At 45.6% G+C, this 144,179-nt stretch overlaps 1 long non-coding RNA gene across 1 annotated transcript; it reads left to right on the forward strand.

The window, feature by feature from the left end:
- Positions 1-37,977: 37,977 nt before the first annotated feature.
- On the forward strand, positions 37,978-115,394 carry LOC139262118 (uncharacterized). The gene is made up of 3 exons (XR_011592904.1): positions 37,978-38,056; positions 86,699-86,791; positions 115,120-115,394. It is a non-coding gene; the product is annotated as an uncharacterized lncRNA (long non-coding RNA).
- Positions 115,395-144,179: the final 28,785 nt, after the last annotated feature.

Raw genomic sequence — 144,179 nt, forward strand, 5'->3', positions numbered from 1 at the left:
AATCCTCTCTCCCCCCGCCCCACCCCCCCCAATTCTCTCTCCCCCCCACCCCCCCAATTCTCTCTCCAACCAGCTGCCAATCCTCTCCCCACCACACCCCCCAATCCTCTCTTTCCCCCCCCCACCCCCCAATCTCCTCTCTTCCCCCCCCACCCCCCAATCTCCTCTCTTTCCCCCCCCACCCCCCAATCTCCTCTCTTCCCCCCCCACCCCCTAATCTCCTCTCTTCCCCCCCCAATCTCCTCTCTTCCCCCCTCCCCAATCTCCTCTCTTTCCCCCCCCACACCCCCCAATCTCCTCTCCCCCACCCCCCAATCTCCTCCCCCACATAGTGGAGGTTACACCTTCTTCTGGAAAGGGAAACCAGAGGCAGAAAGCTGCCTTCATGGAGTTGGCTTTGCCGTCAAGAATGAGATGGTCAACCGCCTCAAAGACTCCCCCTGTGGGGTCAACGAATGCCTCATGACTCTCCGTATCACCCTATCTCAGAACCAATGTGCCACAGTCATCAGTGCGCCCCCACACTCGATACAACGGATGACGCGAAAGAGGGTTTTTATTCTAACCTCGAGACAGCCTTGTCCCATGTCCCCACGGGTGACAAATTGATCCTCCTGGGTGATTTTAATACCAGGATTGAAAAAGACACAGCCCTCTGGGGAGGCGTGATTGGCAGAGAGCGGGTAGGGAAAGCCAATTCCAGCGGTACCCTCCTCCTGACAAAATGTCTAGAACATGAACTCCTCATTACCAACACCTTGTTGCGCCAAAGGAACAAATACAAGGCATCGTGGCAACACCCTCGCTCCAAACACTGGCACCTGCTTGACCATGTCATCGTCGAGCAAGGATGTGCACATCACCCGCGCTATGACAGGAGCTGACGACTGCTGGACGGACCATCTCCTAATCCGATCCATCATCAACATTAACATTGCTCCAAAGCAGAGGGGAGAGCAGAAAGAGTTCCGCAAAAAAGTTAATGCTGGGGCACTTAGAGACCCAGCTATACAGCCAGTGCCTCACAGCCAATCTGGCGTGCCTTGATGACTCTGAGATGCTGAATCCCCATAGCGCTTGGTCTGCCCTCCAGGCCTCTATAACCAGTATCTGTGTACATGGTCACTCAACCAGAAAACATCAGGACTGCTTTGATGAAAATGATCAGGAGATGGAAGAACTAATAGATCGCAAGCGCAAAGCATTTCTGAGCCTCAAGCAACAGCCCAACTTGGGAGCTGCAAAACAACATTACAGATGGCTCAAGGCTCAGGTCCAACAAAAAACTGAGTACCTAAAGAACAGGTGGTGGATGGAGAAAGCTCAGGAGCTACAACAACTTGCCGACAGCCACGATATGCGAGGATTCTTCACTGCAGTCAAGGCCACCTATGGTCCAAACTCCCAAGGCACCACCCCACTCCTGGGGAAACACTCATCAAGGACACCGAGGCTGTCAGGGCCCGATTGAAGGAGCACTTTGAAGATCTCCTCAATCAAGACCCTGCCTTTGACTCGAGTGTTCTCGATTCCATCCCGCAGCATGGGACCTGCCACCTACTCAGTGAAACTCCAATGTTGCACAAGGTAGGCAAAGCCATAAAACAGCTTAAGAATAACAAAGCTACGGGTGCAGATGGAATCCCTGCTGAGGCGCTAAAATATGGCGGAGAGGCGCTGTTGGCGCAGATACATGACCTCATCTCACTCATTTGGAGGGAGGAGAGCATGCCGGGAGATTTCAGAGATGCAGTGATTGTGACCATTTTTTAAAAGGGGGACAAGTCCAACTGCGGCAACTACAGGGGAATTTCCCTGCTTTCAGCCATTGGGAAAGTTGTCACTTGAGTTCTCCTCAATCGTTTTCTTCCTGTGGCCGAGGAGCTCCTCCCAGAATCACAATGCGGATTTCGTCCCCTACGGGGCACAACAGACATGATCTTTGCAGCGCGCCAGTTGCAGGAAAAATGCAGGGAGCAGCGCCAGCTCTTATACATGGCCTTTTTCGATCTTACAAAGGCCTTTGACACTGTCAACCGTGAGGGTCTATGGAGTGTCCTCCTCCGTTTCGGATGCCCCCAAAAGTTTGTCAACATCCTTCGCCTGCTTCACGATGACATGCGGGCCGTGATCCTTACCAACGGATCCATTACAGACCCAATTCACGTCCAGACCGGGGTCAAACAGGACTGCGTTATCACTCCAACCCTCTTCTCAATCTTCCTCGCCACCATGCTCCACCTCACAGTCAACAAGCTCCCCTCTGGAGTGGAATTAAACTACAGAACCAGACGGAAGCTGTTTAACCTACGCTGCCTCCAAGCCAGGTCCATGATCACCCCAACCTCTGTCATTGAGCTGCAGTATACGGACGTCGCCTGCGTCTGTGCACATTCAGAGGCTGAACTCCAGGATAGTGTCAATGTATTCACTGAGGCATTGAAAACATGGGCCTTATGCTTAACATCCATAAGGCAAAGGTCCTTCACCAGCCTGTCATCGTTACACAGCACTTCCCTCTAATCATCAAGATCCACGGCGCGGCCCTGGACAACGTGGACCACTTCCATCTCAGGAGCCTCTTATCAACAAAGGCAGACATTGATGTGGAGATTCAGCATCGCCTCCAGTGCGCCAGCGCAGCCTTTGGCCGCCTGCGGAAAAGAGTGTTAGAAGACCAGGCCCTCAAATCTACCACCAAACTCATGGTTTATAGGGCTGTAGTAATAACCGCCTTCCTGTATGGGTCTGAGGCATGGACGATGTACAGAAGGCACCTCAAGTCGCTGGAGATCTATCACCAAAGAAGAATAATTACATAAGAACATAAGAACATAAGAAATAGGAACAGGAATAGGCTATATGGCCCCTCGAGCCTGCTCCGCCATTCAATAAGATCATGGCTGATCTGATCATGGACCCAGCTCCACTTCCTCGCCTGCTCCCCATAACCCCTTATCCCCTTATCATTTAAGAAACTGTATTTCTGTCTTAAATTTATTCAATGTCCCAGCTTCCACAGCTCTCTGAGGCAGCGAATTCCACAGATTTACAAACCTCTGAGAGAAAAATTTCTCCTCATCTCTGTTTTAAATGGGCGGCCCCTTATTCTAAGATCATGCCCTCTCGTTCTAGTCTCCCCCATCAGTGGAAACATCCTCTCTGCATCCACCTTGTCAAGCCCCCTCATAATCTTATACGTTTCAATAAGATCGCCTCTCATTCTTCTGAACTCCAATGAGTAGAGGCCCAACTTACTCAACCTTTCCTCATAAGTCAACCCCCTCAGCTTCAGAATCAACCTAGTGAACCTTCTCTGAACTGCCTCCAAAGCAAGTATATCCTTTATGCAGTATTCCTGGTGTGGCCTCACCAATATCTTATATAGCTGTAGCAAGACTTCCTTGCTTTTATACTCCAACCCCTTTGCAATAAAGGCCAAGATACCTTTGGCCTTCCTGATCACTTGCTGTACCTGCATACTATCCTTTTGTATTTCATGCACAAGTACCCCAGGTCCCGCTGTACTGCGGCACTTTGCAATCTTTCTCCATTTAAATAATAACTTGCTCTTCGATTTTGTTTCTGCCAAAGTGCATGACCTCACACTTTCCAACATTATACTCCATCTGCCAAATTTTTGCCGACTCACTTAGCCTGTCTATGTCCTTTTGCAGATTTTGTCTGTCCTCCTCACACATTGCTTTTCCTCCCATCTTTGTATCATCAGCAAACTTGGCTACATACACTCAGTCCCTTCTTCCAAGTCATTAATATAGATTGTAAATAGTTGCGGTCCCATCACTGATCCCTGTGGCACCCCACTAGATACTGGTTGCCAACCAGAAAATGAACCATTTATCCCTACTCTCTGTTTTCTATTTGTTAGCCAATCCTATATCCATGCTAATATGTTACCCCAATCCCATGAACTTTTATCGAGTGCAGTAACCTTTTATGTGGCACCTTGTCAAATGCCTTCTGGAAGTCCGAATACACCACATCCACTGGTTCCCCTTTATCCACCTTGTTCATTACATCCTCAAAGAACTCCAGCAAATTTGTCAAACATGACTTCCCTTCATAAATCCATGTTGACTCTGCCTGGCCAAATTTTGCTTTTCCAAATGTCCTGCTACTGCTTCTTTAATGATGGATTCCAACATTTTCCCAACCACAGTTGTTAGGCTAACTGGTCTATAGTTTACTTCTTTTAGTCTGCCTCCTTGTTTAAATAGGGGCGTTACATTTGCAGTTTTCCAATCTGCTGGCACCTCCCCAGAATCCAGGCAATTTTGGTAAATTACAACCAATGTATCCTCAATCCCTGCCGCTACTTCTCTTAAGACCCTGCAATGCAAGCCATCACGTCCAGGGGATTGATCTGCCTTTAGTCCCACTATCTTACTGAGTGATTGTGATTGTATTAAGTTCCTCCCCCCCTATAGCCCCTTGACTATCCACTGTCGGAATATTGTTAGTGTCCTCTGCCGTAAATATTTGTTAGAGTTTCTGCCATCTCCATGTTCCCCATTACTAATTCCCTGATTTTGTCCTCTAAGGGACCAACATTTACTTTAGCCACTCTTTTCCTTTTTATATACCTATAGAAACTCTTGCTATCTGTTTTTATATTTTGTACTAGTTTACTTTCATAGTCTATCTTCCCTTTCTTAATCCTTTTTTTAAATTGTTCTTTGCTGGCTTTTAAAAGCTTCCCAATCTTCTGTCCTCCCAATAGTTTTGGCCACTTTGTATGCCCTTGTTTTTAATTGGATACTGTCCTTTATTTCTTTAGTTAGCCATGGATGGCTATCTTTTCTCTTACACCCTTTCCTCCTCACTGGAATATATTTTTCTTGAGAGTTGTGAAATATCTCCTTAAATGTACACCACTGTTCATCAACCTTCCTACCCTTTAATCTATTTTCCCATTCCATTTTACCCAAGTCTGCCCTCATACCTTTTGTACATAACTCTTAATAAAAGCTACTAGCCGCCTCCATAATCTCCCCACTTTCATTACTAATCTTTTCCTCAACCTTCAGCTCTCCAATTAATGATAATCTTTGTCACAACTTATCTTGCTCTACAAAATATCTAGGGCATCTTTCTCCCTCTAATGCATCTTTAGCCTTTGCATGGAGAATGCGCCTCTTGCATTTTTCAGCTTGCAATAATTCCCACTCTTCTTTTAAAACCTTCCATTTAGTCTCTGCTTCCTTATCCCGTCCATCAATTGCTTTATAGATATTTGTAAACCTTCTGTTTATATTCTCTTCTTGACGCTGGTTAGCTGTTGCTCTTTCTTTCCCATAACCAAAAAAACTTTTACCTTATGTTTCAAATTGTCCCACAAAACTCTTTTTTCTTTCAAGAATTAAGGTTCCTTCTGAGCATTCTTTTATATAAAATCCCTTCTTTATAAGCAATTTCTTTCAAGTACTTATTGTTTAAAATCCACACCGATCTGAACTCTGCTGTTCCTAATTTTAAGAACCAAAAATACTTTTTCATATTAAAAGTTTGAACTTTCCCTGCAGTTTCAGCCTCTTCCATACATTAAATTTAGGCCGAGTAACTGCCTCTTCTCCTTCCTTCTGCCCCTCACTAACTTTTCCCTTTCCATGTGATGCCACCCACTCCCCACTCCTCCCCACTCCCCCAATTCCATGTCTCCAACATCCTCGGACTCCTCACTTATAGAATCATAGAAATTTACTGCATGGAAGGAGGCCATTTCAGCCCATCGTATTCATGCCGGCCGACTAAGAGCTATCCAGCCCAATTCCACTTTCCAGCTCTTGGTCCATAGCCCTGTAGGTTATGACATTTTAAGTGCACATCCAAGTATTTTTTAAATGTGATGAGACTTTCTACCTCTACCACCCTTTTAGGCAGTGAGTTCCAAATCCCCACCACCCGGTGGGTAAAGGCATTTCCTCTTATATCTCCTCTATACCTCCCCCCAATTACTTTAAATCTGTGCCCCCTAGTTGTTGACCCATCTGCCAAGGGAAACAGGTCCTTCCTATCCACTCTATCCAGATTTTATACACCTCATAATTTTATACACATCAATCAGGTCTTCGCTCAGCCCCCTCTGTTCCAAAGAAAACAGAGCCAGCATCTCCAATCTTTCCTCATAACCAAAATTCTCCAGTCCAGGCAACATTCTTGTAAATCTCCTCTGCATCCTTTCCAGTACAATCACATCTTTCCTGCAATGTGGTGACCAGAACTGCACTCCAGCTGCAGCCGAACCAGTGTTTTATACAGTTCAAGCATAACGTCTTTTTATTTGTTGCCAATCTTTCCAATTCTTTGTCAAACGCCAGAGGTCACCTTGCACACATCAAGGATCACTCTGCGCCAATGCTCTTAGCCAAAAGGCCTAGAGCCACTGCACCGTTCCTGGAAGTACTGCAATACCAGGTTCGTGCCATGGAGGTGGATGGGTCAGGCCCCCCCCACACACCTCCGTGGAGGTGGATGGGTCAAGCCAACCCACCCACCTCCTATTTCCAAAAAGCATAGGAGAATCACCTTCTTGATCCAGGGAGAACCACGTTGGGGTCATGGTTACTCCCCTGTCAGGTCAGTTACGCATGATCTTAGCCAAAAGGCCGAGCCTTGTATTCCATGCCTCGACTAATAAAGGCAAGTATTCCATATGCCTTTTTAACCACCTTATCTACCTGGCCTGCTACCTTCAGGGATCTGTGGACTGGAACTCCAAGGTCCCTTTGTTCCTCTGCACTTTTCACTGTCCTACCATTTAATGTGTATTTCCTTGCCTTGTTAGACCTCCCAAAATGCATTACCTCACACTTATCCAGATTGAATTCCATTTGCGACTGTTCTGCCCACCTGACCAATACATTCCTGCAGTCCACAGCTTTATTCTTCATTAACAACCTCACAGCCTATTTTAGTGTCATCTGCAAACGTCCTAATCATACCCCCAACATTTAAGTCATTGATATATACCACAAAAAGCAAGGGGCCCAGCACTGAGCCCTGCGGAACCCCACTGGATACAGCCTTCCAGTCACAAAAACACCAATCAACCATTACCCGTTGCTTCCTACCTCTGTGTTATGTTCAAAATAAATCCACAGGACTGTATTGTAAGCTCAAACTGTTGTGACCTTGGTCTCTTTATTCAGACTCCAGAGTGCAGATGCAGCATGGTGAATCACCTTTTATACCTGTTTGCCCCAGGGTGCAGAGGTGACCCTTAGGTCTCCCACAGGTGTGCCCCCTCATGGTAAGTCTTACATATTGGTGAGGTTTACATACATACATAGCATCACTCCCCCCCTTCCCCCCCACAAAGTCTTATGTACAAGTTATTTGTAAGTTGAGGCGATCCAGTGCCCTGCGCCCCCGGGTTGATCACCTAAGTTGAAGTCCTGACATGATGGGTTCATCCTCGTGGTTGACGGCGAGGTCGATTGTGTTTGTGGGTCGTTGGGGGCCAGGTCCTTTCACAGTGGATTCTGGTTATCTGTAGTTTGCAGTTTGGTCTGGTCCAAATGCTTTCTGCGTTTGCCCAGTATATGGTTTCACGATCGAACGCTCCATTTTCATCACACGCACTCCATTCCCCCCCTTTGGCTAATACAGTGCCAGCGGCCTATCTGGGGCCCTGAACATGGTCTACATCATTTATTCTGATGTTGTGTGGAGGAGCGGTGCAATCATGGTACATTCTCTGCTGATAGCATACGGAAGGCTCGGTTCTGAGTGATTCTGTCTGGTGACGGCATAGCACCCAGGATAGCCGGGTCTGTAGGGAGTCTACCGTGACACTTGCGGTGCTTGGCTTTGTGATTTGGGCTGCCTGTTCTGGAGTATTGTCGCTGACCCTAAGGTTTGGCAAGCCCAGGATAGCCGATATGACCTTGAGACTTTGAGTAGTGGCGAGAGGCCTCGTGGTCTCCATGAATCCTGGGCCATGGTATGTTCTCAGTGCCTGTGTTAGACATTCTCGAAACAATGCATCGATAATGGTGCCTCTGTTCTCCCAAAACTGTGGAATGGGCAACTTGTCTGATTCGAGCAAATATTGGGATACTCTTTGTACGTCTCTTTTGTCCCGTGAACCCAAGCTACTGCCTTGGTTAACTTATTGGATACATATACAACCGGTTAGGGCTCGCCCGCTACTTTGGCTTGTTGCACAACATGCCCGACCCCGTGTGGTAACACATCACTTGCTACGAATACTTTGACAGATACATATACGACTGGTTTGTGTTTGCCCACTACTTTGGCTTGTTGTAAGGTACCCCTGACCCCGTATGATAATACATAATTGGCCGCGAAAGAACATTCACATGGGTTACATAGTGCAAACAACTTATTGGAAAGTATGGGGTTCCTGGCCTTCTCAGCGGCCGCCCCTTTACCTTTGCCCCAAACTCATTCGTCTTCCTTGCTGGGCAACACATGCCTCTGTTCTGTTGCGGTGACATCCCGTGGTCTGGACACTCTCTCATCCCATGGTCTGGATGCACTTTCGTCCCATGATCTGGACGCACTTTCGTCCCGTGGTCTGGACGCACTTTCGTCCATGTCCATGATGCCGACTGCTGCGATATTCCTCCCCAGGGATTTTGCCTCTGGAGTCAGGAAGATGCATTCGTGTTGTTTCGGCGGGTGTCCCACTCTGCTTGGTCGGCCTGGAGCCTCTTCCATCGTCGCGAAGAGGTCGTCAGCTTTGGGTTGTGGGTACCGCGCCTGTACCGCTGCTTGGTTGATCTTCACCTCCTCGTGGTCGTGATGAGCGGCCTGTGCCTCGGGGATCTGCAAATGGATCTGCACTTTGATGCCTGGTTCAGCTGAAGGTGGGGCTTTGCTCAGCCTTTGAGCAGGGGAAACGTCGTTCGCTGGAGAAGGTACGCAGAGGTCTTCCCAGTTCCATAGAATCTTCCCCATACAACTTCGACCAAGAAGCGTTGGCCCATCATCTGAAACAATCCACAGTGGTAAATCATGCACCGCTCCCTCATAAATTCTCTTATGTCCGCACTACCAATAACTGGTATCAATTCCTTGGTGTCGGTGCGCAGCTTTGCCTGAATCGGGATCAGCTTGGGTCATTGTGCTTTGTCGCCCCACAATCTCCCGAATACCTTCTGGCTTTTAACTGATTGACTCACCCGAGTGTCTAGTTCCATGGAGACTGGAGTGGCGTTGAGTTCAACTTTTAACATTGTCGGAAGGCTTTTGGTGGTGAAGGTATCTATCCCATATACTTCCTCTTCATCCTCAGGTTGAGTTGCCTCTCCTGCTCGTTCAGCATGATCCTCGCTGGATCGGTCGTCCTCTCCTGACTCTGCCACGTGGTGAGTCACAGGTCGTTTGCACATTCGCTGGAGGTGCCCCATTGTTCCACAGCCCTTGCATACATAGGGCTTGAATCAACATAGATGAGCTCTATGACTGCCCCCGCAGCGCCAACATGGTGCTAATGGATACACATTCACGCCCCACGGCGGATTCTGAGTCACTCTAGGCCTAGGTCTGGCCTCTGAGGTCATGTGGGCCCTGCCCTATACAGTTCTGCCTGCTGTAAACATTATCTTATGCACAGTACTTGCCGGCAAGCTTCGATTCTGTGAAGGTATCTGTTATCGCTTGAGGATATGAAGGCTTGGGCTATCGTGACTGTCTTGCTCAGATCTAGGATTTCGGCAGACAACAGTTTGAGAAGAATGACCTCATGGCCGATTCCAAGCACGAAAAAAATCCCACAACATTTCCCCCAAAGATCCTGCAAATTCACACTGTCCCGCAAGGCGTCTTAGGTCGACGACAAAACTCGCCACGTTCTGGCCCTCAGAGCGGTGGTGCGTGTAAAAGCGATACCTGGCCATTAAGATGCTCTCCTTCGGCTTGAGGTGTTCCTGAACCAGAATACACAACTCTGTGTAAGTCTTGTCCATTGGTTTGACCGGTGCCAGCAGATTTTTGAGGAGGCCATATATCGAAACCCACATACAGTGAGGAGAATCGCCCTGCGCTTGATCGCCATCTCAGCCTTTTCCAGTTCGTTGGCCACGAAGTACTGGACGAGGCACTCAACGAAGGCTCCCCAATTATCAACCTCAACAAATCTCTCAAGAATACCAATGGCAGTCATTACCATGTGAAAGTTCGTAATCCGTTACTCGTCGCCAATTTATTATGTTCAGAATAAATCCACAAGACTGTATTTTCAGCTCAAACTATTGTGACCTTGGTCTCTTTATTCAGACTCCAGAGTGCAGAAGCAGCATGGTGAATCACCTTTTATACCTGCTTGCCCCAGGGTGCACAGGTGACCCTTAGGTCTCCCACAGGTGGCAAGTCTTACATATTGATGAGGTTTACATACATACATCACACTCTAAGACAATTTTGGATCCAACTTGCCCGTTTCCCTGAATCCCATGGGCTTTTACTTTCATGACCAGTCTGCCATGTGGGACCTTATCAAAAGCTTTGCTAAAATCCATATACACTACATCATATGCACTGCCCTCATCGACCCTCCTGGTTACCTCTTCAAAAAACCAATCAAGTCAGTCAGACACGACCTTCCCTTAACAAATCCATGCTGACTGTCCTTGATTAACTATGTTTTTCCAAATGAAGATTTATTCTGTCCCACAGGAATGTTTCCAATAATTTTCCCACCACTGAGATTAGGCTGACTGGCCTGTAATTACTTGGTCTATCTCTTTGTCCCATTTTAAACAAAGGTATAACATTAGCAGTCTTCCAGTCCTCTGGCACTTTGGAAAATGATGGTCAGAGCCTCTGCTATGTCCTCTTTTGCTTCTCTTAACAGCCTGGGATACATTTCATTCGGGCCTGGGGATTTATCAACTTTCAAAGCTGCTAAGCCCCTTAATACTTTCTCTCTCACTATGTTTATCTTGTCTAATATTTCACACTCCTCCTCCCTCATTGCAAAGTCTGCATCCCCCCTCTCTTTTGTGAAAACATAATCACTTTGGAAGAAAAAAATCAAAGAGCAAGTTATTATTTAAATGGAGAAAGTTTGCAAAGTGCTGCAGTACAGTGGGACCTGGGGGTACTTGTGCATGAAACACAAAAGGTTAGTATGCAGGTACAGCAAGTAATCAGGAAGGCCAATGGAATCTTGGCCTTTATTGCAAAGGGGATGGAGTATAAAAGCAGGGAAGTCTTGCTACAGTTGTATAGGTTATTGGTGAGGCCACATTTGGAATACTGTGTGCAGTTTTGGTTTTCATATTTACAAAAGGATATACTTGCTTTGGAGACAGTTCAAAGAAGGTTCACAACTTTGATTCCGGAGATGAGAGGTTTGACTTTTGAGGAAAGGTTGAGTAGCTTGGGCCTCTACTCATTGAAATTCAGAAGAATGAGAGGTGATCTTATCGAAACATATAAGATTATGAGGGGACTTGACAAGGTGGATGCAGAGAGGATGTTTCCACTGTTGGGGGAGACTGGAACTAGAGGGCATGATCTTAGAATAAGGGGCCGTCTATTTAGAACTGAGATGAGGAGAAATTTCTTCTGTCAGAGGGTTGTGAATCTATGGAATTCGCTGCCTCAGAGAGCTGTGGAAGCTGGGACATTAAATAAATTTAAGACAGAAATAGTTTCTTAAACAATAAGGGGATAAGGGAGCAGGCAGGGAAGTGGAGCTGAGTCCATGATCAGATCAGCCATGATCTTATTGAATGCCGGAGCAGGCTCGAGGGGCCGTATGGCCTATTCCTGCTCCTATTTCTTATGTTCTTATTGTTCTTATGTAATTATTCATTAAGAATCATACCCACGTCTTCTGCCTCCATACACAGATTTCCCTTATGGTCTTTAATAGGCCCACTCTTTCTCTAGTTCTCCTCTTGCTCTAAATGTATTTATGAAACATCTTTGGGTTTTCTGATTTTATTTACTAACATTCTTTCATGCTCTCTCTTTGCTTTCCTGATTTCTTTTTTAATTGCATCCCTGCACTTTTTATACTCCCCTAGAGTTTCTGTAGTATTGAGTTCTCGGAATCTGTCATAAGCTTCCCTTTTTTCTTTATCTTACCCTATATGTCCCTTGACATCCAGGGGGCTCTAGATTTGTTATTCCCACCCTTTTTCTTTAAGGGAACACACTGGCTCTGTACCCTCAAGATCTTCCCCTTGAAAGCCTCCCACTGCTCTGACACTGATTTACCACCAAGTAGCCATCTCCAGTCCACTTTGGCCAAATCCCATCTCAGCTCAGCAAAATTGGCTTTACACCAATTGAGAACTTTTTTTCCCACTCCACCTTTGTCTTTTTCCATAACTACTCTAATTCTTCCTGAATTACGGTCACTAGCACCAAAATGCTCTTCCACTGATACCCCTTCCACCTGCCCCTCTTCATTCCCCAAAACCAAGTCCAGAACCGCCCCCTGCCTTGTTGGGCTTGTTACATACTGGCGAAATAAGTTCTCCTGAATGCATTTTAGGAATTCTGCACTCTCTGTACCATTCACTTTACTTTTTTAGGGAAGTTGAAATCCCCCACTATTACAGTTCCACAGGTTTTGCGCTTCACGGCAATTTGTTTCTCTATCTTCCTCTGATTGTTTGAGGGTCTACAGTACACTCTTGAGCTCTTCTGTAATCTCCCATCCCTGTTGCCTGTTAGATACATAATCTCCCTTCGAGAGTCCTCCTGCTAACATGGTTTCTCCAACAGTGCCACTCCCTTCGGCCTCACCTCCATTTCTTCTCTCTCTCGGATAATGGCGTGTCTCCACCCATCTTGCTCCCTTTTGGCGTCTTTGTCTCGCCGCTCCCTTCCTGCTGCCCCTTTAAGGCTCCCAACTCTTGCACCCTCTCCTTGTCATGCCCCCTCCTGCTCCCCAAGATGTATGACTCCCCGTCTCTTTTTGGAGTACTTACTCCGCACCCCAACCCCACCTCCGCTACTGCCACGGACACCTGATTTTTTAGGGAGAGGCGAGCCACATTATAGCTCGACTCTGTGCTTGACCCGTGATGTCTTCTGTTGACTTTGTCCTTTTCCACCATACTTGGTGTGTTTTCCAACATCTCCATCCTGTTTTCTGCTCCCCAATTTTCTGCCTCTTCTTACGCTCTTTTCTCATTTCGTTCGGCGACTGTGTCCTCCGTCTGCTCCGCTCTTCTGGCCACTCCACTCACACCTCCTGCTCCTTCTCCCATTTTCTTGTCCCTCAAGGAACTTCCATCTGTCTCACACTCACAGTGGGTGAGGCCGTTGTGACAAACCACACAGCTCTCTGCCTTTCAGTTCCAAGCGCCGTGTCCACAGTTATAACAAACAGTACAAGTCTGGACAGCTTCTTACTAGATAGCCGTGTCCAAGACAATAATAGCAAACCTTGACCTGGTTATCATGCAGAACCCGGAAGTACTGCACTCCTTCTATTGTCTCGAATTTCATGCCGTAGGGTAATGACTCCACCCCCACTGGGAACTGCAGCTTTACATAACGGGTTCCATCAGCCACCCGCATTCCTGCATATTATCTCCTCTTTAATATTAAGCAAAATTTAATATCCCATGACTCCAACTTTTTTATCAGCACATCGTCCTCAACATAAACCATCAGATTTAAGAATGCAACCACCACCTCTTCAGAATACAGCAGTAAAAGTCTTTCCATCTCCTCTCGGCCACTGACCTTTACTTCGAATCCAACATTCGGCTTTGGTCAGCAAGCAAAGCAACTTCCCTCACTGCATTCCTCATGTACTGCCTAGATAATATCCCAAGCTCACATTCCCTTATCTTGGTAATGAACCATCACTGCGTTTTCTTTTCCAAACCTCCTGGGGTTCCAGCTCAAATCTTTGGGTCTTTTATTCTCCCTTCTCAAAACATTTTCTCCCCTTATTAAATTCCTCCTGGGAACATTGTCCTCTGAGAGGCCCAGCACTCCAGTCACCTCAGCAGCCATCTGGCTGATGTTCATGGGCCAAAAAGGCCTTAAAATTTGAAAAGAAACAACCCAAAAACCCACCACCAAATGTTTACAAACTCACTCCAACTCCTGCAATAATCAGCAGCACCTGCTCACTCCTAGCCCCTCCCACCTAGAGAATGCTACCCATCGAGCCACAGCGGACAATAGAGGCTAGACTTTCCATTTCACATCGCCCATCTATGGCCCATATATCACCTAAAATGGACCTCTATTGCCTATTTTGAGGAAAAAGTGAAAACTAGGCCAGAAAGATTGCCGGAAAAATAAGCCCCTGAGTTTCGGCTCATTTTACCGAACTGATCACAGAGCTGATCGCCCACACACGGCCCATCCCAACTTTCGGCACATCGCCGGCACTTCGCCGGGCTGATGGAAGGCCGAAAACATCGCTGAGAAATTGTTGCTTTTCTCGGGCTTTACAGAAGGAAATGGGCACAACGGGCGGCATTTTGAAGATCGGAGGAAGGGGGGAGACAGCCAAAAAATCTTGATTAGATGGTTGTGAGTGATTTATGGGTCCTGCATAGATAAATTATATTTAATCTTACTAATAGTAGCCTAGTGGATTAGGCATTTTTTAGTGAAAAGTTCATTTATACCTAGTGAAACTAATTATAATTAGACTGCGGCTAGAATAGATAGAGTAGTTTAATAGATTCACGTTCTTTAGTTCATTTATAGCAAGTGAAAATAATTATTGTTAGTGATGGGGCCTCTGCTTTCTGCGCTATTACTCATAGCTGCTCACAAGCTGGTCTCTGAAAGGATCAATCGAAGAGGTAGCAGAGAAATGCATAGACAGAGACAGAGGAGACAGAGGAGGCAAGCGTACAGCCAATGAAGGTACAAAGAAACGCACTCTTAGCTCAACTTGTCTGAAAACGCGTGTCTGAGGCTGCGCTTCCAGAAGGAGGTCATCGATGAGATTTTCCAGCTCATCAAGGGGGATTACCAAGAGACTATCAACTATCCCAGAAAGCTGTAACTGCTGCAATCCCTGCTTCATATGCCATGCTTCTTATGCATGCATGAACTGACATGACATCCTTAGTACATCATAAGCACATTACAAGTATAGCATTTTGCATTTTAATTACAGGACATTAGATCAGTAACATAAAGTTTTTAATACTGTTTTTAATAAAGTGTATTTTAATTACAGGACATTTGATCAGTTACAGACTTAAGTTTTTAGTATTGTTTTTAATACAGTGTGAAAATTACAAATTATTCACGAGACACATGGGTGGGTTCAGCCAGACCACGGATAGTGGCCTCACGGCTTTCACGGCCAACCAGCACGGCCGCACACTCCTCAATTGCAGTCAAGGGCTGCAGCTGAGCAATGCCGCCCCCCCGTCTGCCTTTGCTCGGCCTTATTGATAGACATCTTCTTCTGCAAACGAGAATAGAGCAAGGCATGGCATGGTATAAGTTACTGGACTAGGTAGTATCTTGACGTCACAACAGTTTAAATTGTTTCAAATGTTACATGCTGCTGGTTCACGTAACACATTTAAGAATGACAAACAATTTCGATCAAGAGTTGTTATTTAATACAATAGAATGTCCAAGTTGAATTAAATGCAGGGCAATCATTGCGATAAAAAACATTTACATGCAAAAGTCAAACATTACATATTAATTTTTAAATTATTATTTGCAATTTGCTGTTAACATGTTTTAAGTAAAACATTAAAGAATTACATGCAATGCATGAGATTCATTGCTCTAATAAAAATTTGCATGGATCAGTAAACTATAAATTGCAATTTACTTTTAACATGGTTTAACGAAAACATTAAAGAATTACATGCAATGCAGGAGATTCATTGTTCTCATAAAAATTTGCATGCAACAGTAAAATATAAAATATAAACATTAAAACATAAAATGCAACTTACTCTCGCTGCAGCCACCAAACTATTCCAGCGTTTACGGCATTGGTCAGATCCTCTCGATTCATGGGATGCCGAGGATACCACCACAGCGATCTCCACCCATATTTTATGATATACATGGGGTGGGAACTTGCCGTGTATACCCCGAGTCAAATCGTCCCACCGTGATTCGACCGCATTCACTAAGGCTTCATTGGCCTCGTCGCTGAAATGCTTTGCCCTTTTCCTCTCAGATTCCGACATTATTTCAGACATTTATAATAATCAGACTATATTAATCAATTACTCAAACTATTAATTAAACTATAAACTGTAAACTTTCAATATCAACAATATCAAAAATAAACAATCATAAATAAACTCTCAATAAACTCTCAAAAACAACTCTCACAACACTGCCTTCCTCCTCTCTCTCATACTCTCTCTCTCTCTCCCGCTGCAGCCCCTCCCTCTGCCTTCTGCCTTCTGAGCATGTGTGATGACCCCTGACCTCCCAAAACGCGGTTAAAAAAAAATCAGCCCAAAAAAAAACTCACACATGCACACAAGGCCATTGCTAGGGAAGCTTTTTTTTGGACTTCAGTTTTCGGTGGGCGAACGTGACAGCGCCGAAAATGAGATCGCTAATTCCACATCGCCGGGCTAAGGCCGAGTGGAAAATCGGCAAAAAAAAATGGGCCATGTACCAGTGATCAGTAAGGCTGAGACATCCTACATCGCTGGAACAAGGCCCATTTTTTGGGGCGATTGCCCCCAAGAGGAAAGTCTAGCCCTTGGAGTACAGTTCAGATTCACCAGAATGTTACCAGGGCCCAAAGGATTAGATTATGGGGAGAGTTTGCATAAACTAGGCTTGTATTCCCTGGAATATAGAAGATCAAGGGATGATATGATTTAGGTTTTTAGGATTTTGATAGGAATTGATATGGTAGATAGAGAGAACCTTTTTATCTGGTGGGTGAGTCTAGAACTAGGGGACATGACTTTAAAATCAGAGCCAGGCCATTCAGGAGAGAAGTTAGGAAAAACTTTGTCACACAAAAAAGCAGTAGATGTCAGCTCAATAAATAATTGGAAATCTGAGATTGGAATATTTTTGCTAACCAAGGTTATTAATGAATATGTAGCCAAGGCGGCTAAATGGAGTTAGGATACTAATCGCCATGACCTCATTGAATGGCGGCATAGGCTCGGGGGGCTGAATGATAAAAAATTGGAGTATAAATCTTTTATTCATATCTCATTTTTTTTTAGAATTTAGGATAAGATTCACTAACTTCCAACCCTGAGGTAGAACTCTATTATTTATGAACTCGCAAATTTATTAACTGGAGCCTCATCTGCTTCTCTTACTTCCCTGAGAATTTCAGGGTGTATATTATTTCATCTAGGTTCCTTGCAGCCATTTAGGTGGCTGATGTCCTCTTTGTATTATGCATAACAATATAATTAATGCATTATTTATTAACGTATTTATAATTTCTCTACACAGTGCACAAAGAAAAGATTCCGTATTAATGCTTTGAGTTTCTTCGTAACATATGATAACTTACCTACACTTAACCTAAGTTATTGACTCCTCAGCAAAAATAACGACTTCATCATTTGCCCAGTCTTTAACTGTGTGAAGAATTAATTTGATTAATTTACCATTTTATTGACGCCAATCATGTTTCTATTCAATTGAAAGATATAACTGATTTCTGACTTGTCATCTACTTCTAATAAAATCTCTAACTGCAGTCTACAGGACATCTTACCCATTTTTAATAATCATTAGACTTTGGTATGACTCAATTCCCAAATAGTTTTTTGTTTCTTTTAAATTACTCTTTAGCTTTTAGATTGTGATTATTCAGCATCATTATTAAACCACCATACTCTTAGCAGGTCGATATTCATGGCCTTCGACTGGCGTCAACAGGGTAGTAAGGCCACCGACTTTATTTTGAAGCCATTATCACCGTCTCCATTTTGAAAGTGGCCTACCCTCGGGTGTCCAAAGCACCTGCATGTTTCAGGCAATAAGCCCCTTTCCCTATGGAAATATGGTGTAAATTGAACCCCGATTGCCAATTTTGGTTGGAACTGGTCAGTTCCTGCGCCATGCAGGCTCTGATCAGTTCCACGGCTAATGGAACTAAACAGGCCCACCAAAGGTAAGTGTTGAACTACTTTTGTGGGATCCAGAGAACAGGAGTGCTCCTCCAGGGCCTTGAAAAAAAATCTGGGCTCCTGTTGCCGACCCAGCCCCCTGCCCCCCACCCCCGCCCCTCAATTTACCTTGCTAGCGGCCACCTGTGTTTGAATTTGAGGCCCAAATCTGGCACACTACATCAGGATGCCTGTTTGGCGCTCGGCTGCTGAATTTAAATGAAGCCATTGCCTCAAATTCACAGGAGATTCTTCATCGCTGGAATGTTGGCTGTCCAATAATCAAAAAATCCATTTTCTTCCATTTAATTTCTAGGTCATTTCCTATCTTATCCCAGTTTGGAATTCTTCTCATAGACCCCAAATTTGCTCTACATTGTTTGTCAAAACCTAGCTTCCTCTCGCCACAGATGCTGCCTAATATGCTGAGTTTTTCAGTATTTTCTTTTTTTATTTCAGATTTTCGGCATCCGCAGTATCTTGCTTTATGCTTTATTGTTTATTTCAGTGTCACTCCTCTTCCAGGAATGCCCACCTTGAAGACGTTCTGGTCTTCTCCTCGATATACTCATTTGTCTCTTTTACCCTGTGCATCTTCATTGCTGCCTGTTTCCTTTCTTGTGTTTGATCACATGTTCACTTGGGTTTTGATGAATGGTCATAATCATGAAACGTCACCTCTACCCTCATCTCTCCACAGACGCTACCTGACCTGCTGAGTGTTTCCAGCATTTTGTTTTTATTGCTGATTTCCAGCATCTGCTGTATTTTGCAGTTTTTCTTTTTCAGGTTACCAATCATTCAAAGTAGACTGAAAAATAATAAATCAAATATATCACCTATCAATTTTCCCCAGTTACCTGCGCTGTTTTTTTGGCATATGCCACTTTTTTTGGTGTAAATTAAAATATCCAAGTTTCCCCAAAGTTTCTGCGCCAGTGTAATTCAGTTAGTTACGACTTTTTTAGGTTAGTACTTTTTTACGTCATAGGGGGCGTAACCTGATGTCTGCGCCAGTTTTTCACATTTATGCAAGTTTGGTCAACTTACATTTTTCCTAGGACGGCGTATGTGACCACTCCCAAAAAAGTTTCTGGGCACTTAAGAAAAACCAGCGCACATTAAAAAATCGGTTCAGAAAGACGCCATTGTTTTTATGCGAAGTTTTGGAGTGAGTCAAGAAGACAAAGAATATGCATCGTGAAGCTCAATTTTTTCAAAGTCAAAAGGGAGAAAATGGAAGTCTAATGCAATTTTAGATTTTTTTCAAAGTACCATGCCACCACAGAATCACAGAACTTCCCTCACCGGGCTCGAGGCTTGGAGTGTCGGCTGGCAGAATTGCTCCCTCATTCGGACACAGGAGTTCGGGGCTTGGCTTCAAAAGAAGCCCGGGGGGTGGGGGAGGGGAAATGGGGGGGTTCAGGTGGAAGCCAAACTGAAGGTATAAGAAGCCTTACACTATAGAGCAGTTTCAAATGAAGACCCTGGGGGGGGGGGGGGGGGAAGGGGGCGGTGGGGCGAAGGTGGAAGCCAAACTGAAGGGATGAGAAGCCTTACACTATAGAGCAGCTTCAAAAGAAGCCCGGAGGGGAGGGGGGTGGACACCAAGCCCCTGTGTCCAGGCAAGGGAGCGATTCTGCTGGCCAACCCTTGAGCCCGATGAGGAGACGTTCGGTCGGTGGTGAGGTGGTACTTTGAAAAAAATCTAAAATTAAAGAGTTGTATTAGACTTCATTGCCCCAAATGTCCTCATTGAATGCCGAGCTTCCTGTTCTAAGTAAGCCTATTGTGCATGCGCAGACCAGGGTGTGGTCCATACTAGGGTATCGTCCTTGGGGAGAGAGAGAGGAGAGAAGCTTCAACTCTTGGTCCTGCTGTTTTGAGCTTCTTGCAAAACTACAATTTAATTATGGGGGCAATATTGACAATGCCATACCTCGTGCAAGCCTTCTGTATGATGGTGCTGTGGAGGAGACAATTGATTCGACGTCATCGCCAAACTGGAAGCAATATGGTGGAGGAGGATTTCCTGGAGTGCATAAGGGATGGTTTTCTAGACCAATATGTTGAGGAACCAACTAGGGGAGGCCATCTTAGACTGGGTGTTGTGTAATGAGAGAGGATTAATTAGCAATCTTGTTGTGCGAGGCCCCTTGGGGAAGAGTGACCATAATATGGTGGAATTCTGCATTAGGATGGAGAATGAAACAGTTAATTCAGAGACCATGGTCCAGAACTTAAAGAAGGCTAACTTTGAAGGTATGAGGCGTGAATTGGCTAGGATAGATTGGCGAATGATACTTAAGGGGTTGACTGTGGATGGGCAATGGCAGACATTTAGAAACTGCATGGATGAACTACAACAATTGTACATTCCTGTCTGGCGTAAAAATAAAAAAGGGAAGGTGGCTCAACCGTGGCTATCAAGGGAAATCAGGGACAGTATTAAAGCCAAGGAAGTGGCATACAAATTGGCCAGAAATAGCAGCGAACCCGGGGACTGGGAGAAATTTAGAACTCAGCAGAGGAGGACAAAGGGCTTGATTAGGGCAGGGAAAATGGAGTACGAGAAGAAGCTTGCAGGGAACATTAAGACGGATTGCAAAAGTTTATATAGATATGTAAAGAGAAAAAGGTTAGTAAAGACAAACGTAGGTCCCCTGCAGTCAGAATCAGGGGAACTCATAACGGGGAACAAAGAAATGGCGGACCAATTGAACAAGTACTTTGGTTCGGTATTCACTAAGGAGGACACAAACAACCTTCCAGATATAAAAGGGGTCGGAGGGTCTAGTAAGGCGGAGGAACTGAGGGAAATCCTTATTAGTCGGGAAATTGTGTTGGAGAAATTGATGGGATTGAAGGCCGATAAATCCCCAGGGCCTGATGGACTGCGTCCCAGAGTACTTAAGGAGGTGGCCTTGGAAATAGCGGATGCATTGACAGTCATTTTCCAACATTCCATTGACTCTGGATCAGTTGCTATGGAGTGGAGGGTAGCCAATGTAACCCCACTTTTTAAAAAAGGAGGGAGAGAGATAACAGGGAATTATAGACCGGTCAGCCTAACACCGGTAGTGGGTAAAATGATGGAATCAATTATTAAGGATGTTATAGCAGTGCATTTGGAAAGAGGTGACATGATAGGTCCAAGTCAGCATGGATTTATGAAAGGGAAATCATGCTTGACAAATCTTCTGGAATTTTTTGAGGATGTTTCCAGTAGAGTGGACAAGGGAGAACCAGTTGATGTGGTATATTTGGACTTTCAGCAGGCTTTTGACAAGGTCCCACACAAGAGATTAATGTGCAAAGTTAAAGCACATGGGATTGGGGATAGTGTGCTGACATGGATTGAGAACTGGTTATCAGACAGGAAGCAAAGAGTAGGAGTTAATGGGGACTTTTCAGAATGGCAATCAGTGACTAGTGGGGTACCGCAAGGTTCTGTGCTGGGGCCCCAGCTGTTTACACTGTGCATTAATGATTTAGACGAGGGGATTAAATGTAGTATCTCCAAATTTACGGATGACATTAAGTTGGGTGGCAGTGTGAGCTGCGAGGAGGATGCTACGAGGCTGCAGAGCGACTTGGATAGGTTAGGTGAGTGGGCAAATGCATGGCAGATGAAGTATAATGTGGATAATTGTGAGGTTATCCATTTTGGTGGTAAAAACAGAGAGACAGACTATTATCTGAATGGTGACAGATTAGGAAAAGGGGAGGTGCAATGAGACCTGGGTGTCATGGTACATCAATCATTGAAGGTTGGCATGCAGGTACAGCAGGCGGTTAAGAAAGCAAATGGCATGTTGGCCTTCATAGCGAGGGGATTTGAGTACAGGGGCAGGGAGGTGTTGCTACAGTTGTACAGAGCCTTGGTGAGGCCACACCTGGAGTATTGTGTACAGTTTTGGTCTCCTAGCCTGAGGAAGGACATTCTTGCTATTGAGGGAGTGCAGCGAAGGTTTACCAGACTGATTCCCAGGATGGCGGGACTGACCTATCAACAAAGATTGGATCAACTGGGCTTGTATTCACTGGAGTTCAGAAGAATGAGAGGGGACCTCATAAAAACGTTTAAAATTCTGACGGGGTTAGACAGGTTAGATGCAGGAAGAATGTTCCCAATGTTGGGGAAGTCCAGAACCAGGGGACACAGTCTAAGGATAAGGGGTAAGCCATTTAGGACCGAGATGAGGAGAAACTTCTTCACCCAGAGAGTGGTGAACCTGTGGAATTCTCTACCACAGAAAGTTGTTGAGGCCAATTCACTAAATATATTCAAAAAGGAGTTAGATGAAGTCCTTACTACTAGGGGGATCAAGGGGTATGGCGAGAAAGCAGGAATGGGGTACTGAAGTTGCATGTTCAGCCATGAACTCATTGAATGTCGGCGCAGGCTCAAAGGGCCGAATGGCCTACTCCTGCACCTATTTTCTATGTTTCTATGTTTCTATGAGGAACTTTGGAGCATGTCGGATGATGGGCAGGAGGCCTTACCCACTGGTATATCAAGATAGGTGTTCATACCTGCACTTGAGTGATGCAGAAGGTGTCAGAAGGCTGCATTTCTGCAAAGAAGTTGTAAACAAGGTCTGTGAGTTAATAAAAGCAGACCTGCAACCTAGAAGCATCAGGAGGACTGCTTTATCAGTTGAAGTGAAGGTTACAGCTGCACTTTCATTTTATGCCTCTGGATCATTCCAGGCCAGAACTGGGGATGTGTGTGCCATTTCTCAACATGCAACACATATCTGCATTTGGCATATGCCCAGAGGAACATAAAGTTCCCCATGACTGCCCAGGCTTCTTCTGGATTGCTGGCTTCCCAAAGGTACAGGGCTGCATTGATTGTACCCACATCGCCTTTTGAGCACCTTTGGAGGATTCCGAGATGTACAGGAACAGAAAAGGACCACTCCGTGAATGTGCAGCTTGTGTGTGACAATGTACAACCCCTAATGTCAGTTGATGCCAGATACCCTGGGAGCACCCATGATGCGTTCATCCTATGTGAGAGTGCTATATCTGCCATGTTTCAGCAGCAGCCAGAAGGGCAGAGCTGGCTACTGGGAGACAAAGGTTACGGCCTCGCCACTTGGCTCATGATGCCCCTACGCCTAACCTGGATGGAAACTGACTGGGAATAAAACATGTTGCACATTGCGACACACAGCATAATAGAGAGGACCATTGGCACCTTGAAACAGCGCTTCCGATGCTTGGACCATTCCAGAGGCTACTTGCAATACTCCCCTGAGATTGTTGGTCAGTTCACTGTTGTGTGCTGCATGCTGCATAACTTAGCCATCATAAGGCAGCAGCAGCTGGTAGTAGAAGACCCACCTGAGGTGAGAGTGGCTGATGATGAGGAGGAAGATGCAGATGACGAGGAGGAGGAGCAGGAAGCCATGCAACTACCTGAACCCACAGCACGACGGCGGAGGAAGGCGGGCCATCATGCCCCTTTAATGTTGTTTGACCCTTGCGCCACCAGCTCATCCGTGAACGCTTTGCTGCCTGACCGCTCAGCGGCCAAATGGACCATGTTTAATGTTTGAACTTGTTCCGTAATGTTGTGTTGTGTTAATGGAACAAATAATGGAAATTATTCAGTTATAATTTAAAATATATTTTATTCAAAATTAACACTTGTTTGTATTTAACTTAAATTTAATAAAAATATTCTTGTATCAAACTTTAAAGTTTTCAGTTAAGATCACTTACAACTTTAAGATCGCCTACAAACTTTTCAACTTGAAAATTTACATAAACTTACAAAAAACTTTGAATTTGAGAACAGTTACAACAGTAACAACAACAACAACAGCAGCAAAGAAAGGCTGCACCCATCTTTCCTCCACCATATTCTAAGACCGCCCGCTGCGCTTGGTCTTGCTGACTCCACTCCTGCCCACAGACGGTGGTGAAGCATTTCTCGGGTTGGTACCAAGCTTATTCTTTCGAGCATCTCAGGTAATGGGGGGTGTGGGCAGACGGTAATGTGGAAGGCCCGGCTTGGGTCTCTTTGGATGCTGGTCTGGGAATTGGAGTGGGAGTGGCAGTTGATTCTGTCAATGGCCGTGGGGTTTGGGCGTGTTCCCTTATTGTAGCAGCTAACTCCGACATTCCCTCCCTCATGTGCCCTGACAATGCCTCAACTACCTGCAACATTCACTCTCTCATGTTCGCCGACAGTGTGCCAGATACCTGCGACATTCCCTCCCTCGTGTTCACCGACATAGTATCAGCTGCCTGCGACATAATCTCCCTCATGTGCCCAGACAGCGTTCCCATTTCTCGTGAGAGTGTTGTTATTTCTCCCGACAGTCCCGCTACCTCATCATCCACCCCACTGATGGTGGACAGAGTCAAGAGTGCTGTCGAGCTCTCCTTCCCCTGCCTCATCCTGGGTTGGCTCGCTGCATCCCACTGGGACCCGCAGCTTCGGACCGTGGGTCCTGGGTGTGCCTCGCTGCACCCCACTGGAATCCCCAGCCTCAGACTGTGAGAAACCATGAAATGTCCCAACACTCATACCACTCAGGAACGGGGCTAGCACCTCAATGGGCGGCACCTGCAACTCAACCAGAGTGAGAACAAGAGTGGTGGCTTCAGCCAAGCCTTCCCCCTGCCCCTCCCCTCCCCCCCAAAACAAATTTATAAGCTCTTTATCTAAATGCACACAGCATTCGTAACAAAATAGATGAGTTGACGGCACAAATAGATACAAATGGGAATGATCTGATAGTCATTAGAGATGTGGTTGCAAGGTGACCAGGACTGGGAACTAAATATTCAGGGGTATTTGTCAACTTGTAAGGACAGACAGAAAGAAAAAGGAGGTGGGGTAGCATTGTTAATAAAGGATGAGATCAATGTGTTAGTGAGAAATGATATTGGCTCAGAGGATCAAGATGTTGAATCAGTTTGGATGGAGATAAGAAATAATAAGGGGAAAAAGTTTATGGTTGATGTAGTGTATAGGCCCCCTAACAGTAGCTACATTGTTGGAGGGAGTATAAATCAAGATATAATGGAGGCTTGTAATAAAGGAATGGCAATAATTGTGGGTGATTTTAATCTTCATATTGATTGGACAAAGCAAATTGGCCAGGGTAGCCTTGAAGAAGAGTTTATAGAGTGTTTCCTGTGTTGTGTATAGAAGTACTACATGAGGCTGAGTGCTGTGAGCTGAACTTAGTGTGATCTTAGTCTGCTTTATTACAACTCCAGAGTGCCTAAACAACGTGGCAGCCAACCTTTTATACTGGCCCTGCACGTGTGTGCAGGTGACCATTAGGATTCCAACAGTCATGCCCTCTGGTGGCAAGTATTACATAGTTACATACATAACATCACTGCCCTCCCACCTCCCCAAAGTCTTCGGTACAAGTTATTTACAAGTTGAGGTGATCCGGAGCCCTTTGCTCCATGGTTGATCATTTAAGTTCAAACCCTGGCGTGTGTGAGTTGGCCGGACCATTGCTGCACTGCACTGAGGCTGTTCTGACCGGATTATCAGGAATGGTGGGTTCATCCTCGTGATTGACAACGAGGTCGATTGCTGGTTGGGTACGTGTTGGTGGATCGTCGATGGTGATGTCTTCAAGTCTTTCCTGGTTGTCAGTAAATCGCAATTTGGTCTGATCTAAATGCTTTCTGCATGTTTGGCCATTTAACAGTTTGATTATAAACACCCTATTCCCTTCCTTGGCCAAAACAGTGCCAGCAACCCACTTGGGACCATGACCGTAATTCAGGAGAAAAACAGTGTCGTTAACATCAATATCACGTGAAACAGCCGTGCGATCATGGTAAATGTTCTGTCAGTGTCGCCGGGTTTCCATGTGATCATTAAGGTCTGGGTGGACTAAGGAGAGCCTGGTTTTTCAAGGCTCTATTCATTAACAATTCTGCCGGGAGAACCCCAATAAGCAAGTGGGGTCACTTCCAGTAACTGAGCAGAATGTGAGACAAGCGGGTCTGCAGGGAGCCGTCCATCACATGTCTCATGTTCTGCTTGATAGTTTGGACTGCCTGCTCCGCTTGACCATTAGACGCGGGCTTAAATGGAGCAGACCGGACATGCTTGATGCCATTGCATGTCATAAACTCGTTGCATTCCGAGCTGGTGAAACACGGTTCATTGTCCCTGACAAGGACGTCGGGCAAGCCATGCGTGGCGAACATCGCCTGGAGGCTTTCAATTGTGGCTGTGGACGTGCTGGATGACATGATTATGCATTCAATCCATTTGGAGTAAGCGTCCACAACTACTAAAAACATCTTTCCTAGAAAGGGGCCAGAAAAGTCTATGTGGATCCTGGATCACAGTTTGGAGGCCAGTGACCAACGACTCACCCTCCCTTGGTGCATTGCTCAGTTGCAAGCAAGTGTTGCACTGATGCACACATGACTCCAAGTCCGAGTCAATGCCGGGCCACTAAACATGCGACCTGGCAATTGCCTTCATTATGACAATGCCTGGGTGGACACTGTGTAGATCGCATATAAATGTTTCCCTGCCTTTTATATAGAAACATAGAAACATAGAAATTAGGTGCAGGAGCAGGCCAATCAGCCCTTAGAGCCTGCACCGCCATTCAATAAAATCATGGTTGATCATTCAACCTCAGTACCCCTTTCTTGCTTTCTCTCCATACCCCTTAATCCCTTTGACCGTAAGGGCCATATCTAACTCCCTTTTGAATATATCCAACGAACTGGCCTCAACAACTTTCTGCGGTAGTGAATTCCACAGGTTACCCACTATGAGTGATGAAGTTTCTCCTCATCTCGGTCCTAAATGGCTTACCCTTTATCCTTAGACTGTGACCCCAGGTTCTGGAACTCGCCAGCAACGGGAACATTCTTCCTGCCTCTAACCTGTCCAATTCCATCAGAATTTTATATGTTTCTATGAGAGCACCTCTCATTCTTCTAAACTCCAATGGATACAAGTCCAGTTGATCCAGTCTCTCCCCATATGTCAATCCTGCCATCCCGGGAATCAGTCTGGTGAACCTTCGCTGTACTCCCTCAATAGCAAGAATGTCCTTCCTCAGATTAGGAGACCAAAAGTGAACATAATATTCCAGGTGTGGCCTCACAAAGGCTCTGTACAACTGCAGTAAGACCTCCCTGCTCTTATACTCAAATCCTCAAGCTATAAAGGCCAACATGCCATTTGCCTTCTTCACTGCCTGCTTTACCTGCATGTCAACCTTCAATGACTGATGTACCATGGCACCCAGGTCTCATTGCGCCTCCCCGTTTCCTAATCTGTCACCATTCAGATAATATTCTGTCTTCCTGTTTTTGCCACCAAAGTGGATAACCTCACATTTATCCACATTATACTGCATCTGCCATGCATTTGCCCACTCACCGAACCTGTCCAAGTCACCCTGCAGCGTCTTAGCATCCTCTTCGCAGCTCACGCTGCCACCCAGCTTAGTGTCATCTGCAAACTTGGAGATATTACATTCAATTTCTTCATCTAAATCATTGATGTATATTGCAAATAGCTGGGGTCCCAGCACTGAACCCTGCGGCACCCCACTGGTCACTGCCTGCCATTCTGAAAAGGACCTGTTTATTCCGACTCTCTGCTTCCTGTCTGCCAACCAGTTTTCTATCTATATCAATACATTACACCCAATACCCTGTGCTTTAATTTTGCACACTAATCCCTTGTGTGGGGCCTTGTCAAAAGCCTTTTGAATATCCAAATACTCCCTTGTCCACTCTACTAGTTACATCCTCAAAAAATTCTCGAAGATTTGTCAAGCATGATTTCCCTTTCATAAATCCATGCTGACTTGGACCGATCCTGTCACTGCTTTCCAAATGCGCTGCTATTTCATCTTTAATAATTGATTCCAACATTTTCCCCACCATCGGTGCCAGGCTAACCAGTCTATAATTCCCTGTTTTCTCTCTCCCTCCTTTTTTAAAAAGTGTTGTTCCGTTAGCTACCCTCCAGTCCATAGGAACTGATCCAGAGTCAATAGAATGTTGGAAAATGATGACCAATGCATCCACTATTTCTAGGGCCACTTCCTTAAGTACTCTGGGATGCAGCCCATCAGGCCCTGGGGATTTATCGGCCTTCAATCCCATCAATTTCCCTAACACAATTTCCTGACTAATTAGGATTTCCTTCAGTTCCTCCTTTTCGCTAGACACGCGAACCTTTAGTATTTCCGGCAGGTTATTTGTGTCTTCCTTAGTGAAGACAGATCCAAAGTATTTGTTCAATTGGTCTACCATTTCTTTGTTCTCCATTATAAATTCACCTGATTCTGACTGCAAAGGACCTACGTTGGCCTTCACTAATCTTTTTCTCTTCACTTAACTATAGAAGCTTTTGCAGTCAGTTTTTATGTTCCCTGCAAGCTTCCTCTCATACTCTATTTTACCCCTCCTAATTAGACCCTTTGTCCTCCTCTGCTGAATTCTAAATTTCTCCCTGTCCTCAGGTTTGCTGCTTTTTCTGGCCAATTTATATGACTCTGTCTTGGATTTAAAACAATCCCTAATTTCCCTTGTTAGCCACGGTTGAGCTACCTTCCCCATTTCATTTTTACTCCAGACAGGGATGTACAATTGTTGAAGTTCATCCATGTGATCTATAAGTGTCTGCCATTGCCTGTCCACTATCAACCCTTTAAGTATCATTTGCCAGTCGATCCTAGCCAATTCACTTCTCATACCATCGAAGTTATCTTTCCTTAAGTTCAGGAACCTAGTCTCTGAATTAAACAATGTCACTCTCCACCTTAATAAAGAATTCTACCATATTATGGTCACTTTTCCCCAGTGGGCCTCGCACAAAAAGATTGGTAATTAGTCCTCACTCATTACATAACACCCAGTCTAGGATGGCCAGCTCGCGAGTTGGTTCTTCAACATATTGGTCTAGAAAGCCATCCCTAATACACTCCAGGAAATTCTCCTCTACCGTATTGCTTGGTTAGCCCAATCTATATGTAGATTAAAGTCGCTCATGATAACTGCTGGACTTTTATTGCATGCATCCCTAATTTCTTGTTTGATGCATCCCCAACCTCACTACTACTGTTTGGTAGTCTGTACAAAACTCCCACTAGCGTTTTCTGTCCTTTGGTATTCCGCAGCTCTACCCATACAGGTTCCATATCATCCAAGCTACTGTCCTTTCTTACTATTGCATTAATTTCCTCTTCAACCAGCAACGCTACTCCACCTCCTCTTTAACCAGCAACGCTACCCCACCTCCTCTTTTGGCAAAAAAACACGATTACCCCATATGAGACAATCCGACTGGATGGACATTTCACCTTTGCGTCGGTGAAACGGCTTAATTTCATCTTGCATTTCCCCGCGAACGGCCGATCAGTTCTCATGTAGGATGCAACTCTTTACTAAGGATAGCACAGTATCCTGGCTGGTCCAGGTCCTGATCTGGTGAGCAGTGACGGGTGACCCCTCGCTCTCAAAAGCATTCATGACCAGTAGCAAGTCTGCGGGCTGCGCAATTTCAAGCCCAGTGGTGGGTAATGGTAGCCGGCTAAGAGCATCGGCACATTTTTCAGTGCATGGTCTGTGACGGATAACATAGTCATAAGCGAATAATGTTAATGTCCATCTTTGGATGCGGGACGAAGCATTGGCATTTATACCTTTGCTCTCTGAAAACAGCGAAATGAGCGGGTTGTGGTTAGTTTCAAGCTCAAACCGAAGTCCAAATAGGTATCGGTGCATTTTCTTAACCCCATATACACATGCTAACACCTCTTTGTCGACCATACTACAGGCTCTCTCAGCCTTAGACAGACTTCTAGACGCCTATGCAACCGGTTGGAGGTTGCCCGATACATTGGCTTGCTGTAACACACAGCTGACCCCATATGATGAGGTGTCACAACATTTACATGGGTCATCGTGTACAAGTAACTTATTTGAACATAGCAGGTTCCTGGCCTTTCAAAGGCTGTGTCTTGAGATTTGCGCCAAACCCAGTCGTCACCCTTATGTAGCAACATGTGCAAAGGCTCTAACAAGATGCTCAACCCAGGTAGAAAGTTACCGAAATAGTTGAGGTGTCCCAGGGATGAACGCAGCTCCGTCACATTCTGTAGTCTGGGTGCATTCTTGATGACCTCTGTCTTTGAGTCCGTGGGCCTGATCCCGTCTGCTGCAATCTTTCTCCCCAAAAATTCGACTTCTGGTGCCAGGAAAACACAATTGGAGTATTTCAGCCTGAGTCCCACTCTATCTAGGCGACTTAGAACCTCTTCCAGGTTGTGCAGATGTTCAATGGTGTCACGACCAGTGATCAGGATGTCGTCTTGAAACACCACTGTGCGCGGAACAGATTTCAGCAAACTCTCCATGTTTCTGTGGAAAATGGCTGCAGCCGAGCGAATCCCAAAAGGACACCTGTGGTATATAAACAGCCCTTTGTGTGTGTTGTTGCAGGTCAGTCTTTTGGAAGATTCAGCCAGCTCCTGTGTCATGTAGGCGGAGGATAGTTCCAACTTGGTGAATGACTTCCGCTCTGCTAGCGTTGCGAACAGGTCATCCGCCTTGGGCAGCGCGTACTGGTCCTGTAGTGAGACTCGGTTAATCGTTACCTTGCAGTCTCGGCAGATTCTGACCGTGCCAACGCTTTTTAACACCGGAACTTGGACTGGCTCACTCATTGAATTCGACTGGAGATATGATTCCTTCGCGTTGGAGTCTGTCCAGTTCAATCTCGACTTTCGCCATCACCATGTACAGAACCGCTCGAGCCTTGTGATGGACGAGCCATGCATCGGAGCCGAGATGGATCTGTACCTTGGCGCCTGTGGAGTTGCCGATCCTGGTTCGAATAGTGAGGAAAACTTGCTCAGCACTTGAGCACACGAGGCGTCATCCACTGAAGATAGTGCTTTGATGTCGTTCCAATTCCATCTAATCTTTTCTACCCAGTTTCTGCCGAACAGTGTTGGGCCATTGCCTGGAACAATCCACAATCATAGGTCATGCACAGCTCCATTATATGATACCTTCACTGCCGCACTTCCAATACTGGTATGAGCTCTTTGGTGTAGGTACGCAGCTTCACATTAATTGGGCTCAGTTTGGGCCTTTGTGCTTTACTGCCCCACAGTTACTCGAAAGCCTTCTGGCTCATTATTGACTTGATTCGCACCCGTGTCCAACTCCATGGACACTGGAATTCCATTTAATTTGACTTTCAGCATTATAGGAGGGCTCTTGGTGATGAAGCTATGTACCCCATACATTTCTTCCTCTGGTCGAGTTGCCTGTGCTTCGTGATGCACGCCAGATCGATCATCCTTTGCCATATAGTATGTCGCAGCATGTTTGCACATTCGCTGGAGATGCCCCATCGTTCTGCAGCCTTTGCATATGTAGTGCTTGAATTGACATTGATGGGCCTGATGATTACCCCCGCAGTGCTAACACGGTGCTAATGGATTAACATTCACCCCCGATAAAAACATAGAAAATAGGTGCAGGAGGAAGCCATTCGGCCCTTCGAGCCTGCACCACCATTCAATACGATCATGGCTGATCATGCAAATTCAGTACCCCATTCTTGCTTTCACTCCATACCCTTTGATCCCTTTAGCTGGAAGGGCCACATCTAACTCCCTTTTGAATATATCGAACGAACTGGCTTCAACAACTTTCTGTGGTAAAGGATTCCACAGGTTCACAATTCTCTGAATGAAGAGTTTCTCCTCATCTCGGTCCTAAATGGCTTACCCCTTATCCTTAGACTGTGACCCCTGGTTCTGGACTTCCCCAACATCGAGAACATTCTTCCTGCATCTAACTGTGTTGGGAAAATTGATGGGATTGAAGGCTGATAAATCCCCAGGGCCTGATGGACTGCATCCCAGAGTACTTAAGGAGGTGGCCTTGGAAATAGCGGATGCATTGACAGTCATTTGTCAACATTCCATAGACTCCGAATCAGTTCCTATCGAGTGGAGGGTAGCCAATGTAACCCCACTTTTTAAAAAAGGAGGGAGAGAGAAAACAGGGAATTAGAGACCGGTCAGCCTGACATCAGTAGTGGGTAAAATGATGGAATCAATTATTAAGGATGTCATAGTAGTGCATTTGGAAAGAGGTGACATGATAGGTCCAAGTCAGCATGGATTTGTGAAAGGGAAATCATGCTTGACAAATCTTCAGGAATTTTTTGAGGATGTTTCCAGTAGAGTGGACAAGGGAGAACCAGTTTATGTGGTATATTTGGACTTTCAGAAAGCTTTCGACAAGGTCCCACATAAGAGATTAATGTGCAAAGTTAAAGCACATGGGATTGGGGGTAGTGTGCTGACGTGGATTGAGAACTGGTTGGCAGACAGGAAGCAAAGAGTAGGAGTAAATGGGTACTTTTCAGAATGGCAGGCAGTGACTAGTGGGGTACCGCAAGGTTCTGTGCTGGGGCCCCAGCTGTTTACATTGTACATTAATGATTTAGACGAGGGGATTAAATGTAGTATCTCCAAATTTGCGGATGACACTAAGTTGGGTGGCAGTGTGAGCTGCGAGGAGGATGCTATGAGGCTGCAGAGTGACTTGGATAGGTTAGATGAGTGGGCAAATGCAAAGCAGATGAAGTATAATGTGGACAAATGTGAGGTTATCCACTTTGGTGGTAAAAACAGAGAGACAGACTATTATCTGCATGGTGACAGATTAGGAAAAGGGGAGGTGCAACAAGACCTGGGTGTCATGGTACATCAGTCATTGAAGGTTGGCATGCAGGTACAGCAGACGGTTAAGAAAGCAAATGGCATGTTGGCCTTCATAGCGAGGGGATTTGAGTACAGGGCAGGGAGGTGTTGCTACAGTTGTACAGGGCCTTGGTGAGGCCACACCTGGAGTATTGTGTACAGTTTTGGTCTTCTAACTTGAGGAAGGACATTCTTGCTATTGAGGCAGTGCAGCGAAGGTTCACCAGACTGATTCCCGGGATGGCGGGACTGACATATCAAGAAAGACTGGATCAACTGGGCTTGTATTCACTGGAATTCAGAAGAATGAGAGGGGATCTCATAGAAGCGTTTAAAATTCTGACGGGTTTAGATAGGTTAGAATGGTCCCAATGTTGGGGAAGTCCAGAACCAGGGGTCACAGTCTAAGGATAAGGGGTAAGCCATTTAGGACCGAGATGAGGAGAAACTTCTTCACCCAGAGAGTGGTGAACCTGTGGAATTCTCTACCACAGAAGTTGTTGAGGTCAATTCACTAAATATATTTAAAAAGGAGTTAGATGTAGTCCTTACTACTAGGGAGATCAAGGGGTATGGCGAGAAAGCAGGAATGGGGTACTGAAGTTGCATGTTCAGCCATGAACTTATTGAATGTCGGTGCAGGCTCAAAGGGCCGAATGGCCTACTCCTGCACCTATTTTTATGTTTCGATGTTTCGATGTAACCTGTCCAGTCCCGTCAGAATTTTATATGTTTCTTTGAGAACCCCTCTCATTCTTCTAAATTCCAGTGAATATAAGCCTAGTCGATCCAGTCTTTCTTCATATGTCAGTCCTGCCAGCCCGGGAATCAGTCTGGTGAAACTTCGCTGCACTCCCTCAATAGCAAGAATGTCCTTCCTCAGATTAGGAGACAAAAACTGTACACAATATTCAAGGTGTGGCTTCCCCAAAGCCCTGTACAACTGCAGTAAGACTTCCTGCTCCTATACTCAAATCCTCTTGCTAAGAAGGCCAACATACCATTTGCCTTTTTCACTGCCTGCTGTACCTGCATGCCATCCAGGTCTTGTGGCACCTCCCCTTTTTCTAATCTGTTACCATTCAGGAAATATTCTGCCTTCCTATTTTTGCCACCAAAGTGAATAACCTCACATTTATCTACATTATACTGTATCTGCCATGCATTTGCCCACTCACCTAACCTGTCCAATCACCCTGCAGCCTCTTAGCATTTTCCTCACAGCTCACACTGCCACCCAGCTTAGTGTCATCTGCAAACTTGGAGATATTATATTCAATTCCTTCATCTAACTCATTAATGTATATTGTAAATAGCTGGGGTCCCAGCACTGAACCTTGCGGAACCCCACGCGTCACTGCCTGCCATTCTGAAAAGGACCCGTTTTTCCTCTTCTTTGCTTCCTGTTTGCCAACCAGTTCTCTATCCACGTCAATACATTATCACAACAGCATGTGCTTTAATTTTGCACACTAATCTCTTGTTGGGACCTTGTCAAAAGCCTTTTGAAAGTCCAAATGCACCACATCCACTGGTTCTCCCTTGCACACTCTTCTAGAAGATTTGTCAAGCATGATTTCCCTTTCATAAATCCATGCTGACTTGGACCGATCCTGTCACTGCTTTCAAATGTGCTGCTATTATATCTTTAATAATTGATTCCAACATTTTCCCCACTACCGATGTCAGGTTAACCGGTCTATAATTCCCTGTTTTCTCTCTCCCTCCTTTTGTAAAAACTGGGGTTACATTAGCTACCCTCCAATCCATAAAAAGTGATCCAGAGTCTATAGAATGTTGGAAAATGATCACCAATGCATCCACTATTTCGAGGGCCACTTCCTTAACTACTCTGGGATGCAGACTATCAGGCCTTCAATCCTATCAATTTCCCTAACACAATTTCCTGACTAATAAGGATTTCCTCCTTCTCGCTAGACCTTTGGTCCCTTAGTATTTCCGGAAGGTTATTTGTGTCTTCCTTCGTGAAGACAGATCCAAAGTATTTGTTCAATTGGTCTGCAATTTTTTTGTTCCCTATTATAAATTCACCTGATGGCGGATTCTAAGTCATCACAGGTCTTGCAGCCGCAGACGTATAGACCCTGCCATATGCAGTTCGGCCTGCTAGCAACATCATTTTATGCACAGTACTTGCCGGTGAGCTTCGATGTTGAGAAGATATCTATTTGGTGTTATCATCCCTGGCCATGCATGCCTGGCCGATTGCGATGGCCCTGCTCAGGTCTGGGGGGTTTTCGACAGCCAGCAGCTTTCCTCGTGGCTGATGCCCAGCATGAAAAGGTCCCGCCGCACTTGCCCCAACGCAGCTGTAAAATCGCAAGATCCCGCAAGGCATCTCAGGTCGGCGGCATAATCCACCACGTCCTGGCCCCCAGAGCAATGGTGCTTGTAAAAACGATATCTGGCCATGAGGATACTCTCCTTTGGCTTGAGGGGGTCCAGAACCAGCATGCACAACTCTGTATATTCCTTCTCCATTGGTTTTGTTGGTGCTAGCAGATTCTTGATGAGGCTGTATATTTTAGGCCCACAGACGGTGAGGAGAACTGCCCTGCGCTTGGCCATGTTAGTGTCTCCTTCCAGCTCCTTGGCCATGAAGTACTGGTCGAGACGCTCGACGAAGGCGTCCCAATCATTACCCTCTATGAATCTCTCTAATATTCCAACGGCAGCCATGGTTGCGTGAAGGTTCGTATTCTGTTATCCTTCGCCAATTATTGCGGATAGAAGAACTCCACGAGGCTGAGTACTGTGAGCTAAACTTAGTGTGACCTTAGTCTTCTTTATTACAACTACAGAGTGTCTAAACAACATGGCAGCCAACCTTTTATACTGGCCCTGCACGTGTGTGCAGGTGACCATTAGGACTCCAACAGTCGTGCCTTCTGGTGGCAAGTATTGCATAGTTACATACATAACATCCGTGATAGTTTCCTTGAACAGTACGTTGCAGAACCAATGTGGGAGCAGGCTATGTTAGTTCTAGTACTGTGTAATGAGACAGGATTAATAAATGATCTCGCAGTAAAGAATCCTCTCGGAATGAGTGACCATAACATGGTTGCATTTCAAATTAAATTGGAGGGTGGGAAAGTTGGTTCTCAAACCAGTTTCCAAGCTTAAATAAAGGAGACTACAAAGGTATGAGGCCAGAGTTTTTTTAGCGATAAGGGAGTAAAGGGTTATGGGGAGCAGACGGGGAAGTGGAGCCAAGTCCATTATCAGATCAGCCATGATCCTATTGAATGGCGGAGCAGGCTGGAGGGGCCAAATAGCCTACTCCTGCTTCTATTTCTTATGTTCTTATGTTCTTAAGATCGGATTGGAAGATGTTCTCCTCTTCAGGCTCGTCCGCATCTGAACCTTCTTCTGCATTGGCTTCATTTTTTTTTCATGCATGCGCAGAAGGGGAGGCATCATTTTTTCTGCGCAGACATTAGGCCCCACCCCCCCAAAGCTAAAGGACAGGCTGTGCAGCGCCAATTTCAAAAATTAGAACGGGGAAACTAGCATTATTTTTTTATAGTCGGGCTGCAAAAAAAACGGGCGTAACAAAAAACGGCATTGGGGAAAATTGAACATTTAGTAATGTGAAAGAGCAGTTTTTTATTCTACCCCTGTGAAATAACTTGTCATTTTACCTCTCTGTTTCCGTTGTCCCTGGTCTATCCATTTTGCCTCTGGGTTATTGAAATACTCACAAAGCTGTCACATTACATTCCTCTGCAGCCACTAACTTGTCTAAACAACTTGCTATCTATTTCTTCATGTTTACTTAATGATCAATCACAGTTGTTAGTTAATACATTGTTAGCCTTATCATTCATTTCTTGGAGGTGGAGGAGGGATAAAGTTATCCCCAGCATTCCCAGAGTCAACCAATATATAGATGTCTGCTTCATATCAGGTTCATTTAAAATCACAAATACGCTCCATCAAGATCGTGTCCCATTCGACAATAAACCTCGAGGCTGCAGGATTAATCATTATAACATTATCAAAACCAAAAATAAATGCATTAATTTCCTCTCTGGTTACTTTCCATGGCATTCCAATTGTCCCACAGTCCAGGAACCATTATGCTCCACAGTGCATTTGATTATCTCAGTCTCTAATTATCACTATAACCATGAATTATAATCCTAACCAACTATTATCTAGCTGCATTTTAAGGAGCTAATCAACACAGCATTACCTGCTTTTGCTGAAAATCTGCCCAGATTATCAACTTTCTGATAAAAGACAAAAATTAATTTAGTGTCTAGTCTCATTTTAGGCTTTTTTATATTGTACTCATTTGCTAGTTCTGCACTCACAACCCAAGTTAAAATAATTTGCTGTATGTATGTTATCCACACCTCAATGTATTTTTAAAAACAGGACCGTGCTCCCTCTGAAATCTCTTTTCTCTAAAAAAAGAATTTCAGTTCTATCAATTTATTTTGATAATTTAGGTTCCTATCCCTTGGAATCATCCTTGTCTCTCCTTTCTGAATCATTTCCAATGCATCAGTTTTATTTGAGGGTATCCAGGCTAAAATGGCACACAGTATTCCAATTTCCTTATACACACAGTTTTCATTATTCAAAGCCTCAACACATATTAAACCATCATATGCTTTATTTAAGCTAATGCCTCCTTTTAATGCCTAGATCCCTTTTAAAGAATCTACAGCTTATCCATGTTTCAGTTGATAGCAATCCCATGGGTTAGCAACTCAATACGGCAAGTTCCTTCTAAACATATATTTAATTAAGAGTTTACAGTTTTGAAAGCTTCGACTTCAAAATAACGAAGGAATTGATAAACACCAGAGCATAGATTTTCATCTCCACTGCATCTGGGGAAATCAATATTCCCCATGTGTAGTGAAAAGGAAAAAGTAGCAGACACATTTTGTCAGGTGCTGCCCCTTTTGCATCCTGTTGGGATGTTCCAGGGTGCCATGATGGATAGTAATAGGATAGTCCTGTGCCTGGAGTAGCCACTGACACAATGTTACGATTTTACTGAGGGGGAGTCGGGGTTCCCAGCCTCGTGGCACAGTTTCTTCCACTCACGAATGCTGAGCATCCCAGTTAAGGAACACCGGAAGAAACCTGTACACGTGCCTACCCTGGGGCTCTCATGACCAGCTGAAGACTGAAGAGGAGCCATCCCAGAAATTGCTTAAATATGTTCCTTTCCCTCTCCAATACAAGGAAAGGGCCGGATGTCTGCTAATGGTATGCTGTTATTGATTTCTCCTTACATTGCAGTAATAATAAGTGATCTTTAGCTTTTATCTTTGGATGCAGTGACCACAAAATTGTTGAATTAAAATTGACCTTGAAGTAATGGTCAGTTTATGCAATAAACCTAACTAAAGAACATTCCACTGCATAACGATGCATATATTTCAGAGAACTTTAATCAGTTGATAACAGGTTAGTTTTGCAGAGGGAGGCATCTGCAAATATATCGTCCTTTTTAGAAACAGGAGATTGGAATGGAATAGTACAGATTTATAATTCGAAGTTTCACTTGGTGGAATAGCAACAAGAGTGAAACTATCGATAAGATAACAAAGTGGATGAGTTGTAGCAGTCTATGAAAAAGGGCTAATTAAAACTAAAGCTATTGATAAGGGACAATTCACCTTGTATGGAGTTGTATTGGATAATGCAGAAACGTGTGGATTATCACGTAGCTGGGATAAGAAAAATTTATAAAAAGTGGCTTTTGGAACAAATACTTGGGATTCGTTTAAGGTCTGCTGTCAATATACCGAGTTCAAAACTGTAACGTGCTTGAGTTCTCTGACGATACTCAGAAGGTTTTTGTCATAAGGACTGTTGTGAAATGTATGCAATACAAGGTCACAATAACAAGGTCAGTCTTATGGTATGATGAGATGTTATATCGGGGTTGAAACTGCTAAGTTTGCAGAAATGTTTTATAACATTGTTTTTGTAAGAGAACAGAATATTCTCAGATAATTGCAAGGACAGTTGAAGTGTTTGCAGGTGCTATCTTGAGCAACCTACCCAGTGTTACAGAATGACCACAACTGAACATGCCATGCTCCAACCAACCATTAATGATATTAGGATCAGGAAGTGGCAATCACATGTTGTAAAAGGTATAAAACAAGAAAGGTTTGAGACCCCTGATTGACTAGGGAGAAGACAAAGAACAGAGGGACCAGCTGAGCAGGCCCAGCAGTCTCGAGTCAGTGCATTCCATTGTCCTTGGTTGTATGGGAAGGAAAGCCTGTGTTTTAACCAGTTAATTACTGTCCCAAGTTTGTTTAATGCATGCTGTGTGTGTCTAATAAACTGATTTAATTTACTAAACAAGTATCCTTGTCATCACCATTTATGCCAATTGAATCTGAGTGAACGGGCAGTTAAATCCGCCTACATCTGGTATTGCTCACAACTCTTTTTGCCTGAAAACGAAATTACAGTTAAATCGAGTGGCACTCTAAACACTTTTCAACTGCCCCTTTTTCTATTATTTTTGCTTTTTTTGTTTTTTTGGGGGTTTCTTTGTGGGTTTTTTTTGGGGGGGGGTTTAAAATCATAAATTTTACAAGTGCCCTCTATAAAAGGGGAGGGGGACACTAAAACCGGCAATTAAAACAAATTCAACTTTAAAACATATAGAATCAATTAAAATTTGGTTGCCGGGGGTAACATTGCACTCCAGTCCCTCCGGCGCCCACCTTTCGCGGAAGGCCGCGAGCGTACCGGTGGACACCGCGTGCTCCATCTCCAAGGACACCCTGGCGCGGATGTATGCACGGAAGAGAGGCAGGCAGTCAGGCTGAACGACCCCCTCAACTGCCTGCTGCCTGGACCGGCTGATGGCACCCTTGGCCGTGCCCAGGAGCAGTCCTACGAGGAGGCCCTCGGACCTACCCGCTCCCCTCTACACAGGGTGCCCAAAGATCAGGAGTGTGGGACTGAAGTGCAACCAGAAATTGAGGAGCAGCCCCTTAAATAATGAAACAGGGGCTGCAACCTCGCACACTCCATAAAAACGTGGAACACGGACTCCTCCAGACCGCAGAAATTGCAGGCGGCCTGGGAACCCGTGAACCAGCTTAAAAATTTGTTGCACGGGACTGCTCCGTGCACCACCCTCCAGGCCAAGTCCCCAATAAACAGTGGGAGGACTCCCGCGTAGAGTGCCCTCCATTGGGGACCCCCTCCTCCTCCGGACGGCAAGATGGTACGCTATGGCGTGTCCGGACAGCAGACGAGGATGGCAAGGTTGAGAGTGTGCAGGAGCAGCCCGTACAGGAAACCCCTCCGCGCAGAACTGAAAGGCACGGAGGGGATTTTCCCGAGGCGGCTCAAGTTGTGAGGCGCCGGCTCCCGAGGGAGGTTCCGAGGTTTGGCACCGATGAGGAATTCTGTCCAGACGGTGGTCAGTTCAGACGGGATCTCCCCACGTGCTTGAGCCTCCTCGACACACCTAACGGAGTCAGGGCCCAGTGCTGTTTTTAGCGACTCGATGGCATCAGCCGCGCGGCGGACGTCGGCCGAATTTAGGCGCTGTGCCAGCACGTCTGGCGCCATCCAGCCCGCTCCTCCACCATCGAGCAGGTCCCTGACCCTGGTCACCTCGCCAGCCACAGCCCTCTCGTCCGCCTGCCACCTAAAACCTCGGTCGTGGAGGTACGGATTCCCAAGCAGCGGCTCCTGCAGGACGGCCGCCACTCCAGCCGGTGGAGAGCTGCGCTTGGTGGAGAATTTGTTCCAGATCCTGATGAGTTCCTGGTAAAAGACAGGTAGCCCCTGGACGGCGGTCCTGACGCCCCCCCAAGCTCACAAACAGGAGCTGCGTGTCGTAATTGAGGCTGTGCTGCTGGCGGAAGAAATACGTCGCCAGAGCACGCCACCGAGGAGGGGGCACTCACATCACAAGTGACCAAGAGCAGATGGTGTTGACAGGAATAGCAGTGGAGACTCCTCGCCAGCAACTCAGTACGCTCCAAGCTCTTCTGAGCTGTATGCAGATTCAGAGGAAAGAAGGTGATCTTGGAAGGGATGCAACAATTGCATGAGGCTCTGGCAGCTTTTGCAGCCACGATGTGTGCAAATGTGCAGAGAATGTTGGAGGTGAACATGAGCACCACCATGTCGCAGGCAATGGCGACGATGTGCTGGTCCATGGAAATGATGGCCACCTGCATGGAGCAGCAAGTGCACCATGTCACATGACCACATGCTTGCTGTGAACAACAGATCACAGGCGTACACTGACCTCATCTCGAAGAGGGATTTGGGTCTTCATCACCCCACTGATGTGCAGCAAGGTGCTGTCCAGCTCTTTGCTAGCAGGGAAGTGCTGGTGGCCCCTGAGAGGGATAATGTTGAGAGGGGACATGGAAGTGGGGGCTCTTATCAAAGCGCTCCCACTTCTCCCCCATTGCCTCCCCCTCAGCCAAAGCCCCACATGCTTCCTCAGATCCCAGTGGCTGAGTCTGCCCCTGCACAGTTGCAGGAGGAGCAGTCTTTGACGGGGTCCTCACAGGCTTCAAAACCCAGAGGATGTCTGCCAAAAATGTCAAAGCAGTCACAACAGTCCAGCCTGCCTCTAACTCTGCTGAAGCCACAGCGGTTACACCTCGTAGAAACACACGTAAATGAAAGATGGACAAAGGTATGCACATGGGTGTTTGCTAAATTGTTAGTGTCAGGTTTCAGTTCTATTTATGATGCAGATAAATGTATTTATTTGTATAACTTTCTCGCCTTGTCCACTTTTGCCTGCTGCCTGGGAAGTGGCCTTGTCAGTTGGAGTGCATGGTGAGACAGTAATTAACCTTGAGCTATGGATGTTTAGATGAGAGGAATGCTTGGTCATTGTAGGACTGCTTTGTGATTCTGTTGGGGGATGGTGGGGGAACTTAGTACACCATATGGGTGCACTGTGTGCTGGTGCTATCTCCACCTCCAGTTCCTCCTCGTCCTCGTCTTCCACTTGCTCCTCCTCCTCCTCTGAAGAGGTTGTGCACTCTGCACCTTGCTCCTCCTGCAGCTCCAATCCTTGCTGCTGCGCTATGTTGTGCAGGGTGCAGCAAACGACAATGATTCTCGAGACCCCGGCTGGTGCGTACTGAAGGGCTCCTCTAGATCCGTCAAGGCATCTGAAGCACACCTTCAGCCTGCTGATTGCTTGTTGGGTTTTTTTTTGGGCACTAAAATCACATTTTTTCCAGTGCCCCCTATAAAAGGGGAGGGGGACACTAAAAGCACCGGCAATTAAAACAAATTAAACTTTAAAACATAAAATCAAATTAAAATTTGGTTGCCGGGCGTGACAATGCACTCCAGTCCATCCGGTGCCCACCTCTCGCGGAAGGCCGCGAACGTACCGGTGGACACCGCTTGCTCCATCTCCAAGGACACCCTGGCGTGGATGTACGCACGAAAGAGAGGCAGGCAGTCAGGTTGAACGACCCCCTCGACCGCCCGCTGCCTGGACCGGCTGATGGCACCTTTGGCCGTGCCCAGGAGCAGTCCTACGAGGAGGCCCTCGGACCTACCCGCTCCCCTCCGCACAGGGTGCCCAAAGATCAAGAGAGTGGGACTGAAGTGCAGCCAGAATTTCAGGAGCAGCCCCTTTAAATAATAAAACAGGGGCTGCAACCTCGTGCATTCCATAAAAACATGGAACACGGACTCTTCCAGACCGCAGAAATTGCAGGCGGCCTGGGAGTCCGTGAACCGGCTTAAAGATTTGTTGCACGGCACTGCTCCGTGCACCACCCTCCAGGCCAAGTCCCCGATGAATAGTGGGAGGACTCCCGCATAGAGTGCCCTCCATCGGGGACCCCCGCCTCCTCCGGATGGCAAGATGGTACGCCATGGCGTGTCCGGACGGCCGGCAAGGATGGCAAAGTTGAGAGTGTGCAGGAGTAGCCCGTACAGGAAACCCCTCCACGCGGAACTGAAAGGCACGGAGGGGATTTCCTCGAGGCGGCTCAAGTTGTGAGGCGCCGGCTCCCGAGGGAGGTTCTGGGGTTTGGCGCCGATGAGGAATTCCGTCCGGACGGGGGTCAGTTCGGACGGGATCTCCCCACGTGCTTGAGCCTCCTCGATGCACCTAACAGAGTCAGGGCCCAAAGCTGTTTTTAGCGACTCGATGGATTCGGCCGCGCGGCAGACGTTGGCTGAATTTAGGCGCCGCGCCAGCGTGCCTGGCGCCATCCAGCCCGCTCCTCCACCATCGAGCAGGTCCCTGACCCTGGTCACCTCGCCAGCCACAGCCCTCTCGTCCGCCTGCCGCCTAAAACCTCGGTCGTGGAGGTACGGATTCCTAAGCAGCAGCTCCTGCAGGACGGCCGCCACTCCAGCCGGCGGAGAGCTGCGCTTGGTGGAGACTTTGTTCCAGATCCTGATGAGTTCCTGGTAAAAGACAGGTAGCCCCTGGACGGCGGTCCTGGCGCCCCCCCAAGCTCACAAACAGGAGCTGCGTGTCGTAATTGAGGCTGTGCTGCTGGCGGAAGAAATACGTCGCCAGAGCACGCCACCGAGGAGGGGGCACTCACATCACAAGTGACCAAGAGCAGATGGTGTTGACAGGAATAGCAGTGGAGACTCCTCGCCAGCAACTCAGTACGCTCCAAGCTCTTCTGAGCTGTATGCAGATGCAGAGGAAAGAAGGTGATCTTGGAAGGGATGCAACAACTGCATGAGGTTCTGGCAGCTTTTGCAGCCACGATGTGTGCAAATGTGCAGAGAATGTTGGAGGTGAACATGAGCACCACCATGTCGCAGGCAATGGCGACGATGTGCTGGTCCATGGAAATGATGGCCACCTGCATGGAGCAGCAAGTGCACCATGTCACATGACCACATGCTTGCTGTGAACAACAGATCACAGGCGTTCATTGACCTCATCTCGAAGAGGGATTTGGGCCTTCATCACCCCACTGATGTGCAGCAAGGTGCTGTCCAGCTCTTTGCTAGCAGGGAAGTGCGGGTGGCCCCTGAGAGGGATAATGTTGAGAGGGGACATGGAAGTGGGGGCTCTTATCAAAGCGCTCCCACTTCTCCCCCATTGCCTCCCCCTCAGCCAAAGCCCCACATGCTTCCTCAGATCCCAGTGGCTGAGTCTGCCCCTGCACAGTTGCAGGAGGAGCAGTCTTTGACGGGGTCCTCACAGGCTTCAAAACCCAGAGGATGTCTGCCAAAAATGTCAAAGCAGTCACAACAGTCCAGCCTGCCTCTAACTCTGCTGAAGCCACAGCGGTTACACCTCGTAGAAACACACGTAAATGAAAGATGGACAAAGGTATGCACATGGGTGTTTGCTAAATTGTTAGTGTCAGGTTTCAGTTCTATTTATGATGCAGATAAATGTATTTATTTGTATAACTTTCCCGCCTTGTCCACTTTTGCCTGCTGCCTGGGAAGTGGCCTTGTCAGTTGGAGTGCATGGTGAGACAGTAATTAACCTTGAGCTATGGATGTTTAGATGAGAGGAATGCTTGGTCATTGTAGGACTGCTTTGTGATTCTGTTGGGGGACGGTGGGGGAACTTAGTACACCATATGGGTGCACTGTGTGCTGGTGCTATCTCCACCTCCAGTTCCTCCTCGTCCTCGTCTTCCACTTGCTCCTCCTCCTCCTCTGAAGAGGTTGTGCACTCTGCACCTTGCTCCTCCTGCAGCTCCAATCCTTGCTGCTGCGCTATGTTGTGCAGGGTGCAGCAAACGACAATGATTCTCGAGACCCGGCTGGTGCGTACTGCAGGGCTCCTCTAGATCCGTCAAGGCATCTGAAGCACACCTTCAGCCTGCTGATTGCTTGTTCTATGACACAGCTGATGGGCATGTGGCTTTCACTATAATGCTAATCGTCATCAGTACTTGGCCGCCTTAAGTGTGTCATCAACTACAACTATTTTAGTTGTAATCAATTAATCAAGTGCCCCTGATTAAAGGTGGGGGGGGGACACCAAACATTTTCAAACAAGTGCCCCCTTTTTTTTGTTTTTTGGGGGGGTTTTTTGAGGGCACTGAAACACAAATTATACAAGTGCCCCCTGACTAAAAGGGGTGGGGGCACTAAAACCGGCAAATTAAAACAAATTAAACTTTAGACATTTAAAATCAAATTTAAATTTGGTTGCCGGGCGTGATGATGCACTCCAGTCCCTCCGGTGCCCACCTCTCGCGGAAGGCCGCGAGCGTACCAGTGGACACCGCGTGCTCCATCTCCAGAGACACCCTGGCTCGGATGTAACCGCGGAAGAGAGGCAGGCAGTCGGGCTGAACGACCTGTCATCAGCTGCAACTCTTTTCGTTGTGAACAAAATAAACAATTCGTTCAAGTGTTCCTTGAATAAAGAGGGGGGACACTGCAAACACTTTGCAATGCCCTTTTTTTTTGTTTTTGTTATTTTTTGTGTTTTTTTTGTGGGGTTTTTTAGGGCACCGAGAGGCAAATTATACGTGTCCCCTGACTGGGTGGACACTAAAACCTGGCAATAAAACAAATTAAACTTTAAAACATATAAAATCAAATTAAAATTTGGTTGCTGGAGGTAATGATGCACTCCAGTCCCTCCGGTGCCCACCTCTCGCGGAAGGCCGTGAACGTACCAGTGGACACCGGGTGCTCCATCTCCAAGGACACCCTGGCGCGAATGTACGCGCGAAAGAGAGGCAGGCAGTCAGGCTGAATGACCTGTCATCAGCTACAACTCTTTTGAAGACAAAATTAAACATTTAAATCAAGTGCACCCCGATCTGGGGGACACTCCAAACACTTTTCACATGCCTTTTTTTTGTGTTTTTTTTTTGGTGATTTTTGTGTTTTTTTGGGGGGTTTTTTCGGCAGTAAAACCATAAATTTTACAAGTGCCCCCTATAAAAGCGGAGGGGGACATTAAAACCGTCAATTAAAACAAATTAAACTTTAAAACATATAAAATCAAATTAAAATTTGGTTGCCGGTGGGGTGCCCACCTCTCACGGAATGCCGCGAGTGTACCAGTGGACACCGCGTGCTCCATCTCCAAGGACACGCTGGCGCGAATGTACGCACGGAAGAGAGGCAAGCAGTCGGGCTGAACGACCTGTCATCAGCTATATATTCAGTCTCCAAGCAGCCAGCTGGTGTGGCCTCAATGTATTTCTTATTGCAATGCTCTCTCAGTGCTGCACTGATCAAAGGTGTTATGTTCCAGATGAGACATTAAACTGAAGTCCCATCTGCCCTCTCAGTTAGACACAAAAGATCCCACGGCTATATTCGAAGCCAAGCAAAGTGTTCCCAGGTGTCCCTGCCAAATTTTAATCCCTCAACCAATACTGCTAATTAGATGGTCATTTATCTCATTACTGTTCGTGGGACCAAGCTAATTGAGACCTGGGCTAATTCACTGCCATATTTCCTTATATTTATACCACAGCAACCACACTTCAAAAGTAATTCATTGGCTGTGAAGTGCTTTGGGACATCCTGAAGTCATGAAAAGTGTTATATAAATGCAAGTTCTTTCTTTTCCATCCATCAAATATCTCATTGTCCTTTTGAGAATTAAATTACCAATTACCATAAAAGACAATCTATAAAATTCAGAAAAGCTGACAAAGAGCTATCCAAAGCTGGTATAGCTCTAAAAAAACAATGTACAACTTAAAACAGCCCTGAATAAATGCTTATATCCAAAACATTGCTTCAAGGCAACTGAATAAAGTAACTGTATTTAATTACATTAGATTTAATGATGTTTATTAGCATTGTGGGATCACATTCTGCAACTCATTGGGCCCAAGTTTCGGGCCGTGCCTAAAACGGCGCAGCCGAACCTGGACGCCCGTTTTTCGCGCCAGAAAGTGCGCCTAAAAAAAACTTACCTATTCTCCGGCTCCCTGCAGGTCTTCTGCAGCTGGGCGCAGCGCAGCACGAGCTGTGGGGGGCAGAGCCAGGTCCCTGCGCTGAAAACAGTGCCGGGACCTCTGCACATGCGCGCTACAGTGGGCACGCATGTGTAGTAGCTCCAGGCGCCCAAAACTGTGGGAGGGGCCCAAAGCACGCAGCCCCTAGCCCTGGCCGAATGGCCTCACTGGGGCTGCATGAATAAGGCTCCTCCCACCCGACCGGACTGGACCGGACCCGACCCGACCCGACCTGACTTCCGCTCCCACCCCCCTCCCCCCCACCCCAGACCGCCGCAACTCTCTCTTCCCCCCACCCCACCCCCCGGACCTCAGTGACTCTCTCTCCCCCCACCCCCCGCGACCTCTGCGACTCTTCCCCCCGCCACCCCCAGACTTCCGCAACCCCCCCACGGAGACCCGACGCCACCTACCTGTATATCCAGCCCGAGGTCTTGGGCCTGGCCGTTCAGCCTCCTTCTCTCCCTCCCCCCCCCTCTCTCCTTCCCTCCCTCCCTCCCTCCTCTCTCCTTCCCTCCCTCCCTCCCTCCTCTCTCCTTCCCTCCCTCCCTCCCTCCCTCCTCTCTCCTTCCCTCCCTCCCTCCTCTCTCTTTCCCTCCCTCCTCTCTCCTTCCCACCCTCCTCTCTCCTTCCCTCCCTACATCCTCTCTCCTTCCCTCCCTATATCCACCCCCTTCTCCCCCTCACCCCCCTTCTCCCCCTCTCCCCTTCTCCCCCTCCCCCCCACCCTTCTCCCCCTCCCCCCCACTCTTCTCCCCCCCACCCTTCTCCCCCTCACCCTTCTCCCCTTCCCCCCACCCTTCTTCCCCTCGCCCCCACCCCTTTTCCCCCTCCCCCCCACCCCCATCCCCACCCCGCTTCTCCCCCTCCCCCTCCCCCACCCCCTTCTCCCCCACCCCCTTCTCCTCTTACCCCCACCCCCCTTCTTCCCCTCCCCCCTTCCCCCCACCCCCCATCTCCCCCTCCCCCTCTCCCCCTTCTCCCCCTCCCCTCGCTGTCAGAAACACAGACACTGACAGACAGAGATTGAGAGACACACACACAGACAGACAGAGAGATAGAGACACTGACAGAGACACACTGGGGGGACTGTCCCAGCATGCTGTTGGAGGACTCCCGGTGCTGCAGTCGGTAAGTAGAAAATGTTTTATTTATTGATTTTTTTTAAAACATTTTTATTTTTTATTAATTTTTTTTGATTGATTTATTGGTTGATTTATTGATGTATTTATCATTTATTATTGATGATGGCTCTTTATTTGTAAAACTAAAGTGTTTAATGTTTGTAAACTTCCCTTTAAACCCCACTCCCCCATTCCCTACGCCTAATTTGGAACCTACGCCTGATTTTCTAAAGTGTAGACAAGGTTTTTTCGAACGTACAAAAATCTTCACTTACTCCATTCTAAGTTAGTTTGGAGTAAGTTTTCACTGCCGAAACTTTGAAAACAGGCGTAACTGGCCGGACACGACCCCTTTTTAAAAAAAAATTCTTAACCAAAGTGAAACTGTTCTAACTGACGAGAATTGGAGCAAACTAAATGCTGAGAATTTGAATTTCTAAGATACTCCGCTCTACACCAGTTGCTCCAAAAAATCAGGAGCAACTGAGGCCGAAACTTGGGCCCATTGTGTTATTGGCTCAAAAAAGGGCATGATTAGGTATTAAATATTCCTGGATATATTGGGGCTGAAATTCACCCCCGTCGGAAATAGGTCACACCTCCCACTTACGTTGTGTTTTGGCTGCTGCAATAGATGCAGTGGCCTATCCTGTAAAATTCAGCTCTTTGTCAATATTTTTCAAGCGGAACGGAAGTCGGTCATAATTGGGGCGGAGGTGGAGTGGGGAACAGAGTGACTGTCACTAGCGAGGCAGAAGTGGAGGCGAAACGGAGTCTCCGCTGCTGTCAGTCATCAGCCCCAGTCGTTGCGTTGGCGCATCACAACATCTCTCCCCCTCAATTAAAGGGGAGGGCTGCTGCAAGCTCTGCATGTTTTTAAGTTAGCTCCACTGGGCCACCAGGGAGGTTTCGGCCAGGCCAGTGGCCTGACACCCAAGAGAGGGTGCCAGGCTGCCTGTTGATGGCCCTGCCAAACCCCTTGTGAGGCTGACCTGGCAGTCGGCCAACATAAAAAATTAAATAGCGTTGCTGGCGGCACCACCTCATCTTTAAGGGCGGCGGCACCGCCGAAAAACAAGGAGTGCACCGACACAAAAAGCTGTCGGGGGCACTGATCGGTGGCCGGAAGAGTTTTGGAGGTGAATTTCCCTCCCGGGGAGGCTCCGTTGCAGTGTGCGCCTAGATGACATCTTTAATGATGCATCAGAAGGAGCAGGTCGGAAGTGGGGGGAGCGGGGCGGATCTCAACACTGCAGCAAAAAGCCCTGAACTGAATTTTGTTAATAACGGCCATTCCATTGCAAGTCAGTGGCCATTCTGCACCGTCCCATGGCCACCGCTGTCCGGCGGCTAGAGACCGAATTTCAGCCCCATTGCGTTCAGGAAAGATAGGAAAGGAAATATAGGAGGTGGCATGGTTTTATTAGTTAAGGAGAAGGTTACAATGCTGGAGAGAGAGGATGTTCTGGTGGGGTCAAGGACAGAATCTATTTCATTAGAGTTAAGAAATAAAATGAGGAGAGACACATGAGGAGAGACTGGATCGAGTGGGCCTGTTTTCATTGGAGTTTAGAAGAATGAAAGGTGATCTCATAGAAACATATAAAATACTGACGGGACGGGACAGATTAGATGCAGGAAGAATGTTCCCGATATTGGGGAAGTCCAGAACCAGGGGACACAGTCTAAGGATAAGGGGTAAGCCATTTCGGACAGATGAGGAGAAACTTCTTCACTCAGAGAGTTGTTAACCTGTGGAATTCTCTACCGCAGAGAGTTGTTGAGGCCAGTTCATTGGATATATTCAAGAGGGAGTTAGATATGGCCCTTATGGCTAAAGGGATCAAGGAGTATGGAGAGAAAGCAGGAAAGGGGCACTGAGGTGATGATCAGCCATGATCTTATTGAATGGTGGTGCAGGCTCAAAGGGCCGAATGGCCTACTCCTGCACCTATTTTCTATGTTTCTAATAGAGGTGTCATTACATTACTGGGTGTATTCTACAGGCCACCAACTTATGGGAAAAATATGGAGGAACAAATTTGCAGAGAATAGAGCAGTGATAATGGGGGACTTTAACTGTCCAAATATAGATAAGGATAATAATAGTTTAAAGGGCAGAGAGAGGGAAGAATTTCTGAAGTGTGTTCAGGAAAACTTTCTTGATCAGTAAGTTTCCGGACCAACGAGGAAGGAGGCAGTGCTGGGTTTGGTCTGGGAATGAGGTGGGGCAAGTGGACCAAGTGTCAGGAGGTGAATATTTAGGGAACAGTGATCATAGTATCAGAAGGTTTAGATTAGCTATGGAAAAGGACAGGGAGCAATCCAGAGTAAAAATACTTAGAAACATAGAAACATAGAAAATAGGTGCAGGAGTAGGCCATTCGGCCCTTCTAGCCTGCACCGCCATTCAATGAGTTCATGGCTGAACATGCAACTTCAGTACCCCATTCCTGCTTTCTCGCCATACCCCTTAATTCCCCTAGTAGTAAGGACTTCATCTAACTCCTTTTTGAATATATTTAGTGAATTGGCCTCAACAACTTTCTGTGGTAGAGAATTCCACAGGTTCACCACTCTCTGGGTGAAGAAGTTCCTCCTCATCTCGGTCTTAAATGGCTTACCCCTTATCCTTAGACTGTACTGTGTCCCCTGGTTCTGGACTTCCCCAACATTGGGAACATTCTTCCTGCATCTAACCTGTCTAACCCCGTCAGAATTTTAAATGTTTCTATGAGGTCCCCTCTCATTCTTCTGAACTCCAGTGAATACAAGCCCAGTTGACCCAGTCTTTCTTGATAGGTCAGTCCCGCCATCCCGGAAATCAGTCTGGTGAACCTTCGCTGCACTCCCTCAATAGCAAGAATGTCCTTCCTCAGGTTAGGAGACCAAAACTGTACACAATACTCCAGGTGTGGCCTCACCAAGGCCCTGTACAACTGTAGCAATACCTCCCTGCCCCTGTACTCAAATCCCCTCGCTATGAAGGCCAACATGCCATTTGCTTTCTTAACCGCCTGCTGTACCTGCATGCCAACCTTCAATGACTGATGTACCATGACACCCAGGTCTCTTTGCACCTCCCCTTTTCCTAAGCTGTCACCATTCAGATAATAGTCTGTCTCTCTGTTTTTACCACCAAAGTGGATAACCTCACATTTATCCACATTATACTTCATCTGCCATGCATTTGCCCACTCACCTAACCTATCCAAGTCGCTCTGCAGCCTCATAGCATCCTCCTCGCAGCTCACACTGCCACCCAACTTAGTGTCATCCGCAAATTTGGAGATACTACATTTAATCCCCTCGCCTAAATCATTAATGTACAGTGTAAACAGCTGGGACCCCAGCACAGAACCTTGCGGTACCCCACTAGTCACTGCCTGCCATTCTGAAAAGTCCCCATTTACTCCTATTCTTTGCTTCCTGTCTGACAACCTGTTCTCAATCCATGTCAGCACACTACCCCCAATCCCATGTGCTTTAACTTGCACATTAATCTCTTGTGTGGGACCTTGTTTAAAGCCTTCTGAAAGTCCAAATATACCACATCAACTGGTTCTCCCTTGTCCACTCTACTGGAAACATCCTCAAAAAATTCCAGAAGATTTGTCAAGCATGATTTCCCTTTCACAAATCCATGCTGACTTGGACCTATCATGTCACCTCTTTCCAAATGCACTGCTATGACATTCTTAATAATTGATTCCATCATTTTACCCACTACCGATGTTAGGCTGACCGGTCTATAATTCCCTGTTATCTCTCTCCCTCCTTTTTTAAAAAGTGGGGTTACATTGGCTACCCTCCACTCCATAGGAACTGATCCAGAGTCAATGGAATGTTGGAAAATGACTGTCAATGCATCCACTATTTCCAAGGCCTCCTCCTTAAGTACTCTGAGATGCAGTCCATCAGGCCCTGAGCATTTATCGGCCTTCAATCCCATCAATTTCCCCAACACAATTTCCCGACTAATAAGGATTTCCCTCAGTTCCTCCTCCTTACTAGACCCTCTGACCCCTTTTATATCCGGAAGGTTGTTTGTGTCCTCCTTAGTGAATACTAAGTACTTGTTCAATTGGTCCGCCATTTTTTTGTTCCCCATTATGAATTCCCCTGATTCTGACTGCAGGGGACCTATGTTTGTCTTTACTAACCTTTTTCTCTTTACATATCTATCGAAACTTTTGCAATCCGTCTTAATGTTCCCTGCAAGCTTCTTCTCGTACTCCATTTTCCCTGCCCTAATCAAACCCTTTGTCCTCCTCTGCTGAGTTCTAAATTTCTCCCAGTCCCCGGATTCGCTGCTATTTCTGACCAATTTGTATGCCACTTCCTTGGCTTTAATACTATCCCTGATTTCCCTTGATAGCCACGGTTGAGCCACCTTCCCTTTTTTATTTTTACGCCAGACAGGAATATACAATTGTTGTAGTTCATCCATGCGGTCTCTAAATGTCTGCCATTGCCCATCCACAGTCAACCCCTTAAGTATCATTCGCCAATCTATCCTAGCCAATTCACGCCTCATACCTTCAAAGTTAGCCTTCTTTAAGTTCTGGACCATGGTCTCTGAATCAACTGTTTCATTATCCATCCTAATGCAGAATTCCACCATATTATGGTCACTCTTCCCCAAGGGGCCTCGCACAATGAGATTGCTAATTAATCCTCTCTCATTACACAACACCCAGTCTAAGATGGCCTCCCCCCTAGTTGGTTCCTCGACATATTGGTCTAAAAAACCATCCCTTATGCACTCCAGGAAATCCTCCTCCACCGTATTGCTTCCAGTTTGGTTAACCCAATCTATGTGCACATTAAAGTCACCCATTATAACTGCTGCACCTTTATTGCATGCACCCCTAATTTCCTTTTTGATGCCCTCCCCAACATCACTACTACTGTTTGGAGGTCTGTACACAACTCCCACTAACGTTTTTTGCCCTTTGGTGTTCTGCAGCTCTACCCATATAGATTCCACATCATCCAAGCTAATGTCCTTCCTAACTATTGCCTTAATCTCCTCCTTAACCAGCAATGCTACCCCACCTCCTTTTATTCTATCTTTCCTGAATGTTGAATACCCCTGGATGTTGAGTTTCCAGCCCTGATCATCCTGGAGCCACGTTTCCATAATCCCAATCACATCATATTTGTTAACATTTATTTGCACAGTTAATTCATCCACCAATGGAGGTACATTCCCACTAGAGAGAAAGGCAGGGCAACTAAAGATTTAGAGAGTAATATGAAGCAGAAAAAGAGCGCGCATGACAGATTTCAGGTCGAGAATACATCTGAGTCTCAGGCTAAATGGAGAAAGTTCAGAGGAGAACTGGAAAAGAAAATAAGAGGGGAAAAGAGAGGGTATGAGAATAGAATTTCAGCTCACAAAAGAAGTAATCTAAAAGTCTTCTATTAGCATATAAATAGTAAACAGGTAGTAAGAGGAGTGGTGGAGCTAGTTCGGGATCAAAACGGAGACCTACGCATGGAGGCAAAGGGAATGGCTGAAGTATTAAATGAGTACTTTGCATCTGTCTTCACCAAGGAAGAAGATGCTGCTTACACATAGTAAAGGAGGAGGTAGAGGAGATACTAAATGAGATAAGAATTGATAAAGACAAGGGGGCAGATTTTCATCAATGCCTCTGCCCGCCCAAAGTTTCGCTGATGGCCGCCGAAGTACCGGACGGTACTTTGGGCGGGATATTCATGAAGAAGGTCCCTCGAAGGTCGGCGGGCGGCAAATGGACGACGTATGCCAATCTGGGCAGCAGCGGACAAGAGTCTCATTCTCTGCAGCAGAGGCGCTTGCCGTCCAAGTGCCGCGAGGATGGAAGCGGGCCCACGGAGGGTCAAAGACCTAAAAATAAAAATCAATAACAAAAAATAAAAAACTATCGGAAGTCCTTCAGGGGATCCCATCAAGGTAAGTCACAGTGGAAAAACCAATAAAAAAATGTTCACTAACCCTTTTTCAACAATCTTCATACTTACCGTCGGGGACAGACCAGCCTCCAGCCAGCGGTCCATCCCTGTTCTGCTGCCGAGTCCCGCCGACTCCCACCCGCATCTATATGGGAGCTCAGCAGGCGGAAGGTCAGTTGTGCCACTCAGCCGTCCACTGACGTCAGTGGGCGGTTCCCGGTGGCTCTCCCCTCCTGCCCGCTCCAGCCCACCTCCAAAGTGGCACTGGGCAGATCTGCAAGAGGAATGTCGGCAGCAGTGGACGGCACTCGGCGGGAGCGGGCGGTGAGTTGATGAATTTCGGTCCCGAGGTATTAGAAAGGCTAGCTGTAATTCAAGTAGATAAGTCACCAGGACTAGATGGGATGCATCCTAGGTTGCTCAGGGAAGTGAAGGAGGAAATTACAGTGGTACTGGTCATAATCTCCCAATCCTCTTTAGAAACAGGGGTGATGGACACCATTGTTCAAAAAAGGGTGTAAAGATAAACCCAGCAACTATAGGCCAGTCAGTTTAACCTCTGTAGTGGGAAAGCTTTTAGAAACAATAATCAGGGACAAAATGAACAGTCACTTGGACAAGTGTGGATTAATTGAGGATATCCAACACAGATTTGCTAAAGGCAAATCGTGTTTAACCAACTTGATCAAGTCTTTTGATGAGGAAACAAAGAGGGTTGATGAGGGCAATGCCATTGATGTGGTGTACATGGATTATGAAAAGACGTTAGACAAAGTGCCACATAATAGGCTTGCCAACAAAGTTGAAGCCCATGGAATAAAAGGGACAGTGGCAGCATAGCTACAAAATTGGCTAAGTGACAGGAAACAGAGAGCAGTGGATAAAGGTGTTTTTTGGACTGGAGGAAGGTACTAGGACCACTGATTTTCCTGATATATATTAATGACTTAGATGTGGGTGTACAGGGAACAGTTTCAAAATTTGCAGCTGACACAAAACTTAGAAGTATCGTGAACTGTGAGGGGGATAGTGATAGACTTTAAAAGGACATAGACAGGCTGGTGAAGTGGGTGGACACATGGCAGTTGAAATTTAATGCAGAAAAGTGGGAAGTGATTCATTTTGGTGGAAAGAATGAGGAAAGGAAATATAAATGAAAGGGTACAATCCTAAAGGGGGTGCTGTCAGAGAGGCCAGTTGCAGTAGGGGCAAAAAGTAAACAAAGAAGTAAAAAGAAATTGAAGTGTGATGTCACAGCCAAGCGGGTAAGTGATTGTCTGGTATATTGGTGAGTATTTGATTTTTTTCTTCTTTTCTTATCAGTAGGAAACCTTTGGCATTGTTGCCAAGTTAATGTAATCTAAGGGTTAAGTCATGGCAGGAGAGCCCAGACCCGTGACATGCTCTTCCTGTGCTAGGTGGGAAATCAGGGACACTACCAGTGTCCCTGACTATTATGTGTGCAGGAAGTATATCCAGCTGCAGCTCCTGACAGATCGTATTGCGGCACTGGAGCTGCGCATGGACTCACTGTGGAGCATCCGTGATGCTGAGGATGTTGTGAATAGCACATTGGTCAGTGAGTTGGTCACACCGCAGGTAAAGGTTACTCAGGCAGATCGGGAATGGGTAACCATCAAGCAGAGCAGTGGAAGGAAGGTAGTGCAGGGGTCCCCTGTGGTCATCTCCCTCCAAAACAGATACACCATTTTGGGTACTGTTGGGGGAGATGCCTCATCAGGGAGAAGGCAGCAGCAGCCAAGTTCATGGCACCATGGGTGGCTCTGCTGTACAGGAGGGCAGGAAAAAGAGTGAGAGAGCGATAGTGATAGGAAATTCTGTTGGAAGGGGAACAGATAGGTGTTGCTGCGGCTGCAAACGAGACTCCAGGATGGTATGTTGCCTCTCTGGTACAAGGGTCAAGGATGTCTCGGAGTGGTTGCAGCGTATTCTGGAGGGGGAGGGGGAACAACCAGCTATCGTGGTGCATATAGATACCAACGATATAGGTAAAAAAACGGGATGAGGTCCTACAAGCTGAATTTGGGGAGCTAGGAGTTAAATTAAAAAGTAGGACCTCAAAGTTAGTAATCTCAGGATTGCTACCAGTGCCACGTGCTAGTCAGAGTAGAAATTGCAGGATAGGTCAGCTAGATACGTGGCTTGAGGAATGGTGTAAGGAGAAGGGATTCAAATTCCTGGGGCATTAGAACCAGTTCTGGGGGAGGTGGGACCAGTACAAACCAGATGGTCTGCACCTGGGCAGGACCAGAACCTATGTCATAGGCAGAGTGTTTGCTAGTGTTGTTGGGGAGGGGTTAAACTAATATGGTAGGGGGATGGGAACCTATGCAGGGAGACAGAGGGAAGTAAGAAGGGGGCAGAAGCAAAAGGTAGGAAGGAGAAAAGCAAGAGTGGAAGACAGAGAAATCAAGGGAAAACATCAAAAAGGACCACATTACAACATAATTCTAAAAGGATAAAGAGTGTTAAAAAAAACAAGCCTGAAGACTCTGAGTCTCAAAGCGAGGAGCATTCATAATAAGGTGAACGCAGTAACTGTGCAGATAACCGTTAACGGATATGATGTAATTGGGATTACGGAGACATGGCTCCAGGGTAACCAAGGCTGGGAACTCAACATCCAGGGGTATGCAATATTCAGGAAGGATAGACAGGAAAGAAAAGGAAGTGGGGTAGCGTTAATGGTTAAAGAGGAGGTTAACGCAATAGTAAAGAAGGACATTAGTTTGGAAGATACGGTAGAGCTGTGAAACACCAAAGGGCAGAAAACGTTGGTGGGCATTGTATACAGACAACCAAACAATAGTATGGAGGTTGGGGATGGCATCAAACAGGAAATTAGTGACACGTGCAATAAGGATACAGCAGTTATCATGGGTGACTTTAACCAACATATTGATTGGGCTAACCAAACTGGTAGCAATGCTGTGGAGGTGGATTTCCTGGAGTGTATAACGGATGATTTTCTAGACCAATATTTCAAGGAACCAACTAGAAAGCATGCCATCCTAGACTGGGTCTTGTGTAACGAGAGAGGGTTAATTAGCAATCTGGCGTGCAGGGTTCCTTGGGGAAGAGTGACCATAACATGGTAGAATTCTTCATTAAGATGGGGAGCGACACAGTTAATTCCGAGACTGGGGTCCTGAACATAAAGAAAGGAAACTTCGATGGTATGAGATGTGATTTGGCTAGGATAGACTGGCGAATGAAGGTTTGATGGTGGATAGGCAATGGCAGACATTTAAAGATCACATGGATGAATTACAACTATTGTACATCCCTGCCTGGCATAAAAATAAAATAGCAAAGGTGGCTCAACCGTGACTAACAAGGGAAATTAGGGATAGTGTTAAATCCAAGGAAGAGGCATATAAATTGGCCAGGAAAAACAGCAAACCTGAGGACTGGGAGAAATTTAGAATTCAACAAAGGAGGACTAAGGGTTTAATTAGGAGGGGGAAAATAAAGTATGAGAGTAAGCTTGCAAGGAACATAAAAACTGACTGTAAAAGCTTCTATCGATATGTTAAGAGAAAAGGATTAGTGAAGACTAATGTAGGTCCCTTGCAGTCAGAATCAGGTGAATTCATAATGGGGAACAAAGAAATGGCAGACCAATTGAACAAATACTTTGGTTCTGTCTTCACTAAGGAAGACACAAATAACCTCCTGAAAATACTAGGGGACCGAGGGTCTAGCGAGAAGGAGGAACTGAAGGAAATCCTTATTAGTCAGGAAGTGATGTTAGGGAAACTGATGGGACTGAAGGCCGATAAATCCCCAGGGCCTGATAGTCTGCATCCCAGAGTATTTAAGGAAGTGGCCCTAGAAATAGTAGATGCATTGGTGTTCATTTTCCAAAATTCCATAGACTCTGGATCAGTGCCTATGGATTGCAGGGTAGCTAAAGTAACCCCACTTTTTAAAAAAGGAGGGAGAGAGAAAACAGAATTATATACCGGTTAGCCTGATATCGGTGGTGAGGAAAATGCTGGAATCAATTATTAAAGATGTAATAGCAGTACATTTGGAAAGCAGTGACAGCATCGGTCCAAGGCAGCATGGATTTATGAAAGGGAAATCATGCTTGACAAATCTTTTAGAAGTTTTTGAGGATGTAACTAGTAGAGTGGATAAGGGAGAACCAGTCGATGTGGTGTATTTGGACTTTCAAAAGGCTTTTGACAAGGTCCCACACAAGAGATTAGTGTGCAAAATTAAGGCACATGGTATTGGGGGTAATATATTGACATAGATAGAGAACTGATTGGCAGACAGGAAGCAAAGAGTGGGAATAAAGGGGTCCTTTTCAGAATGGCAGGCAGTGACTAGTTGGGTGCCGCAAGGTTCAGTGCTGGGATCCCAGCTATTTACAATATACATTAATGATTTAGACGAAGAAATTGAAAGTAATATCTCCAAGTTTGCAGTTGATACTAAGCTGGGTGGCAGTGTGAGTTGTGAGGAGGATGCTAAGAGGCTGCAGGGTGACTTGGACAGGTTAGGTGAATGAGCAAATGCATGGCAGATGCAGTATAATGTGGATAAATGTGAGCTTATCCACTTTGGTGGCAAAAACAGGAAGGCAGATTATTATCTGAATGGAGATTAATAAAAGGGGAGGTGCAACGAGACCTGGGTGTCATGGTACATCACTCATTGAAAGTTGGCATGCAGGTACAGCAGGCAGTAAAGGAAGCAAATGGCATGCTGGCCTTCATAGTGAGAGGATTTGAGTATAGGAGCAGGGAGGTCTTACTGATTTGTACAGGGCCTTGGTGAGATTACACCTTGAGTATTGCGTGAAGTTTTGGTCTCCTAAACTGAAGAAAGACTGGATCAGCTAGGCTTATACTCACTGGAATTTCGAAGAATGAGAGGGGATCGCATAGAAAAATATAAAATTCTGACAGGATTGGACAGGTTAGATGCAGGAAGAATGTTCCCGATGTTGGGGAAGTCCAGAACCAGGGGTCACAGTCTAAGGATAAGGGGTAAGCCATTTAGGACCGAGATGAGGAGAAACCTTTTCACCCAGAGAGTGGTGAACCTGTGGAATTCTCTACCACAGAAAGTTGTTAAGTCCAGTTCATTAGATATATTCAATAGGGAGTTAGATGTGTCCCTTACAGCTAAGGGGATCAGTGGGTATGGAGAGAAGGCAGGAGTGGGGTAATGAAGTTGCATGACCAGCCATGATCATATTGAATGGCGGTGCAGGCTCGAAGGGCTGAATGGCCTGTTCCTGCACCTATTTTCTATGTTGCTATGAACAGAGATACTTATGGATATATGTGCACAAATCGTAGAAGGTAGCAAGGCAGGTTGAGAAAGCGATTTAAAAAGCTTATGGGATGCTGGGCTTCATGATTGGAGGTATAGAGTACAAAAGCATGGAAATTATGATGTACCTTGTGTACGGCCTCAACTGGAGTATTGTGTACAATTTTTGGCACCGCAATTTAGGAAGGATGCGAAGGCCTTCGAGAGTGTACAGAAAAGATTTATGAGAATGATTCCAGGGATGAGAGACTTCAGTTACGTGGATAGACTATAGAAGCTGGAATTTGTCTCCTTAGAGCAGAGAAGATTGAGAGGAGATTTGATAGAGGTGCTCAAAATCTTGAGGGGTCGAGACAGAGTAGATAGAGAGAAACTATTTCCATTGGTAGAAGCATCAAGAGCCATAGGACACAGATTTAAGGTGATTGGCAAAAGAACCAAAGACGATATGAGAAAAAACTTTCTTACACAGCGGGTGGTTATTGGATTTTAAATTCAGCAGGAAGAAACATTACAATTAGTTAATAAATGATGGCATTACAGCACCAAGTAAACGTTTACATTTTTCAAATCCCCATCCCCCAAAGTTCATGCTAGCACTTACCCTCCACATTCAATTAGTGCTGGCACTCTCCTCCCTCCCTCACTCTGCAGCACCACTGAGGCAGATTTGTACTGTCAGAGGCGCCTGCCTCTTTCTTTCTATCCTTTGTATCATCAATTTCCTGCTGCCCTCTTGTCATCCATTTACCCACATCCTTCATTGCCATCTATTTCCCCTCTTCTTTCTTCCCATCCTGATCCGACCCTGGCCCCCATACTGGAATGTATTGAGTTAAGAATTCCAGAGCTATGCCTCACTTAAATGTGTTTTCTTCATAAGAGTGAATTAGATCAGTCACTGTATCCAAAGATGAAGATTAGATAATGGGGCTGAATTTTCAGTCGGAGGCCTAAACCTGGAACCTATGCGGCCCCTATGGGTGCATGCGCACTTGTACGTGCCCGTTGGGGCTGCAAATTATGGCCCCATAGTTCTCCTACTGACTTGGAAGTACAAAAACATAGTTCCAGTAATTTAAGAAGGCATTCTAAAAAAAAATGTACAACATAAATAATTTAAGAAAATACAATCCAAACAAAAATAATACAAATTTCATGACAGACATTACAATGGTCATGTAAATGGCCATTTCCAATTAGATAATAATCTCACTCAGTCATTAGAAATAGGATGCCATGCTGTTCTCGGCTAATTATAGTGTACTGCTCTTCACTAAAGAGTATAAATAATTTAGTTCTAAAACTGTCAAGATGGAGGAGAATGTATGCTAGAGATGGCCTGAGTCATGATGCTAACCAGAGGATCAACTTCTCCAGCCACTCTCCTGGCTCATTTGTACAACTTGTTGCTAGGTGTTATCCAATAAGGTAGTTTGTAGTCTGGATAGCAACCAGAAATTTCTAATAGCTGCACTAGAAATTGACAGCATCTGCCACCTACAACCTCAGGAACTCTGTTGGTAATACCTCAAGAAATACCCTAAAATCAAGCCCATTCCATCCAGACATGGCACAGTCTATATGCACTATCTACCCATCCCCCAGCCATTCAGTCTCCTAAGAAAGGTAAAAGAAAAATTAAAAACTTAAACCAATATCGGAAAAATGCAAAGAAATTTCCCCTGAATCTCAAAGGTAAACAAACAAGTTCCAGGAGGCTACAGTAATTCATATCAATAATCCCAGCCAGCCATCACCTACTTTCTATGGGCCCAATTTTTGCCATGGCTTGCATCAATTTGTTTGGAGTAAGTTGTTTTTTCTGGTGTAAGTTTAAAAAATGCCATTTTTCCCCCAAAATTTGCTCCAGAGTAAGTCAGTTAGGAATATTTTTTTTTAGTTCAGTTGTTTTTTTCAAAAGGGAGCGTTCCCAGACCTTACGCCAGTTTTGGCCATTTATGCCATTTTGGCCAGCTAAATCCACTTCGGTCAGCGTATGTGGCCAGCTCTGAAAAACGTTGAGGGCAGTTAACAAATCGGTGCAGGTAGGACCTGCACCAAACACCAAGCAGCAAACATTCAATATAAAATTCAAATAACTACATAAAAATAGGGAAAACAATTGAACAACAATTTTAAAAATTGTATTAAATCCTACCTTTAGTTGAAATCGGCCGGGGAAGGCAACGGGCCGGGTTGGGAGCGGGGGAGGGCAGGGATAGGCTGGCCTTGGCGACATCTTTATAAAGTAGAACTCAAACTGGTTTGTTGTTTGCCCCTCAGTTGGCCTCCATAAAATGGGACTGCACATGGTCTGCAGAGGCAGCTTGTCTGTTCTCTGGAAAGGTCCTTTGGCACACTAGACACTCGTAAGCATAGTGCTTCACAACGTGCTGCTCGAAATTAAAGTCCTCCAGGTTGAGCGGGAAGATGACCTCACACACTGGGCACTTTTGGCTGTCAATGATCTCTTCTTCGGTGTCCTGTGAATTCTCCTTGCCATCCTGGCTTTGCACCAAGTCAATGTTCACACCGGTCTGCGATCCTTCGATATCAGAGTGTGCAGCAAGCCACTCAGCCTGGGATAGGGATGGTGTGCTTCAGCCCCTCCCACACAGCGTCAGGCTGCGAGGAGCTACTGCACATGCGCGTACACTCTAGCGCGCATGTGCAGAGGTTCCAGCACTGTTTTTAGCACCGGGACCTGACTCCGCCACCGAATCGAGTTGCCACGCTGCGCCACCATCGAGGAGAGGTTGGGGTGCGGCCAAAATGGGCCTGAAGATTTATAGCGCCCTAATCGCTCCACAAAAGCGGAGGACCTTTGGTGAGTGCCCTAGAAATTTGTACTGGCCAAAATTGGGCCCAAAAACTGGAGATGTCCTCCATTCTCAGCAACTCATCCAGCTCCGTCTTGAAGGACAACCGTGAATTTATACTTCGTGTAGTAATAATCTCTGACTACCCTGTCTTTTTTCTAAGTCAGTTTGCTTCATAATTAGGTACCTGAACTTGTGTGCTTTTTGTTCTGTATTTGTCCTGAGTGCTGATTCTAATACTAACTGGTTTCAAAATCTAGCATATCAAGTGTAGGTTTCTTCTTGGCCTCATGCGCAACTACATTCTGGCTTCATTAGTATGGATTTAACATGCTGAATCCAGGGAATGTAATTTCCCATCACCAGGAACAATCACCAGTTGTATTTTCAGCTGGTGGTTTAACCAGCGTGGCCTAGTTTCTGATTTCTGTTATCATTAGTGGTACGTAGTTCAAACTGAGGCTCAGAAAGTCATTGGGCTAGTTGATCAAGAGATAGGTACTTCTGCCAAAATAGGATTGTGAGCATACATTCCAATTGTTTCCAGCCCCCTTATGCGGTGCCCAGGAAAATAACTGATTTGGGGCTGGATAAATTCACCTTATAATCCAGCATAAGTAAGTTCTTCTGCACATATGTAATATTTCAGTGATAAAGCGACATTACTACAAGGAAGAGTAGTTCTGAACTCCAGTCCTCAACAGCTAAAGAGGGTGCAACGTAATTTGATGAAAGCATTACCCAAATGAGCTGTTTTCCCAGGAGCTTGAAAAGTTGCTATCCATGCAAAATCACATCGTTGGAAACTATGCAAAACTGTTTCTCACTAATCTATTGCATCCAGAGTTAATGTGGGTCCTTGCACTTGCATTTCATATAAGGGCTGATTCTTGATTAGGTGTGCCAGTCCCAATCAGATGAGTGCAGTCAGGGTTGTTTCCCACCTGAATTTTTTTTGCCCAGGACCCATTTTGAGCATGGATTATAATTGTATGTTTTATGCAAAGCCCTCATTAAGGCACCAAAAGAATATTAATATCGATGCAAAGCACCAGGTATTGGCATTTCCTGTTTTTTTAACCAGGAAAATGCTGAAGTTATTGAGCTTCTATTTAAAATGAGTGCTGGGGAAAAGAGCGGGTCAGCTATTTTGTTGAGTTCACTCTTACAGATGAGTGCCATTCGTACCTTCAGAAGTTAGTTTTTCAGCAGTACTCAGTTTCTAATCATATTTTTTAATATTTTATGTTACTGGTTTGGCTTTAGGTCTATCATTTGCATTTTTCCAATTTTTGGGGCATTCACATGTTGTACTTATGGCTTGATGAGAGCTACAATTAAGGAGGATCTGAGGAATGATGAAAGGGAGGTGCATTTGTACCCGAGGTGGACTGTCTTTACTCAATCAACCACCTTTACAGACCAAGGCACAGCTATCTCGATCTATCTGAGAAACTCTACCTTTGCCATTTATGCAGACTTATAAAATTACCTCTTATATGTTCAAGTATTAATATTGAGGTTTTACTTGTAGATAAGCATGGTTAATCATATATATGCAATATAACACCATAGTCTACAGTATTAACATCTCAGCATAGAGGATGAATTATTCCTAATATTTTCAGACTATCTCTTATGCTTTATTTGACTCTATTTGTAACAGATGAACAAATAACAAATCTAAATAAATGTAAAAGAATGATTTATGTTTTAAATGGCAGATTCCTATGGTAAAGGGGTTAAATATCCAAATCTTTATGTTTGAGAAGCAAACCTTTATATAATATTCATTTCTCTGTCACTATTTGCACTGTCTGTCATAACGGAAGACATATCCTAGAGCTAATACAGGATGTGACCCCAGTGTACTATATCATAATGTGGTGAAATCAAATCTTCATTGAAGTAGAATAGATGATATAGCCTGGAATGAAGCATTCACAACTCAACTGTTCGTATGTGTTTTTGACGGCAGCAATTAACTTACCCTTACATTGAATATATGTGTGCGTGTGTTTGTGTAAAATTTATGTCACATTTAAGAAATTTGTTAGAGAAATAAATCTCAATTGAAAAGCTGCCTGAGGAAAAATTCCATCCATAGTTTCCCTACTCAGGATGATTTAGTCTTGGGTTAGTTAAGCCAGTACAGTTTTATCATTAACTGATGTGCAGTTGTTTCTATTTTAGAAGCATTCCCTTTCCAGTGACTGCACTTCAATAATAGTAACAGTTCCTTGAGGCACAAACATATTATGGGTTTAAAATGTCCTTATCTGCTGAAACAAAGGACAGGGTGATACTTCTCCCTAACAGTTCGTACTAACAAGAGACGTATTGCGAATGAAGTTTCCCTACATATGAAAAATCAGTGAACTGGGGCTTGTCAAGTTATGTAACAAAGCCCCAAAGGTTTTTTGAATTGTTTGTCATCCTTGATAAAAGTGGTCAGAGATGGCATGTGGAAATTGGACATGAATCATGGTCAGAAAAATGATAAAGTAATTTTAGAGGGATATTACTGTGTAACATCACAGAGGAAAAAGATAGTGAATGAAAACTATGTCCATTGTTTTCACCATCCATGGAGAGGAGGGTATGATGGACTCTTGTCTTTTATATTTGTTTTTCATAAATAACAACGTGAATCCAGAACCCAGTTACTAATATTTACTGTAATGTATTTCTTTTCAACGATAGTTTTATGAAAAACTAAAATGCTTTCTTCAAATTTTATTGCAACTTCTTTAGCTGGTAGGGTCTGGAGTTCAGAACTATTCTTCCTTGCAGTTAAGTTGTGCATATTGTGAGATGGCTATTTTCAGAACTGAGGTAATGTATTCATAAATTGTTAAATTATTGATCACATTCTGGAATTGACCACATTTTCTACATCTTGTGGTTATCCGCAACATGTTGTTTATGTGGCATAGTGGAAGACTCTATTGGAGAAAAGTATTAACATGTTAACCTCGTACCTTTCACATATATGTTTTTGCAGATGCTCGTGTTTGAAAGGGATTCTGACTGTTTCTCTACCTGTGCTTTTCGACATCTGTATCAAGTTAACTTCTATCCCTGTTTGAGTGACAGAGGGCACAGTTTGGCCTTTGCAGTGTGTCATGCTTGCAGTCTTTGTACATACCATTCACACTCACTTTTTCTCTGCTTCTGCTGAATATTTTCTCTGTCACTCCAGTATATCTGCTTCTCTGAATTGGATTGTACAATTGTTGAAGAAATCTATCATAGAGAAACTACCGTTATTGAATCACACCGCCTTTGTTGGAGTTTCTTATCTCAGCCAGGCCAGCAGGGGGCAATATGTTTCCCCTCAGAGGTCAGAAAAATTACTGGATGAGTCAACTTGAAAAGTTCTTGTACACTTTATGGACCTGGTAGTGGTCAGTTATTGAGCAACATTTTGTAATGCCTTGGGATGAAACTTAGCTCTCTGTCTCATGGATGCAGGCATAGTGTTATACTTCAAGAGAAGGAAATGTAAACACGGCGAATTGTTTAAAAATGATGCTGCATTTTCATCATTAAACATAAAATGAATAACAACAACTTGCATTTACACAGTGTCTAGTCATGATGTTCCAGGCCTCATGAATATGGGGCAGGCTTGATGGACTAGCTGGTCTTTTCCTGTCTATCATTTTAGTATGTTCGCACAGAGCCATAATTAGAAAAATATATGGGTGCCCATCCAAAGAAGGTGATATTAAGAAAGGCTTGGTCAAAGAAATGGGCTTTAAGGACTGACTTAAAAGGGGGTGGGGGTAGAATTCCAGAGTGTGGGGCCTATACATGAAAACATGGCCGTCAATGATGAGGCTAAAGAGGGAGGGGTTACACAAGAGACCAGGTCAGCGGAACATAGAGAGACTGCCATGCACCCTCTACCTGCATTTGAATTGCTAAAACTCTTATTCCGATGGAAGGATTACCAACCCACAAAAATGGGAAATGATGGGGAGCTGATGAATTAAGATCATCATTCCTCAACTACAGTAGTGCCAAACACAAAAGTCCCATTTGTTCAACAATTACAACTTAATTGGCTGTAAAGCACTTTGGGACGCCCTGAGGACTTGAAAGGTATATTTTAAATGCAGGTTCTTTCTTTTTAAAACCATTTTGCAGAACTTTTTTCCAGACCCCATTTAATTAAAGTTTTGAGAAAGTCTGGAAATAGAATCATCATTAAGCTAGCAAATCTCACCCTGACAAGTGCGACTATTTGAAATACCTTTGCAAAGAAAAATCAATTACTTGAAATAATGTTAACTACTGTGGAAACTTGGTTACTGCTTACTCTCTCAGATTGTAGAATTTATTTGAAGAACTGTGGAGTCATTAACCGACAGGAATCCTATTGAGGGTATTAGATTGCATCATAAACAAAGTGGAATTCAAAGCTGTTTCTAACAAAACTGGGCATATTTTCTCTCTCTCCACACTTTCAAAAGAAGCCATTAATAATTGTTACCTTACTGGCACAGTACATAAGACACAGTAGAAACAATGGATGTGAAATAGAAAACCAAATGGTAAAAATAAATCATCGAACATAAATAAGTCGCTTGGTATAAGGAAATAAATAGCTGTTGCTGAGTCACAAAGCAGTAATTCAACTGAATGATTTGAATGCTGCCAAAAGAATGAGGCTTCAGCAGCCTATGAATGTCACCGCGATTACAAGATTGATTTATTGGTGAACGCACTGCCAGACATTTGTTACTGTTTATGTTAAAGAGCACTGTTTATTTAAAACATTTGTTTAATTGGTTAGGACATACACCAAGTGTGAAAGTAATAAGTCAACACTGGTGCATAGCATCAGCAAAATTATATTAAGAACAGTTTTTTTGGTAACATTGACAGGAAATATTTTGAAAATAAAAGCAAATTACATATCTAAAAAAAGAAAATTATGTTCATGTGTTTACAAACATTTGTAGCTGTATCATTCCACAGATGTTATAAAATCAATTATTGAAAATATTCTGTTGCGCGGTCTCATATTAATGTAGCTGCAGAGGTTCCAAAAAGTGCCATGAGGTGAATTAACAACAGAGGGCTAGAAATTGTGTAGCACCCTGTTAGGGGCACAAACTTTTGCGGGAGAGCAAAAGTATCGCCGGGTCCTATAGAGGTGAAGCCAACACAAACTTCCGGTTTGGCACTCCAGGAAAGAAGTAGATCACTAAATCGCTACCACTTCCCTTGAAGCGCCAAACCAGGCAAAAAGGGCGGTAGCGGTAGAGCGCTGCACAATGTCCCGCACAGCAGTTGGGATCGGGGGACCTTAAAGGGAAGGACCATTGCTGCAGGCTGTGCAATAAATATAATCCCCTGCTCGCCGAGGGCACCCGCAATCCACGACGATCAGCCCCAAGCACTCCAACAAGGCTGATCAATCGCGGCACGACGAAATGGTAAAAAAATGACCTGAGGGTTCAATACAAATTTTTAACTTCCCTAAGTAGCATCACCTTTAAAAATACCACTCCACAAGCGGCCGGCCTACCTTACAACGCTTCCTGTGGCTGCCGGTGCTGATGCCCGGAGATGTCGAAGAGGGCAGAACCGAAGTTCACATTCAGGACAGTACCAGATGATATCACAATTTCCAGAGCGCAGAAGATCGTGGCACTAGGGGTCACTGTGGATGATAATCTGCAAGGCACGCTCACAGGCGTTGGTACTCTCACTGTGTTCTGTCGCAGAGCTGTAGCACCCATTTTTGCCCCCTGGAGGCACTAACTGGAGGCGCAAAGGATGCCAATTCATAGAATCATAGAAATTTACAGCACAGAAGGAGGCCTTTTCGGCCCATCGTGTCCACACCAACCAACAAAGAACTATCCAGCCTAATTGCACTTCCCATAGCCCTGTAGATTACGGCACTTCAAGTGCACATCCAAGTATATTTTAAATATGGTGTGGGTTTCCGTCTCTATCATCCCTTCAGTTAATGAGTTTCAAAACCCCCACCACCCTCTGAGTGAAGAAATTTCCCTTCAAATCTCCTAAAAAACTTTTATACCAATTACGTAAAATCTATGCACCCTGGTTGTTGACCCCTCTGCTAAGGGAAATAGGTCTCTCCTATCCACTCTATCTAGGCCCCTCATAATTTTATACACCACAATAAGGTCTCTCCTCAGCCTCCTCTGTTCCAAAGAAAACAACTCCAGCATATCCAATCTTTCCTCATAGCTAAAATTCTCCAGTCCAGGCAACATCCTCGTCAATCTCCTCTGTACCATCTCTCGTGCAAGCACATCGTTCCTGTAATGTGGTGACCAGAACTGCAAGCAGTACTCTAGCTGTGGCCTAACTAGTGTTTTATATAGTCAAGCATACCTCCCTGCTCTTGTATTCTATGCCTCGGCTACTAAGGGCAAGCCAGAAAGCATAGGCTTTACACTAAACATCTGTAAGACAAAGGTCCTCCACCAACCTGACCCCGCCACACAGCACTGCCCCCAGTCATCAAGATCCACGGCGCAGCTCTGGACAATGTGGACCACTTTCCATACCTCGGAAGCCTATTATCAGCAAGGGCAGACATCGACGACGAGAATCAACACTGTCTCCAGTGTACCAGCATAGCCTTCGGCTGCCTGAGAAAGAGAGTGTTCGAAGATCAGGCCCTCAAACCTAGCACCAAGCTTGTGGTTGAAATGTCTGTAAGCTTGTAATGCTTGTAGCGCCACACTGTGGATGTGGACGTATTGTGTACTGCAGCTGCATAGTTAATCATTAAACAACAGGCAGTTTTCCGGAGAGTTCCGAGACAGCAGCCTGCCATCTTAGGAAGCTGTGTGTGCTTTGCTCTGTGAAGATAACACAGTTGGCGGCGAGATGGGAGATTTTTCGGATGTTTAAAGCTTAAATTTTGTTGGTGAAGGATTCAGCCAGCCGACAGAAAACTTTGGAAGTTTCTGTCTTTGAAAACAAAGCTACAAAACCCGAGGTAAAGAAACAGCACACGGTGTGAACAGCTAGAGTTTAAAATGGCAGGTGTAATCGGATATTTGGGTGAATATAGACACGACCGGGAACGTTTTAAAGCGTATGTAGATCGGCTAGAAATGTATTTCATTGCGAATAACATAATCGAAGTTCCAGACAATGCAGTCCAGAACCGTGAGTGTAGTACCAGAGTCACTGTACCGCGACAAATTGCGTGATTTCCAACTGGAGAAATCCAAGATAGAGGTGCGAGGCTACTCTGGAGAGAAAATTCCTGGAGTAGGCCGTATCACTGTACTGGTGAAATATAAAGATCAATTTCAGAACTTGCCTCTAATAGTAGTGAAAGGAGACAAATCTGCCTTAGTAGGAAGAAATTGGTTGAGCTCACAGAAGCTGCATTGGAGTAAGATTATCTCTGTGGAAGCGAGATTTTCATCAATGGATGATGTTATCAAGCAGTATCCAAAGGTGATCTGTGAAACGGGCAGTCCGATCCTAGGCTTCAAGGCGAGTGTCAGGGTACAGAAGGACGCTAGATTGGTTTACGACAAGCCACGTTCCATACCATATGCACTCAAGGAGAAAGTTGAGCAAGAACTCGAAAGACTAGAGACTGAGAACATTATTTGTAAGGTAGATTGATGTAATTGGGCTACACCTATTATTGTTGTACATATGCCTGATGGTAAAGTAAGATTGTGTGGTGATTATAAGGTAATCGTAAACCAGGTGCTAGAGGATAATGTCCCCAATACATTGCCGAATATAGAAGATTTGTTCACAACACTGACAGGTTGTCAGATCTTCTCAAAACTGGATCTTACGAATGCCTATTTACAGCTTGAACTAGATGAGGAGTCCAAGTCATGTTTGACTATAAATACTCATCTAGGCCTATATCAATTTAATAGGCTACCGTTTGGAGTGTCTTCTGCCCCTGCCATATTCCAAGGGGTGATGAACCAGATTTTGCAAGGTATTGAAGGGGTAATATGTTATTTGGATGACATACTAATTTCAGCACCAAATAGGCAAATTCATAATAACATTTTGAATGAAGTATTCAAATGGCTAGAGAAGCACAGAGTAGGAGTATCTGCTCGTAAGTGTGAGTTATTTAAAAACTCAATGGAATAGTTAGGGTACAGAGTAGACAAAGATGGTTTACATCCAACCATGGAAAAATTGGATGCAATTAGAAATGCACTCACTCCCAGGAATGTCACTGAATTTCGTTCATTCTTAGGTCTTTTGAACTATTATAGGAAGTTCCTACCAAATTTTGCTACAGTATTGCATCCACTGAATGAACTTTTGAAAAAACAGGTCCAGTGGAAGTGGTCAAAAGAATGCGAAACAGCACTCAAGGAGTGTAAAAACAAATTGGTAGAGAGCACCATGTTAGTTCACTACGACATATCAAAGGAGATTAAGCTAGCATGTGATGCCTCTCCGTATGGAATTGGGGCAGTAATCTCTCATGTATTAAGTAGTGGGGAGGAGAGACCAATTGCTTTTGCTTCACGCACTCTCAGTGCCAGTGAGAGAAATTATGCGCAAATTGAAAGGGAAGCTTTGGCATTAATTTTTGGGGTCAAGAAGTTTCACAAATACTTATATGGTCATAAATTTACCATCGTTACGGACCATAAGCCTCTAACAGCAATCCTCCATCCAAAGTCCCCATTTCCAACATTAGCTGCAGCCCGAATGCAGAGATGGGCTTTGATTTTGTCAGCACTTACATATGATATTGAATACAGACAATCAGCTGATCACAGTAATGCTGATGTAATGCCTAGATTGCCTTCCCCATCACAAGTTACACCCAATAGGGAAGAAGTGTTTTATTTTTCATACATTGATGAACTGCCAGTCACAGCGGAAGAGATTGGTAGAGCAACCAAACGTGACCCAGTGATGTCAAAGGTGTATGATTATATTGCAAATGGATGGCCAAACCAGGTAACAGACAAAGATACACATCCATTCTTCATTCGTTGGAATGAAAGTCTGAGTCCGAGTCAGGAAAACAAAGAGTCTGAAGTTAGAGTGAGTTCAAATGAAAAGCAAGGAAATTCCATCGAGGAAAATGTTCCTCAGGATGAGCCTCAAATGAGTGTGAAATCAACACCATGTTTGGAAGGTTCTGTTCGAGAGTGAAGGTATCCTCTTCGAAACAGAAAACAAGTGGTAAAGTAAAATTTTTAAATATGTATAAAAATGAAAGTTATTTATGATGTTTGTTATGATGGTTTTTTCATTAAGAAGGGAGAAGTGTAATGTCGTAAGCTTGTAATGCTTGTAGCTCCACACTGTGGATGTGAACGTATTGTGTACTTCAGCTGCATAGATAATCATTGAACAACAGGCAGTTTTCCGGAGAGTTCCGAGAGAGCAGCCTGCCATCTTAGGAAGCTGTGTATGCTGTGTTCTGTGAAGATATCACAGTGGTCTACAGGGCTGTAGTGATACCCGCCCACCTGTGTGACTCAGAGACGTGGACCATATACAGTAAACACCTCAAATCGCTGGAGAAATACCACCAATGATGTCTCCGCAAGATCCTGCAAATTCCCTGGGAGGACAGACGCACCAACATTAGCGTCCTCGACCAGGCCAACATCCTCAGCATTGAAGCAATGACCACACTTGATCAGCTCCGCTGGGCAGGCCACATTGTTTGCATGCCGGACACAAGACTCCCAAGCAAGCACTCTACTCCGAACTCCTACACGACAAGCGAGCCCCAAATGGGCAGAGGAAACGTTTCAAGGACACCTTCAAAGCCTCCTTGATAAAGTGCAACATCCCCACCAACACCTGGGAGTCCCTGGATAAAGACCGTTCCAAATGGAGGAAGAACATCTCGGAGGGCGCTGAGCACCTCGAGTCTTGTCGCCGAGAGCATGCAGAAAACAAGCGCAGGCAGCGGAAGGAGCGTGCAGCAAACCAGACTCCCCACCCTCCCTTTCCTCCAACAACTATCTGTCCCACCTGTGACAGAGACTGAAATTCCCGAATTGGATTGTTCAGTCACCTGAGAACTCACTTTTGGAGTGAAAACAAGTCTTTCTCAATTTCGAGGGGCTGCCTATGATGATGACGATGACAAAAGGCAAGTATTCCGTATGCCTTCTTAACCACCTTATCTACCTGGCCTGCTACCTTCAATGATCTGTGGACATGCATTTGAAGGTCCCATTGTTTCTCTTCACTTCTCAGTGTCCGACAATTTAATGTGTATTCCCATGCCTTGTTAGCCTTCCCCAAATGCATTACCTCACACTTCTCTGGATTGAATTCCATTTGCCACTGTTCTGCCCACCTGACCAGTTCATTGATACCTTCCTGCAGTCTACAGCTTTCTTCTTCATTATCAACCACACAGCCAATTTTAGTATCATCTGCAAACTTCTAAATCATACTCCCTATATTAAAGTCTAAATCATTGATATATTCCACAAAAAGCAAGGGGCACAGCACTGAGCCCTGCGGAACCCCACTGGAAACAACCTTCCAGTCACAAACACCCATCAACCATTACACTTTGCTTCCTGCCTCTGCGCAAATTTTAGATCCAACTTGCCACTTTGCCCTGCTTTTACTTTTGTGACAAGTCTGCCATGTGGGACCTTATCAAAAGCCTTGCTAAAATTTATATACTCTACATCAAATGCACTACTGGTTACCTTCTCGAAAGAAAATTCAATCAAGTTAGTCAGACACGATCTTCGCTTAACAAATCCATGCCGACTGTCCTTGATTAATCCATGTCTCTCTAAATGAAGATTTATCCTGTCCCTCAGAATTTTTTCCAATAATTTTCTCACCACTGAGGTTTTCTGACTGGCCTGTAATTACTTGGTCTGTCCCTTTCAACCTTTTTAAACAAAGGTACCACGTTAGCAGTCCTCCAGTTCTCTGGCACTACACCTGTCGCCAGAGAGGATTGGAAAATGATGGTCAGAGCCTCTGCCATTTCCTCTTTTGCTTCTCTTAATAGTTTGGGATACATTTTATCTGGCCCTGGGGATTTATCCACTTTCAAAGCTGCTAAGCCCTTAATACTTCCTCTCTCACTATGTTTATTTCATCTAATATTTCACACTCCTTCTCTCTGATTGCAATGTCTGCATCACCCCTCCCTTTTGTGAAAACAGATGCAAAGTATTCATTAAGAACCATACCCACGTCTTCTGCCTCCACACACACATTATCTTTATGGCCCTACTGTTTCTTTGGTTATCCTCTTGCTCTTAATGCATTTATAAAACATCTTTGGGTTTTCCTTGATTTTACTTGCCAAACATTTTTCATGCTCACTCATTTATTTCCTAATTTCCTTTTTAATTTCACTGTTGCACTTTCTATGCTCCTCCAGTATTTAGCCCTTGGTATCTGTCCTAAGCCTCTCTTATTTTTCTTCATCCTACCCTGTATGTACCTAGACATCCAGAGGGCTCAAGATTTGTTAGTCCTACGCTTTAAGTCTTGAAGGGAACATACTTGTTCTAAACCCTCTGGATCTCCTCCTTGCACTCCCACTGCTCTGACAGTGATTTACCTTCAAGTAGCTTTTTCCAGTCCACTATGGCGAAATCAGCTCTCTGCTTATCAGAGAATCTTAAGACTAGACATTCCTGTTGCTGATTATGACATTCATATAATATTTCTCTGGCTGCTATTTTAACAAAGGGGTGAACATAAAGCATTTTATAATAAGTGGGTTAATGCATTTATTAAAATAATGGAAATACAGCAGATGGTAGGGAGATTTTATGCAACTGCATTAGCACTCGGCTGCTATAATCAGCAACAGCACTTGCCAATCTTTAAAGTATATCAGGCATAAAACACACACAAACAAACGCGCATGCACATACATACCTGTGCATGCACATCATCATAGGCAGTCCCTCGGAATCGAGGAAGATTTCCTTCCACTCTAAAAATAAGTTCTTAGATGGCTGAACAGTCCAATACGAGAACCACAGTCCTTGTCACAGAGACATCATTGGTGGTATTTCTCCAGCGACTTGAGGTGTATCTCCTCCTTGCACTCCCACTGCTCTGACAGTGATTTACCTTCAAGTCGCTGTTTCCAGTCCACTAGGGCTAAATCACCTCGCAGTTTATCAGAGACCCTTAAGCCTAGACATTCCTGTTGCTGATAATAGCATTCATATTGTTGTGTATCTGTAAAGCATGCACTCCCATGTTCCGCAACCAGAGAGCGCATCCCCTGAAGTCCTAAGGAATCGCAGCAACCCTTGGGAGCACTGTATATAAGCCGGCCCCTAAGGCCTGTTACTCACTCTGGAGTGTCTTAATAAAGACTGAGGTCACTGTTACTTTAACCTCCCTGTGTGCAGTCTCATCTGTGTTAGGAACACAACAACTGGCGACGAGTATACGAATCCAACACAAAGATGCAGCAAACTGTGGGCATCCTGGAGATGTTCTTGGAGGGTGAGGACTGGGAAGCCTATGTCGAACGGCTAGACCAGTACTTTGTCGCCAACGAGCTGGGCGGAGAAGGAAGCACTGCAAAAAGGAGAGCGGTCCTCCTCACGGTCTGCGGGGCACCGACCTACAGCCTCATGAAGAATCTTCTGGCTCTGGTGAAACCCACAGATAAGTCATATGAGGAGCTGAGTACACTGGTTCGGGAGCATCTTAACCCAAGGGAGAGTGTGCTGATGGCAAGGTATCGGTTCCACACGTGCCAGCGATCTGAGGGTCAGGAAGTGGCGAGCTATGTTGCCGAGCTAAGGTGACTTGCAGGACAATGTGAGTTTGATGGCTACCTGGAGCAAATGCTCAGAGACTTTTTTTGTACTGGGGCATTGGCCACGAGACCATCCTACGAAAACTTTTGACTGCAGAGACACCGACCCTCAGTAAGGCCATTGCGACAGCACAGGCATTTATGTCCACCAGTGATAACACCAAACAAATCTCTCAGCACACAAGTGTTCGCAATGTTCATAAATTAACTGGAACTGTGCTTGCGAACAGAAATGTACAGGGCAGAAACTACGAGTCTGCAACTGCCAGCAGGCCTCAGTTGACCGAGATGAATTATAGTCCACAACAAAGGATGAATGTAAGGCAATTCATAACTTTTTGGCATTGTGGAGGCTTCCATTCAGCCTATTCATGCCACTTCAAAGGGTATTTTTGCAAGAGCTGTGGAACAATGGGGCACCTCCAACGAGCTTGCAGACGAGCTGCAAGCTCTGCAAAACCTGCTAACCACCACGTGGCAGAGGAAGATCGGTCCATGGTGGATCAAAGCAATTTTGAGCCTCACGGGGTGCATACATTTTCGACAAAATGTTCACCTATAATGCTAAATGTAAAATTGAATGGCTTACCCATAGCCATGGAACAGGACACTGGCGCTAGCCAATCCATCATGAGTACAAAGATGTTTGAGAGACTGTGGTGCAACAAAGCACTCAGGTCAGCCCTGAGCACCATCCACACGAAACTGAAAACGTACAGCAGAGAGCTGATCACTATCCTGGGCAGCGCCATGGTCAAGGTCACCTACGAGGGCACTGTGCACGATCTGCCAATCTGGATTATTCCGGGCGATGGCCCCACACTGCTTGGAAGGAACTAGCTGTGCAAAATCCACTGGAACTGGGATGACATCCGAGCGCTATCACATGTCGATGAAGCCTCTTGTACCCAGGTTCTTAACAAATTTCATTCCCTTTTTGAGCCAGGCATTGGAAACTTTTCCAGGGCGAAGGTGCGGATCCACTTGGTCCCAGAGGCACAACCCATTCACCACAAGGCGCGAGCGGTACCTCACATGATGAGGGAGAGAGTGGAAATCGAGCTGGACAGGCTGCAATGCGAGGGCAACATCTCCCCAGTGGAATTCAGCGAGTGGGCCAGCCCGATTGTTCCAGTACTCAAAAGTGTTGGCACAGTCAGGATTTGCGGCGATTATAAAATAACTATTAATCATTTCTCGCTACAGGACAAATACCCGCTACCTAAGGCAGACGACCTATTTGCGACGCTGGCAAGACAATCATCAAGCTCGACCTGACTTTGGTCTACATGACGCAGGAGCTGGAGGAGTCTTGTACGGGCCTCACCTGCATCAATACGCACAAGGGGCTGTTGAATTTTCTGCTCTCCTCCTCTCAAGGGGCTGTTCATCTACAACAGATGCTCATTTGGAATTCGGTCGGCTGCAGCGATCTTCCAGAGAAACATGGAGAGCCTACTCAAGTCGGTACCACGCACGGTGGTTTTTCAGGACGACATATTGGTCACGGGTCGGGACACTGTCGAGCACCTACAAAACCTGGAGGAGGTCCTCCAGTGACTGGATCGGGTAGGGCTGCGGCTGAAGAGGTCGAAATGCGTCTTTAGGGCAACAGAAGTGGAGTTTTTGGGGAGAAAAATCGCAGCAGACGGCAATCGGCCCACAGATGCCAAGACAGAGGCTATCAGGAACGCGCCCAGACCACAGAACGTCATGGTACTGCGGTCGTTCCTGGGATTCCTCAACTATTTTGGTAACTTCCTACCGGGTTTAAGCACCCTCTTAGAGTCCCTACATGTGTTATTGCGTAAAGGTGAGAACTGGGTATGGGGAAAAAAACAAGTAATTGCTTTTGAGAAAGCCAGAAACATTTTATGCTCCAACAAGCTTCTTGTATTGTATAACCCATGTAAAAGACTTGTGCTAGCATGTGATGCGTCGTCATACGGAGTCGGGTGTGTATTACAACAAGCTAATGTTGCGGGGAAGTTGCAACCTGTCGCCTATGCTTCCAAGAGCTTGTCTAAGGCCGAGAGGGCATACAGCATGATTGAGAAAGAGGCATTAGCGTGTGTGTTCAGGGTAAAGAAAATGCATCAGTACCTGTTTGGCCTCAAATTTGAGCTGGAAACCGATCACAAGCCCCTCATATCCTTGTTCGCTGAAAACAAGAGGATAAATACTAATGCCTCAGCCCGCATACAAAGGTGGGCACTCGCACTATCAGTGTATAACCAAACCCTCAGTCGGCTACCATCGCCCACCATGGGGATGGAAATGGCACAGCCTGCAAACTTGTTGATGGTGGCACAGCCCGCAGACTTGTTGATGGTCATGGAAGTGTTTGAAAATGATAAATCACCTGTCACGGCCCGCCAGATTAGGAATTGGACCAGCCAAGATCCTCTGCTGTCCCTAGTAAAAAACTGAGTACTGCATGGGAGCTAGGCCAGCATTCCCATTGAAATGGAAGAGATAATCAAGCCGTTCCAGCGTTGAAAGGACGAGCTGTCCATTCAGGCAGACTGCCTGTTGTGGGGTAACCACGTAGTGCTACCCAAAAAGGACTGGGAGCCGTTCATCTCAGATCTCCACAGCACATATCCGGGTATAGTAATGATGAAAGCGATAGCCAGATCCCAAGTGTGGTGGCCCGGTATTAACTCTGACTTATAGTCCTGTGTATGGCAATGCAGTGTGTGTGCTCAGTTGAGCAACTCACCCAGAGAGGCACCACTAAGTTTGTGGTTCTGGCCCTCCAGACCACGGTCGAGGATCCATGTCAACTATGCGGGCCTGTTTCTCGGTAAAATGTTCCTGGTGGTGGTGGATGCTTTTCCAAAATGGATTGAATGTGAAATAATATCGGGAAGCACCGCCACCGCTACCATTGAAAGCCTGAGGGCCATGTTTGCCACCCACGGCCTGCCTGACATACCGGTCAGTGACAACGGGCCATGTTTCACCAGTGCCGAATTTAAAGAATGCATGACCCGCAATGGATCAAACATGTCACCTCGGCCCCGTTTAAACCAGCCTCCAATGGACAGGCAGAGCAGGCAGTACAAACAATCAAACAGAGCCTCAAATGAGTCACAGAAGGCACACTCCAAACCCACCTGTCCCGTGTACTGCTCAGCTATTGCATGAGACCCCACTTGCTCACAGGGATGCCCCCGGCTGAGCTACTCATGAAAAGGACACTTAAAACCAGACTCTCGCTGGTTCACCCGAACCTGCACGATCAGGTTGAGAGCAGGCGGCAGCAACAAAATGTAAACGATGTTCACGCCACTGTGTCACGGGAAATTGATCTGAATGACTCTGTGTTTGTGCTAAACTATGGACATGATCCCAAGTGGAACGTGGGCACGGTGATAGCTAAAGAATGGAGTAGGGTATTTGTCGTCAAACTAGACAATGGACAAATTTGCAGAAAGCACCTGGACCAAACGAGGCTGCGGTTCACAGACTGCCCTGAACAACCCACACCAGCCCACAGCAGACACCTTTTTCGAGTCCACAACACACACCCAAAGGATCACGACACCACCCCGGACCAGGAAATCGAACCCATCATGCCCAACAGCCCAGCAAGGCCAGGCTCACCCAGCAGCCCTGCAGGGCCAACAACACGCCAGCCCAGTGAGGGCACAGCCAACACACCAGAACAGACATTTGTACCGAGGCGATACACTCGGGAAAGAAAGGCTTCCGACCGCCGCACCTTGTAAATAGTTTTCACTTTAACTTTGGAGGGGAGTGATGTTGTGTATCTGTAAAGCATGCACTCCCATGTTCCGCCACCAGGGAGTGCATCCCCTGAAGTCCCAAGAGATCCCAGCATCCCTTAGGAGCACTGTATATAAGCTGGCCCCTAAGGCCTGTTACTCACTCTGGAGTGTCTTAATAAAGACTGAGGTCACTGTTACTTTAACCTCCCTGTGTGCAGTCTCATCTGTGTTAGGAACACAACACATATAATATTTCTCTGGTTGCTACTGTAACAAAGGGGTGAACATTAAGCATTTTATAATAAATGAGTTAATGCATTTATTAAAATAGTGGAAATACAGCAGACAGTAGAGAAATTTTATGCAACTGCATTAGAACTCGGCTGCTATAACCAGCAACAGCACATGCCAATATTTAAAATATATCAGGCTTAAAACAGACATAAACATACGCGCATGCACATATAAACACACGCATACACACACACATACACACGTCAACCAGAAATATTAAGAGTATTTAATTGTGCCCAGTTGAACTGCAGACTACTGAATCTGCTCTATTCAGTAAATAAGTGCAAAAGATTACTTGTAAAACACAAAACCAATGATGCAAAATTTGAGACATTTTATGCAAATTTAACTATGAAACATCATTACATCCATGGAAAACAGTCTTATCCAACTTCAAGTTGAATCTTAGACAAGTTATGGTAGCATAATGGTATGTTACTGGACCAGGAATCCAGAGTGTGGACTAATGAATTTAAATGCCACCACGGCAGCTGGGGAATTTAAATTCAGTTAATTAAGTAAATCTGGAATAAAAAGCTAGTATGTAACTACCGGATTGTTGTAAAAACCCATCTGGTTCACTAATGTCTGCCATCCTTACCTGGTCTGGGTCTATATGTGATTCCAGACTAAGTAATGTGTTTGACTCTTAACTGCCCCTCTGACCTACTCCATTGTTTTCACGAAGGCAGCTCGCCACCACTTTCTCGAGGGCAATTAGGGATGAGTAATAAATATTGACCTTGCTGGCAATGCCCACAATAAATAAAAATTAATTTATTCCTGTTGTGCCTTCAATTTAAATGCAGAATTTATATTTTAAGAATGTACATTTTAAGATATGTTAATCCACTTCAATGAAGTTACCATAAGATAATTCATTGGATAAATGAATAATATAGGTTGGAATTTGCGGTGTGTAATAATGACGAATGGACAGCATTCACTGTTATTACCCCTTTAATATTGATCAACTTCAGGATTTAGCGCATGCACATCCTGACACATCAATCCTGAAGTTGCGGACAGTCATTTACTGCTCTGACTAGCTGCGCTGCGCACCCTCCCCACATAGCCGACAATCCGTGTAATCAGGGAACTTTGGCTTTTCTGCGATAATATTGCAGTTAAATAACCCATTAAAAGTTAGACCTTTTTGAATTTTAACAGCTATTGACTCTATTTAGCAGTATTGACTGCTAAACAAACGTTATGGTCCTGAAAAGCTTATTTTAATTTGGTGGAGTGTCAAATTTATCTAATTTGAATAAAAATGTTTACGAAATTTTTTAAAGTTTAAAGTTTGTTCATCTTTATTTCAGGTTTTCTTTTCCCCATGTGAGAGCCCCAGTCTTGGTTTGGCTCTCAATAACTTTTTTAAAAAGTCAAAATAAAAGAAGCTTACTCTCCTCCTGGTTCGCGGTCTGAGAGAATTCTGCATTGCGATTGGTTGCTAAGCTTGTTGACATCACAGCAGCTCGCCCTATGGATTTCCCACTACACTGCACTCAATTGAACATTGGAACAGCTGAACTTCTCGCCACAGAGATCGTGAGATCTTTGTGAGAAGCTGTCTTCAGGTTCAGCGGCGAGCTGCTTTGCTTCGCTGCTGAACTGCAAATTAGGGACCATTATTGTGAAATACGTACTTTGTAGAAAGCCTTATTTTGGATATAAGAAATTTCAGTTCTTGAAAAAAAAAGGCAGCTGAAAAAATATTTCAGAAAGCATTATGAGTGATTTGTGGGAATCCAATGACCAGATTGTGGAAGTCTTAGGATGTTACACTCTGGCTATATAATTACAGCTGGCATATGTCATGCAGTCTAACACCTTTTAATGTTGAAAATACCTATTGCAGCACCACCCACAAGACTAACAGGTATTGCAGCTACCTATCAAGAATTGTTAGAGAAATGTATGACCCACATATGGAAAATATACATAAGACAGATGTACAATCGTTCACACTTGTGATTTCATTGTAATGTGTGCCGAGCTGGTTAATTGCATGACCTCAAAAAATCTTCCAATCTTCTTGGCCTAATGAATCCAGAGTGAGGTACTGCCAGTGCTTGGGCCTTCCTACCCAATTTTGCCTTCCTGCCCAGTGCTGCTTACCAGCAAAGGGCCAGTCCCTGAGCCCAACACTAATTATAGGTTCTGAAACTTTTGTCAATTGCCACCTCCAAATAATAATGGTGGCAGTAAATTACATCACCAACAGTCATTTAAATTAATTACCTTCAAGCAGTTAATACTTCCAGAATGTTTGCTTGAAACTTTCTAACAACATTTTTGTTGAAATTCTATTTTTATCTCTCAGTTCTTTGATGAGGGTACATGTTAGTGCAAAAGTATACATCCTCCTGATTAATTCAGAACCAATGTCAGTTACAATTTACATCACCACCCAACTGGTGAAAATTGGAGCAAAATAAAGGCACACAGCAACATAAAAACAGAATGTGCTACTGAGAGCTTCACTGTGATTGTGCTGGAAGCTCCAAGGAGGTTTATGTACTGAATTTTCAGCCCTTCTTCCGGGCAGAAGTGAAGTGGTAACACCTTGAAAATGATGCGCAATGACCTACTGTCCCTTTGCTGCTATCACTTTGGCCTTGGGCTCACTGGGTTCTACCAATGGGTGGTCAGAGAAACCCCCATGGAAACCAGGATCCTTTGACATCAATAGGGCCCTGTAAACTGGCCAGAGAATGCGTCTTGCATGCTCCGACTAGTGTGCTGAAAAGGACCTGAAAGGTGAGTTCTTTGTCTTTATTGTGGAGCCATGAGGAGCACTTCTCCATGGTGTTGGCCACTGCCGCTCCATCTTCTGCTAAATTGATGCCGTGATTTCGCCTACTGAGGCAGGTTCATGCAGCCGGAGTAGGTGACGGGTTGTGACCCTGCTCCTGGCTCCCTCCCGCTCTGTGAAAATAATTTTACGTTGATTGGGCTTATGAAGGCTGCCCTGCGAGATTCCCGGCCAATTAAAAGGATGATGTCACTTGATGACAAATCACCAGCCGGTTTCCTTAAAGGGACCATGTCCACATTGATTTTGACATTTGTGCTGCCAGTGTTCTACAGCATTGAGGTGCAGCAGAGGGAGTCACAACATGCAGGGAGGTTATCTTCCCTTCCAATGGACGGAAGAGACATCCACAGGACACCACGCAGCCTGGTTGTACGTTGCACAGGAGGGTACAAGCATGGATGTCATCTGGAGGACCAGGCTGCAGTGGAGCAAACATTTCAATGATATCAGTAGATCATGAAAAGTTATATAGAAACATAGAAAATAGGTGCAGGAGTAGGCCATTCGGCTCTTCGAGCCTGCACCACCATTCAATATCATGGCTGATCATTCACCTCAGTACCCCTTTCCTGCTTTCTCTCTATACCCCTTGATCCCTTTAGCCGTAAAGGCCATATCTAACTTCCTCTTGAAAATATCAAATGAACTGGCATCAACAACTCTCTGCGTTAGAGAAATCCACAGGTTAACATCTCTCTGAATGAAGAAGTTTCTCCTCATCTCGGTCCTAAATGGCTTACCCCTTATCCTTAGACTACCCTGGTTCTGGACTTCCCCAACATCGGGAACATTCTTCCTGCATCTAACCTGTCCAGTCCCGTCAGAATTTTTATGTTTTTATGGGATCCCCTCTCATCCTTCTAAACTCCAGTGAATACAGGCCCAGTCGATCCAGTCTCTCCTCATATGTCAGTCCTGCTATCTCAGAAATCAGTCTGGTGCACTCCCTCAATCGCAAGAATGTCCTTCCTCAGATTAGGAGACCAAAACTGAACACAATATTCCATGTGAGGCCTGATGCAAATGAGGTTCGGTCCTTAAAATAGGCCATGCACCCCAGTGGGACTACTGAAAAGCCACACTCACCTTCATCCTGCTGGGCCTCTCATCGCATCCCATCACTCTGCCTTCCCTATCCTATTCCTACACGTCCTTATTCACACCAACTTACCATGCACCTCCACCCATCCATCTCTCTCTATCTACAGCATCACATCCCCATCTCATTAGCCACCCCTCACACTTACCTTCACCCTTATCCAATCATACCAACTAACTAAACACAAGGGCGGGCACTTGGATCTTTTAGGCAATGTTCATATAAATTTTCTGTTGATGTGTTGCCAAACATTTAAATCTTTATTTTCAACACTTAGCTTACTTGGATGGATTTGTGTGTACCTTTGGAAGTGGCTTAGTCAGTTGCCTGAGAGTGGGCTCATCTCCCAAGAGCGGCCCAATATTGCGGTAGACTGGACACTGGCGGACTACTCCAGGTCGCTCTGTTTCCAGCCGTAGCTCACTGGCCTGATGCAAATGAGGCTTGGTCCTTAAAATAGGCCATGCACCCCAGTGGGACTACCTACGGCCAGCCAGTGAATTCCCCCAGCCCGGGCAAAGCTCTGAGGGAAAATCCACCCCTATGTTCCAGCCTTAATGAAAGTTTATAATACCATTGGAAACGTGTGATGTGTACTCTTGGTCTAAATATGCACATTCTTGTAGATTGATGTGATAGATTGTAGCCAGATTTAGAATGTGTGACAGGTGTTACTCCAACCTTGGCAGTAGCAGTCAGGTTGAAAGTTAGATCTGATTTATCCCATAGAGGTGATAGTCTGAATTTTTATAGTTTGTTGGGTTGGGAGTGGGGGCCTGCAGAAGCGGTCGGAAAACCTAGGAAAATGGGTTTCCCACAGGACCTGCTGAATTTAATGACAGGGCCTGATTTGGAAACCTCTGATTCCCACCCGCAGCCAGTCAGATTGAGAGTCTGGCTGTCTGCTGACGGATAGGCCAGTGGCACCAGGCCGCAGAGAGGAGGGAGGTAGGGATCACAAGGGAGCCGTGGGGTGGACTTTGGGAGGAGGAGGGGGAGGAGCACTGGGAGGGCAGGTGGAGCAGAGGGTTGTCAGGATCAATCGAAGGGCCGGAGGAGCAGGAAGTGGAGTGTTGGGGGGCGGAGGTGGGGATCGAAGGTTGGGTCCGGAACAGATCTAGTTGAGGAAGGTGGGTTCAGGGAGATAAATGCAGGTTCCCCACATTTCCTCTGCTGGAGCAACAGGCTCTTCACAGCAGAGACCGGGATAACTGGCACCCGATTTATAAGTAAAGGGAGAGAATGATACTCTCCCTCGACAAGCAGGAAACAGCTAGGCAAATAAAAGCACCTGTAAAAGTCCATCTGTATGCTTGCCTCTCATGTCCTTTCACATTTCAGCTCTGCTGTGAATGACAGCCCAGACTTCAGCAATGTGTCATCGGAGCTGGGATTGGATATTTGTCTCCTCTCTCAGGTTCTATCCCTCATTTGGAGGCTACAGTGTAATATAAATGAGGGAGCTGACTTTAAAACGACATTTATTCCCTTCCTCAGGAGGCAAACTGCTACGAGAAGCAATAGTAACTGCCTGCTGCCGACATTGGTTCTCCTCAGATCCACTTCTTAACTTCAGCAGAGCTCTCAGTGATGATCTGTGCAAACGTTTGTGGCCGGAGGAGGACGGGTGGTGGGGGAGTGGGCGGGAGACGGGGAGGCAAATTACATTGAGAGACCGGAGGAGCATGGGGTGGGGGGAGGCCTCATGAGAGAATTGGAGGCCTGGAGGGGAATCAAATTGTGGGCAATGGGTTAGGCAGGGACGCTGGATCCAATAGATAAGTGTAAAGGTACTTACCTCCTGCATCCAGCAGTCCTCACCTTACTTTAGCTAACGGGTTTCACGAGGCCTGCAAAACCAGACCAGCTACACTTAAATTTAAAATGGATGTAAAATTTGAGGCACGGCAACTTCATTATATTTCAATGGACAAGCCGCCCTCTGTGAGCAGGTGGCTGCCTGCCCCACCAATCCCGCCTCCGTTAAAACCAGAATTATGCTGGTTGGAGGCGGGTTCCGATTTTTAACATTTTAACATCCCACACAACCCAATTCACCCATGTTTTTGGGTTAAAATTTCCCGGATGTGTCAGGTTTCAGTTTGTCGTGTATAATTTTTAAAAATTCGTTCCGGGGTGTGGGTTTTCGAAGAAGCCTTGGTGAGCAATGGGAATCAGGGGGAAAACTCTCCACTGGCTGGAGTCATACCTGGCACAAAGGAAGATGGTTGTGGTGGTTGGAGGTCAATCATCACAGCCCCAGGACATCGTTGCAGGTGTTCTTCAGGGCAGTGTCCTTGGTCCAACCATCTTCAGCTGCTTCATCAATAAACTTCCCTCCATCACAAGGTCAGAAGTGGGTATGTTCGCTGATGACTGCACAGTGTTCAGTTCCATTCGCAACTCCTCAGATAATGAAGCAGTCCATGCCCACATGCAACAAGACCTGGACAACATTCAGGCTTAGGCTGATAAGTGGCAAGTGACATTCACGCCACACAAGTGCCAGGCAATGACTATCTCCAACAAGCAATTGGAGTCTAACCACTGCTCCTTGACACTCAACGACATTACCATCGCCGAATTCCCCACCATCAACATCCTGGGCGTCACCATTTACCAGAAACTTCACTGGACCAGACACATAACTATTATGGCAACAAGAGCAGGTCAGAGGCTGTGTAATCTGTGGCGCGTTTCTCAGCTCTTGACTCCCCAAAGCCTTCCCACCATCTGAAAGGTACAAATCAGGAGTGTGATGGAATACTCTCCACTTGCCTGGATGAGTGCAGCTCCAACAACACTCAAGTAGCTCGACATCATCCAGGACAAAGCAGACCGCTTGACTGGCACCCCATCCACCACCTTAAACATTCACTCTTTCCACCACCGGCGTACGGTGGCTGCAGTGTGTACCATCTACAAGATGCACTGCAGGAACTTGCCAAGGCTTCTTCAGCAGCACATCCCAAAACCCGTGACCTTTAACAACAAGAAAGACAAGGGCAGGAGACGCATGGGAGTACCATCACTGGCAAGTCCTCCTCCAAGTCACACACCATCCTGACTTAGAAATATATCGCCATTTCTTCATCGTTGCTGGGTCAAAATCCTGGAACTCCCTCCCTAACAGTACTGTGGGAGTACCTTTATCACACAAACTGCAGCGGTTCAAGAAGCTGCCTCACCTCCAACTTCTCAAGGACAATTTGGGCTGGGCAATAAATGTTGGCCTTGCCAGCGACGCCCATATCCCATGAACTAATAAAAAAAAAATTCCATCTACAAATACGATCAAGTACATAATTAAAAAGATAAATTAATTGGAAATTTATTGATGTTTTAGTCACAAATCTTTTATAGACTTTTGTAACAGTAACTCGTACAAATAAAATGTGTGTGGAAAGGTAATATATAAAATTAAAAAGATTTTAAATGTAATTGTAAAGGGTTGGATTTACAATGGTATGCAAGTTCAGGGGAAGAGCTGTGGAAACCCTGACAAACAGTGTAAGTGCTGATGTGTTTTTGGGATTCCTGTAGCTCTTCCATTGAAGTTAACAATGGACAAGTGAGAGAATCTCCACAGAAATTCACCTCCAAATTCTCAGACTGAAAAATTAAATTAATCATAGTCAGGGGCTGAAAGGAAATGGAACCTGTAGAATGAGTGATGAGAATGAAATTGTTACGGTTGATGACTTGATTTAATCTGTAACTGGACAATCACAGCATACTGTGAGAAAAACCTGACCAGAAGCAACACAAACATTTATTTAAATGGTATATGTTATTTTTATAATGCAGTTCAATTCATTGCAATTACTGTTAAGTTGAAAGGCAACAGCCGAGAATGGCCAGAGAAAAATGTTTTTCCTTCACCATTAGGGTAGGGAGCCCACAGAACTTACATCCCTTCACGAATTTCAGAATTAACATTTACCCGTAGCTTTCCAAGTAGAATAGAATCTCCATCAATCTGTTAGCTGATGTAATCAACATGTTTTTATTTTGGTTTGTTTTCCATTCTGTCAAGGAATCAGCTGGAGCAATGGCCACAGAACTCCAGGTCGACAGACATGGTTCCCAAGCTGCGTGAATCCCGTGGCCATGCAGTGAAATTAAAAAAGTAAGTGAAAAAAGGATCGTAAGTGCCTGTAAAATACATGATAATCATTTCAATTGGATCTCCCGCCACTGCTGGTCGGATCGGCTCTGTGATGACAGACACGCCTGGAGGAACGGTGCATGGGAGTGAGATAACAGCGGGTTTCTGACCCGCTGTCAAAAATAACAACTTTCCCACTCGACCCAATCTTGCCCGCTACCACCCCAGAAAATCCAGCTCATGTGTCCTTTTGGCCTAAATTTTCACCTGAATTCTATAAATATTTGCAAAAAGAATAATGTAAAATGGTATGAAGAAAAGTCAGGGGAATGGCATTAAGTGGAAAGTTCTTTCAGAGAGCTGGCACAGGCACGGTTGGCCTCCTCCTATGAATACTGAAAAATTGTATGGTTCTAAAAATGCTGGAAATCTGAAATAAAACCAGAAATTATTGGAAATAGCCAGCAGATTCATTAGCACCTGTAAAGAGGATAGACTAGTCCGTGTTTTGGGTATGGATCCTCCTTTGTCAGAATAGAAATCTAAAATAGTTCAGATGAAGGGTCCACACCCAAAATATTAACCTGACATTTACAGCAGCTGGTGTTCCCAGTGTTTTCTGGTAACATATCAGAACATCTATAAATAGACTAGAGAAAGGATATAATTATTTTAACAACTAGATTGAAACTGATGAACAAAATTAATAAATGATTGCATTCTCTGAAGGAAGGTCTAAGTTAAAAAAGGTTGGGGGTAATCTTGACTTTGTGTGATGGAGTAAAACAGGCGCTAGCAAATTGGAAGCCTGTTTTACATCTCTCCTGATTCTTTTAATTCAATTTTAAATCAATGGAAATAAAAATCAGGAGAGATGTAAAATGGCTGCCAATTTGCTATCACCTGTTAGCTTTTCTGGTGAGATTATAAACAGTAAGAATTCCATCCCTTTGAGTCCTTTGGTGAGAGTATTTGAAAAATAAACTCTAATACACACTCATGTGAAGATAAAGCAAGGTATTGTACTGCACATGTTATTTCTCTTGAAGCTCTGCTGGAATCAAGTATTTGAGAGAGTTTAGTTTACTTGGAATTGTGTTGGCCAGAACACTGATTATATCTAAATTTCCTCATTATTTGTGTCATAAGGATCATTATCATCCGCCAAGATAGAGAGACAAAATGCAAATTTAACACATTGTTTGGAGGAAAGAATCACCAACAGTGCAGTGTTCTCTTCATGCTGCATATTGTGCGAGCCTTGGGTATAGGCTAAAACCCTTCAGGAGGGAGACTGCTTGCTGTTTTAGTTTTGATCTTACATCTTCTACAATATGTCATGTATTGTTGTTTAAATAAACCTTGTTTTAGATTCCTAATTACTTCTGCTGCTTTTGCATCAAATACTCATAAATCCCAGCTGAGATGACCAGAACTGCAGATTTCTGGAAAACTGGGTTCCAGACAGTCAGCCAAAAGGCTCAGATTTTTATTTTTTATTTTTCTGATTTCCACATATTTGGAAGATGCAGAACATTTTATTTGTAATAGAACAAGTCAAAAAAAAACTAATTTGTCTTCATGTGAAAAAACAAGATATGGTTATTTAATTGTGAAATAATGCAGCTTTAAAAATAAACATAAGGGAGTGAAATTGCCCCTTCTTAAAGCCCCGTTAGCAGCTCCGGAGTGGGGGTGGGGCACTAACGGGATGGAGGAGACTTTTTGCCCAGGAGAGGGGGGCACTACCACCTCTGAGGTTGCGGAGTTGCTGTTACTGCAGCGCCGTGCCCCGTGGTTAGCGCCCCAGGCCAGCGTGCAACCGAAGATGACGTCAATGCAAGTCGCAAAGTTGGCTGACATTTGCTCTCAGGACACTCCTTAAAGGGGAGGGTGCCAGCGCCCCGGGCAGCCATCTTTTTTGATTGCCGACTCTTGGGTCAGCTCTATGATGGCGGCCCTAGCGTGGACCAGGCTGCCATCGTGCAGCCCTGCACTCTGTTTTGGGTGCCGGGCTGCAGGCCCAGTCACACGCTATCCTAGTGGCCTAGTGGAGACTATCAGTGGCCTTGCAGAGTGCACAGCGGCCCTCCCCTTTATGCAAAGGGGATGGGCATTGAAGCTCATCACCGATACGCGGAGCATTCACGTAGCGCGTTTTCTTCACCGCCCCAGTAGCGCCCGGTAGCCACCTCAAAGGAAATGGAGTGTGCGAGATTGCCCCTTTGAGGGGCGGTAAGCCGAATTCAATGGCAGGGACGCAGAAAGTCCCGGCCCCAGATGGTTGCCACTTTCAATCCGGGCGCAGTGCAATTTCACCCCCAAACATTTACAGGTAAAACAAAAAGTAGGCCAGCTTTAGTCAACCAAAATTGGGGGTATGTAGTTAAGTGATATCCTAATGGACATTAATTAATAATATCACAGGCTTTCCTTTTTCATATTGTTTCGCAGGAAACTAATATTATTCAAAGTGGCATTTAAGAAAGTGTTATGCAGATATAAAAATGCTCTCAAAATTTCAATTCGGATTTTTGTTCCTATTAAAGAGCACGAAGCCTGACTCATCTTCAATAATATGAAAAAAGGTTCACACTTATGAAATGTCTTAGTGCATCTCTCAAAAACAACTCAAAGTGCTTCAATTACAATAAATTATTTTGAAGTAACTGTTGAATAGGCAAATGTGGTAGCTGTTTTGCACGCAGCAAGCTCCCAAAAACAGCAATGAGATGAATGAACAGTTAATCTAGTTTTGGTCGTGTTGATTGAGAGACGGTTGTTGGCCGCTTTGAGAACTCCATAGTTTTCTTTGAAAAGTGTCAGGATATCTTTCGATTGAACTTGAACAGACCGATGGGTTGGATTTAATCGAGACTCACCTGAACGGTGCTTGGGGGACCAGGGAAACGCGGGAAAGCTAGAAGTTCGGGTCCAAACCCCAATCCCGAGGAGGGCCAGGCTGATGGTGGGGGAGCTTGGTGGGGGGCTAGGGGGAAGCACTCCAACTCCTCCCAGCCCACAAGGAGTGCTGGCTGAGGGTCGCCTCATTGCAGCCACTGGGAATCCCGAGTAAAACCTGCAAAACAGGTCCAAGGCTCATTATCACATTTAAACTGCCAACCCGACTCTTGGCATCGGGTTGGCAACCTGCCCCCCCATCGCCCCCGTCTCACCTGAGTGAAAGTTGAAAGTGGGCGGGTTGGAGACAGGTCAGGTTTTACATTTGCACAACTTTCACTTCCTTCTATCCCTCCAAACCCCCCACTCTTACCTCGGAAAATTGCGGCCATGGTAATTCAGTTTAATGCCTCATCCAAAGGATAGTATCCCTGATAAAGCAGCAATCCCTTAGTATAATAATGGAGTATCAGCTTTAGATATGTTTTTAAGTCCTGTGCACCCATACCATCTCAATCCAATTCTGATCGGTATAATAGTGCATATACTGTACGGGCTGAATCTTGAAAGAATAACCCGCAAAGGTGGAGGAGCTCACTTCTGTCAGGAAACCCAGAACAGGTTTTGCCCGCGTGCTGTGGAGTTTTGAAACTACCATGTGCATAGTTTTTATTTGACAAGTTCCCCACCCGGAAGTCAGCCTGATTGACAGGCTTGACTTCCAGTCAGGTGAGGAGCACTCGCGAGAAGGCTGCAGCTAAGTCACCTGCTGCTACTAGTGGAATGTGTGTGTGTGTGTGTGTGTGTGTGTGGAGGGTGGGGGGTGTCCAATCCTTGAGGGGGGTTCTGAACCCTGTCCCGCAGGAGGTGTATGCTGGGGGGGGGGCTGATGCGGAGGAGTTTGGGGGGAAAGGGGAAGCACTTACCTTCTCCCCAGAGCTGTCCTCTCCTCCCTTCAGATGTCGGGTTTCACGAGGCCTGGAAAACTTCGCTGACCAGGGTTAAACCTGCAAAACAGATTACATCAGAGGCTGCCAGCCTCATTAGAATATTTAAATAACCAACCTGCCTCCTGGGAGAGAGTATAATGTAAGCACACACCCGAAGAGGTCTCACAAATACCAGTCCTCGGCACGCAATGCGCGGGTGGAGATTTGGGCTATTTGCCCAACTCTTGCCCAGCAAATGTCCTTCAAATTCTTACGCCTTGTAGAAGCAGGCATACAGCCTACTTTTACCAGCATAAGAGTTTTAAAACATAGAAAAATAAATGCTATTACTTATTTTTATATTACAAACTCTGTAAGTTTATTTTTTATACTATTAAAACATTTTTTTCTCTAAAGCATTTAACTTAATGCAATTTCTATTAACTAAAAAAAAGTGGTGTTTTTTAAATTTATGTTTGTGTTTTATTTGATTTTAGAGATATTCTCATTGATAGTAATGGGAGCTCGGAGCTCCCAATACTATGAATGAGAATATTACACTGAGATTGGTGGTTCCCGTCCCAGGATATGCATACGATCCTGGAAGACATGTTCCGTACGCTGGGCTGCAAAACTAGGCCTCGGAGTGCAATCCTATGTTTTCCCCACCAGATATTTTCGTAAACAATTTTTCGGTCAGAGGCGTTTGCCCACAGGAAGCCTTCAACCGCAATTTTCCCCCATTGGGAGACAATTGCCAATGTGAAAAAGGTAATGAATGAAAATAAAGGTGCTTCTCCATGAACGGTGGGATCTAGCTAACAGGGAACAATTGGAATTCTGGGTATGGTGCAGCATGTTTAGTCCCTAAAACGAAGCCTAGGAAAGGGAAGAACCACAGTTAGAATGTGATTCTATCTACAGACTGAGCAGGTACAGAAGCTGTTTCTGACATAACATACTCTTCAAAAAAATGCATTCTCTCTAACCCAAGAAATACTTGTCAAGTGAGATACTAAATTTTAACCAAGAATTGTTTGCTAGCCTGTTGCATTTCCAGACAAATTTGCATTTTCTCTGCCTCATTACGTGACAAAGTCTTCGGAAGATATCATCTCGTGTACTCTCAGAAAAATGGTGTGTGGCAGGAGAGTGGGTGAGCTGTGTACATGAAGAGCAAATGGAAAAAAGTGGGAATGGTAAATTGGCAACTGCCGACTGACTCACACAAGATCTGATACACTTATCACAAGTGCAGCTTGCAGATTTTTTGACACGCAGCTCTGAAAAATGAATGCTGCTACAAGCAAAACACATTGCAGTCTTTTAGAATTCAAAGGAGGAGCAATTTTGACTGCTTCACATTGGAATTATGTAATTGTAAAATACTTATACCACCTAGCTGCCTAGCTGCACATAACTATAATTGTCTATAAGGAAGATGATATTCTCTTTTCATTTTTTCAATGCTGTATTAAGTGCAGGATACATCTCACCATATGCCAGTCCACATTTTGACATTACATGTTTATGTTACACCTGGAAACTGTCAGAAAACATTTGATGATGAATATTTTAGAATTCAGGCAAAGGTTATCCTTGGGATGACTTATTTATCTTGCGTAATGTGTATCTTGAGGTTGGACTGACAAGACAGACTGACTGACTGGACTGGACTAGATTTTCGACTGGACTGGACTGGACTGTCGACTCAACTGGACTGGACTGGACTTTCGACTGGACTTTCGACTGGACTTTCGCCTTGACTCGACTTTTGTCTCAACTCGACTTTCGACTTGACTTGACTTTCGACTTCACTTTCGACTTTACTTTTGACTTTCTACTTTACTTTACTTTACTTTCTATTTTACTTTACTTTACTTTCTACTCTACTTTACTTACATATACCACTTTTCACAACGACTAGATGTCGAAAAGCGCTTTACAGCCAATGAAGTACTTTTGGAAGGATCCTTTGGTAAAGGCTCTTCATGGAATGAATGATCATAACATGGTTGAATTTCAAATAAAGTTGGAGAGTGAGAAAGTTGGATCTCAAACCAGTGCCCTAGGCTTAAACAAAGGAGACTACAAAGGTATGAAAGCAGAGTTGGCTAAAGTGGATTGGGAAAATAGATTAAATTGTGGGACAGTTGATGATGCAGTGGGAGACATTTAAGGAGATATTTCATAATTCACAACAAAAGTATATCCCAATGAGAAGGAAAGGTTGTAAGAGAAGGGATAACCATCTGTGGCTAATTAAGGAAATAAGGGATGGTATCAAATTGAAAACAAGGGCATACAATGTGGCCAATGTATGTAAACATTACCAATGTGTAAGACTTGCCACCATGATGAAACCAACGGAGAAGACATCTAAACAGCTGTGCACATTGGTTTGGGAAAACCTCAAGACAAAGGACAGCATCTTGATGGCCAGGTATCGCTTCTAAACGCACCACCGCTCCGAGGGCCAGGACATGGCGATCTATATCGCCGACCTATGACGCCTTGCGGGACCGTGCTTATTTGCTGAATTTTTGGGGTAAGTGTTGTGGGACTTTTTCGTGCTTGGAATAGGCCACGACGTCATTCTTCACAAACTGCTGTCTGCCGAACCCCCAGATCTGAGCAAAGCCATCAAAATAGACCAGGCTTTTATGTCCATGAACGATAACACTAAACAGATATTGTTATGTCTTGAATAAGGAGTCAGACTGGATACTGAAAGCACAAAGTAAGGTGTGACCGTAATCCTTTATAACAGATCTCAGAGTGCCTCTCCAGCCTGTGAGGCCTCCTTATATACAGGTGCTCCCAAAGGATTGTGGGATCCCTTGGGCATCCAGGGGATAAGTCATAGTGGTTAGACATGGTATTTACAGGTTTACATACATAACAACACTCCCCCCTCCCCACCCGCCCCCTCCAAGTCAATAGTGTAACTATTTACAATGTGAGTCAATCTGGGGCCTTCCTTTCCTTGGTTGATCGTCTCGGTGCAAATGCTGGTTTTGGTAAGTCGTTTGTTGGGCCCTCACTGGGCTGCTGTGCAGCTGGCCTTTCTAGACTACTGGGGGTGGTGAGTCCTGCTGGGCTGCTGCGGGTGATGGGTTCTGCTTCGTGGTCAACCGTTGGGTCGGTTGCCACTTGTGTGTGTGTTGGAGGGTCGAACAAGGTGGAGTCTATTGTGGGTTGTTCTGGATAGTCCGTAAATCTGAGTTTGGTTTGGTCCAAGTGTTTCCTGCAGGTGAGTCCATTTGAGAGTTTGACCACAAACAGCCTATTCTCTTCTTTGGCCAAAATAGTGCCAGGAAGCCACTTGTGACCTTGTCCATAGTTCAACACAAATGTAGGATTATTTATCTCAATTTCGCGTGACACATTTGCGCGACCATGATATGTATTCTGTTGAAGCCGCCTGCACTCTACCAGTTCATGTAGATCAGGGTGTACTAACGAGAGCCTTGTCTTAAGTGCTCAGCGGGAGGGACCTCAGTGAGCGAGTGAGGTCTTGTGCGGTAACTAAGCAGGACTCAGGATAAGCGAGACTCAAGTGAGCCTTCAGTTACCCTTTTCAAGCTCTGCTTGATGGTTTGAACTGCTTGTTCTCCCTGACCGTTGGACGCTGGTTTAAATGGGGCAGATGTGACATGTTTCATCCCATTGTGGATCATGAACTCTTTGAACTCGGCACTGGTGAAGTACTGTCCATTGTCACTTACAAGGGCATCAGGCAGGCCGTGCGTGGCAAACATGGCCCGTAGGCTTTCAATGGTGGCAGCTGACGTGCTTGCTGACATTATCACACATTCAATTCACTTGGAGTACGCTTCTACAACCACTAAGAACATTTTACCCAAGAATGGGCCTGCATCATCGACATGGATCCTGGACCACGGTTTGGAGGGCCAGGACCATAAACTTAGTGGCGCCTCCTCGGTGCATTGCTTAACTGTGAACATGTATTACATTTGTGCACGCAGGACTCTAAGTCTGCATTGATACCGGACCACCACATGTGGGATCTGGCTATTGTTTTCATCATTATGATGCCTGGGTGGGTGCTGTGGAGATCACTGATGAAAGTATCTCTGCCCTTTTTTGGCACCACTACCCGATTACCCCATTGGAGGAAGTCTGCCTATATAGACATTTCATCTTTGCACCGCTGGTATGGCTTTATTTTTTCCTGCATCTCTAACGGGACACTAGACCAACTCCCATGGAGCACACAGTTTTTTACTAAGGACAGTAAGTGGTCCTGGCTCGTCCAGGTTCTAATCTGTTGGTTGGTAACAGGTGATTGCTCACTCTCAAATGCTTCCATTATCATGACTAAATCTGGGTACTGGGAGCTGTGCCATCTCCACCCCTGTGGTGGGCAATGGCAGCCTACTGAGAGCATTGGTACAGTTTTCTGTGCCTGGCCTGTGGCAGATGGCGTAGATGTATATGGACAACGTGAGTGCCCATCTCTGGATGCGGGGCGATGCATTCGTATTTATCCCCTTTCAGAAAAGAGGGATACAAGCGGCGTGTGGTTGGTTTCCAATTCAAATTTGAGCCCGAACAGATATTGATGCATTTTCTATACTCCTTAAACACACGCTAACACTTCTTTTTCGATCATAGTGTAGGTCTTCTCGGCCTTAGACAGACTTCTGGATGCATAAGCAATCGGTTGCAATTTCCCAAATTCATTAGCCGACCCCGTAAGACGACGCATCACATGCTAGTGCCAAACGTTTACATGGATCATACAACACAAGCAATTTATTTGAACATAGCAGCTTCCTAGCTTTCTCAAAGGCATTTTCTTGGCTTTTACCCTATACCCATTCATTTCCTTTATGCAGTAAAGAGTGCAGGGGTTCTAACAATGTGCTAAGACCCGGTAAGAAGTTACCAAAATAGTTCAGGAGTCCTAGAAACGACCGCAGCTCCATCACGTTCTGTGGTCTCAGTGCGTTATTGATTGCCTCCGTCTTCGACTCAGTGGGCCTGATGCTGTCCGCCGCGATTCTTCTCCCCAGGAACTCCACTTCAGGAAATGCACTTCGAGCATTTTAGCCTGAGCCCCACATGATTATGTCGACTAAGAACCTCCTCCAGGTTCTGCAGGTGCTCGACAGTGTCCGGACCTGTAACCAGGATGTCATCCTGGAAGACCACGGTGTGTGGGATCGACTTCAGCAAGCTTTCCATGTTCCTCTGGAATACCGCCGCGCCGATCAAATCCCAAACGGGCATCTGTTGTAAATGAAGAGATCTTTGTGCGTGTTGATGCAGATAAGGCCTTTCGATGATTCCTCCAGCTCCTGCGTCATGTAGGCCAAGGTCAAGTCCAGCTTCGTGAACATTTTCCCTCCCGCCAGCGTCACAAATAGGTCATCTGCTTTCGGTAGCGGGTATTGATCCTGCAGTGAGAAACAATTGATAGTTACTTTGTAATCACCACAGATTCTGATGGTGCCGTCTCCCTTGAGGACTGGAATAATCAGACTGGCCCACTCATTAAATTCGATTGGCAAAATGATGCCTTCTCGTTGCAGCCTGTCCAGTTCGATCTCCACCCTCTCTCTCATCGTATAAGGTACCGTTCTCGCCTTGTGATGAATGGGTCGCGTCCCCAGAATGAAATGGATCTGCACTATTGCTCCTTGGAACTTCCCGATGTCTGGTTCGAACAGCAAGGGGAACTTATTCGAACCAGACATCAGGAAGTTCCAAGGAGCAATGAGGCACATGAGGTGTCGTCAACGGACAAAAGCACTCGGATGTCATCCCAGTTCCAGCATATCTTTCCCAGCCAGCTTTCCGAACAGCATGGGGCCATCGCCCAGCACAACCCAGAGTGGTAACTCGTGCACCACTCTATCGGAGGAGACCTTTACGGTAGCACTGCCGATTATGGGAATCCGTTCTTTGTGTAAGTTCTCAGTTTAGTACGAGTGGGAGTCAGGGCTGGCCTTGAGGCTTTGCTGCACCACAATTTATCGAATGTCTTTTTGCTCATTATGGAATGGCTTGCGCCCATGTCCAGCTCCATGGACACCGGGAGTCCATTTGTTTCAACCTTCAGCATTATCAGGGGCCACTTTGTGGTAAATGTGTGCACCCCATATACTTCTGCCTCCTCGGTCTGATGCTCTGGCTCGTCATGATCCATCGTGGATCTGTTCTCCTCTGCAACATAGTGGTTTGCAGAATTAGCTGGGTTTGCAGCTCGTCTGCACATGTGTTGGAGGTGCCCCATTGTTCTACAGCCCCTGCAAAGGTATCCTTTGAAGCAGCTTGAATGGAAATGATGATCACCCCCCCGCAGTGCCAACAAGGTGTTAATGGCCTTATATTCACCACCCTTGATGGTGGACTCTGATTCATCTGCGGATGTGCAGCTGCAGTAGTGTAAGTCCTGCCTTGTACATTTCAATTCGAAAACAACATTACTTTGTTCATAATACTTGCAGCAGCAATCGTGTGCTGAGAAATTTGTTTGGTATTGTCACTGGTGGCGATATACGCCTGGGTTATCACTATGGCTTTACTCAAGGTTGGGGTCTCTACAGTCAAAAGTTTGCGAAGTATTACTTCATGGCCAATGCCAAGTACAAAGAAGTCCCTGAGCATGTGCTCTAAGTGTCTTTCAAATTCGCAATGTCCTGCAAGGCGCCTTAGCTCGGGATGTAGCTCGCCACTTCCTGGCCTTCAGACCTTTTGTACGTGTAGAACCGATACCTCGCCATCAGAACGCTTTCCTTCGGGTTTAGATGCTCCCGGGCCAGTGTGCACAACTCATCATATGACTTGTCTGTGGGTTTCGCTGGAGCAAGCAGATTTTTCATGAGGCCATATGTTGGTGCCCCGCAAGCGGTGAGGAGGCTCGCCCTTCGTTTGACAGCGTTCGCTTCTCCTTCCAGCTCGTTGGCCATGAAGTATTGGTCACGTCGCTCCACGAAGGTTTCCCAATCATCTCCATCTGAAAATTTCTCCAGGGTACCCACGGTTCTCTGCATTGTTGCAGTGAGGTTCGTCATATCTCGTCGCCAGTTGTTATGTCTTAAATAAGGAGTCAGACGAGAAACTGCAAGCTCAAAGTAACATGTGACCGTGGTCCCTTATTACAGATCTCAGAGTGCCTCTCCAGCCTGTGAGGCCTCCTTATATATAGGTGCTCCCAAGGGATTGTGGGATCCTTTGGGACTCCGGGGAATAAGCCCTCTGGTGGTTAGACATGGTATTTACAGGTTTACATACATAACAGATATCATTGCAGCATTGAAACTCACCAGCAAGTAATGTGCATAAAATAACGCCTTCAGCAGGCAGAACTGTACATGGCAGGGCCTACACGCCTGCAGATGCTAGACCTAGGATGACTCAGAGTCCGCAGTGGGGCGTGAATGGGAATCCATTAGCACCATGTTGGCGCTGTGGGGGTAATCATTGAGCCCATCAATGTCGATTCAAGCACTACATGTGCAAGGGCTATGGAATAATGGGACACCTCTAACGAATGTGCAGACTTGCTGCGACTCACGTGGCAGAGTCGACAGAAGATGACCGATCCGGCGCGGATCACGCTGAACGAGTAGGGGGGCAACTCAACCCGAGGCTGAAAAGGAAGTGTATGGGGTACACACCTTCACCACCAAAAACCCTCCGATAATGTTAAAAAATCATTTAAACGGCATTCCAGTTTCCATGGAATTGGACACTGGAGTGAATCAGTCAATTATGAGCCAGAAGGCTTTTGAGAATCTGTGGGGCAACAAGGCACAAAGGACAAAACTAAGCCTGATCCACACCATCTGCACACTTACACCAAAGAGCTCATACCAGTCATTGGCAGTGCAGCAGTTAAGGTATTGTACGATGAAGCTGTGCATGATTTACCACTATGGATTGTACCTGGCGTTGGCCAAACGCTGCTCGACAGAAGCTGGCTAGGAAAGATCCGATGGAACTGGAACAACATCAAAGCACTGTCTTCAGTGGATGACGCCTCGTGCGCCCAAGTGCTAAACAAATTCCCGTCATTATTCGAGCCAGGCATCGGCAACTTCACAGGCACCAAAGTGCAGATCCATCTAGTCCCTGATGCAGGACCCATTCACCACAAGGCTCGAGGGGTTCCATACATGATGCGAGAGAAAGTCGAGATCAAGCTGGACAGACTTCAACGAGAGGGGATCATATCGCCAGTCGAGTTCAACGAATGGGCCAGTCCAATTGTTCCGCTGTTGAAAAGCAACGGGACGAACAGAATCTGCGGGGGCTACAAGGTAACGATCAACCGAGTCTCGTTACAGGACCAGTACCCACTACCCAAAGCGGATGATCTTTTGCAATGCTGGCAGGGGGAAGTCGTTCACCAAGCTGGATCTAACTTCTGTTTACATGATGCAGGAGCTGGCTGAACCTTCGAAAAAATTGGCGTGCATCAACACGCACAGAGGACTGTTCATATACCACAGATGTCCCTTTGGGATTCGCTCGGCTGCGGCCATCTTCCAGAGGAACATGGAGAGTCTGCTGAAATCGGTTCTGCACACCGTGGTGTTTCAAGACGACATCTTGATCTCTGGCCATAACACCACCGAACACTTGCACAACCTGGAAGAGGTTCGCAAGCGACGGGACAGAGTGGGACTCAGGTTGAAATGCTCCAAGTGTGTTTTCCTGATGCCAGAGGTCGAATTTCTGGGGAGAAAGATTGAGGCAGATGGCATCAGACCCACGGACTCCAAGACGGAGGCCATCAAGAATGCACCCAGACCACAGAATGTGATGGAGCTGCTTTCATTCCTGGGATTCCTCAACTATTTTGGGAACTTTCTACTGGGGTTGAGCACTTTGCTGGAACCATTACATTTATTGCTACGTAAGGGTGACGACTGGGTTTGGGGTAAATCTAAAAAGACAGCCTTTAACAAGGCCAGAAATCTGCTATGTTCGAACAAGTTACTTCTATTGTATGACCCGTGTAAACATTTAGTACTAGCTTGTGATGCATCTTCATATGGGGTCGATTGTGTGTTACAGCAAGCCAATGTGTCAAGCAAACTGCAACCAGTTGCATATGTGTCCAAAAGCTTATCTAAAGCTGAAAGAGCCTACAGTATGGTTGAGAAAGAAGCATTAGCGTGCGTATACGGGGTTAAGAAAATGCACCAATACCTATTTGGACTCAGGTTCGAGCTTGAAACAAGCCGCTCATTTCGTTGTTCACAGAAAGCATCACTGCTTCGTCTTGCATTCAAAGGTGGGCACTAACGTTATCTGCGTATGATTATATAATCCGCCACAAACCAGGCACTGATAACTGTGCAGATGCCCTCAGTCGGCTACCATAGCCCACCACCGGGGTGGAAATGGCGCAATCTGCAGACTTGCTTCTTGTAATGGATGCTTTTGAGAGCGAGGGGTCACCCATCATGACTCGCCAGATCAGGACTTGGACTAGCCAGGTCATGGTACTATCACTAGTAAAAAGCTGCGTCCTCAATGTGAGCTGATCGGCGGTTCCAGGCGAAATGCAAGACGAAATTAAGCCGTTCCACCGACGCAAGGATGAAATGTCCATCCATTCGGACTGTCTCCTATGGGGGAATCGTGTAATTTTACCAAAAAAAGGCAGGGAAATGTTTACACGTGACCTCCACAGTACCCACCTTGGCATAGTCATGATGAAGGCTCTCGCCAGGTCGCACATTTGGTGGCCCGGCATTAACTCGGAATTGGAGTCATGCATACACCAATGTAACACTTGCTCACAATTGAGCAATGCACCAAGGGAGGTCCCATTGAGTCTGTGGTCATGGCCCTCCAAACCGTAGTCTAGCGTCCACGTAGATTTCGCTGGCCCCTTTCTAGGAAAGATGTTCCTAGTAGCAGTGGACGCTTACTCTAAATGGATTGAATGTATAATAATGTCATCAAGTGCATCCACTGCCACCATTAAAAGCCTCTGGGCCATGTTCGTCCCCCATGGTTTGCCCGACGTCCTTGTTAGTGACAATGGACCATGTTTCACCAGTTCGAAATTCAACGAGTTCATGACCCGCAATGGCATCAAGCATGTCACGTCTGCGCTGTTTAAGCCCACATCCAATGGTCAAGCAGAACGGGCAGTCCAAACCATCAAGCAGAGCTTGAAACGCGTGTCAGACGGTTCCCTACAGACCCGGTTATCTCGGATTCTGCTCAGCTACCGCACGCGACCCCACTCGCTTACCGGGGATTCCCCTGCAGAATTACTAACGAAGAGAGCACTCAAAGCCAGGCTCTCCTTAGTCCACCCGGATCTCAATGATCACGTAGAAACCCGACGGCACCGGCATAACATACCATGATCGCGCGGCTGTATCACGTGATATTGAGGTTAATGACCCTGTGTTTGTTCTTAATTACGGTCATGGTCCCAAATGGGTTGCTAGCACTGTTTTAGCCAAGGAGGGGAATAGAGTGTTTGTTGTCAAACTTTTGAATGGACAAACGTGCAGAAAGCACTTGGATCAGACCAAACTGTGGTTCACTGACAACCAAGAACAGTTTGAAGAGGACATTACCATCAATGATCCACTCACACCCAACCAGCAATCGACCTCGCGGTCAACCACGAGGATGAACCCACCATGCCCGACAGTCCGATCAGACCAACCACACCGCAGTCCAACGATCCGAACGACTCAACCATGCCAGGACTTCAACTCAGGCAATCAACCCGAGAATGCAGAGCCCCGGATCGCCTCAACTTATAAATAACTTGTATCTAAGACTTTGGCGGGTGGGGGTGGGGGATTGATGTTATATGTATAAACATTACCAATGTGTAAGACTTGCCACCAGGGGGTGCACCTGTGGGAGACCGAAGGGTCACCTGCACACCCTGGGCAAGCAGGTATAAAAGGCAGTCTACCATGCTGCTTCCTCACTCTGAAGTTACATTAAAGAGATCAAGGTCACAACAGTTTGAGCTTAAGATATACAGTCTTGTGGAGTTATTTTGAACATAGCAGACTAGTGGGAGGCCAGAGGATTGTGATACTTTTAAAAGTCAGCAACGAATGACTAAAAAAAAAATAAAGAGAAGGAAGACAGATTATGAAAGTAAACTAGCACGAAATATATAAACAGATAGTAAGAGTTTTGACAGGTACATAAAAAGGAAAGAGTGGCTAAAGTAAATGTTGGTCCCCTGAGATGGGGGAATGAATAATGGGGAACAGGGAAATGGAAGAGAATTTGAACAAATATTTTGTATTAGTCTTCACGGTAGAAGACACTAAAAACATCCCAATAGTGGATAATCAAGGGGCTATACGGGGGGAGGAACTTAATACAATTATTATCACTAAAGAAGTAGTACTCAGTAAAATAATGGGACTAAAGGCGAACAAGTCTCCTGGACCTAATGGCTTGTATCCAAGCGTCCTTAAAGAAGTGGTTACAGGTTGAGTAGTTTGGGCCTATACACATTGGAGTTCAGAAGAATGAGAGGTGATCTTATCGAAACAGATAAGATAATGAGGAACTCAACAAGGTGGATGCAGAGAGAATACTCATAGGGGTAACTAAAACTAGGGGGCATAGTCTCAGAATAAGGGGCCGCCCATTTAAAACTGAGATGAGGAGGAATTTCTTCTCTCAATGGGTTGTTAATCTGTGGAATTCTCTGCCCCAGAGAGCTGTGGAGGCTGGGTCATTGAATATATTTAAGGTGGAGATAGACAGATTTTTGAGCGATAAGGGAATAAAGGGTTATGGGGAGCGGGCAGGGAAGTGGAGCTGAGTCCATGATCAGATCAGCCATGATCTTATTAAATGCTTCTATTTCTTATGTTCTGATGACCTCTATTTTCCACTTGCTGCATCTTTGGCGCCTGCGCATGTTAACGGACAATTGTTTTGTACGTTTGCACCAGAAAAAAAAATCGCTACTTTCGCCAAACAAATATTTGAATTTGCCGCTGAGCTCTCCGAGATTGTCTGGGGAGGGGGGGGGGCGGAGTTTCAAGTCTGCGCTAAAAACTACTCTCTGCGCATGTGCGAAAAAAGAAACTTCCTGGTCTGGATCAGACTTTTTAAAGAGCCCTTTGTGATCGGATCATTTTTCCATTTGCAATCGGATCGTGCTGGCAGGATCTTTCTGCAATTTTGAGCATTAAAACCTGAAAAATATGGCTAAGAGGGAAGTTGAAGAGGAATTAGAAGGGGGAGAAGGAAGGGCTACTCGATTTCTCCCACATGACGTGGTATCCCTGGTAGAGATCATTGAGAGGAAATGGGATCTGCTGGCAACTGAGGGGGAAAAGCGAAAAAAAGTAAAACCTGCTCTAATGGCTCAACATTGGGATGATGTTGTTGTAGAGTACAATGCAGTAGCTATCATCCAGAGAATCGATGGGTAGCTGAAAAAGAGGTGGCAGGACCTAGGACAATTCGTTAAAGTAAGTATGCACTACATTTGTAAATGTGTCTGTGTGTGTGGCCACCACAGCAGAAGGACCCTCTCTTAAAAAGTTCTATTTTCATCTTTACAGTTGAAGAATGCAAAGATCAGGAATCACAATAATTGTACTGATGGGGTCCACCAAGTAAGCTGCAACTGAGCCAGCTGGAACAGAGGATCGCCGATCTGATTAAAGCTCACTGGAGAAGATCCACCACCAATGTGGACGCTGGACCCAGGTCAAATAGATGGGGTATGCCCTGCAATTTGCACTGTGGGTTGGCTAAATACTGCATGGGCTTGCTAGGCTTTAATGGTTGCTTTCGATATGTTTTACAGCAGCTGCGCATCAGGAAGGGGCAGAAGGTGATCCAGAAGGATAAGCAAAAGTACCAGCAGACGTAGCACCTGGAGGACATCCTGAAGAGACTGGATCAACTGGGCTTGTATCCACTGGAGTTTAGAAGAATGAGAGGGGATCTCATAGAAACATATAATATTCTGACGGGATTGGATAGGTTAGATGCAGAAAGAATGTTCCCATTGCTGGGGAATTCCAGAACCAGGGGTCACAGTCTAAGAATAAGGGGTAAGCCATTTAGGACCGAGATGAGGAGAAACTTCTTCACTCAGAGAGTGGTTAACCTGTGGAATTCTCTACCGCAGAGAGCTGTTGAGGCCAGTCCGTTAGATATATTCAAAAGGGAGTTAGATATGGCCCTTACGGCCAAAAGGATCAAGGGGTATGGAAAGAAAGTAGGAAAGAGGTACTGAGGTTGAATGATCAGTCATGACCTTATTGAATGGCAGTGCGGGCTCGAAGGGCCGAACGGCCTACTCCTGCATCTAATTTCTATGTTTCTATGTTTCTATCCAGAAGAGAGTCCAGAGCTGAATTTGAGCAGAATGATCTGGATGAAGACCAGCATGAAGATCCCTCCGCTGATCAGATGGTCATACTGGATCTGCAGCCGGTGGAGCACATGGATCAGGATTTCTAGCTTGCGGCTGTGCCTGTGCACAAAACATCCTGTTTCAGATGCTGACTACAGTGATTCTCCCAGCTCTGGTGTTTGTGTCCGGCCGAGCCCATGCCCCTGCCCGGCTGGAACTCCCCCGACCTGTGCCTGAAGCCCAGCCAGCAATGATTGTGTTGGGGTGGACAGTTGCGATCTGGGTGAAAAAGAAGCACTGTAACCCTAACCCAACAAAGTTATTTCATAGAAACATGGAAATATAGAAAATAGGTACAGGAGTAGGCCATTCGGCTTTTCGAGCCTACACCGCCATTCAATGAGTTCATGGCTGAACATGCAACTTCAGTACCCCATTCCTGCTTTCTCGCCATACCACTTGATCCCCCTAGTAGTAAGGACTACATTTAACTCCTTTTTGAATATATTTAGTGAATTGGCCTCAACAACTTTCTGTGGTAGAGAATTCCACAGGTTCACCACTCTCTGGGTGAAGAAGTTTCTCCTCATCTCAGTCCTAAATGGCTTAACCCTTATCCTTAGACTGTGACCCCTGGTTCTGGACTTCCCCAACATTGGGAACAATGCTCCTGCATCTAACCTGTCTAAACCCGTCAGAATTTTAAATGTTTCTATGTGATCCCCTCTCATTCTTCTGAACTCCAGTGAATACAAGCCCAGTTGATCCAGTCTTTCTTGATATGTCAGTCCCGCCATCCCGGGAATCAGTCTGGTAAACCTTTGCTGCACTCCCTCAATAATAAGAATGTCCTTCCTCAAGTTAGGAGACCAAAACTGTACACAATACTCCAAAGCCCTGTACAACTGTAGTAATACCTCCCTGCCCCTGTACTCAAATCCCCTTGCTATGAAGGCCAACTTGCCTTCTTAACCGCCTGCTGTACCTGCATGCCAACCTTCAATGACTGATATACCATGACACCCAGGTCTCATTGCACCTTTCCTTTTCCTAATCTGTCACCATTCAGATAATAGTCTGTCTCTCTGTTTTAACCACCAAAGTGGATAACCTCACATTTATCCACATTATACTTCATCTGCCATGCATTTGCCCACTCACCTAACCTATCCAAGTTACTCTGCAGCCTCATAGCATCCTCCTCGCAGCTCACACTGCCAACCAACTTAGTGTCATCGGCAAATTTGGAGATACTACATTTAATCCCCTTGTCTAAATCATTAATGTACAATGTAAACAGCTGGGGCCCCAGCACAGAACCTTGCAGTACCCCACTAGTCACTGCCTGCCATTCTGAAAAGTACCCTCATTTCAGTTCCCTCACTCCAAAAAACTTAGACATTTGTTTATTAAATTGTCTCGCTCCAATTTCCGAGTTATTTTCAGAGTACCCTGTCCAAAAAAGTCAATGCATTTGTATTTTATTTTGTTTTCTTTTGCCTGGCCCGAATGTCCTTTTGTGCGCCTCCCAATTTCCTTAAGTTTACAGAAGGATTTTTTCCTGGGCTTTTTGGCAGTGTGCACCGCGCAGAAAAAAATCTTGGATGGCCAAAATCGCCTAACTGCAGAAAAACGGTGCCCAAACCCATTTTCACTCGCTTCTGTGGCAAAAAAATGTTAAACTGGTGCACATGGTCCGCGCCGGCGTACAACGTTGGCGAAAATTGGAAACTGAGGATTTGACGCCAAAAAACGTTTGGACGGCAAAAACCGAGCACAATCGTGACGAAAATAGGGGCCAATGTTCTTATGGAAGTGCTGTCACTTGTAGGATAGTACAATGTCGGATAGATCAGCTTTGAAGTTGAAGAGCTACCTGCAATTCAACTTACTACTGAATGCTATTACGTTAAAAGCAACAAAATATGTGACTGCTAAGAACAAAATTATTATTCATTGAGTCTACATATGATATTGGTCCAGAATTTATTGGAATTTTACAACATAACTATGGTTCAGGAGCAGAGTTGCAGTAATGTTTTTACAAGGAGGTTTGTGTGTAACTGATTTTATGCCAAAACATTCCTACACGCAAATTTCCTTGTGTGCATTGCTTCTAAGTTAGTTTTGCCAAAACCTTCTGGAACTCATTTACATCACTCTGTTCCCCCTGCCCCCAATGCAAAGGAAAACACAACTTTCCTGCATTTTCTACAGTTCTGTGCAGGTGTTAATTTACACCCCAAATTTTAGATGATGAAAGTCACTATCTCTGACCTGTTTTTAAATGACTGAAATTCATTTTTAAAGATATATAAAACTATTTTCTAGTTATATTTGGGTACATTAGTTTCTTAGTAAATTAAACAAAAATCACATTTAAAAGCTTTTAAAATGTACCCAAAAGGTGCAAGCTTAATTTTTAAAGCCTCCCTGAAGGCCTGCAAATGAGCGCAATTAGCAGAAACGTATGCTTAATGTGCATAAATCATGGTTTGGTGGCTTCAAACTTTAAGTTTTACAACATCAATAAGAAAAAGAGGGACTTGAAGAAGGAAGATTGCACATACTCTCTTCAACCCCCCATTGTTTATGCTAAATTACATTTGTTTTATGCCATTTTTATGTTCTGATTTTTGCTAATGAGATTGTCAAGAAATTTCAGCATAAGTTGTCATTGGCAAGATTGGCATAGAAACCGGCGTAAATTTTAGTGTAATTGTGGCATAAGTTGAACCGAGGAAAATTCCGACCCACTACATCAGATTTAAACACTAAGGCCGGAATTTTCCTGAATGAGCCAGTCAGGTGCGTACAGGCTGCATAGTGGATCGGTACCATGATGTTTCGATAGGACTGCTCTCCAGAGCAACTTTAATGTAATGGCCCCTATTAAAGCAGGCATGCATATTTCCCTGTCCTATTAAATGGTGCTGGTCTAATGACGTCATCGATGACTTATTTCCAGTGGGAATATTTAAAGCAGCCTCGGCCACATCGCATTTGAAGATTTCTGTAGGAGTGTGGAGGGAGTATTGGAGAGGAGTGTGTTGCTGCTGAGAATTATAAAAATGAGTTCTTAAAGACAGAGGGCTGAATCTCTACATATTCTCGTGGAGGGAGTCAGCACGCAGGGAGGTCCTCTTCTTTGCTGATGAGACCAAAAAGGCATGGCTTCAAATTGCTGAGGAGATCAACAGCAGGGTACAGGATGTAACCCACACGTTCCTTACACTCATTCCATCACTCTCACTCAAATTTTTCTTCTTTCTTTCTTTGCAGGAGAAGAGAGCCAACAACAACAGAGAGAGGGCGAGAATCAGTGGTGACCCTCCATCCTTCAGTACTTTGACAGCAGCAATGAAGGTGCCCTGGAGGTCTCGAGAGTTGCAGAGCTGCTGGCATTGGGAGAGTGAGAGAACAGGTCAGCAAGCTGGTGACAGAATTGCCACTCATACAGCCACATGGCATACAGCAGTCATATAGTGACTGATGTCAGCAGCCAGTGAATACTCATCATGAGCATAATGGCTAAAGACCGCCCTAAGTGGAGGAAGTGCATCTGGGAGGGCGCTGAGCTGCTCAGCTGCTGAGCCTCGGGGGCCATCGAGAAAGAGGATGATCCTGGAAAGGCAGCAAGAAATGCAGGAGGCTCTGGTAGATTTTGCAGCCGTGGTGTCTGCAAATGTGCAGATAATGGAGGAGTCCATCGCCAACATGAGCAATACCATGTGGCAGGCTGTGATATTTTCTTATGACATCACTAAAAGTACATTCTACAAGATGGCTCGAATACAGAAACTGTCATCATGTGACTTTGCCACATGATCCTTTATTATTTACATCAGAAGTTGCAGTAGTCCATTAGGTGGAGCAGTAGTCCACTAAGGGGAGCTCTACTACACAGGCGATGGCAACGATGTGCTGTATTCTATGGAAAGGATGAGCACCTGCATGGAGCAGCGAATGCGTCACTCACAGAAGCACATAATAGTTATGGAAAACAGATGGCAGAGGCTCATAGGAAGTTTGTAAATGTAGACTTGGATCCTCATGGCTCCACTGATGTGCAGCAAGGTGCTCTCCAGCTCCTTGCCAACAGGAAAGTATGGGTGGCCCATGAGAGGGATGATGGTGAGAGGAGACATGGAAGTAGGGGTTCCTCTCAAAGCATTTACACTTCTCCCCTTTTGCCACCGCCTCAGTCAGAGCCCCACATGCTTCCTTGGTTCACGATGGCCGAATCTGCCCCTGCACAGTCGCCGGAGCAGTCTTCCACAGGAGCCTCACAGGTTCCAAAACTCAGAGGACACATCCAAAAGTGTCTACTCAGTCGCAGCAGGGAAGTGAGCAGGCTTCCTCCACCTCTGCTGAAGCCACAGGGGTTACATCTCGTAGAAGCACGTGTAAAAGAAAAAAGCCACAAACCTAATTGCATAAGGGTATGTACATAAAGCATTGTAATTGCTAAGGCTCTGTTACTGTTATCACATGTATAAAAGTATTTATTTTCACCACTTTCCGGTCATGCCCATTTTTGTCTGATACTTTGGAAGTGGCTTTGTGAGTTGGAATGAATGATGAGACATAACGTAACCTCCAGCAATGGGAGTCAATGTGAAAGGAATGGCTTGGTCATTGCTTTATGATGTTGTTGTCGGGGGGAACTTGGCATAGCATGTAACAGCCATATGAATGCAATGCAGAAAGTTAAGTAAATCTGGCCATGATGAGGCCATCCCAGATCTCCCAGGCCGCAATATGCTCCACTACTGGTGCCATCTGGACCTCAGCTTTCTCCTGCTCCTCCTCTTCGTCTTCCATCTGATGCTCCTCCTCCTCTTCTGAAGATGCTGTGTGCTCTGCTCCTTGCTCTTCCTGTAGCTCCAATCCTTGCATTATGTTGTGCAGGGTGCAGCAAATGGCAATTTTGGAGACCTTGGCTCGTGCATACTGAAGGGCTCTTCCAGATCTGTCAAGGCATGTGAAGCACATCTTCAGCATGCCGATTGCTTGCTCTATGACACATCTGGTGGCCATGTGGCTTTCATTATAAGCTCCTCAGCCTCATTGCTTGGCCTTCCCAAGGGTATCATGAGCCATGTCTTTAGTGGATATCCCTTGTCTCCAAGCAGCCAGCCGGTAAGTGTGTTTGGCAGTGCAAAGAACTATGGGAGTGTGGACTAGCGTAGGATGAAAGAGTCATGACAGCTGCCAGGGAATTTGGTGCACACATGCATGATCTTCCTATGGTTGCAGACCAGATGCACATTGAGGAAGTGGAAGCCCTTGCAGTTCAAAAGCACTCCTGGGTGATGTGGGGGTCCCCTGATGCCACATGTGTGCAGTCGATGTTATCCTTCATCAGTGGGAAGCCACCCAGAGCGGCAAAGACAAGCACAAGATCACTAACATTGGCTTCATCAGTGGCAAAGTTCACATAATTGGCTGACTTGTCAAACATGGTGATCTGTGAGCAACCAACTGCAAGATGCCGCAAATGCCTGCTGTAGATCCCTGGAAGAAGCCTGAGGCGAAGAAGTTGAGGGTGCTGGTGACTTGTCCAGCCACTGATAAGGCATGTCCACCAGGTACTCTGGGTTACAGGTCTTGCTCCAGAAAGCTGCAAATGTCTGTGACGACCTGGCAGGATAGCCTGAGCCTCCTTTGGCACTGCTGCTCAGTCATGTTGAAGAAGCTCATCATCTGCCTGTATACCCTGTGTTGGACGTATCGCCTCTGGCGAAATGCAGCCCTGCACTGATGTCCTCTGTCCTGTGTAGCCTCTCTCTCCCTCCCTCCCTCTCTCCCTCTCTCTCCCCTACACACTCACTCCCTCTCTCTCTTACACACTCACTCTCTCTCTCTCCCTCTCTCTCTCTTTCCCCTACACATTCACTCTCTCTCTCTCTCTCTTCCCTACACACTCACGCTCTCTCTCTCTCCCCTACACACTCGCTCTCTCTCTCTCCCTCCCACTCTCTCCCTCTCCCTCTCCCTCTCTCTCTCTCTCCCTCTCTCTTTCTCTCTCCCCTACACACTCACTCTCTCTCTCTCGCTCTCTGTCCTGTGTAGCATCAAGTCATTGAGGAGAAGATTGGTAGTATTGTTGCTCCTGCTGCTGGTGTGCCTGGTGCTGCTGGTGTTGGGGCTCAACCTGGTCCGATTCTGAGGACCAAGGTGAGGCAGTCTAAGTGGCACCCATGCTGATGGAATAGATGGCAGGTGAAGTAGAGATCAGAGGACCAATCTGTCAATGTTGCGATAGTTACTAGCAATGAAGTGAGTGTGGCTTCCGAGGTAGCAGAAAAGACTTGCAAACTCGAGACAACTAAATCTGTGCTGAAAATGGAGTTAGCAAGAGCCTTTCCCTTTGGCACATAAGCAGGTGTCATGTGGGAGTATTTATTGTTATTTCCATGCTCTGCATTAATGACCTCACTCAATGGCCACTGGGCTTCCGCATCAAGATGACAGATGTGGTTTCCGAGCTGCATGATTCCCATGGGCATCCAGTAAAAATCAAAAGTTCTGGTTAAAATCCCTGTTTAAAATCCCTGTTAATGATCTAACAACAAGGATTTAATTAGCTTAATTAGGTTGCCCGCCTCTGCCGTTCGGGTCCATGGTGCGCTGGCAAACACGCCCGAGTTAAATGCACGAGGAGGCAGAATAATAGCGCATTCCCGAGACGCGCAATTTCTGCAACTTTTACTGCCGACCTGCCTCCAAACCTGCACGCACAGCAGTGGGAAAATTCCGTCCGAATATAAAAGCAACATACTGCACATACTGGAAATCTGAAATTATAAATGCTGGAAACACTCAGCTGGTCAGGCAGCATCTGTGGAGAGAGAAACAGAGTTAAAGTTTCAGGTCGATGAACCTTATCTTACCTGCTGAGTAATTCCTACATATTCTGTTCATATCTTACATCAGATTAAAAGCCATTTTAAGTTTAAAATATGAACCTTTTCAAATGTTTACATTTATTTTTGTAGCTTTCTCACTGTTAGTTCTGTTTCCATTATTGCTGCGTTTGAATAAAGTGGCACATGTGAAAAAGTACTTTTAAAAATACTTCGGAATGAAGCAAAACTCCAGGCACTGAAATGCTCACATCACTATAAGGACCTGGCCCTGACTGTTTGTATACCGACAAATCACTGCACACAACTGCAGTGCAGTCTACTTCTGATAATTCAAGTTGTTTTTTGCACTTAAACAATATTGAATCATCCAATAATTTGAATGAAGCAATGAAAATAAAACAGAAAAGTAGAAATTTGCTGCTGACAGCACTTGAATTAACAGATAATTTGAATTAAGTCATGAAGTATTATTTTATATGTAGAAAAAGTTTTCCAATTTTTTTCACGCCAATTTTCTTCCGTCCTTAGAGGGAGAAATTAGGCCATTTTGCGCCTCCCGTTAGCAGGGCATAAATGAATTTATGACCAGGTGTGACGAGAACATCGCCTCCCACTAAATTCGGCTGGGGGTTTGCGGCGGCGGTAACACATAGCACCCTACTGTACTACGCCTGGCGGTGCTGACGTCATCACCTTGCACAGCCACTGTCGGGCACGTGGCGCAGGTAATGGTGGCGGCCAATCAGACTTCCCTCACGACCCTTCGAGAAGCTAAGATGGAGCAGGGCCCCAGTGCCCCTCATCCCCACCCCTCATCACACCTCAGATCTCCAACCACCTCTCCTGAAGGTGCTGCCCAGTGCCGAGCTTATGGCTCACATCCCACCATAGGCAACAAGGCCCATATAGTAGAGCCTGGTCTCCAGTCGTCTCGGACCCCCTTGACACTGGACCGAGACCTTGCTCTGCTAAGCTCATCAAGAATGAACTGGTGGGCCGTCTCAGAGACTCCCTCTGTGGGATAAGCGAATGTCTCATTACTCTCCGACTCACCCTAATCCGGGACCAGTGTGCCACAGTCATCAGCGCTTGCGCCCCAACACTCGACGCAACAGATGAGACCAGAGAGGAATTCTACTCCAGCTTTGAATAATCCCTGTCCCACGTCCCTACGACTTCAACGCCAGAGTCGGTAAGGACACAGACCTCTGGGTTGGTGTGATCGGTAGAGAGGTGATAGGGAAAACCAACTCCAGCGGTACCCTGCTCCTGACAAGATGCCTAGAACATGATCTTGTCATCACCAACACCCTATTCTGTCAGAGGGACAAGTAAAAGGCATCATGGCAACACCCTCGCTCCAAGTACAGCCATCTGCTTGACTACATCATCGTCCGAGCGAGGGACTGCAAGGACGTGCGTATCACCTGTGCCATGACAGGAACCGATGACTGCTGGGCGGACTACCGCCTATTCCGCTCCATCATTAACATCAATATAGCCCAAAAACAGCGACGGCAACAGAAACAATGCTGCAGAAAAATCAACGCTGGGGCACTCAAAGACCCAGTTAAGAAAGCCCTATACAGCCAGCGCCTCACTGCCAATATGGCAACCCTCAATGACCCTGAGATGCAGAGTACCCACAGCGCCTCATCTTCCCTCAAGGCCTCCATAACCGGCACCTGCAAAGCGACGTTCATTTACTCAACCAGGAAACACCAAGATGGTTTGACGAGAATGACCAAGAGATCCAGGAGCTAATAAGCCACATGCACAAGGCATTTAGCCTAACATCTGTCATTGGGAAAAAGCTGGAGTCCATTATTAAGGAAGCAGTAGCGGGACATTTAGAAAAGCATGATTCAATGAAGCAGAGTCAGCATGCTATTATGAAAGGGAAATCATGTTTGACAAATCTGCTGGAGTTCTTTGAGGATATAACGAGCAAGGTGTATAAGGGGAATCAGTGGACGTGGTGTATTTGGATTTCCAGAAGGCATTCGATAAGATGCCACAAGGTAAAAGCTCATGGGGTTGGGGATAATATATTAGCATGGATAGAGGATTGGTTAACTAACAGAAAATAGTCAGGATAAATGGGTCATTTTCCAGTTGGCAATCAGTGACTAGTGGGGTGCCACAGAGATCGGTGCTGGGTCCTCAACTATTTACAATCTATATTAATGACTTGGATGAAAGGACCAAGTGTAATGTAGCCAAGTTTGATGATACAAAAATGGGTGGGAAAGCAAATTGTGAGGAGGACACAAAAAATCTGCAAAGGGATATAGACAGGCTAACGGAATGGGCAAAAATTTGGCAGATGGAGTAAAATGTAGGAATAAGGTCATCCACTTTGGCAGAAATAATAGAAAAGCAAATTACAATTTAAATGGAGAAAAATTGCAAAGTGCTGCAGTACAGAGAGATCTGGGGGTCCTTGTGCATGAAACACAAAAAGTTAGTATGCAGGTAGAGCAAGTAATCAGGAAGGTAACTGGAATGTTGGCCTTTATTGCAAGGGGGATAGAGTATGAAAGCAGAGAAGTCCTGCTACAACTGTACAGGGTATTGATGAGGCCACACCTGGAGTACTGCGTACAGTTTTGGTCTCCGTATTTAAGGAAGGATATACTTGCATTGGAGAAGGTTCACTCGGTTGATTCCAGAGATAAGGGGGTTGACTTATGAGGATAGGTTGAGTAGGTTGGGCCAATACACATTGGAGTTCAGAAGAATGAGTGGTGATCTTATTGAAAATTATAAAATAATGAGGGGGCTTGACAAGGTGGATGCAGAGAGAATATTTCCACTCATAGGGGAAACTAAAACTAGGAGACATAGGGCTAGACTTTCCACTTTTGTGTCAATCGGCCAAAAATAGGCGTTATTTCCAGCGTGGGTGGTAAAAATGGGGTTTGAGATCGTCGGATTATTGCCCATTTTCAAAACCCTAACTTTGCATTTTTGAAAATGGGCATTACCGCGAGCGATCTGAAATGGGCGTTAGCGTTAAATTTTTTTAACCTTCTGCTGCAAAGTATCGCCGAACATAGCAATGGTATGGCAATGCTTATTTCCCACATTTCAGGAGGTCAGGCGTCATCATTATATGCGCATAAGAGGAGATAGAGAGAGAGGGAGCCGAGAAGGACTGAAAGAGTGTATGGGTGTGGTGTGTACTTCTTTGGCTGTTGAGGGAGGCATGAGGGAGATTCACCAGCAGCAAAAAGCGTACTAAGCACAAAGAAGGTAGTTGGCACCGAGTTTTTGTGGAAAAAATAATATTTAACATGGAAGGGATGAAGGAGACAAACCAGTACACTGTGGAGACTGAGGATGCTGGCGAAAGCAGTGAGCTGGGAGAGGAACAATTGGGAGGACGCAAAAGAGCAAGGAGGTTCTCGGACGAGGCAAATGTCACCCTCATGCTGGAGGTCGAGTCACGCTGGGGTCAATTGACCCAGGGAGGGTGTGGGAAGCCCACCCCAAAGGTCTACCAGAAGATATGGGCCAAGATAGCAGAGGTGCATGTGGGCAACCAATGCTGCAAACAATGGAACGACTTTGTCGGATCTGCCAGAGTAAGTATTACATTTATTACATGTACTTGTATATTTATATAATTGGAATTGTAAGTGTAATGAGAGATTAAAATCAGATGAGATGTCTTGCACTTATACCGGGAAGGTTGTACTCAAAGCCTGCGGTCACGGTGTACGTCTTTAGGTAAAGAATGATAATTTTCATTATAATCATGATTACATCTGTCGGTTATGTGTTGTATCAGTCTCTGTGACAGTACCGAGTAATTATCTCATGCCATGTCATACTGTTGTTACCTTTTACAGAAGAAGCTTTCGAGGAATAGGGCCGAGCAGAGGCGAATGGGTGGGGGGGCCACCAGTCATCATCAACCTTACCGACATCAAGGAGCGGGTGCTGGCAATGGTGGGGACCAACCCCAGTCGGCCATGCAAGCAGCAGCAGAACCTGATGTGATGCCACATGAGTAAATTATACACCATTGCGTGATGTAAAGTCAATAGATGCCACACCCACTCATATCAAATATTATATGATAGATAATCATAAAATTCTTTTCTAAATAATGATGTCCTCATGAGAATCATTGCAATGCAGAATTTGGTGATGTTCATGAAATATGATGTCTGTGATGATTTTGATAGCGGTGTTACTTTTGTCGTGCATATGCTGTGTGTAGCGCTGGACTCACCTTGTGACCCTAGCACCCGCTTCTCCTCCAATAACCTCATTTATGTTTTGCAGCTCAGCCAGCAGTGCGGCCCCATGCAAGAACACCGAGCCCAGAAGGTGGGGGCGCAGGGACGAACTCACTGGACTCTCCTCTATCTGGTGCTGTGGAGCACCGATTCTCGTCCATGGATCTGCTGGGTCCCTTCTCAACGGATGACAGTGCCGACTTTGAGGAGCCTGCATCCCCAACCTCCACAATCCATTCGACACTGATGACATCTTGTGCTCCTGCGGTCATTCCTACATCCACCATGGAGGTACTGGGCCCAAACACCTTGCCACAGGGAACCCCAGGTGTCTCTAGTACGGCGCTGACCAAGCAGAGGTTGGATCGATGCGGCAGGTCTGCTCCACAAGCGGCAGATCTGAGCAGGGACATGGTACACTTGTCCAGGAGGAGTGTTAACATAGGGCAGCAGATCCAACAGACAATGGGGGGCGTATCCCTCCAGCTGGCCAGCATGTCCGCCACCATGACGGAGTACGTGCCGCGGCTGGCGGAGACCCTGGCACTGATAGCCAGGAACACTGGTGGCAGAGGCCTCCCAGTGGTCCCGCAGCACCGCACTGCACCCCAAGGTGCCGCACCCCCATTGCCAATGACACATGAGAGCCAGGAGGAAGACCTTGCTTCTGGCCCGGAGGACGTTCCAACCTCGGGACCGTCCTCTCCTTTATCCATCCAAGTGCAGTGGTTCTGTCGTCACCCCCCCCCCAACAAAGCAGTGTCTGAGGAGCTCCTCGGACAGGCGGCTTGGAATCAGAAGGGGAAGGGGAAGGGGTAGAGGTGGGGAAGAGAAGCGGAGGGGGGAGGGGGAAAGGAAAGTGAGGTGCATGGCTGCAGGCGTTGAGCACATTTTAATGTTGTTGGTGCTATTTTGGTGGTAGGGTTGGGGGAATTTGGCGAGGGGGCTATCTTGCTGGTTTGCATTTATGTTCTGTGTTGCTGGAAATGGTGATCAATCAAATGATGTAAATGTGATAAATTCGTTGTCTGGTGGGGCAGGGGGTGGGGTGGGATGGGGTGTTTTTTACAGTTATAATTATGATTTCACACAAATGGTCTGATTAAATGTTTTTTATTTAACATAACCTTGTTGCGCATTGTCTCAGATAGCTGCACTATTACATATCATAATAGGCAGTCCCTCGAATCGAGGATGACTTGCTTCCACGTCAAAAAGTTCACAGGTGTTTCAATGAAGGATCGAAAATTCCAGATCCTGAACTAAATCTTGAAGGGTGGAAGATGCCTGTGCATGGATTTTTTTAACGTGTGGTGGCCGTTGCACCCCAGCCACCACACGGGCTTGACAGAGCTGGGACTTGGTCCAGTGGCAAGGATTAACCAAGACGATTGGAGACCAGCTCTGCTGCATGGACCTAGTGCGCACACATATCGCAGTGTGGGCAGGCCCGTGCTGCCCATGGGACCTCGCCTCTTCTGGGCCCCAAACCCATGCCTCTCTCGGGCCCCGATCACGTCCCTCTACCCTCTCTCGCCGCTCCTTTGCCCCGACCTCGCTGCTCCTGCTGTACCTGCCCGCGCTCCAATCACCGACCTGGATCTTGGTGATGTCACTCTTCACTGACGTTGCGCTCCTGCTCCAGCACGTGCAGCTCCTTGGAATGGTATGCTCCAAGCTGCTCCTTCCGCTCCCTGGCCTGCTCCGATGGTGCTCGCAGGCCGGGGGCCACGCAGACTGGTGATTCCTTAACATGATTGTGTATAATTACACTTAACTTGAATTAACTTAAACTTTAACTGTCACCAAGGTGATGCACACCATTGATGTATGACCTGCATACCCAGCAGTGTTGCAGTTTTGTAAATAACAACAACATTCTTTCAAGCAAAGTGCTCATGTATGAGCTGCTGATGTAAGAGTCTTGCAGCTATGCAGCCACTATGGGCCCTTTCCTGCGGTCTAGAGGGGGACGGGGACATGATTTCAGCGTCAGCCTGATTGTCTGGCCTGAGGTCAGCGTCCACCTCCTCAGCCTCCTCTTCCTCTCTCTCCTGAGGTGGACCATCAGTCCCTTCTGGCAATTCTTGTTCCCTCTTGATAGCCAAGTTGTGCAGCATGCAGCACACCACCATGAATTGAGCTACCTGCTCAGGGTGGTATTGGAACTCGCCTCCTGAGTGGTCCAGGCATCTAAAGCGCTGCTTAAATGGTTTTCACGACAATATTGCGAGTGGCTCTGTGGCTCTGTGGCTCTCATTGTATCGCTCCTTGGTTTTGGTGTGGGTGTCATGCGGGGGGGTCATCAGCCAGGTGGCGAGGCCATATCCTTTGTCACCAAGCATCCAGCATTGACCTTGTGGCTGACTGGTAAACATGTCAGATACAGCGCTCTCACGCAGGATGTGAGCATCATGGATGCTGGCCGGAAATTTCGCATTCACTGCCATAATTATTTGCTGGTGGTCAACAATGAGTTGCACATTCAGGGAGTTCTTAAAAACCTCTGTATCCTGAAAAGGTGCCCGCATCACGATGTGCGTACAGTCTATTGCTCCCTGCACCTTGGGGAAGTTAGCAAATTGGTAGAATCCGTAAGCCCTCTCAGTCTGAGCCTCCCTGGTCATAGGGAAGCTAATAAAGTCCATCCTGCGTACGTAAAGGGCTTCAGTGACCTGTCTAATGCAGCAATGTGTGGCATGCTGAGATATACCGCAAATGTTGCCAGCTGAGACCTGAAAGGAACCCAATGTGTAGAACGAAAGTGCCGCGGTGACCTTGACCTCGACGGACAGTGCAGTCCTGATGGTGCAGATCTCCCCTGATGAGTTGGCATATTTCACTGATAACCTCCTTGTGGAAGCGCAGTCTACTAAGGCAGGTGTTATCGGATAAGTTGAGGTAAGACCACTTCTCCCTGTAATTGCGGAGGATGTAACGTCTGGTCCTCCTCTGGCACATCTTAGATTGGGCATACAATGCTGTTGAATATATCTTCTGCCATTTCTAGTCTGCAGCATGTGTGTACACATCAAGACAGGCTGAGAAATGACAGGCCCCATTCCAATAACTATCAGTATTACACCGATTGTTCACAAACAATAAATGTCCCCACAAAGACACCTAAATAAATTTCAATCGTCCACAGTATGATAAGATTTTTGTTCAGATGTTCACATCACCTTAAAAGTACACTTCCAGAGTACATCAAAACTCCCCCAAAGTTGAAGCAGTGCAGCCTTTTAAATGAAGCGAACTGTGATTTGGAAAATAGCGTCCATACTGCTGTGATTAGTTCAGGTGAGAGCAACTTTTTCACAGCGTTTTTTTCGGCGAGTGATATTGTTGGCGAGATGTGTGCGAGGTGTTGAAAGTAACGCTGGCCGATTTTCTGGGCATTAGTTTCGGCAAATGTGATCTTTTTGACAAAAAACAGTGGCTGGGTGGTATTATTAAATTTCGGTGTTAATTACGTGCCAAAATAATGCTGGGCGATATTATGGGCGTCGGTTTCGCCCAATCTGATCTTTACGCCCCAAAAAAGTGGGCGGGCGGTATTATATTTTAGCGCCGTTACATACATGCCGAAAGTAACGCTTGGCGATAAGTGACTGAGAAATGGTCGTTAGTTTATATTTTGTGGCTAAATGGGTGATATATGGGCGTTATACATCATTGCAACGTTAAAATGGACGTGAAGTGGGTGGTATGCATGCAAAAGTAATGGAAAATCTAGCCCACAGTCTTATAATAAGGGGCTGCCCATTTAAAACTGAGATGAGAAGAAATGTATTCTCTCAGAGGGTTGTAAATCTATCGAATTCTCTGCCCCAGAAAGCTGTGGAGGCTGGATCATTGAATATCTTTAAGGCGGAGATAGACAGATTTTTGAACAAATAGGGAATAAAGGGTTATGGGGAGCGGGCAGGGAAGTGGAGCTGATTCCATGATCAGCCATGATCTTATTGAATGGTGGAGCAGGCTCGTGGGGCCGAATGGCCTACTCCTGCTCCTAGTTCTCCTATGTTCTTATGTTGTTATGTACTTATTTCTAGTTGGTGGGTGGAGAAAGCACAGGAGGTCCAGCAGTTGGCTAACAACCACGACGTGCAATGTTTCTTCAGCACAGTCAAGTCCACCTACGGCCCAAGCACACAAGGCCCCACCCCACTGCTGGCCAAGAACGGAGATGCACTCATTAAGGACACTGAGGCAATCAGGGCCTGTTTGAAGGAGCAATTCGAAGATTTCCTTAAATGAGACTCTGCCTTCAACAAGAGTGCCCTCGACTCCATCATGCAACATGCAACCTGCCACCATCTCAGCAAATTCCCAGCCCTGCACAAGGTAGAAAAGACCATCTGTCAGCTCAAGAACAACAGGCATCAGGAGCAGATGAAATCCCCGCCGAGGCACTAAAGTATGGCGGAGAAGCACTATTGGCATGAATGCATGACCTCGTCTCTCTTATCAGGAAGGAGGAGAGCATGCCAAGAGAACTCGGAGATGCCGGAATCGTGACCATTTTCAAAAAAGAGGACAAGTCCGACTGCGGTAAATACAGAGGAATCTCCCCGCTGTCGGCCACTGGGAAAGTCATTGCAAGAATCCTCCTCAATCGTCTTCTCCGTGTGGCTTAAGAGATCCTCCCAGAGTCGCAATGCGGATTCCATCCACTATGTTGTACAACAGACATGATCTTCCGCGCCGACAACTACAAGAGAAATGCAGAGAACCGCATCAATCTTTGTACATGGCCTTCTTTGACCTCACAAAGTCCTTTGACACTGTCAACCGTGAGGAGCTATGGAGCGTCCTCTTCCATTTCGGCTGCCCCCAAAAGTTTGTGCCAATGACATGCAAGCCGTGATCCTGAACAATGGATCTACCACAGACCCAATTCACGACCGGATCGGGATCAAGCAGGGCTGTGTCATCGCACCAACGCTTTTCTCAATCTTCCTTGCTGCAATGCTCCATCTCAATCTCAACAAGCTCCCCGCTGGAGTGGAACTAAACTATAGAACCAATAGGAACCTGTTCAACCATCGCCACCTCCAGGCTACATCCAAGACCGTCCCATCCTCTGTCATCGAACTACAGTACGCGGATGACGTTTGTGTCTGCGCACACTCAGAGGCCGATCTCCTAGCCATCGTCAACATCTTCACCAAGGTATACGAAAGCATGGGCCTTATGCTAAACATCCATAAGGCAAAGGTCCTCCACCAACCTGACCCCACCACTCAGCACTGCCCCACAGTCATCAATATCCACGGCATGGCCTTGGATAACGTGGACCATTTTCCATGCCTCGGGAGCCTACTATCAGCAGACATTGATGAAGAGATCCAACACTGCCTCCAGTGTGCCAGCGCAGCCTTCGGTCACCTGAGGAAGAGAGTGTTTGAAGACCAGGACCTTAAATCTCGTACCAAGCTTATGGTCTACAGGGCAGTAGTGATATCCACCCGCATATATGGCTCAGAGATGTGGACCATATACAGCAGACATCTCAAAGCTCTGGAGAGGTACCACCAATGCTGCCTCCGCAAGATCCTGCAAACCCACTGGGAGGATAGATGCACCAACGTCAGTGTTCTTACTCAGGCCAACATCCCCAGCATTGAAGCACTGACCACACTTGTGGCCCGCCCAACGGAGCTGGTCATCATTCGCATGCCTGACATGAGACTCCCAAAGCAAGTGCTCTACTCGGAACTCCTACACAGCAAGCGAGCCCCAGGTGGGCAGAGGAAACATTTCAAGGATACCTTCAAAGCCTCTTTGATAAAGTGCAACATTCCCACCGGTACCTGGGAATCCCTGGCCCAAGACCACGCAAAATGGAGGAAGAGCATCCGGGAGGGTGCTGAGCACCTTGAGTCTTGTCGTCGAGAGCATGCAGAGATCAAGCGCAGACAGCAGAAGGAGCGTGCGGCAAACCAGGCTCCCCACCCACCCTTTCCTTCAACCACTGTCTGCCCCACCTGTGACAGAGACTGTAATTCCCACATTGGACTGTACAGCCACCTGAGAACTCACTTTTAGAGTGGAAGCAAGTTTTCCTCGATTTTGAGGGGCTGCCTATGATGATGATACGCAGTGCCTCAGTAGTGCCGCATAACAAAAATTGGCCCTGCCCCTGGTTTAGTGCCTCATGCTGACAACAATTTAGTCGGATGTCGGCCGGAGGACCGCTATTTAAAGGTGCCAGTATCTGGTGAAGTTTTCATTGCTCAATAATGTTTCCTTCTTAGTTTCAAATAGGAGACAGGTGTTTTGACCGATTTGAGCTATTTGCAGTTGAAGGAGTATTGTGGCTCTTGATTGAGGGCAGATTTGAAACTCCAACATTTATATAATTTCATGGGTGCTATGCTGGTACTGGACCTCGTGCTGCACGTCACCATCAGAGACAACTGAGGGACAGAACAAGAATGTTGCCAGAAGGAAGAGGGCCAACAGGGCTCTCCAAAGGTGGCCTTACCCTCCCAGGGTATTCCGGCAGCTGTTCTCCTACATCAATTTCATTGAGGAACAGTATGTTCGAAGGCTGCGCTTCAGCAAGGACATTGTCATAGTGCTCTGCCATCTCCTGCAACCACACCTCGAGCCTCAGATCAGGATGAGGACGGCTCTCTCTATGGCAGTCAAAGTCACCATCATGCTCAATTTCTATGCCAGTGGATCCTTCCAGTGTACAAAAGGAGACATCTCCAACACCTCCCAGTTTGTCATCCATTGCTACATCCGTGAGGTCACAGATGCTCTCTACAGAAGGAGGAGGGATGACATTTCTTTCCCCATGACCAGAGAGAAGCAGCACGAGCATGCATGTGGTTTTGGCAGGAGAGCCGGCTTCCCATGGTGCAGGGCGCTATTGACTGCACGCATGTCACTTTGCGAGCACTGCATAACAATCCTGAACTATTCCATAACTGCAAAGACTACCACTCACTAAATGTACTGTTGTGAAAAGATATCTAAATAACTAATGAATCTAAGCAGGGATAGGAAAACCATTAATTTATTGGTGGCATGTTATGCAGACAGATCAGTGAAGACTAATGTAGGTCTCTTGCAGTCAGAATCAGGGGAATTCATAATAGGGATCAAGGAAATGGCAGACCAATTGAACAAATACTTTGGTTCTGTCTTCACTAAAGAAGACATGAATAACCTTCCGGAAACACGAGGGAACCGAGGGTCAAGCGAGAAATGGGAACTGAGGGAAATCCTTATTAGTCAGGAAATGGTGTTAGGGAAATTGAAGGGACTGAAGGCCGATAAATCCCCAGGACCTGATAGTCTGCATCCAGAGTACTTAAGGAAGTGGCCCTAGAAATAGTGGATTCATTGGTAGTCATTTTCTAACATTCTATCAACTCTGGTTCCGTTCCTATGGATTGGAGGGTAGCTAATGTAGCCCCACTTTTTTCAAAAGGAGGGAGAGAGAAAACAAGGAATTATAGACCGGTTAGCCTGACATCGGTAGTGGGGAAAATGTTGGAATCAATTATTAAAGATGTAATAGCAGCGCATTTGGAAAGCAGTGACAGGATCAGTCCAAGTCAGCATGGATTTATGAAAGGGAAATCATGCTTGACAAATCGTCGAGAGTTTCTTGAGGATGTAACTAGTAGAGTGTGGATAAGGGAGAACCAGTGGACTTTCAAAAGGCTTTTGACAAGGTCCCACACAAGAGATTAGTGTGCAAAATTAAGGCACATGGGATTGGGGGTAGTGTATTGACATGGATCGCGAACTGGTTGGCAGACAGGAAGCAAAGAGTGGGAATAAACGGGTCCTTTTCAGAATGGCAGGCAGTGACTAGTGGGGTGCCGCAGGGTTCAGTGCTGGGACCCCAGCTATTTACAATACACATTAATGATTTAGATGAAGGAATTGAATGTAATATCTCCAGATGACACTAAGCTGGGTGGCAGTGCGAGCTGCAAGGAGGATGCTAGGAGGCGGCAGGGGGACTTGGACAGGTTAGGTGAATGGGCAAATGCATGGCAGATGCAGTATAATGTAGATAAATATGAGGTTATCCACTTTGGTTGCAAAAACAGGAAGGCAGATTGTTACATGAATGGTGACAGATTAGGAAAAGGGGAGGTGCAACGAGACCTGGGTATTATAGTACATCAGTCATTGAAGGTAGGCATGCAGGTACAGTAGGTAGTAAAGAAGGCAAATGGCATGCTGGCCTTCATAGCGAGTGGATTTGAGTATAGGAGCAGGGAGGTCTTACTGCAGTTGTACAGGGCCTTGGTGAGACCACACCTTGAGTATTGTGTTCAGTTTTGATCTCCTAATCTGAGGAAGGACGTTCTTGCCTATTGAGGGAGTGCAGCGAAGATTCACCAGACTGATTCCCGGGATGGCAAGACTGACATATGAAGAAAGACTGGATCGATTAGGCTTATATTCACTGGAATTTAGAAAAATGAGAGGGGATCTCAGAGAAACTTATAAAATTCTGACGGGATTGGACAGGTTAGATGCAGGAAGAATATTCCCAATGCTGGGCAAGTCCAGAACTAGGGGTCACAGTCGAAGGATAAGGGGTAAGCCATTTAGGACTGAGATGAGGAGAAACTTCTTCACTCAGAGAATTGTGAACTTGTGGAATTCTCTACCACAGAAAGTTATTGAGGCCAGTTCGTTAGATATATTCAAAAGGGAGTTAGATGTGGATCTTACGGCTACAAGGATCAAGGGGTATGGAGAGAAAGCAGGAATTGGGGTACTGAAGTTGCATGATCAGCCATGATCATATTGAATGGTGGTGCAGGCTTGAAGGGCCGAATGGCCTACTCCTGCACCTACTTTCTATGTTTTTATGTTTCGATGTTCTTTAAATGCCAAATCATGCCAGACCTACATGTTATTCTCTACATAACATTTCACGTGACGAATAAGAGGCTAGCGGTGATGACATTTTTTGTTTTTTAAATCAAGTTCACACAAATATAACACAGCTGTCTTTGTTTGCTGATAGCTGTTAAGGAAGTTTGAGGAATTTAAGATTGGTTTGAAATGTATAGGAACTTAATGGGGGTAACTTCAATCTTCAGGTGTAAAACAGTTATTACTTGATTAGCCTTGCTTTAAGACCTGCCCGAATCTCAAAAGTTAATTGCATTAATTTTCCAATTTCACCTCAGTTCAATAATTATTCACAATCCAGATGTAAACTCTAATTTTCCAAGGGCTGCTATCACTGGAAGGAGAGGAAAATTGTTTTTGTCACCAGCCTTTTAAATTTGACTATCATAAAGGGGAGTATCACAATCAAGGGGAAAAAATTAGAAGGATTCTGGAGAGTATTAAATGGCATCTCAACCCATCAGCAAAGTTTACCAAGGCTGAAAGGGCGAGGGGATTAAGAAGTAGCAGGCCAGATGAAGGGAAAGAGACCCTAAAGTGCAGGCATGAGTCTGAAGACAAGAGACGGTGCAGCTCAGTACTTGGCCTCCTCTTTACTGCCTGCTGAGGGTGAGTTGATGCTTCATGAAATGTTTGCGAGGAGCTTTTTCTCTGATGCCATTTCACAGCACCATCCCTTTGGTCAGCAATGCAGCATGACAGCAGGAAGGTGCAGGTGAGTCTCAGGCCACAGCTGACCATTACTGTTACTGATTGTGTGCAAGCTTTATGTTGCAAAGTAGCTGTCATGTATTCAACTATCAGTGTAACCCATGTATAAGCTGACGTAAGTTGTACACCTTGAGAACATTGACCACAAGGGGGTGAACTTGTGGGAGACACTCCTAACCTGGACTTTCAGGTATAAAAGGGGAAGCTCCACCCACCTTCATCACTTGAGATCTTGGTAATAAAGGTAACTGGGCACAGAGTGACCTTCTCTCAAGTATGGGCCTCGTGTGCATTTATACTGTAGAGTAAGGACATAACATTGGCGATGAGAAACTGGATTTAAACATGCGAGCATGGTCGCTAGCAGCATAGAAGAGAGGTACATTGTTGGTGATGATTGGGACGACTTTATTGAGAGACTACAGCAAAGTTTTGTCACTAAGGAATGGTTGGGACAGGATTCGGCTGAATAATGCAGAGCTCATCTCCTGACGGTTTGTGGATCCAGAACATACTCCCTGATGAAATACCTTCTAGCAGCAGAGAAGCCGGTGGACAAGATGTTCGAAGAGCTCAGTAAGTTGATCGGGGAGCACCTTAAACCGACGAGCAGCATGCACATGGCGAGACACCGGTTTTACACGCACCGGCGGCGAGAAGGGCAAAGCGTTCCAGACTTCGTGGCAGACCTCCGGCGACTGGCGAGCCTATGTAAATTCCCAGATGCATGCAGAGCGGAGATGCTGCGAGACTTTTTTATTGAGGGCATCGGGCACGCCGGGGTTTCAGGAAACTGATTGATACCAAAGACTTGACCTTGGAAGCGGTGGCTCTGATAGCCCAGACATTTATCTCAGGGGAGGAAGAGACCAGAATGATGTATGACAAAAATCTTGGCTCAAATGCAGCAAACGACCAGGGAGTCAAAATTGTTAACGTGGCACACAGTTCTCTAGGCAAACAAGGACAAGCGGACATGCCCCAGCATGTAGTCGAACCCAAAGGGGGCATTCAACAGAGACAATGGCTAGCTAAATGGCGATTCATGCCATCGCAATGGACAATGCGGCCAGTAATGGGGCCATCAACACCTGTTAATGGTGTGCTTAAGGACAGTTACAGAGACAGTCAGAGACGATCGACTGGTAATGGACTTTTTATTTCCAACAACGGCTCATGCTGGAGGTGTGGATGCAAACACCCAGCCGGAGCTTGCAGGTACCAGCAATATACCTGCAGAAACTGCAACGTCAGCGGTCACTTGGCACATATGTGCAGGAAGCCTGCAGCCAGGCTGATGTATGAGGAGGACGGGCCCGATGTAAGCCCTACAAGGCCAAATGAATACTGGGGCAAATCGCTGGAAGCTGAAGTTCAGGAAGTTCTTGTGGAACACATACACAGTTCATATACCAGGACGCCACCGATAATGATGAAAGTGCTCCTCAATGGCATCCCAGTATTAACGGAGCTAAAAGCAGGGGCCAGCCAGACCCTGATGAGTATCAAACACTTTGAAAGGTTGTGGGTGTCCAAGGCCAGGAGGACAAAATTATTGCCGATTGACGCACAGCTACGGACATATACAAAGGAGATCATTCCGGTGCTAGGCAGCGCCACGGTAGTCGTGACCCACAAAGATTCGGAGAACAGGTTGCCACTCTGCATTGTCCCGGGGGATGGTCCCGCACTACTGGGGAGGAGTTGGCTTGCTGTCATGAACTGGAAATGGGGCGATGTCAATGCAATTTCTTCTGTGGAGCGAGTATCATGCTCACAGGTCCTGGACAAATTTAACTCATTATTTCAACCCGGAATCGGCACTTTGCTGGGGGCCAAGGTAGTGATTCACATAAACCCGGACGCCAGGCCAGGCCAGTACACCACAAGGCCAGAGCGGTGCCGTACGTGATGCGGGAAAAGATAGAATGCGAATTGGACCACCTGCTGAGGGAAGGCATCATCTCGCCAGTCGAATTCAGTGACTGGGTGAGCCTGATCGTGCCGGTGCTCAAGGCGGATGTGTCGGTCAGGATATGTGGCGATTACAAGGCCACCATCAATCGGGTGCCACTCCAAGACCAGTACCCGCTATCCGGTGGAAAACTTTTTCAAAATTGGACCTGACCTCAGCTTACATGACCCAGGAGCTGGCGAGTGAGTTGAAGAAGCTGACCACCATCACGACACACAAGGGGTTGTTTGAGTAGAACAGATGTCCGTTCGGGATTCGTTCGGCCGCCGCGATCTTTTAGCGAAATATGGAAAGCCTCCTCAAGTCGATTCCAAGGACGGTGGTTTTTCAAGACAACATCCTCATCACGGGTCGCGATACTGAAGAGCACCTCCACAACCTGGAGGAGGTGCTACGCAGACTGGACCGGGTAGGGCTGCGACTGAAAAAGGCGAAGTGCGTCTTCTTAGCTCCAGAGGTAGAATTCCTGGTGAGGAGGGTAGCAGCAGACGGGATCAGACCTACTGTGTCCAAAAAGGAAGTGATCCAGAGAGCACCCAGACCCCGTAACATGATGGAGCTGCGTTCATTCCTGGGGCTCCTGAAGTATTTTGGTAACTTTCTTCCCAAATTGAGCACGCTGTTAGAACCGCTACACGTGCTCCCATGCAAAGGTCGCGATTGGGTCTGGGGGGACAGCCAGGAAAGGGCTTTTGATAGAGGACGCAATTTGTTATACTCCAATAAACTGTTAACGTTATATGGCCCGTGTAAGAAACTTGTTTTACTGAGCGATGCGTCATCCTATGGGGTCAGGTGTGTGTTGCAGCATGTGAATGCCAATGGTCAGTTACAGCCGGTAGCTTATGTCTCCAGAAGTCTGTCCCAGCCAGAAAGGGGTTACGGGATGACAGAAAAGGAAGCGCTAGCATGTGTATATGCAGTAAAAAAATGCACCAGTACCTGTTTGGCAGGAAATTTGAGTTGGAGACAGATCACAAACCCCTAACATCCCTTTTGGCTGACAACAAGGCCATAAATACGAATGCATCGGCCCGCATACAGAGGTGGGCACTCACGTTAGCCGCCTATGACTACACAATTCGGCATAGACCGGGCGCTGAAAACTGCGCCGATGCACTCAGCAGGCTCACACTAGCCACCACTGAGGGGGAAACTGAGCATGATGCTGAGATGGTCATGGCTGTTGAAGCTTTCGAAAGTGAAGGCTCACCTGTGACAGCCCGTCAGATTAAAGTCTGGACAAATAAAGACCCGCTACTGTCTTTAGTTAAGAAATGTGTCCTGAATGGGGACTGGGCAGCCATGTATGGGGCATGCCCTGAGGAATTTAAACTGTTTCATAGGCGCAAGGATGAACTCTCGATTCAGGCCGATTGTCTACTGTGGGGAAACCGAGTAGTCATTCCGCAGGTGGGCAGAGAGGTGTTTATCAGAGAACTTCACAATGAGCACCCGGGCATTGTCTTGATGAAGGCAATTGCCAGGTCACACGTTTGGTGGCCAGGGATAGATGCAGACCTGGAACTTTGTGTTCGCAGGTGTAACACATGTGCTCAGCTGGGCAACGCACCCAGGGAAGCCCCCCTTAGCTCCTGGTCCAGGCTCGCCAAGCCATGGTCATGCATCCATGTGGACTACGCAGGTCCTTTCATGGGAAAAAGGTTTTTGGTTGTAGTAGATGCCCACTCCAAATGGATTGAGTCTGCCATTTTAAATTCAAGCACATCCTCTGCCACGGTAGAAGGTCTACAGACAATGTTTGCCGCCCATGGTCTACTGAATGTCTTAGTCAGCAACAATGGCCTGTGCTTCACAAGCACTGAATTCCAGGACTTCATGGCAGGCAATGGAATCAACCATGTCAGAACGGCACCATTCAAGCCAGCCTCAAACGGCCAGGCGGAACGAGCAGTGCAGATAATCAAACAGGGGATGCTCAGAATCCAAGGAAGTTCCCTACAAAGCCGCTTATCATGCCTCCTGTTGGCCAATAGATCCCGACCACACTCGCTCACAGGGGTTCCACCCGCAGAGCTGCTAATGAAAAGGACGCTCAAAACCAGGTTATCCCTTATACACCCCACTATGAAAGAAATTGTTGAGAGCAGGCATCAGTCACAATGTGACTACCATGACAGGAATGCGAGGGCGTGATGTATTGATGTCAATGACCCTGTTTTTGTCCTTAATTACGCTGCAGGGCCCAAATGGCTTGCAGGCACTGTGTTTGCCAAAGAAGGGAATGGGGTTTTGGTAGTTAAACTTACCAATGGACAAATCTGCCGCAAACACGTGGATCAAACTAAAAGGAGGTTCAGCAACCCCATAGAAGAAGCAGAGGAAGGACACGACGTAGAGTTTACTCCACCACAGGTGAACGAACACCGGAACCAAGTGGAGGAGAACCCAGTCACTGTGGGCAGTACGGACAGGCCTGAGTCACCGCAAACAGCAGTCACTCAGGCCAGCGCCCAACAACCGGAGCCCCAACTCAGGCTCTCTACAAGGGAGCGTAAACCACCAGAGAGACTTAACCTGTGATCCCAATAAGACTTTGGCGGGGGAGGTGATGTCATGTATTCAACTATCAGTGTAACCTATGTATAAGCTGACCTAAGTTGTACACCTTGAGAACATTGACCACAAGGGGGCGAACTTGCGGGAGACACTCCTAACCTGGACTTTCAGGTATAACAGGGGTAGCTCCACCCACCTTCATCACTTGAGGTCTTGGTAAAAAATGTAACTGGTCACAGAGTGACCTTCTCTCAAGTTTGGGCCTCGTGTGCATTTATACTGCACAGTAAGGACATATCAGTAGCCACTGTAGTCCTTGCAGTGAACGACAGAGCTCAACATCTTCCCTTCTGCTAATCCCAAGCCGGAGAAGGCTGGTTATCACAGTCATTTCTGGATAATATGACTGGGGTTTTAAAACAAGATGCACAATAACCATTTTAACTGAATGTTTTTTATTTAATAGTATATATTAATGATGTTCAATTTGAAAATACTAATTCGAGCCAATTCTTCACTCACCAACAGCCATGAACCACAGATGCAGCATATACCTGAGGCGCACTGCACAAATGAAGCAAGACAGAGCAACCACATTTCCTGGCCTGGCACTCCTGGCTAAGGCCTACCTTTGGCAAGGCCTTGCACTGGGAATAGAGGAGAAGAGAAAATAGCACAGATGCAGGCCTGTGAGCAGCAGCCGGTAGACCTTGGGCCTAAAGAACTGGCAGAGGGCATTTTCAATGTGCTCGTAGGCCACCAGGCCAAGACAGCCGAGTGCCTGTTTTTGTGGCAATCATGTGTTTCAGAGCTATGGAGGCAGAAGCAGCAGCAAGTGTGGTGAGAGGGCAAAGAAAGCCTTCAGCAGGCACAGGCCCAGTTACACACATTCGGCACTCCCCAGGCAATCTGGAAGCACTGTTAGGGACTGGAGACCTAATCTAATGGGTCTCTGCCCCTTTTTCCTTTCTTTGAGAGAACATTAAGTACTACAAAATTCAAATGTTGTGAATGACAAAATCATTCATCATGGGTCATCTAATCTTGTAATAATTTAAGAATTAAATTGCATGTGGGAATTATTTAAGATTTTAAGAAAGTAATTAAGATTTCAAAATTGATGTCCATTTCTTATGGACAATAGCATAAGCAGAGCAAATTCCTTGATGTGTGACAGTGAGTCCTACAATTGATTTCTCTTGTCATGGTCATCATGTAAAATTCACTGTGACAGGGAATCGAGCTCTGAATACATGCCTACATTATTGAAAAGGTAAAGTGAATTAAAGTTGGTGTAAAACTAATTAATCTTCTCTGGTCAGAAGCATTTATTTGTGAACAATGTAAAAATAAAATTCTAATAAGCAAGAAATAATTGGCAGTCCCATGGTTAGAGGTAATACAAAGTGGACAATGTACATTATCTCCTGTCTGAAAATAATTGGGTAAGCCAGTGGATTCCTTTCATCTGCAGTAGTTCCTCAGAGCAGTGTCCTAGGCCCAACTATCCTCAGCTGCTTCATCAATGACCTTCCCTCCATCATAAGTTCAGAAGTGGGGATGCTCATTGATGATGGCACAGTGGTTAGTTCCATTCACATCTCCTCAGATAATGAAGCATTCCATGTCCCCATTCAGGCTTGGGCTGATAAGTGGTAAATAACATTTGCAGCACACGTGCCAAGCAATGACCATCTCCAACAAGAGAAAATCCAATCACCGTCCCTTGACATTCAATGGCATTACCTTCGCTGAAACTTCCACTATCAACATACTGGGGGTTACCATTGACCAGAAACTTAACTGGGCCAGTCACATAAATACTGTGGCTACCACAGCAGGTCTGAAGCTGGGTTTTCTGTGATGAGTGACTCACCTCCTGACTCCCTAAAGCCTTTCCAACATCTACAAGGCACACTGTGGCTACAGTGTGTGCCTTTTACAAGATGTACTGCAGCAACTCGCCAAGGCTTCTTCAACATCACTTCCCAAACCCATGAACTCTACCACCTAGAAGGACAAAGGCATCAGGCACATGGGATCACCATCACCTCCAAGTTCACCTCCAAGTCACAAACCATCCTGACTTGGAAATATATCGCCATTCCTTCACTGTCACTGGGTCTTGTCGGGGATGGTGTCAGTGGGGTCAAGCTTGCCTTCCCTGACCCAGGGCAGTTGCGAATCGCTCCCACTCCCTGGTTCTCAAGCCTGGATTTATTAATCAGGGTGTGATAAGGTGCAGCAGACAACTGTTTTGTACAAAGAAATGTATGGTTTTGATTCAAGAAGAATGAATACACCTTTTATTAAAACTGAGAAAAATTATCACTTTAAATGAGAGAAAACTTATCACTCTAATGGGGAATCCTTTACTCAAACACAAGAGAATACACAGCAGTAAAACACCTCCCACCTCCCAATTCCCCCTATCTAACTATGTTAGACTCTGCGGCTTCAGGGACTATGCTCACCAATCCTTCCTTGACAGTCGGTAATGGGTCGCGGTTTTTGGGTGTGTTGGATTTTGTCAATTCTGCTCGTCATACCCCGAACGTAGGAGAGGACTTCTTGCTGCATGTTCCTCAGTTAGGTGGTATATGCTGATGCGGTAGGGCACGTATTGGATTTATGGGGTGAGTACCCACTTTCTTCCTTCAGCAGTAGGTTTTAAAGTTCTTTTAGGTAATGTTTTACCCATTGGTAGCTCAGGGATAGCTTGTAGAGTGGAAACAGCTTGCGAATCTTCAGGTTTTCGTCGAGTTGACTTCGGTTTGGAAATCGTTGGTCGCGGTGGCTCAATATTACCAATTTGGTTGCTGGTAATATCTTGGTGGTTGCTTCGTGAGCCTCTTGCTGCTGCGGCATGCTTGGTGTCCTGGTCGTTTGTGATGCTGTCTTGGTTGATGTTCTGAAGAACCAGGTTAACGAAGCTGGTATGCTAGTCTTGAAGTCTGCCAGGTCTGAAGCATACGAAGCTGGTGTAGAAGCCAAGTGCAGTCCTGGCTGTAAAAACAGGCCTTAATTATACTTTGAGAGACTTCCTGATCTGTCTCCAAATCTACTTTGGTTCTTTGTTTTGCAGCCCAGCTAACTGAAACTTGATTAAGTTTTAATCTGGTATTGATAGACTTTTCTGAGTTGTTGAGCTCTTGTCCATTGTGATAGCGCTGTTTTTTGCTTCTGGAAGTCTGGTCTGAGTCAGATATTTCTATGCCTGTTGAAAAGGTGTTGGAATATGTATGTGACATTTGGTTCCTCTGGGTGGGGTGGATAATGTTTCTTCCATGGTCGATTGTTTAAATGCTAATGTTTACTAGGGGCAGGTTTCGGGGGGAAACAGTTCCCAGACAATTTGATTAGCTCCAATGTCCAAACTGGCCTTTTAGAGATTGACCCCACCCCTTTTCTTGCAGTTCCAACATTCACCTTTTAAAAATCCCAAACTTGGTAAAAACTCGTAGATTTCTTCAATAAGCATTTTAGGATCCCAAACTTTCTGGTAGATAGTTCCAAATTAAATTTCCTTTCCAATGAGTCCAAACACTGGGGGTTCTCCCATGAATTTTGCAACTCTACAGTCTAAACCCTGGAACTCCCTCCCTAACAGCACTGTGGGAGAACCTTCACCACACAGACTGCAGCAGTTCAAGAAGACGGCTCACCACCACCTTCTCAAGGGCAATTAGGCATGGGCAATAAATGTTGGCCTTGTCAGTGAAGCCCACATCCCATGAACGAATAAAAGAAAACCTCTCAGGTCAAGGTTTGAATCAGTCCTTTTGTTTGTCCAAATTTTTTGTTGGGTTTAAAATTGGTACAGCTCATTTAGTAACATAAATAAAAACCAAAAATGCTGGAAATCTCAGCGGGTCAGGCAGCATCTGTGGAGAGAGAAACAGAGTTAATGTTTCAGGTCAATGACCCTTCGTCAGAACTGGCAATAGTTCAAAATGTAACATATTCTTAAGGAAGTGCTGGGGCCCATAAAGGGGGAGGGGGGCGGGGTTGGGGTAACATTCGTGCCTCTGAGTTAGGAGTTTGTAGATAAAATTCCCATTCCAGAATATAAATTTATGATCAAGACTGATAGTCTAGTCCAATGCTGCACTGACAGAAATGATGTCTTTTGGATGAGTTGATTAAACTGAGGCTACGCTGACTCAAGTCAGATTGCAAATCCCAATGAGGAACAGCAGGGGAATTTGTGTATAAATACAAGTTCCCTCCTTATATGATATTATTTTGGGGAGTATCAGCACAAATCCCGTGGGAGCACATAGCACAAAGCAACCTACAACTTTCACACTGAATACTCATGCTCTCTCAGTAAAGCCACAGGATAGCTGGTGTGGAAAATGGTGAAATTCATTCTGGTATTGTGGCAGAGAGGATGGAGCTTTACTCTACATGTAACCGTGCTACACCTGAGCTGCAACTTGATATTGGCACTGCTGCTCAAAGCAGAATTGAGCTGCCTGCACCTTACACATGCACAAAACCCAATAATAAGTTATAAATTAATATCCAACAATGGAAGTAAGCAATATGAAACAAAATGGAATCCACTGCTAAGTGATATAAAGATGAAAGATGTATGTCTCTCTGATTTAACTTCTAATAAACAGAAAGTCTGAAGCAGCATGAACTGTTGTAACCTCTGTTGCAATCCATCACATATAATTCTATACTATTCCATATGGCTCCTCTAGAAATCTCAAGAGGCTACTGCATCCTAACATTGGAGTCTAATTAAATCGAATCTGTGTTAAAGATCATCCGAGTGTGCTACAGATTATTGTTAAATTCTCACCTCAGGTAAAGCCTCCAGGGATGGTGCCAAACAAAGGCCATGGGGTAGAAATTCGGTCTGTTGCCACCTCTGTTTGCCCCCCAGAGGGGTGGTAAGGGCGACGGAAATAATTTCTGGGTGGGCGGCTAGCTTCCAGAGTCCTGCTGGGACATTTGGCGGCAGTTTTGCAGGGCGTGGAGCAGTACCACCAGGGAGAAGCGAGCTGATGTGCATCACTTCTGGTTGCGACACCATTTAAATATTTGTTTTCTGTTGGACCTGTAGCGTCTCATAGCATACCCTAGTGGGACCACCTGGGAAAGCGGGAGGTCCGAGCTGTACTGGCGGGAGTGAGGGAAGGAATGTCAACCTGAGGTAAGTATGATTGTTTTTTTTAATTTTGCGATTTATGTTGATGTGGTGTCATATGTTTTTGGATTTTTTTGACACTTTTTTTTCCTCCAGGGAGTCTCTCTTAGGGCGCTCCGAGAGGCCAGCTGTTTAACGCGGGATTTTCAGTTGCTCAGCCGGCCTAGGGCCCTAAAAGAGGTGAGGAACGTTTCCCCTAGCGCGCTGCTCCACAATCAGGGCCCAACTGATGAATTTTGTGGCTACAGATGCAAAACATTTCCCAGCGCAAAATCTACTGCCCCGCCGCCATTAGCGCCTCAAAATGGGTGTTACCGAATTTCCATCCCAAGTTGTTTAAGCTGGAGCAGGGGAATGAATGGAGAGTATATCAACAGTTTGCTTTTATGGATCTAGTGGTTAGTGCAATGTATCTGTTGAATATTTCAACTTAAGTCCACACAGAGCTCATTACTTACAAAATGGCAAACATAGAAACATAGAAAACATAGAAATATAGAAATTAAATGCAGGAGTAGGCCATTCGGCCCTTCGAGCCTGCAGCTCCATTCAATTACATCATAGCTGATTATTCAACCTCAGTACCCCATTCCTGCTTTCTCTCCATATCCCTTGATCCCTTTTGCCGTAAGGGCATATCTAACTCCCTTTTGAATATATCTAACGAACTGGCCTTAACAACTTTCTACGGTAGAGAATTCCACAGATTAACCAGTGAAGAAGTTTCTCCTCATCTCGGTCCTAAATGGCTTACCCCTTATTCTTAGACTGTGACCCCTGGTTCTGGAACTCCCCAGCAATGGGAACATTCTCCCTGCCTCTAACCTGTCCAATCCCATCAGAATTGTATATGTTTCTATGAGAGCACCTCTCATTCTTCTAAACTCCAGTGGATACAAGCCCAGTTGATCCAGTCTCTCCTCATATGTCAGTCCTGCCATCCCAGGAATCAATCTGGTGAACCTTCACTGTACTCCCTCAATAGCAAGAATGTCCTTCCTCAGATTAGGAGACCAAAACTGAACATAATATTCCAGGTGTGGCCTCACAAAGGCTCTGTACAACTGCAGTAAGACTCGCTGCTCCTATACTCAAATCCTCTAGCTATGAAGGCCAACATGCCATTTGCCTTTTCACCGCCTGCTGTACCTGCATGCCTATCTTCAATGACTGATGTACCATGACACCCAGGTCTCATTGCACCTCCCTTTTTTCTAATCTGTCACCATTCAGATAATAGTCTGTCTTCCTGCTTTTGCCACCAAAGTGGATAAGCTCACATTTATCAACATTATGCTGCATCTGTCATGTATTTGCCCACTCACCTAACCTCTCCAAGTCACCCTGCAGCCTCTTAGCATCCTCTTCACAGCTCACACCGCCACCAAGCTTAGTGTCATCTGGAAACTTGGAGAGAATACATTCAATTCCTTCATCTAAATTATTGATGTATATTGTAAATAGCTGGGGTCCCAGCACTGAACCCTACGGCACCCCACTGGTCACTGCCTGCCATTCTGAAAGGGACATGTTTATTCCGACTCTCTGATTCCTGTCTGCCAATCTACATCAATACATTACCCCCAATACCATGTGCTTTAATTTTGCACCCTAATCTCTTGTGTGGTACCTTGTCAAAAGCCTTTTGAAAGTCCAAATACACCACATCCACTGGTTCTCCCTTGTCCACTCTGCTAGTTATATCCTCAAAAAATTCCAGAAGATTCGTCAAGCATGATTTCCCTTTCATAAATCCATGCTGACTTGGACCGATCCTGTCACTGCTTTTCAAATGCGCTGCTATTTCAGCCTTAATAATTGATTCCAACATATTCCCCACCACTGATGTCAGGCTAACCGGTCTATAATTTCCTGTTTTCTCTCTCCCTCCTTTTTTAAAAAGTGGTGTTACGTTAGCTACACTCCAGTCAATAGGAACTGATCTAGAGTCAATAGAATGTTGGAAAATGATCACCAATGCATCCACTATGTCTAGGGCCACTCCCTTAAGTACTCTGGGATGCAACCTATCAGCCCCTGGGGATTTATCGGCCTTCAATCCCATCAATTTCCCTAACACAATTTCCTGGCTAGTAAGGATTTCCTTCAGTTCCTCCTTTTCACTAGACCCTTGAACCCCTAATATTTCCGAAAGGTTATTTGTGTCTTGCTTAGTGAAGACAGATCCAAAGTATTTGTTCAATTGGTCTGCCATTTCTTTGTTCCCCATTATAAATTCACCTGATTCTGACTGCGAAGAACCTACGTTGGTCTTCACTAATCTTTTTCTTTTCACTTATCTATAGAAGCTTTTGCAGTCAGTTTTTATGTTCCCTGCAAGCTTCCTCGCATGCTTTATTTTCCCCTTCCTAATTAGACCCTTTGTCCTCCCCTGCTGAATTCTAAATTTCTCCCTGTCCTCAGGTTTGCTGCTTTTTCTGGCCAATTTATATGCCTCTTCCTTGAATTTAACTATCCTTAATTTCCCTTGTTAACCACAGTTGAGCTACCTTCCCCTTTTTATTTTTACTCCTGACAGGGATGGACAATTGTTGAAGTTCATCCATGTAATCTATAAATGTCTGCCATTGCCTATCCACTTTCAACCCTTTAAGTATAATTTGTCAGTCTATCCTAGCCAATTCACGTCTCATATCATCAAGGTTACCTTTCCTTAAGTTCAGGACCCCAGTCTCTGAATTAACACTGTCACTTTCCATCTTAATAAAGAATTCTACCATATTATGGTCACTCTTCCCCAGGGGGCCTCGCACAACAAGATTGGTAATTAGTCCTCTCACATTACACAACACCCAGATGGCCAACTCTCTAATTGGTTCCTCGACATATTAGTCTAGGAAGCCATCCCTAATACACTCCAGGAAATCCTCCTCTACCGTATTGCTACCAGCTTGGTTAGCCCAATCGATATGTAGATTAAAGTCGCCCATGATGGCAAATGCGGTGCTCTTTACAGCCTATTCACTGCAATGATCTATATATGATATATTCATGTGCAATTAAATATCGGCACAGATATTTCTATTCCTGACTGCTCCAATATAGAGCAGCATTTAATGCACTCCAACTGGTTAAAAATAAGGATTAGCAGAAGCTCCCAAACAGATTACTTGCTTGGAATGTTATGAGGAACTGGTGAGGATTTTGAAGAAAACCTAAAAATGGGGTGTACTTAATGTACAAACATGTGTGTGACAACTATACCCAGCAATTTTAATGCGCTGAGCCAATATAGGTCGTCCCCATTTGTTCTGAGTGCTGCTGTATTAATCATCAAAAGACAATTCACTGGAAAAATTTAACTGCATTCACATTTTTTTTGCATGATTTCCATACATTTTTCTGGTATGCTGCACTAGCAGAATATGGATTGTTTAGTAACATTTGACATCTTATCTCAAAACTGATAGTGCCATGAATAAAATAATATTAACTGGCAGGAATTGCTACAATTGTGGTATTTTCTCTCAAATTACTCTGAAATGATCAAATCTATTTTCTGAAAATATTCAGAGAACATTGAATTACTGGAAATTAGACATTTCAAGGAGAATAATATAAGAAAATTGTATTCTTGTCATCTATTGTGGCAAAAATGAACAACATGGAATAACACTTTTTTATTTAAAAATGTGTCTTGATTAAAAATATTTATAAAAATTATTTTGTGTGTCAAACATTGCAAATTGATCAGCAATGAATGAACGATGCCAACCATTTATTACAAACTTTCTATGGGCTTTTGCACTGGAATGTACTGTGATTCGAAAGCCAGTTTGGCCCAGCACCCTCTACAGGGAATATGGGACCTGTGTGAACAGGGCAATCCTTAACGAATCAGATTGAACAATCCTTACTGACACGCCCAGCATCTAAACCATGAAGTGAGAGTTTGAGTAGTTAATTCAATGGCAAATCATGTACAGAAAATGAAAGAAAAATGAGATTAAAAGAGAAAGATAAAAGAGACAGAATATTTTTTCTATAAATTACTGAATTTTTAACATTTCTTGAAACCTTCAACAATAATTAAAATCTGAAGGTATGAGACTCCACACTTCTAAAAGTAAATTTTCAGTGCCAGAGAGGTTGTTTAGCAATAATTAAGACTTAACAAACTGTTACAAAATTACTTACACTGGAATGGCAAGCCCTAATGTTTTCTGGCGTGCTTAGTGGGTATCTACCACATAAGCACAACAACTTCACACCATTCCAGGCATTTCAATATATAGTCTCTCAGAGAGATATAGCGAAGATTCTGGAGCAGTAGGGCAACTTGGACAGCATCTCCCTGATTTCTGAATTTATCTGCACATATGTGGTTGCTGGAAGTTGCTGTCCAATTTACACTTTAATAACCACTCACCATTATTTTTACCCAAAAATCCAGAATATTATAATGTTGCATGCATGTGACATCATTCAAAGTTAATTTATGAGCAGTTATTCTGCTGTTCTCCTTCCTCAGACATAAGACAGTGCCTTTGTAACAATCCTGGAATCACAGTACTATATGCCGTGATTGTATTGGGAAGAGTGCTAATAAGTTGCATATTACAGGATCACCAGAGAGGAAGTATAAAGAGGAAGTCAAACACATTTCAATTTTTGGCACACAAACAGGTAATTTTACAAGTTATACTCCCAGTGGGGAGCCTCGACTGCTGCGATTACATTGCCCCCAATTTTCTATCCATTCAGTGGCAGAATGAACTTGTAAAATTACCTTTACTATCAGCATGAAGCACTCACAGGATAAGTATAGCACAAAGCCATGCTCAACAAGGTTCTCTCAATCCTTCCCCAAAACTCTGCTTCTACACAATCTGAGAATTCCCCATGATAAATCTTCAGTGTGAATTTTCTTCCCATTTTCTATTTCTTGCAATTTGTAGTTTTGCGATGTGGACTTGTGCCCTGGGGGGGTGGGTGAAAATGCTCATGTTGTGATCACAGCAGTACTGCCAGAATTGTACCCACCAGTGCCCTCCAACGCTGACATGTCAGGCACCGCCAAAGTTTCAGACACCTTTTACCACAGGACAGACATCACTTTAGATGCACCTTCATTGCGTGTCTGCCATGGCAATTGGAAGCTCCAGCATCCATCCATGGGGAGAGGGAGTGCCCAGGCCCCCCAGTCCTAGTTATGGCCCCATGATCCCCTTGGTGATCTGTAAACATTGTTTTTAAATCCTTCTTTTCATGGGTCGACCTCACCTTTCTGGCTGCACCATCCTCCATAAATTATTTTCTTATTCATTCATGCGATGTAAGTGTCGCTGACAAGGTCAGCATTTATTGCCCATCCCTAATTGTCCTTCAACATAAGAACATAAGAAATAGGAGCAGGAGTAGTCCATTTGGCCCCTCGAGCCTGCTCCGCCATTCAATAAGAGCTTCGCTGATCTGATCTTAGTATCAACTCCATTTTCCTGCCTGCTCCCCATAACCCTTGACTCCCTTATCATTCAGAAATCTGTCTATCTCCACTTTAAATATATTTAATGATCGAGTCTCCACAGGTCTCTGGGGTAGAGAATTCCAAAGATTCATGACCTTCTGAGAGAAGAAATTCCTCCTCATTTCCGTTTTAAATGGGTGACCCCTTATTATGAAACTTTGCCCCTAGTTCCCATGAGGGGAAACATCCTCTCTGCATCTACCTTGTAAAGCCCCCTCAGAATCTTATATGTTTCAATCAGATCACCTCTAATTCTTCTAAACTCTAATGAGTATAGGCCCAACCTGCTCCACCTTTCTTCATGAGACAACCCCTTCATCGGAGATGGTACTGAGCCTTGTGGTGAAGGTTTCTCCCACAGTGCTGTTAGGGAGGGAGTTCCAGGATTTTGACTCAGCGATGATGAAGGAACATCGATATACTTCCATGTCAAAATGGTGTGTGACTTGGAGGGGAACGTGCAGGTGACTCTGTTCACATGTGTCTGTTCCCCTTGTCCTTCTAGGTGGGAGAGGTTGCGGTTTTGGCACATACTGTCGAAGAAATCTTGGCGAGTTGCTGCAGTGCATCTTGTAGATGATACACACTATAGCCATGATGTGCCGGTGGTGGAGGGAGTGAACGTTTAATGTGTTGGATGGGGTGCCAATCAAGTGAGCTGCTTTGCCCTGGATGGTGTCAAGCTTTTTGAGTTGTTGGAGCTGCACTCATCCAGGCAAGTGGAGAATATTCAATCACACTCCTGACTTGTACCTTGTAGATGGTGGAAAGGCTTTGGAGTGTCAGGAGGTGAGTCACTCACCACAGAATACCCTACTCTTACAGCCACAGTATTTATGTGGCTAGTCCAGTTAAGTTTCTGGTCAATGGTGACCCCCAGGATGTTGATGGTGGGTGATTCAGCCATGGTAATCCCGTTGATTGTCAAGGGGAGGTGGCTAGGCTCTCTCTTGTTGGAGATGTTCTTTGCCTGGCACTTGTGTTGCACAAATGTTACTTGCCACTGATCAGCCCAAGCCTGAATATCCAGGTCTTGCTGCATGTGGGAACAGATTATTCATTATCTGAGGAGTTGCAAATGAAACTGCACACTGTGCAATCATCAGTAAACAGGTCCACTTCTAACCTTATGATGGAGGGAAGATCATTGATGAAGCAGCTGATGATGGTTGAGCCAAGGACACTGCCCTGAGGAACTCCTGCACCTGGGATTGAGATGATTGGCCTCTAACAACCACAACTATCTTCCTTTGTTTCAGGTATGACTCCAGCCAGTGGAGAGTTTTCCCTCTAATTCCCATTGACTTCACTTTTACTAAGGCTCCTTGATGCCACACTCAGTCAAATGCTGCCATGATGTCAAGGGCAGTCACTCTCCCCTCACCTCTAGAATTCAGTTCTTTTATCCATGTTTCGATGAAGGCTGTAATGAGGTCTGGAGTGGAGTGGGCCAAGTGGAACCCAACTGAACATTGGTGAGCAGGTTATTCGTGAGTAAGTGTCGCTTGATAGCACAGTCAATGACACCTTCCATCACTTTGCTGATGATTGAGAGTAGAGAGATGGGGCAGTAATTGGTCAGATTGGATTTGTCCTGTTCATTGTGGACAGGACATACCAGGGGCGATTTTCCACTTTGTCGGTAGGTGCCAGTGGTGTAGCTGCACTGGAACAACTTGGCTAGATGCGTGGCTAGTTGTCGAGCACAAGTCTTCAGCACTACAGCCGGAATGTTGTCGGGGCCCATAGCCTTTGCTGTGTCCATACACTCAGCCGCTTCTTGATATAATGTGGTGTGAATCAAATTGGCTGAAGACTGTTTCTCTGATGGTGGCGAACTGAGGAGGAGGCCGATATGGACCATCCACTCTGCATTTCTGGCTGAAAATGGTTGCAAAGTATTCAGCCTTGCCTTTTGCTCTCATGAGTTGGACTCCACCATCTTTGAGGATGGGGATGTTCATGGAGCCTCCTCCTTCTGTTTGTTGTTTAATTGTTCAATATCATTCCTGACTGGATGATTGAGGCCTGGAACGCTTTGATCTGATCCATTAGTTGTGGGATCGCTACTCTCTGTCTATAGCATGCTGCTTCTGCTGTTTTGCATGCATGTAGTCCTATTTTGTTGCTTCATACAGTTGAAACCTCATTGTTACGTATGTCTGGTGCTGCTCCTGGCATGCTCTTGTACACTCCTCATTAAAGCAGGGTTGGTCCCCTGGCTTGATGGTAATGGTAGAGTGAGGGATATGTTGGGCCAGATTGTGGTGGAATGCAATTCTGCTGCTGCTAGATCTTTTCTGAATCTATTCTACTTAGCACAGTGGTAGTACCACACAACACGATGGAGGGTGCCCTCAGAGTGAAGACAGGACTTCAACTCTGCAAGGACTGTGTAGTGGTTGTTATATATCTATACTTGTATTTACTTTGTACAGCCACCAGAGGGCTCATCTCCTGGAGTCCCAAGGGGTCCCATAATTCCATGGGAGCATAGGTATTTAAGGAGATTTCACAGGTTGGAGAGGCACTCTGGAGACCTGCAATAAAAGATGAAGGTCACACTTTATTTTGAGCTCACAGTGTTCAGTCTGACTCTTTCTCCATACACAACAACTGGTGACGAGATACAGATAGAAAACCCAAAGATGCAGAGAACAGTGGGCATCCTGGAGAAATATTTAAAGGGAGATGATTGGGAAAGTTTTGTGGAGTGACTCGACCAATACTTTGTGGCCAATGAGCTAGATGGAGAAGAGAGTGCTGCCAAATGAAGGGCAATCCTCCTCATCATCTGTGGGGCACCAACGTATGGCCTCATGAAGAATCTGCTCACTCCTGCGAAACCCACGGAGAAATCGTACAATGATTTGTGTACACTGGTCTGAGAGCATTTGAACCTGAAGGAAAGCGTTCTGATGGCGAGGTACCGATTCTACACCTACAAAAGGTCTGAAGACCAGGAAGTGGCAAGTTATGTTGCAGAGCTAAGACGCAATGCAGGACATTGCGAATTTGAAGGACATTTGGAGCACGTGCTCAGAGACTTTCTCGTACTTGGCATTGGCCATGAAACCATAACATTGGCCATGAAACCATACTTCGCAAACTTTTGACTGTAGAGACCCCAACCTTGAGTAAGACCATAGCAATAGCCCAGGCGTTCATTGCCACCAGTGACAATACGAAGCAAATCTCTCAGCACACAAGTGTTGCTACAAGTACTGTGGACAAAGTGATGTTGTTTTCGAATCATAACGTACAGGGCAGGTCACACATACCTGCAGCTACACGTCTGCAGATGTCTCAGAGTCCACCATCAAGGGTGATGAATGCAAGGCCATTAACACCTTGTTGGCGCTGCGGGGGTGATCATCGTTTCCATTCATGCCGATTCAAAGCGTACGTTTGCAAGGGCTGTGGAACAATGGGACACCTCCAACGAGTGTGTAGGTGAGCTGCAAAGCCTGCTAAACCTGCAAACCACCATGATGCAGAGGAGGACACATCCACGGAGGATTACGATGAACCAGAGCCTCAGATCAAGGAGGCAGAGGTACATGGGGTGCACACATTCACCACGAATTGTCCCTCGATAATGCTGAATGTTGAACTAAATGGACTTCCGGTGTCAATGGAGCTGGACACGGGCGCGAGCCAGTCCATCATGGGCAAAAAGACTTTCGAGAGGTCGTGGTGCAACAAGGCCTCAAGGCCAGACTTAACTCCAGTTCACACGAAACTAAGAACTTACACGAAAGTTCTGATTCCTGTAATCCGCAGTTCTACCGTAAAGGTCTCCTACGATGGAGCGGTGCACAAGCTACCACTCTGGGTGGTACCAAGCGATGGGCCCACGCTGCTCGGCAGGAGCTGGCTGGGAAAGATATGCTGGATCTGGGATGGCGTCCGAGCGCTATCGCCCGCTGACGACACTTCGTGTGCCCAGGTCTTAAACAAATTTCCTTCGCTGTTCGAACCAGGCATCGGGAAATACCAAGGAGCAAAAGTGCAGACCCACCTAATTCCGGGAGCATGACCCATCCATCACAAGGCGTGTGCAGTACCGTACTTGATAAGAGAAAGGGTAGAGACCGAGCTAGACCAGCTGCAAAGAGAGGGCATCATTTCCCCAATCAAGTTCAATCAGTGGGCCAGTCCTATTGTCCAAGTCCTCAAGGGAGATGGCACCGTCAGAATCTGTGGCGATTACAAAGTAACTATCAATCGTTTCTCTCTGCAGGACCAATACCCACTCCCAAAGGCCGACAACCTCTTTACAATGCTGGTGGAAGAAAAGACGTTCACAAAACTTGGTCTGTCTTCAGCCTACATGACGCAGGTACTTGAGGA

The sequence above is a fragment of the Pristiophorus japonicus genome, chromosome 4 (genome assembly GCF_044704955.1).
Source record: "Pristiophorus japonicus isolate sPriJap1 chromosome 4, sPriJap1.hap1, whole genome shotgun sequence".
Classification (NCBI taxonomy): domain Eukaryota; kingdom Metazoa; phylum Chordata; class Chondrichthyes; family Pristiophoridae; genus Pristiophorus; species Pristiophorus japonicus.